Below are 144,179 nucleotides of genomic sequence, written 5' to 3'. Positions count from 1 at the left end.
TATAACCCACAATCCTCACTGCAAAACTCTGATATATCCCACACCCCTCACTGCAAAACTCTGATATAACCCACACTCCTCACTGCAAAACTTTGATATAACCCACACTCCTCACTGCAAGACTCTGATATCTCCCACACCCCTCACTGCAAAACTCTGATATAACCCACACTCCTCACTGCAAAACTTTGATATAACCCACAATCCTCACTGCAAAACTCTGATATAACCCACAACCCTCACTGCAAAACTCTGATATAACCCACAATCCTCACTGCAAAACTCTGATATAACCCACACTCCTCACTGCAAAAGTCTGATATAACCCACAACCCTCATTGCAAAACTCTGATATAACCCACAATCCTCACTGCAAAACTCTGATATAACCCACAATCCTCACTGCAAAACTCTGATATAACCCACACTCCTCACTGCAAAACTCTGATATAACCCACACTCCTCACTGCAAAACTTTGATATAACCCACACCCCTCACTGCAAAACTTTGATATAACCCACACCCCTCACTGCAAAACTTTGATATAACCCACACTCCTCACTGCAAAACTTTGATATAACCCACACTCCTCACTGCAAAACTCTGATATAACCCACACCCCTCACTGCAAAACTCTGATATAACCCACACCCCTCACTGCAAAACTCTGATATAACCCACACCCCTCACTGCAAAACTCTGATATAACCCACACCCCTCACTGCAAAACTCTGATATAACCCACACCCCTCTCTGCAAGACTCTGATATATCCCACACCCCTCACTGCAAAACTCTGATAGAACCCACACCCCTCACTGCAAAACTCTGATATTACCCACAACCCTCACTGCAAAACTCTGATATAACCCACACCCCTCACTGCAAAACTCTGATATTACCCACAACCCTCACTGCAAAACTCTGATATAACCCACAACCCTCACTGCAAAACTCTGATATAACCCACACCCCTCACTGCAAAACTCTGATATAACCCACACCCCTCACTGCAAAACTCTGATATAACCCACACCCCTCACTGCAAAACTTTGATATAACCCACACTCCTCACTGCAAAACTCTGATATAACCCACACCCCTCACTGCAAAACTCTGATATAACCCACACCCCTCACTGCAAAACTCTGATATAACCCACACCCCTCACTGCAAAACTCTGATATAACCCACACCCCTCACTGCAAAACTCTGATATAACCCACACTCCTCACTGCAAAACACTGATATAACCCACACCCCTCACTGCAAAACTCTGATATAACCCACACTCCTCACTGCAAAACTTTGATATAACCCACACTCCTCACTGCAAAACTCTGATATAACCCACAACCCTCACTGCAAAACTCTGATATAACCCACACTCCTCACTGCAAAACTTTGATATAACCCACACTCCTCACTGCAAAACTCTGATATAACCCACAACCCTCACTGCAAAACTCTGATATAACCCACAACCCTCACTGCAAAACTCTGATATAACCCACACTCCTCACTGCAAAACTTTGATATAACCCACACTCCTCACTGCAAAACTCTGATATAACCCACAACCCTCACTGCAAAACTTTGATATAACCCACACTCCTCACTGCAAAACTCTGATATAACCCACAACCCTCACTGCAAAACTCTGATATAACCCACACTCCTCACTGCAAAACTTTGATATAACCCACACTCCTCACTGCAAAACTCTGATATAACCCACACCCCTCACTGCAAAACTCTGATATAACCCACACTCCTCACTGCAAAGCTTTGATATAACCCACAACCCTCACTGCAAAACTCTGATATAACCCACACTCCTCACTGCAAAACTTTGATATAACCCACACTCCTCACTGCAAAACTCTGATATAACCCACAACCCTCACTGCAAAACTTTGATATAACCCACACCCCTCACTGCAAAACTCTGATATAACCCACAACCCTCACTGCAAAACTCTGATATAACCCACACTCCTCACTGCAAAACTTTGATATAACCCACACTCCTCACTGCAAAACTCTGATATAACCCACAACCCTCACTGCAAAACTCTGATATAACCCACACTCCTCACTGCAAAACTCTGATATAACCCACACCCCTCACTGCATAACTCTGATATAACCCACACTCCTCACTGCAAAACTCTGATATAACCCACAACCCTCACTGCAAAACACTGATATAACCCACACCCCTCACTGCAAAACTCTGATATAACCCACACCCCTCACTGCAAAACTCTGATATAACCCACAACCCTCACTGCAAAACTTTGATATAACCCACATCCCTCACTGCAAAACTCTGATATAACCCACACTCCTCACTGCAAAACTCTGATATAACCCACATCCCTCACTGCAAAACACTGATATAACCCACACCCCACACGGCAATACACTGATATAACCCACACTCCTCACTGCAAAACTCTGATATAACCCACATCCCTCACTGCAAAACACTGATATAACCCACACCCCACACGGCAATACACTGATATAACCCACACTCCTCACTGCAAAACTCTGATATAAACCACACTCCTCACTGCAAAACTCTGATATCACCCACATCCCTCACTGCACAACTCTGAAATAACCCACAACCCTCACTGCAAAACTCTGATATAACCCACAACCCTCACTGCAAAACTCTGATATAACCCACACCCCTCACTGCAAAACTCTGATACAACCCACACCCCTCACTGCAAAACTCTGATGTAACCCACAACCCTCACTGCAAAACTCTGATGTAACCCACAACCCTCACTGCAAAACTCTGATATAACCCACATCCCTCACTGTAACACTTTGATATAACCCACACTCCTCACTGCAAAACTCTGATATAACCCACATCCCTCACTGCAAAACTCTGATATAACCCACATCCCTCACTGTAACACTCTGATATAACCCACACTCCTCACTGCAAAACTCTGATATAACCCACAACCCTCACTGCAAAACTCTGATATAACCCACAACCCTCACTGCAAAACTCTGATATAACCCACACTCCTCATTGCAAAACTCTGATATAACCCACAACCCTCACTGCAAAACTCTGATATAACCCACACTCCTCACTGCAAAACTCTGATATAACCCACACTCCTCACTGCAAAACTCTGATCTCACCCACAACCCTCACTGCAAAACTTTGATATAACCCACATCCCTCACTGCAAAATTCTGATAGAACCCACACCCCTCACTGCAAACCTCTGATATAACCCACACTCCTCACTGCAAAACTCTGATATAACCCACACCCCTCACTGCAAAACTCTGATATAACCCACACTCCTCACTGCAAAACTCTGATATAACCCACACTCCTCACTGCAAAACTCTGATCTCACCCACAACCCTCACTGCAAAACTTTGATATAACCCACATCCCTCACTGCAAAATTCTGATAGAACCCACACTCCTCACGGCAAAACTCTGATATAACCCACAACCCTCACTGCAAAACTCTGATATATCCCACACCCCTCACTGCAAAACTCTGATATAAACCACACTCCTCACTGTAACACTCTGATATAACCCACACTCCTCACTGCAAAACTCTGATATAACCCACAACCCTCACTGCAAAACTCTGATATAACCCACAACCCTCACTGCAAAACTTTGATAAAACCCACACCCCTCACTGCCAAACTCTGATATAACCCACACCCCTCACTGTAACACTCTGATATAACCCACACCCCTCACTGCAAAACTCTGATATAACCCACAACCCTCACTGCAAAACTCTGATATAACCCACAACCCTCACTGCAAAACTCTGATATAACCCACACTCCTCACTGCAAAACTTTGATATAACCCACAAACCTCACTGCAAAACTCTGATATAACCCACAACCCTCACTGCAAAACTCTGATATAACCCACACTCCTCACTGCAAAACTTTGATATAACCCACACTCCTCACTGCAAAACTCTGATATAACCCACACTCCTCACTGCAAAACTTTGATATAACCCACAAACCTCACTGCAAAACTCTGATATAACCCACAAACCCTCACTGCAAAACTCTGATATAACCCACAACCCTCACTGCAAAACTCTGATATAACCCACACTCCTCACTGCAAAACTTTGATATAACCCACACTCCTCACTGCAAAACTCTGATATAACCCACAACCCTCACTGCAAAACTCTGATATAACCCACACTCCTCACTGCAAAACTCTGATATAACCCACACTCCTCACTGCAAAACTTTGATATAACCCACAACCCTCACTGCAAAACTCTGATATAACCCACACCCCTCACTGCAAAACTCTGATATAACCCACAACCCTCACTGCAAAACTCCGATATAACCCACACTCCTCACTGCAAAACTCTGATATAACCCACAACCCTCACTGCAAAACTCTGATATAACCCACACTCCTCACTGCAAAACTTTGATATAACCCACACTCCTCACTGCAAAACTTTGATATAACCCACAACCCTCACTGTAAAACTCTGATATAACCCACACTCCTCACTGCAAAACTCTGATATAACCCACACTCCTCACTGCAAAATTTTGATATAACCCACAACCCTCACTGTAAAACTCTGATATAACCCACACTCCTCACTGCAAAACTCTGATATAACCCACACTCCTCACTGCAAAACTCTGATATAACCCACAACCCTCACTGCAAAACTCTGATATAACCCACACTCCTCACTGCAAAACTCTGATATAACCCACACCCCTTACTGCAAAACTCTGATATAACCCACACTCCTCACTGCAAAACTTTGATATAACCCACAACCCTCACTGCAAAACTCTGATATAACCCACACTCCTCACTGTAAAACTCTGATATAACCCACACTCCTCACTGCAAAACTCTGATATAACCCACACTCCTCACTGCAAAACTTTTATATAACCCACAACCCTCACTGCAAAACTCTGATAGAACCCACACTCTTCACTGCAAAACTTTGATATAACCAACAACCCTCACTGCAAGACTCTGATATATCCCACACCCCTCACTGCAAAACTCTGATATAACCCACACCCCTCACTGCAAAACTTTGATATAACCCACACCCCTCACTGTAACACTCTGATATATCCCACACCCCTCACTGTAACACTCTGATATAACCCACACCCCTCACTGTAACGCTCTGATATATCCCACACCCCTCACTGCAAAACTCTGATATAACCCACACCCCTCACTGTAACACTCTGATATATCCCACACCCCTCACTGCAAAACTCTGATATAACCCACACCCCTCACTGTAACACTCTGATCTATCCCACACCTCTCACTGCAACACTCTGATATACCCCACACCCCTCACTGTAACACTCTGATATACCCCACACCCCTCACTGTAACACTCTGATATATCCCACACCCCTCACTGCAAAACACTGATATAACCCACACCCCTCACTGCAAAACTTTGATATAACCCACACTCCTCACTGCAAAACTCTGATATAACCCACAACCCTCACTGCAAAACTCTGATATAACCCACAACCCTCACTGCAAAACTCTGATATAACCCACACTCCTCACTGCAAAACTCTGATATCACCCACAACCCTCACTGCAAAACACTGATATAAACCACACTCCTCACTGCAAAACTCTGATATAACCCACAACCCTCACTGCAAAACTCTGATATATCCCAAACCCCTCACTGCAAAACTCTGATAGAACCCACAATCCTCACTGCAAAACTCTGATATAACCCACACCCCTCACTGCAAAACTCTTTTATAACCCACACTCCTCACTGCAAAACTCTGATGTAACCCACAACCCTCACTGCAAAACTCTGATATAACCCACACCCCTCACTGCAAAACTCTGATATAACCCACACCCCTCACTGCAAAACACTGATATAACCCACATCCCTCACTGCAAAACTCTGATATAACCCACACTCCTCACTGCAAAACTCTGATATAACCCACACCCCTCACTGCAAAACACTGATATAACCCACAACCCTCAATGCAAAACTCTGATCTCACCCACAACCCTCACTGCAAAACTCTGATATAACCCACAACCCTCACTGCAAAACTCTGATATAACCCACACTCCTCACTGCAAAACTCTGATATAACCCACACCCCTCACTGCAAAACACTGATATAACCCACAACCCTCACTGCAAAACTCTGATCTCACCCACAACCCTCACTGCAAAACTTTGATATAACCCACATCCCTCACTGCAAAATTCTGATATAACCCACACTCCTCACTGCAAAACTCTGATATATCCCACACCCCTCACTGCAAAACTGATATAACCCACACTCCTCACTGCAAAACTCTGATATAACCCACAACCCTCACTGCAAAACTTTGATATAACCCACAACCCTCACTGCCAAACTCTGATATAACCCACACTCCTCACTGCAAAACTCTGATATAACCCACAACCCTCATTGCAAAACTCTGATATAACCCACAACCCTCACTGCAAAACTTTGATAAAACCCACACCCCTCACTGCAAAACTCTGATATAACCCACACCCCTCACTGCAAAACTCTGATATAACCCACAACTCTCACTGCAAAACTCTGATATATCCCACACCCCTCACTGCAAAACTCTGATATATCCCACACCCCTCACTGCAAAACTCTGATATAACCCACACCCCTCACTGTAACACTCTGATCTATCCCACACCCCTCACTGTAACACTCTGATATACCCCACACCCCTCACTGTAACACTCTGATATACCCCACACCCCTCACTGTAACACTCTGATATATCTCACACCCTTCACTGTAAAACTCTGATATAACCCACACTCCTCACTGCAAAACACTGATATAACCCACACCCCTCACTGCAAAACTCTGATATAACCCACACTCCTCACTGCAAAACTTTGATATAACCCACACTCCTCACTGCAAAACTCTGATATAACCCACAACCCTCACTGCAAAACTCTGATATAACCCACACTCCTCACTGCAAAACTTTGATATAACCCACACTCCTCACTGCAAAACTCTGATATAACCCACAACCCTCACTGCAAAACTCTGATATAACCCACAACCCTCACTGCAAAACTCTGATATAACCCACACTCCTCACTGCAAAACTTTGATATAACCCACACTCCTCACTGCAAAACTCTGATATAACCCACAACCCTCACTGCAAAACTTTGATATAACCCACACTCCTCACTGCAAAACTCTGATATAACCCACACTCCTCACTGCAAGACTCTGATATATCCCACACCCCTCACTGTAACACTCTGATCTATCCCACACCCCTCACTGCAAAACTCTGATATAACCCACACCCCTCACTGTAACACTCTGATCTATCCCACACCCCTCACTGCAACACTCTGATATACCCCACACCCCTCACTGTAACACTCTGATATACCCCACACCCCTCACTGTAACACTCTGATATATCTCACACCCTTCACTGTAAAACTCTGATATACCCCACACCCCTCACTGTAACACTCTGATATACCCCACACCCCTCACTGTAACACTCTGATATATCTCACACCCCTCACTGCAAAACTCTGATATAACCCACACTCCTCACTGCAAAACTTTGATATAACCCACACTCCTCACTGCAAAACTCTGATATAACCCACACTCCTCACTGTAACACTCTGATATAACCCACACTCCTCACTGCAAAACTCTGATATAACCCACACCCCTCACTGTAACACTCTGATATAACCCACACCCCTCACTGTAACACTCTGATATAACCCACAACCCTCACTGTAACACTCTGATATACCCCACACCCCTCACTGTAACACTCTGATATATCCCACACCCCTCACTGTAACACTCTGATATACTGCACACCCCTCACTGTTGCACTCTGATCTACCCCACACCCCTCAATGTAACACTCTGATATACTGCACACCCCTCACTGTTGCACTCTGATCTACCCCACACCCCTCACTGTAACACTCTGATATATCTCACACCCTTCACTGCAAAACTCTGATATAACCCACACTCCTCACTGCAAAACTCTGATATAACCCACACTCCTCACTGCAAAACTCTGATATATCCCACACCCCTCACTGCAAGACTCTGATATAACCCACACCCCTCACTGCAAGACTCTGATATAACCCACAACCCTCACTGCAAAACTCTGATATAACCCACACCCCTCACTGCAAAACTCTGATATAACCCACACCCCTCACTGCAAAACTTTGATATAACCCACAACCCTCACTGCAAAACTCTGATATAACCCACACTCCTCACTGCAAAACTTTGATATAACCCACAACCCTCACTGCAAAACTCTGATATAACCCACACTCCTCACTGCAAAACTCTGATATAACCCACACTCCTCACTGCAAAACTCTGATATAACCCACACTCCTCACTGCAAAACTTTGATATAACCCACAACCCTCACTGCAAAACTCTGATATAACCCACACCCCTCACTGCAAAACTGTGATATAACCCACACTCCTCACTGCAAAACTTTGATATAACCCACAACCCTCACTGCAAGACTCTGATATAACCCACACTCCTCACTGCAAAACTTTGATATAACCCACAACCCTCACTGCAAAACTCTGATATAACCCACACTCCTCACTGCAAAACTTTGATATAACCCACAACCCTCACTGCAAGACTCTGATATAACCCACAACCCTCACTGCAAAACTTTGATATAACCCACAACCCTCACTGCAAGACTCTGATATATCCCACACCCCTCACTGCAAAACTCTGATATAACCCACACCCCTCACTGTAGCACTCTGATATATCCCACACCCCTCACTGCAAAACTCTGATATCACCCACACCCCTCACTGTAACACTCTGATCTATCCCACACCTCTCACTGCAACACTCTGATATACCCCACACCCCTCACTGTAACACTCTGATATATCTCACACCCTTCACTGTAAAACTCTGATATAACCCACACTCCTCACTGCAAGACTCTGATATATCCCACACCCCTCACTGCAAAACTCTGATATAACCCACACTCCTCACTGCAAAACTTTGATATAACCCACACCCCTCACTGCAAAACTCTGATATAACCCACACTCCTCACTGCAAAACTCTGATATAACCCACAACCCTCTCTGCAAAACTTTGATATAACCCACACCCCTCACTGTAACACTCTGATATAACCCACACCCCTCACTGTAACACTCTGATATAACCCACAACCCTCACTGTAACACTCTGATATACCCCACACCCCTCACTGTAACACTCTGATATATCCCACACCCCTCACTGTAACACTCTGATATACCCCACACCCCTCACTGTAACACACTGATATACTGCGCACCCCTCACTGTTGCACTCTGATCTACCCCACACCCCTCACTGTAACACTCTAATATATCTCACACCCTTCACTGCAAAACTCTCATATAACCCACACCCCTCACTGCAAGACTCTGATATAACCCACACTCCTCACTGCAAGACTCTGATTTAACCCACACTCCTCACTGCAAGACTCTGATATAACCCACACTCCTCACTGCAAGACTCTGATTTAACCCACACCCCTCACTGCAAGACTCTGATTTAACCCACACTCCTCACTGCAAGACTCTGATTTAACCCACACTCCTCACTGCAAGACTCTGATATAACCCACACTCCTCACTGCAAGACTCTGATTTAACCCACACCCCTCACTGCAAGACTCTGATATAACCCACACTCCTCACTGCAAAACTCTGATATAACCCACACCCCTCACTGCAAGACTCTGATATAACCCACACCCCTCACTGCAAAACTCTGATATAACCCACACCCCTCACTGCAAAACTTTGATATAACCCACACCCCTCACTGCAAAACCTTGATATAACCCACACCCCTCACTGCAAAACTCTGATCTAACCCACACCCCTCACTGCAAAACTCTGATATAACCCACACCCCTCACTGTAACACTCTGATATAACCCACACCCCTCACTGTAACACTCTGATATATCCCACACCCCTCACTGTAACACTCTGATATAACCCACACCCCTCACTGTAACGCTCTGATATATCCCACACCCCTCACTGCAAAACTCTGATATAACCCACACCCCTCACTGTAATACTCTGATATATCCCACACCCCTCACTGCAAAACTCTGATATAACCCACACTCCTCACTGCAAGACTCTGATATAACCCACACCCCTCACTGCAAAACTCTGATATAACCCACACCCCTCACTGCAAAACTTTGATATAACCCACACCCCTCACTGCAAAACTTTGATATAACCCACACCCCTCACTGCAAAACTTTGATATAACCCACACCCCTCACTGCAAAACTCTGATCTAACCCACACCCCTCACTGCAAAACTCTGATATAACCCACACCCCGCACTGTAACACTCTGATATAACCCACACCCCTCACTGTAACGCTCTGATATATCCCACACCCCTCACTGCAAAACTCTGATATAACCCACACCCCTCACTGTAATACTCTGATATATCCCACACCCCTCACTGCAAAACTCTGATATAACCCACACCCCTCACTGTAACACTCTGATATATCCCACACCCCTCACTGCAAAACTCTGATATACCCCACACCCCTCACTGTAACACTCTGATATACCCCACACCCCTCACTGTAACACACTGATATATGTCCTAGGTCCCGTCGGGTTGGGGTTGGGTAGCAGGCCTTTCCCATGTTGTCCCTGCCCTGGGAGTGTTTGGTGCTAAGTCAGGAGATTAATTGCTCGAATGCCATTCCTTTGCACCATTTTTACTGTAAAGTTGAGGCATTCAACATTTTTTAGAATGTTCAGGAATTGTTATCATGAGCACCAACTGCACCAGACTCTCCATGGTAACTCAGTTGTGTTATTTGTTCCTTACCAACAGAATTTCTCACTCCTGTACCATAGGAACTGTGCATCATTATCTGACCACTTGGTGCGTTGCAATGAAGGAACATCTGAGAAATTCCAGTCATCACATAAAACAAAGGTGCTCCTGTTTTGGATGGGCCACCAGACTCCAGGTCTACCCAATCGGCCAACCTTGCCCTGGCACCCATCTTTACTAACTCTCACTCGGGTCCACGTTCCAGAGATTTCAGTCGTGCTCAAGTATCTGATACAGCTGAGCTTTCTTCATGTCAACTGGTTTAATAACCATAACTAGTTACTATTGAATCTGCTTCCATCACCCTTTCAGGCAACACATTCCATATCGTAACAACTCGCTGCTTAAAAACATTTATTGTAAATCTGGTTTCTTTGGTTACTGATGTTCTGCCACTGCCAACATGTTTCTTCTTAATTGCTTATTTTGGCAACGAGTAGTTTGGATTTGGAATGCACTGCCTGATAGGGTGGTGGATACTGATTCAATAGTTGCCTTCCGAAGGGAATTGGTAAATACTTGAGGGAGAAAATTGCAGAAGTTTGGGGAAAGTGTGGAGAGTGCGACTAACTGGATTGCTCTTCAAAAGAGCCAGCACAGAGTCAGTGGGCCGAGTGGCCTCCTTCTGTGCTGGATGATTCTATGAAGCCTCTGATCCCTGGCTGATCTTTTCCTCCATAGCCTGAGGCACTGAAGCCAATTCTAGTGCCTGGACACGGTCCCGGATGAGAACAGCTGACTCGGTAAACACTGGCCTCAGCTGCTGATTGCTTCATGGGGAACCCCAGCAATGCAAGGATTAATAAACCAAGCCCCTGCCATCCCATTGCACCCACCTACGCACACAGCAAACCTGGGCAGATGGTAATCTTTGGCCAGAATTGCACAGGGTATTAACTATGACTTGTGACCTTTCACCCCCTTGGCAAGCAAAAGTCTCATTCCACCGCCTGCACTGGTCTCTTTGCAACATGTCAGTGTGTGTGTGGCCGATCATAAACCTGCTCCCGCACAACTCATGGCACACAGCAAGTTGACGCATCGACGGGAACAAAGGACGCAATTGTTTGCTTCAGTGAGCATGCTCACGGTGAGATCAGGCGTGATGTCATTGCGACTCACTCATTCACAAGCAGTTTGTGGCCAGGCTATGCTGCACAGGGGGGTCTTTTTCGGAAAGATGCAGGCTTGCAATAATTCACACAGATTTCTAAAGCATGCTGAAGAATAGACTTTCTGAAGAAAATCCCATAATATTAAGTGCTATGATAGTCATCATCACCCGGATGCCTTCCTGCACAGGACATTCCCATGGGTCCAAGCAGCTCCATCTTCATAAGGAATTCTGCTAAACAATTAACCAGTCTATCACTGTCTGTCACAACCTTCCCTCTTTCTATTTTATCAATGATACTACACTCACTACTCCTCTGAACTTTTCTGACATATCTTCTGATCTTCAAATACCCATGCTACTAACTTACCCCCCTCTCTGCATCCTGGCTGTGTTGAACAAAGAAAGAACTTGCATTTATAAAGTACCTTTCACAAGCTTGGAACATCCCAAACCACTTTACAACCAAGGAAGCACTTTAGAAGTGTAGTCACTGTTATAATATAGGAAATACAGCAGCCAATTGGTGCACAGCAAGATCCCACAAACAGCAATATTACAATGAACAGATAATCTGTTTTAGTGATGTTGGTTGAGGGATAAATATTGGGCAGGACAACAGACCTCACCAGCTCTTCTTAAAGAGTTGCAAAGGGATCTTTACATCCACCTAAGTGGGCAGATAGGGCCTCAGTCTAATGTTTCATCTACAAGACAGCACCTCTGACAGTGCGGCGCTCCCTCACTCCTGCCCCTTCGACAGTGCGGCGCTCCCTCAGTACTGACACTCCGACAGCGCGGCGCACCCTCAGTACTGACTCCGACAGCGCGGCGCACCCTCAGTACTGACACTCCGACAGTGTGGCGCACCCTCAGTACTGACACTCCGACAGTGTGGCGCACCCTCAGTACTGACACTCCGACAGCGCTGCGCGCCCTCAGTACTGACACTCCGACAGCGCGGCGCGCCCTCAGTACTGACACTCCGACAGTGCGGCGCTCCCTCAGTACTGACACTCCGACAGCGCGGCGCACCCTCAGTACTGACACTCCGACAGCGCAGCGCACCCTCAGTACAGACACTCCGACAGCGCGGCGCTCCCTCAGTACTGACACTCCGACAGCGCGGCGCACCCTCAGTACTGACACTCCGACAGCGCGGCGCACCCTCAGTACTGACACTCCGACAGCGCAGCGCACCCTCAGTACAGACACTCCGACAGTGCGGCGCTCCCTCAGTACTGACACTCCGACAGCGCGGCGCACCCTCAGTACTGACACTCCGACAGTGCGGCGCTCCCTCAGTACAGACACTCCGACAGCGCGGCGCTCCCTCAGTACTGACACTCCGACAGCGCAGCGCACCCTCAGTACTGACACTCCGACAGCGCGGCGCACCCTCAGTACTGACACTCCGACAGTGCGGCACTCCCTCAGTACTGACACTCCGACAGCGCGGCGCACCCTCAGTACTGACACTCCGACAGCGCGGCGCACCCTCAGTACTGACACTCCGACAGCGCAGCGCACCCTCAGTACAGACACTCCGACAGCGCGGCGCTCCCTCAGTACTGACACTCCGACAGCGCAGCGCACCCTCAGTACTGACACTCCGACAGTGCGGCGCTCCCTCAGTACTGACACTCCGACAGCGCGGCGCTCCCTCAGTACTGACACTCCGACAGTGCGGCGCTCCCTCAGTACTGACACTCCGACAGTGCGGCACTCCCTCAGTACTGACACTCCGACAGTGCGGCGCTCCCTCAGTACTGACCCTCTGAAAGCGCAACGCGCCCTCAGTACTGACACTCCGACAGCGCGGCGCACCCTCAGTACTGACACTCCGACAGTGCGGCACTCCCTCAGTACTGACACTCCGACAGTGCGGCGCTCCCTCAGTACTGACCCTCTGAAAGCGCAACGCGCCCTCAGTACTGACACTCCGACAGCGCGGCGCACCCTCAGTACTGACACTCCGACAGTGCGGCGCTCCCTCAGTACTGACCCTCCGACAGTGCGGCACTCCCTCAGTACTGACACTCCGACAGTGCGGCGCTCCCTCAGTACTGACCCTCTGAAAGCGCAACGCGCCCTCAGTACTGACACTCCGACAGCGCGGCGCACCCTCAGTACTGACACTCCGACAGTGCGGCACTCCCTCAGTACTGACACTCCGACAGTGCGGCGCTCCCTCAGTACTGACCCTCTGAAAGCGCAACGCGCCCTCAGTACTGACACTCCGACAGCGCGGCGCACCCTCAGTACTGACACTCCGACAGTGCGGCGCACCCTCAGTACTACACTCGGAGTGTCAGCCTGGATTGTGGGCTCAAGTCTGTGGAGTGGAGCTCTTTTCCCATTTTCATAGAATCATAGAAAGTTTAAGGCACAGAAAGAGGCCACTTGGCCCATCGTGTCTGTACTGGCCGAAAAACGATCCACCCATTCAAATCCCACCTTCCAGCATTTGGTCCGTAGCCCTGCAGCTTACGGCACCTGTGGTGCATATCCAGACTCCTTTTGAATGCGTTGAGGGTCTCTGCCTCAACTACCCTTTCAGGTAGTGAGTTACAGACTGTCGCCACCCTCCGAGTGAAAACGTTTTTCCTCATCTCCCCTCTAATTTTTCGACCAATCTCTTTAAATCTATGCCCCCTCATCACTGACCTCTCTGCTAAGGTAAATAGACCCTTCACCTCCACTCTATCCAGGCCCCACAAAATGTTGTACATTTCAATCAGATCTCCCCTCAGCCTTCTCTGTTCCAAGGAGAACAACCCCAGCCTACTGGGGAAGGAGAGAGCTGTTCCATTGGGATGGGCTTCATTTGAACCATGCTGGGACCAGTGTCCTGGCGAATTGTATAATTAGGGTCGTAAATAGGACTTTAAACTAATTAGTGGCGGGGAAGGTTCAATTGAAGATAAGTTTAAAAAATCAAAAATCCAAAGACTTGCAGGTGATAGGTAAATTGGCCGTTGTAAATTGCCCCTAGTGTAGGGAGGTGATAGGTTAGTTAGTATAAATGGGTGGTTGTTGGTCGGCACAGATTCGGTGGGCCGAAGGGCCTGTTTCAGTGCTGTATCTCTAAATAAAAATAAATAAAATAAAAATATCCAATCTTTCCTCATAGCTACATTTTTCCAGTCCTGGCAACATCCTCATAAATCTCCTCTGTACCCTCTCTAGTGCAATTACATCCTTTCTGTAATGAGGTGACCAGAACTGCACACAGTACTCAAGTTGTGGCCTAACCAATGAGTTATACAGTTCCAGCATAACCTCCCTGCTCTTGTATTCTATACCTCAGCTAATAATGGAAAGGTTTCCATATGCCTTCTTAACCACCTTATCGACCTGTCCTGCTACCTTCAGGGATCTGTGGACATTCACTCCAAGGTCCCAAAGTTCTTCTACACTTCTCAGTATTTCTCCATTAATTATGTATGCCTTAGCCTTGTTTGACTTCCCCAAATGCATCACCTCACACTTCTCCAGGTCGAATTCCATTTGCCACTTTTCTGCCCATCTGACCAGACCATCAATATCTTCCTGCATCCTCCTCGCTATCTACCACACGGCCAATCTTTGTGTCATCCGCAGATTTCTTGATCATGCCCCCTATATTTACATCCAAATTGTTTATATACACCACAAAAAGCAGGGGACCCAGTACTGAGCCCTGTAGAATGCCACTGGAAACAGCCCTCCAGTCGCTAAAATAACCGTCAACAATTACCCTTTGTTTCCTGCCACTGAGCCAATTTTGTATCCACCTTGCTGCATTTCCCTGGATCCTTTGGCATCTTATTTTTTTAACCAGTCTGCCAATTGGGACCACATCAACTGCACTACCCTCATCAATCTTCCTTGTTACTTCTTCAAAAAATTCGATCAAGTTGGTCAAACAAGATCTTCCCTTAACAAATCCATGCTGACTATCCTTGATTAACCTGTGCCTTTCTAAGTGACAGTTTATCCTGTCTCTCAGAATAGATTCCAATAATTTGCCCACTACTGAGGTTAGACTGACTGGCCTGTATTTATTCAGTCTATCCTTCACTCCCTTTTTAAACAGAGGTACAACGTTAGCAATTCTCCAATCCTCCGGCACCACACCTGTATCCAGTGAGGACTGGAAAATGATGGTCAGACCCTCTGCTATTTCCTCTCTTGCTTCCAATATAATAATCAGCTGAAGTCAAAAGTGATTCAATTGATAATCACCACGTATTACATTATTTACAGTTATCACCTCTCCTGAGATGATTGCCATCACTTGTGTGACTCACACAGACTGACATTCCAGAACCTGGTAAAAATTCAACTTCCAGTTCCACCAGTGATGAGACAGGAATTACAGAAATCACCCATTTAATTAAAATGCTTTGCAACAAATTATGACATTTTCCACAAATTGCTTGATAAAGCTGGAAATTAATGATTAAAATCTGTTAATGACAACACTCCAGGCTCACACTGAGGCATCTAATGTTTCATAGAAACATAGAAAAATAGGAGCAGGAGTAGGTCATTCGGCCCTTCGAGCCTGCACTGCCATTCAATACGATCATGGCTGATCATCTAAACTCAGTAACCTGTTCCCGCTTTCTCCCCTTATCCCTTGATCCCATTAGCCCTAACTCTTTCTTGAATATAATTAATGATTTGGCCTCAACTGCTTTCTGTGGTAAAGAATTCCACAGGTTCACCACTTTCTGGGTGAAAAAAATCTCTCCTCATCTCAGTCCTAAATGGCTTACCTCTTATCCTTAACAGGACCCCTGCCATTGGGAACATCCTTCCTGCATCTAGTCTGTCCAGTCCTGTTAGAATTTTGTAGGTTTCTATGAGATCCCCTCTCATTCTTCTAAACTCTAGCAAATACAAGCCTAATCGACTCATTTTCTCTTAATACGTCAGTCCTGCCATCCCAGGAATCAGTCTGGTGAAACTTTACTGCACTCTCTCCATAGCAAGAACATCCTTCCTCAGATAAGGAGACCAAAACTGCACACAATACTCCAGATGTGGTCTCGCCAAGGCCTTGTATAATTGCAGCAAGACATCCTTGCTTCTGTACTCGAATCCTCTCGCTATGAAGGCCAACATACCATTTGCCTTCTTAACTGCCTGCTGCACCTGCATGCTTACTTTCAGTGACTGGTGCACAAGGACACCCAGGTCTCACTGCACCTTCCCCTTTCTCAATCTATCACCGTTCAGATAATCTGCCTTTCTGTTTTTGCCACCAAAGTGGATAACCTCACGTTTATCCACATTATTCTGCATCTGCCATGTATTTGCCCACTCACTCAACCTGTCCAAATCACACTGGAGCTTCTCTGCATCCTCCTCACAGCTTATACTCCCACCCAGCTTTGTGTCGCCTGCAAATTTGGATATATTACATTTAATTCCCTCATCTATATCATTGATATATATTGTGAATAGCTGGGGTCCGAGCACTGATCCCTGCAGTACCCCACTAGTTACTGCCTGCCCCTCGGAAAAAGACCCATTTATTCCTACTCTTTGTTTCCTGTCTGCCAGCCAGTTCTCTATCCATGTCAGTACCTTCCCCCCAATCCCATGTGCTTCAATTTTTCATGCTAATCTCTTATGTGAGACTTTATCGAATACCTTCTGAAAGTCCAAATACACCACATCCACCTGTTCTCCCTTATCTATTCTACTAGTTACATCCTCAAAAAATTCCAGTAGATTTGTCAAGCATGATTTCCCTTTCGTAAATCCATGTTGACTTTGTCCGATCCTGTCATTGTTTACCAAGTGGCCTGCTTTTACATCTTTTATAATGGACTCTAGCATTTTCCCCACTACTGATGTCAGGCTAACCGGTCTATAATTCCCTGTTTTCTCTCTACCTCCTTTCTTAAATAGAGGGGTTACATTAGATACCCTCCAATCTGTAGGAACTGTTCCAGAGTCTATAGCATTTTGAAAAATGACCATAAATGCATCTACTATTTCCTGGAATTTAGATGGTTAACAGGTGGATTGATTATGATTTTTAGGATTTTGCAAGGAATTGATAGTGAGAAGGTCGAGCTCTGAGGAACAGTGAGTGTAGTATCATTGATAACATTAAGGAAGTTTACATGGACAATGAGAAGATGGAGACTAAAGGCTGGTTAACTGTTTAACCAAAATTCCTTATTAAACTGGAGATCCTTGACCTATGGGAATGTTGTGCGGAGGAAGCACTTAAGCTTCAGTAGGTATTCTGAGGATTTGTTTGATATCATTTTAGGGAGCAGGGAAACACTTTGCAGAACCTTTCTGCAAAAGATTATCAATAAGAACAGGAGGTCATTCAGCCTCTCAAGCCTGTTCTGCCATTCAATGAGATCATGGTTGATCTGTAACCTAACTCCTTCACCTGCTCTGGTTCCATATCCTTTTAGACCCTTGTCTAGCAAAAATCTATCCATCTCAGATATTCAAATGATTAAGGGAGAGTTTCCACACTTCTACCACCCTTTGCGTGAAGAAGTGTTTCCTAACTTCTCTCCTGAATGGCCTGGTTCTGATTTTAGGGTTAGGTTCCTTTGTCCTGCATTGCCCCTGCCCCCCGCCTTTCCCTCTGTTTACCCTATCAATTCCTTTCAAAATGCTAAAAACCTCAATTAAATCATCCCTTAACCTTCTATATTTTTGGTGAACAGCAATAAGAGTATTTACATTAATATGGTTCCTTATCACTCACAGTGTTCAAAGTGCTGCCTGCAATGAGTTACACTTGGAGTGAAGTAACTCTTGTTATGTGGCGTCCATAATTGGACAGATTATACATAGTCTGTGGAAGGAATGGGATCCTTGTCATTCTGTGCAGTTTATGTGCTCCTGTATTTCTCATTGAGTTTCCTTGGTGCTACCTGTACAGGTAAGTCAGTCACCTCTTCATCTCTGTCCAGTGACCATCATTGCAGCACTTTTAACACAAAGTACACCTGTAATGCTATTGATTACCCATATTATATTCCTGTCATAGTGTACCAGTAATGATATATTACATAGAAGTTACAGCACAGAAAAGGCGATTTGACCCAACAGGTTCATGCCAGTGTTTATGCTCCACATGAGCCTCCTCCCACCCTTCTTTGTCTAATCCTCTCACCAGAACCCTCTATTCCTTTCTCCCTCATGTGTTTATTCAACTTCCCCAAAAATACACCTATGCTATTCACCTCAACTACACCTTGTGGTAACAAGTTCCACATTCAAGCCACTCTTTGGATCAGGAATAATGGTGTGCTTGTTAGGGTGTATATAAGTAATAATGCTTCAGTAATGAGGTCACAGTAAGCCTGTGCCAGTGTCTCATTTAGAATGTATCAGATACAATGTGCTGATGATACCATACAAGCAATAATGTTCACAGTAATAATGTATCAATGTGTCCCAGTAACAATGTGCTATTATTCATGTCCCAGTATATTATTGGTGGCAGCTGTAGCTCAATGGGTAGCCCCTTTGTCTCTAAGCGAGAAGGTTATGGATTCGAGTCCCACTGCAGATCCTCAGGCACATAATCTAGGCTGATGCTCCCAGTGTAGTAACAAGGGAGTGCTGTGCTGTTGGAAGTGTTGTCCCTTGGATGAGATGTTAAACAGAGGCCCTATCTGCCCTCTCAGGTGGATATAAAAGGGCCCACAGCCACTATTCAAAGAAGGTCAAGTAAGCTCTCTCCAGTGTTGTGGTTAACATTTATCACTTAGCGAACACTTAAAAAGAAATAACACAACAAAAACAAGAAATGCTGGATTCACTCAGCAGGTCTGGCAGCATCTGTGGAAAGAGAAGCAGAGTTAACGTTTCGGGTCAGTGACCCTTCTTCGGAACAATTGTTTATGGGAGCTTGCTGTGTGCAAATTGGCTGCAAAGCACTATGGAATGTCACGAAAGATATTCAATAAATACCAGCTTTTTCTTTCTAGTACTAATAATACTTTATTAATAATGTCACAGTATTTCTAGACTAGTAATAGTTTCCCATTAATGTTGTGACAGCAATAGTATTTCTGTCATGGTCCATCAGTAATAATATCCTATAATAGTACCTAGAAATAATAGCTGCAAAACAGAATCTAAATCATAATTGTTAATAATAGTCTCCCAGTAATAGTATCTCAGTAATTATGTCCTGGTAATACTGTCCTAGTAATAATGCTCTTGTAACAGTGTACCAGTAATTGTGCTGCAGTAATATTGCCCTGTAATAGTACCATGCTCCGGTAATAGTGCCTCAGTGACACTTACCCAGTAGTTTTATTAGTGTCCCAGTAATAGATCCTGAGTAATTGCTAGAATATTAATGCTCCAGTAACAATGTCACAATAATAATTTCCCATTATTTTTGCCCTAGTATTGCTCCATGTATTGCGCTATGTATTATTATTGCCCTAGTATTGCGCGATGCCAATATCATCACCCTCTATAAAAACAAAGGTGACCGCGGTGACTGCAACAACTACCGTGGAATCTCCCTGCTCAGCATAGTGGGGAAAGTCTTTGCTCGAGTCGCTCTAAACAGGCTCCAGAAGCTGGCGAGCGCGTCTACCCTGAGGCACAGTGTGGCTTTCGTGCAGAGAGATCGACCATTGACATGCTGTTCTCCCTTCGCCAGCTACAGGAGAAATGCCGTGAACAACAGATGCCCCTCTACATTGCTTTCATTGATCTCACCAAAGCCTTTGACCTCGTCAGCAGACGTGGTCTCTTCAGACTACTAGAAAAGATCGGATGTCCACCAAAGCTACTAAGTATCATCACCTCATTCCATGACAATATGAAAGGCACAATTCAGCATGGTGGCTCCTCATCAGACCCCTTTCCTATCCTGAGTGGTGTGAAACAGGACTGTGTTCTCGCACCCACACTTTTTGGGATTTTCTTCTCCCTGCTGCTTTCACATGCGTTCAAATCCTCTGAAGAAGGAATTTTCCTCCACACAAGATCAGGGGGCAGGTTGTTCAACCTTGCCCGTCTAAGAGCGAAGTCCAAAGTACGGAAAGTCCTCATCAGAGAACTCCTCTTTGCTGACGATGCTGCTTTAACATCTCACACTGAAGAGTGCCTGCAGAGTCTCATCGACAGGTTTGCGGCTGCCTGCAATGAATTTGGCATAACCATCAGCCTCAAGAAAACGAACATCATGGGGCAGGACGTCAGAAATGCTCCATCCATCAATATTGGCGACCACGCTCTGGAAGTGGTTCAAGAGTTCACCTACCTAGGCTCAACTATCACCAGTAACCTGTCTCTAGATGCAGAAATCAACAAGCGCATGGGTAAGGCTTCCACTGCTATGTCCAGACTGGCCAAGAGAGTGTGGGAAAATGGCGCACTGACACGGAACACAAAAGTCCGAGTGTATCAGGCCTGTGTCCTCAGTACCTTGCTCTATGGCAGCGAGGCCTGGACAACGTATGCCAGCCAAGAGCGACGTCTCAATTCATTCCATCTTCGCTGCCTTCGGAGAATACTTGGCATCAGGTGGCAGGACTATATCTCCAACACAGAAGTCCTTGAAGCGGCCAACACCCCCAGCTTATACACACTACTGAGTCAACGGCGCTTGAGATGGCTTGGCCATGTGAGCTGCATGGAAGATGGCAGGATCCCCAAAGATACATTGTACAGCGAGCACGCCACTGGTATCAGACCCACCGGCCGTCCATGTCTCCGCTATAAAGACGTCTGCAAACGCGACATGAAATCGTGTGACATTGATCACAAGTCGTGGGAGTCAGTTGCCAGCATTCGCCAGAGCTGGCGGGCAGCCATAAAGACAGGGCTAAATTGTGGCGAGTCGAAGAGACTTAGTAGTTGGCAGGAAAAAAGACAGAGGCGCAAGGGGAGAGCCAACTGTGCAACAGCCCCGACAAACAAATTTCTTTGCAGCACCTGTGGAAGAGCCTGTCACTCCAGAATTGGCCTTTATAGCCACTCCAGGCGCTGCTTCACAAACCACTGACCACCTCCAGGCGCGTATCCATTGTCTCTCGAGATAAGGAGGCCCAAAAGAAAGAGTATTGCTCCAGGAATAAAACCCAGTGTTATTTTGCCCCAGTATTTATTATCCCAGACACAAAAACAAGAAATGCTGGATTCACTCAGCAGGTCTGGCAGCATCTGTGGAAAGAGAAGCAGAGTTAACGTTTCGGGTCAGTGACCCTTCTTCGGAACTGACAAATATTAGAAAAGTCACAGATTATAAACAAGTGAGGTGGGGGTTGGGCAAGAGATAACAAAGGAGAAGGTGCAGATTGGACCAGGCCACATAGCTGACCAAAAGGTCACGGAGCAAAGGCAAACAATATGTTAATGGTGTTTTGAAAGACAAAGCATTAGTACAGATTAGGTGTGAATATACTGAATATAGAACATCAGCAAGTGCAAATTATTATCCCAGTATTATTTTGCTCCAGTGTTATTGCTCCAGTTTTAATGCCACAGTGTTATTTTTCCCCAGTGTTGTTTTTCCCAGTATTAATGCCCAGTATTTATTATCCCGGTGTTATTTTTCCCAGTTGTTATATTTCCCCAGTATTAATGCCCCAGTGCTTTTTTCCCAGTATTATTTTGCCCCAGTATTTTATTATCCCAGTATTATTTTGCCCCAGTGTTATTGCCCCAGTGGTAATTTCCCCAGTATTATTGCCCCAGTATTTATTTTCCCCAGTATTATCGCCCCAATATTTATTTTCCCCAGTATTATTGCCCCAGTGTTATTTTCCCCAAATTATTGCCCCAGTATTACTTTTCCCCAGTATTACTTCTCTCCGTATTAATGCCCCAATATTGTTGCCCCAGTATTAATTTTACTCAGTATTAATGCCCCAGTACTTTTGCCCCAGTGTTATTTTCCCCAGTATTATTGCCCACGTTATTTTTCCCCAGTGTTATTGCCACAGTAATATTGCCCCAGTGTTATTTTGCCCCAGTATTATTGCTCCAGTATTACTTTTCCCCAGTATTAATGCCCCAGTATTGTTGCCCCAGTGATATTTTCCCCCAGTATTATTGCCCCAGTGTTATATTTCCCCAGTGTTATTTTCCCCAGTATTACTATTGCCCAGTATTATTGCCCCAGTGTTACATTTCCCCAGTGTTATTTTCCCCAGTATTACTATTTCCCATTATTATTGCCAAAGTGATACATTTCCCCAGTACTATATTTCCCCAGTATTACTTTTCCCCAGTATTATTGCCCCAGTGTTACATTTCCCCAGTGTTATTTCCCCCAGTATTATTGCCCCGGTATTATTGCCCCCAGTACTATTGCCCCAGTATTTTTGCCCCCAGTATTATTGCCCCGGTATTATTTCCCCCAGTATTATTGCCCCCAGTATTATTGCCCCGGTATTTTTGCCCCCAGTATTATTGCCCCAGTATTTTTTCCCCCAGTATTATTTCCCCGGTATTATTGCCCCCAGTATTATTGTCCCAGTATTTTTACCCCCAGTATTATTGCCACCAGTATTATTGCCCCAGTATTTTTGCCCCCAGTATTATTTCCCCGGTATTATTGCCCCGGTATTTTCCCCCCAGTATTATTCCCCCAGTATTATTTCCACGGTATTTTTCCCCCAGTATTATTCCCCCAGTATTTTTGCCCCGGTATTATTTCCCCCAGTATTATTGCCCCGGTATTATTTCCCTCAGTATTATTGCCCCGGTATTATTTCCCTTGTATTTTTCCCCGGTATTATATCCCCCAGTATTATTGCCACGGTATTATTTTTTCCCGGTATTATTTCCCCAGTATTTTTCCCCGGTATTATTTCCCTGGTATTATTTTCCCTCAGTATTATTGCCCCAGTATTATTTTTCCCCAGTATTATTTCCCCAGTATTTTTGCCCCGGTATTATTTCCCCCAGTATTATTTCCCCCAGTATTATTGCCCCGGTATTATTTCCCCCAGTATTATTGCCCCGGTATTATTTTTCCCCGGTATTATTTCCCTAGTATTATTGCCCTGGTATTATTTTCCCCCGGTATTATTTCCCTAGTATCTTTCCCTGGTATTATTTCCCCCGGTATTATTTTTGCCCCGGTATTATTTCCTCCAGTATTATTGCCCCCAATATTATTGCCCCGTTATTTTTGCCCCGGTATTATTGCCCCCAGTATTATTGCCCCGGTATTATTTTTCCCCAGTATTATTTCCCCCAGTATTTTTCCCCGGTATTATTTCCCTCAGTATTATTACCCCAGTATTATTGCCCCAGTATTATTTTCCCTCAGTATTATTGCCCCAGTATTATTTCCCCCAGTATTATTGCCCTGGTATTATTTTTCCCCGGTATTATTTCCCCAGTATTATTGCCCTGGTATTATTTTTCCCCGGTATTATTTCCCCAGTATTATTGCCCCAGTATTATTTTCCCTCTGTATTATTTGCCCCAGTATTTTTCCCCGGTGATGTCTCGGATCGTGTTTTTGGAATCCTTAAGGGGGAGGGGGAGCAGCCCCAAGTCGTGGTCCACATAGGCACCAACGACATAGGTAGGAAGAGAGATGGGGATTTAAGGCAGAAATTCAGGGAGCTAGGGTGGAAGCTTAGAGTGAGAACAAACAGAGTTGTTATCTCTGGGTTGTCGCCCGTGCCACGTGCTAGCGAAGCGAGGAATAGGGAGAGAGAGGAGTTGAACACATGGCTGCAGGGATGGTGTAGGAGGGAGGGTTTTGGTTTCCTGGATAATTGGGGCTCTTTCTGGGGTAGGTGGGACCTCTACAAACAGGATGGTCTTCACCTGGACCAGAAGGGTACCAATATCCTGGGGGGGAGATTTGCTAGTGCTCTTCGGGGGGGTTTAAACTAATTCAGCAGGGGGATGGGAACCTAAATTGTAGTTCCAGTGTACAGGATGTTGAGAGTAGTGAGGTCAGGGATAAGGTTACAAGGACGCAAGAGGGCACTGGCAAGCAAGAACTTGGTTTAAAGTGTGTCTACTTCAACGCCAGGAGCATCCGGAATAAGGTGGGTGAGCTTGCAGCATGGGTTGGTACCTGGGATCTCGATGTTGTGGCCATTTCGGAGACATGGGTAGAGCAGGGACAGGAATGGATGTTGCAGGTTCCGGGATTTAGATGTTTCAGTAAGAACAGAGAAGATGGTAAAAGGGGGGGGGGGGTGGGGGTGGCATTGTTAATCAAGGAGAGTATTACGGCGGCAGAAAGGACGTTTGAGGACTCGTCTACTGAGGTAGTATGGGCCGAGGTTAGAAACAGGAGAGGAGAGGTCACCCTGTTGGGAGTTTTCTATAGACCACCAAATAGTTCCAGAGATGTAGAGGAAAGGATAGCGAAGATGATTCTCGACAGGAGCGAGAGTAACAGGGTAGTTGTTATGGGGGACTTTAACTTTCCAAATATTGACTGGAAATACTATAGTTCGAGTACTTTAGATGGGTCAGTTTTTGTCCAGTGTGTGCAGGAGGGTTTTCTGACACAGTATGTAGACAGGCCAACCAGGGGCGATGCCACATTGGATTTGGTACTGGGTAATGAACCCAGCCAGGTGTTAGATTTAGATGTAGGTGAGCACTTTGGTGATAGTGATCACAATTCGGTTAGGTTTACCTTAGCGATGGGCAGGGACAGGTATATACCGCAGGGCAAAAATTATAGCTGGGGGAAAGGAAATTATGATGCGATTAGGCAAGATTTAGGATGCGTAGGATGGGGAAGGAAACTGCAGGGGATGGGCACAATTGAAATGTGGAGCTTATTCAAGGAGCAGCTACTGCGTGTCCTTGATAAGTATGTACCTGTGAGGCAGGGAGGAAGTTGTCGAGCGAGGGAGCCGTGGTTTACTAAAGAAGTTGAAGCGCTTGTCAAGAGGAAGAAGAAGGCTTATGTTAGGATGAGACGTGAAGGCTCAGTTAGGGCGCTTGAGAGTTACAAGCTAGCCAGGAAGGATCTAAAGGGAGAGCTAAGAAGAGTGAGGAGAGGACACGAGAAGTCATTGGCGGATAGGATCGAGGAAAACCCTAAGGCTTTCTATAGGTATATCAGGAATAAAAGAATGACTAGAGTTAGATTAGGGCCAATCAAGGATAGTAGTGGGAAGTTGTGTGTGGAATCAGAGGAGATAGGGGAAGCATTAAATGAATATTTTTCGTCAGTATTTACAGTAGAGAAAGAAAATGTTGTCGAGGAGAATACTGAGATACAGACTACTAGGCTAGATGGGATTGAGGTTCACAAGGAGGAGGTGTTAGCAATTTTGGAAAGTGTGAAAATAGATAAGTCCCCTGGGCCAGATGGGCTTTATCCTAGGATTCTCTGGGAAGCCAGGGAGGAGATTGCAGAACCTTTGTCCTTGATCTTTATGTCATCATTGTCGACAGGAATAGTGCCGGAAGACTGGAGAATAGCAAATATTGTTCCCTTGTTCAAGAAGGGGAGTAGAGACAGCCCTGGTAATTATAGACCTGTGAGCCTTACTTTGGTTGTGGGTGAAATGTTGGAAAAGGTTATAAGAGACAGGATTTATAATCATCTCGAAAAGAATAAGTTCATTTGCGATAGTCAGCACGGTTTTGTGAAAGGTAGGTCGTGCCTCACAAACCTTATTGAGTTTTTCGAGAATGTGACCAAACAGGTGGATGAGGGTAAAGCCGTGGATGTGGTGTATATGGATTTCAGTAAGGCGTTTGATAAGGTTCCCCACGGTAGGCTATTGCAGAAAATACGGAAGTATGGGATTGAAGGTGATTTAGAGCTTTGGATCAGAAATTGGCTAGCTGAAAGAAGACAGAGGGTGGTGGTTGATGGCAAATGTTCATCCTGGAGTTTAGTTACTAGTGGTGTACCGCAAGGATCTGTTTTGGGGCCACTGCTGTTTGTCATTTTTATAAATGACCTGGATGAGGGTATAGAAGGGTGGGTTAGTAAAGTTGCGGATGACACTAAGGTCGGTGGAGTTGTGGATAGTGCCGAAGGATGTTGTAGGGTACAGAGGGACATAGATAGGCTGCAGAGCTGGGCTGAGAGATGGCAAATGGAGTTTAATGCGGAAAAGTGTGAGGTGATTCACTTTGGAAGGAGTAACAGGAATGCAGAGTACTGGGCTAATGGGAAGATTCTTGGTAGTGTAGATGAGCAGACAGATCTTGGTGTCCAGGTACATAAATCCCTGAAAGTTGCCACCCAGGTCAATAGGGCTGTTAAGAAGGCATATGGTGTGTTAGCTTTTATTAGTAGGGGGATCGAGTTTCGGAGCCACGAGGTCATGCTGCAGCTGTACAAAACTCTGGTGCGGCCGCACCTGGAGTATTGCGTGCAGTTCTGGTCACCGCATTATAGGATGTGGAAGCTTTGGAAAGGGTGCAGAGGAGATTTACTAGGATGTTGCCTGGTATGGAGGGAAGGTCTTACGAGGAAAGGCTGAGGGACTTGAGGTTGAGAGAAGGAGGAGGAGAGGTGACTTAATAGAGACATATAAGATAATCAGAGGGTTAGATAGGGTGGATAGTGAGAGTCTTTTTCCTCGGATGGTGATGGCAAACACGAGGGGACATAGCTTTAAGTTGAGGGGTGATAGATATAGGACAGATGTTAGAGGTAGTTTCTTTACTCAGAGAGTAGTAGGGGCGTGGAACGCCCTGCCTGCAACAGTAGTAGACTCGCCAACTTTAAGGGCATTTAAGTGGTCATTGGATAGACATATGGATGAAAATGGAATAGTGTAGGTCAGATGGTTTTACACGTCGGCGCAACATCGAGGGCCGAAGGGCCTGTACTGCGCTGTAATGTTCTATTATTTCCCTCAGCATTATTGCCCCAGTATTATTTTCCCTCAGTATTATTTCCCCCAGTATTATTGCCCCGGTATTTTTGCCCCCCGTATTATTGCCCCAGTATTTTTGCCCCCAATATTATTCCCCCAGTATTATTTTCACTCAGTATTATTTGCCCCAGTATTTTTCCCCGGTATTATTTCCTTCAGTATTATTGTCCCTGGTATTATTTCCCTCAGTATTATTTGCCCCAGTATTATTGCCCCGGTATTTTTGCCCTGGTATTATTGCCCCAGTATTTTTGCCCCTAATATTATTTCACCAGTATTATTTTCCCTCAGTATTATTTGCCCCAGTATTATTTTCCCTCAGTATTATTTCCCCCAGTATTATTGCCCAGGTATTTTTGCCCTGGTATTATTGCCCCAGTATTTTTGCCCCCAATATTATTGCCCCAGCATTATTTTCCCTCAGTATTATTTGCCCCAGTATTTTTCCCCGGTATTATTTCCCTCAGTATTATTACCCAGTATTTTTCCCCGGTATTATTTCCCTCAGTATTATTGCCCCAGTATTATTTTCCCTCAGTATTATTTGCCCCAGTATTTTTCCCCGGTATTGTTTCCCTCAGTATTATTGCCCTGGTATTATTTTTCCCCGGTATTATTTCCCCAGTATTATTGCCCCTCAGTATTATTTGCCCCAGTATTATTTGCCCCAGTATTTTTCCCTGGTATTATTTCCCTCAGTATTATTGCCCCAGTATTATTTCCCCAGTATTATTGCCCTGGTATTAATTTTCCCCAGTATTATTTTCCCTCAGTATTATTTGCCCCAGTATTTTTCCCTGGTATTATTTCCCTCAGTATTATTGCCCCAGTATTATTTCCCCAGTATTATTGCCCTGGTATTAATTTTCCCCAGTATTATTTTCCCTCAGTATTATTTGCCCCAGTATTATTTCCCCAGTATTATTGCCCTGGTATTAATTTTCCCCAGTATTATTTTCCCTCAGTATTATTTGCCCCAGTATTTTTCCCTGGTATTATTTCCCTCAGTATTATTGCCCCAGTATTATTTTCCCTCAGTATTATTTCCCCCAGTATTATTTCCCCAGTATTATTGCCCCAGTATTATTTACCCAGTATTATTGCCCTGGTATTAATTTTCCCCAGTATTATTTTCCCTCAGTATTATTTGCCCCAGTATTTTTCCCTGGTATTATTTCCCTCAGTATTATTGCCCCAGTATTATTTTCCCTCAGTATTATTGCCCCAGTATTATTTCCCCAGTATTAATTTTCCCCAGTATTATTTGCCCCAGTATTAATTTTCCCCAGTATTATTTTCCCTCAGTATTATTTGCCCCAGTATTATTTGCCCCAGTATTAATTTTCCCCAGTATTATTTTCCCTCAGTATTATTTGCCCCAGTATTATTTGCCCCAGTATTAATTTTCCCCAGTATTATTTTCCCTCAGTATTATTTCCCCAGTATTATTTCCCCCAGTATTATTGCCCCCCTCTGTCCCTCCCTCTGCTTCTCCCTGACGTCAGCCTCCTGCCGCAGCTCCGGCTCCGCTGCCGAGACTCCGTCAGTTTGAGCCCGAACAATGGCAGCAGTTGCCGGGATCTGCGCCGCTCTCCTGCTGCTCTCGGCCGCCGCCGGCACCGACCCCTTCGACAGCCTCCTGGGGGACACGGCTCGGTGTCAGAGCCGATGCCGCAATACGTTCCCGCAGGCCGGCCAACCCAGGGTAAGGCAGCCGCTTGGCTCGCACCGGCAGCCGGCTCTCGCCTGGAGGGATCCTCGGCTGCAGACTTAGACAGGAATGGAGAGAGACAGAGAAAGACTACAGGGAGGGAGAGGAGATGGAGGGATGAGGAGAGGGAAAGTTGGAAAGGGTGAGTGGAGGAAAAGGGGAGGGAGCGGACGGGAGAATTAGGAGAGAATGGAAGAGTTGGAGGGGGAGGGAAAGAGGGTTGATGGATGGATGGAGGGAGAAGGGGTTGAGGAGATGGGTTGGAAAGGGGAAGGATTTGGGGGAGGGGTTGGAGGGGAAGCGAGAGGGGTGAAAGGTTTGGAGGGGGAGGGTTGGAGGGGAGGGTTTTGGAGGGAGGGTTGGAGGGGGAGGTAGAGGGGAAAGAGTTGAGAGAGAGGAGGGTTTGGAGGGAGAATTGGAGGGGGAAGGGTTTGGAGGGAGAGTTGAAGGGTGACGGAGAGGGAGGAGGGTTGAGAGGTGGAAGGGTTTGGAGGGGGAGGGAGAGGGGAAAGGGTTGAGAGAGAGGAGGGTTTGGAGGGAGAGTTGAAGGGTGACGGAGAGGGTGGAAGGGTTTGGAGGGGGGGTGGGTTGGAGGGAGTGCAGCTTCACTGGGTTATGGACCATGTTTTGCAACAATGCAATGGGAGCTGAACGACCAATCAGCAATAGAAAAGGAAGCAAATTAATGCGCACCTCCTGCAGCTTATTTTCCAGTGAATCTTTGTGAAAATGTCAACCAGGGAGAGGGGATGGTTAGTGAGTGGGTAAAATGTTTGATATCGCATCACCCTCAGAGCCTTTTCTGTTTTTGACATGATTTCAAATTATTGCCAGTTCCGATTAATCTTTGCACATACTGTGTTGCGTATATTTGCACTTAATAGCTGCAGATTGCAGCATAGAATCCCATCTTGTATGTGTGTGACAGATTGAGGTGTGTGTAATGGGACCAGCTTTCCATCTGGTCCTGATACCAGCAGATAAAGAATGAGCTTTAATTGATGTTCTCTCTCTCTGCTTTATGTGATCCTCAGAAGAAAATTAATGTACGGTTTTAATCCCGTTGATGATCTGGCGACAACGCTAGAGGGATTGAGTTTTCTAAAAATATGAATGAAACTATATTTTCAGTCCTTTGATGTCTGTTTAATTGTGTTTTCTCCATGAATTGTTATCGCTGTACTCCCTCAGTGTGAATGCACTGGCAGTGGTGTGGTACTGGACTATATACACTGGGGAGTCACAGTTTCAATGCCTAACTGTACTCTGAGCTAATCTCAGCTATGGCAACAGTCAGGGGCACTAATGTTAGCCTCGGTATGGGGCAGGGAGCAGGAGGGGGGGGGCGCGTCAGCAAATTCCACTGTCGATCATCATCCACTGACCCCTGAGACGGAATACCCATGTGTAGATGGCAGAGTAGCACAGGAATTGGCTAGGCTGTGCTGCCTCCCATGGTTCAATATCTAATTATCATGTGATGTATAGAATGTACACGAGGAACAACCATTTGTGTCAGTAACCAAGGCACCTGTGAGACCCCCATACCCCAGTGAGAGTCAGTGCTCGTGGAACCCCCATACCCCAGTGAGAGTCAGTGCTCGTGGAACCCCCATACCCCAGTGAGAGTCAGTGCTCGTGGGACCCCCATACCCCAGTGAGAGTCAGTGCTCGTGGGACCCCCATACCCCAGTGAGAGTCAGTGCTCGTGGGACCCCCATACCCCAGTGAGAGTCAGTGCTCGTGGGACCCCCATACCCCAGTGAGAGTCAGTGCTCGTGGGACCCCCATACCCCAGTGAGAGTCAGTGCTCGTGGGACGCCCATACCCCAGTGAGAGTCAGTGCTCGTGGGACCCCGTACCCCAGTGAGAGTCCGTGCTCGTGGGACCCCGTACCCCAGTGAGAGTCAGTGCTCGTGGGACCCCCATACCCCAGTGAGAGTCAGTGCTCGTGGGACCCCGTACCCCAGTGAGAGTCAGTGCTCGTGGGACCCCCATACCCCAGTGAGAGTCAGTGCTCGTGGGACCCCGTACCCCAGTGAGAGTCCGTGCTCGTGGGACCCCGTACCCCAGTGAGAGTCAGTGCTCGTGGGACCCCGTACCCCAGTGAGAGTCAGTGCTCGTGGGACCCCGTACCCCAGTGAGAGTCAGTGCTCGTGGGACCCCGTACCCCAGTGAGAGTCAGTGCTCGTGGGACCCCCATACCTCAGTGAGAGTCAGTGCTCGTGGGACCTCGTACCCCAGTGAGAGTCAGTTTCATCGGTTGGAGTCATACCTCGCATAAAGCAAGATGATTGTGATTTTTGGAGGTCAATCATCTCAGCCCCAGGACATCACTGCAGGAGTTCCTCAGGATAGTGACCCAGGCCCAACCACCTTCAGTTGCTTAATCAATGACCTTCCCTCTAATAAAAGGTCAGAAGTGGGGATGTTCACTGATGATTGGAGAGTGTTCAGTACCATTCGCAACTCCTCAGGTACTGAAGCAGTCCGTGCCCACATGCAGGACAACATTCAGGTTTAGATTTATAAGTGGCAAATAACATTTGTGCCACACAAGTGCCAGGCAATGACCATCACCAACCAAAGAGAATCGAACCATCTCCTCTTGACATTCAATGGCATTACCTTGGCTGAATCCCCCACTATCAACATCCTTGGGGTCACCATTGATCAGAAACTTAACTGGACCAGCCATATAAATACTGTGGCTACAAGAGCAGGTCAGAGGTTGGGAATTCTGTGGCCACTCTTCAATGGCACAAATCAGGAGTGTGATGGAATACTCTTCACTTGCCTGGATAGATGCAACACTGAAAAGCTCAAAACTATCCAAAACAAAATCGCCCACTTGATCAATACCCCAACCACCACCTCAAACATTCATAGAAACATAGAAAACAGGAGCAGGAGTAGGCCATTTGGCCCTTCATCCAACTCAGTAACCTGTTCCCACTTTCACCCCATACCCTTTGATCCCTTTAGCCCCAAGAGTTATATCGAATTCCTTCTTGAAAACATACAATGTTTTGACCTCAACTGCTTTCTGTGGTAGCAAATTCCACAGATTCACCACTCTCTGGGTGAAGAAATTTCTCCTCATCTCAGTCCTGAAAGGTTTACCCCGTATCCTTAGACTATGACCCCTGGTTCTGGACTCCCCCACCATCGGGAACATGCTTCCTACATCTACCCTGTCAAGTCCTGTTAGAATTTTATAGGTTTCTATGAGATCCCCCCTCACTCTTCTGAACTCCAGCAAATATAATCCTAACCGACTCAATCTCTCCTCATACGTAAGTCCTGCCATCCCAGGAATCAGTCTGGTAAACCTTCACTGCATTCCCCCATAGCAAGAACATCCTTCCTCAGATAAGGAGACCAAAACTGCACACAATATTCCAGGTGTGGCCTCATCAAGGCCCTGTATAATTGCAGCAAGACATCCCTGCTCCTGTACTTGAATCCTCTCGCTATGAAGGCCAACATACCATTTGCCTTTTTTACTGTCTGTTGGACCTGCATGCTTACCTTCAGCGACTGGTGTACGAGAACACCCAGGACTCGCTGCATATTCCTCTCTCTCAGTTTATAGCCATTCAGATAATAATCTGCCTTCCTGTTTTTGCTACCAAAGTGGATAACCTCACATTTATCTACATTATACTGCATCTGCCATGCATTAGCCCACTCACTCAACTTGTCCAAATCACCCTGAAGCCTCTTTGCATCCTCCTCACAACTCACCCTCCCACCCAGTTTTGTGTCATCTGCAAATTTGGAAATATTAGTTAGTTCCCTCATCTAAATCATTAATATATATTGTGAATAGCTGGGGTCCTAGCACCGATCCCTGCGGTACCCCACTAGTCACTGTCTGCCATTTGGAAAAATGGGGTGGCACAGTGGCGCAGTGGTTCGCACTGCAGCCTCACAGCTCCAGCGGCCTGAGTTCAATTCTGGGTACTGCCTGTGCGGAGTTTGCACGTTTTCCCTGTGACCGCGTGGGTTTCCGCCGGGTGCTCCAGTTTCCTCCCACAGCCAAAGACTTGCAGGTTGATAGGTAAATTGGCCATTGTAAATTGCCCCTAGAGTAGGTAGATGGTAGAGGAATTGAGGGGATGTGGTAGGAATATGGGATTAATATAAATGGGTGGTTGATGGTTGGCACAGACTCGGTGGGCCGAAGGGCCTGTTTCAGTGCTGTATCTCTAAATAAAAATAAAATAAAAAGACCCATTTATCCCTACTCTTGGTTTCCTGTCTGCCAGCCAATTTTCTATCCATCGCAATACATTACCCCAATCCCATGCACTTTAATTTTACATGCTAATCTCTTATGTGGGACTTTGTCGAAAGCCTTCTGAAAGTCCAAATAAACCACATCCACTGGCTCCCCCTCATCAACTCTACTAGTTACATCGTCGAAGAATTCTAGTAGATTTGTCAAGCATGATTTCCCTTTTGTAAATCCATGCTGACTCTGCCCGATTCTACCACTGTTCTCTAAATGCTCTGCTATAAAATCTTTGATAATGGACTCTAGAATTTTCCCCACTACCGACATCAGGCTGACTGGTCTATCATTCCCTGCTTTCTCTCTACCTCCCTTTTTAAATAGTGGGATTACATTAGCTACCCTCCAATCTGTAGGAACTGTTTCAAAGTCTATAGAATCTTGGAAGATGACCACCAATGCATCCACTATTTCTAGGGCCTCTTCGTTAAGTACTCTCCCCACTCCCTCCACCACTGACGCACAGTGGCAGCAGTGTGTACTATTTACAAGATGCACTGCAGCAATGCACCAAGGCTCCTTCAACAGTGCCTTCTAAACCCGCAACCTCTGCCACCTAGAAGGACAAAGGCAGCAAATGCATGGGAACACCACCACCTGCAAGTTCCCCTCCAAGTCACACACCATCCTGACTTGGAACTGTATCGCCGTTCCTTCACTGTCGCTGGGTCAAAATCCTGGAACTCCCTTCCTAACAGCACTGTGGCTGTACCTATCCCACATGGACTGCAGCGGTTCAAGAAGGCAGCTCACCACCACCTTCTCAAGGGCAATTAGGGATGGGCAATAAGTACGGGCCTAGCCAGTGACGCTCACATCCCAAGATCAAATAAAAGAAATGTTTCTGGGAACCTGTACCCCAGTGATAGCGTGGATCCCGTGAGACCCCAGCACCTTCAAGAGAGAAATGAAACTAAAAGCTTAAAAAGGAGATATTGTCAAGGAGGTGTGTGTTTATAAATGATAATGTTGTGCAGCAGATTGACAGTCACCTGCGAGTGATTTAATTGTGATGAAGTTGTGTCCTGTGCCATTCTGCGCTGTAGAGCACCATGTTGTGTCTGAGGGTTTACAGTGTGGAATAGCCACTTCTAGACAGAGGGAGGGCAATCATGAGTGAGTCACCCACTCCCATTCTCCCACTTATTGCCTCTTGTCTGTTTCATTTATCCTATAGGAGGCGCCGCTGAGCGCCTGCCAGCGAGGGTGCCGACTGTTCTCTATCTGTCAGTTTGTGGACGGGTTCAGTGGTTTGAACAGCACCAGGGCTGAGTGTGAGGCAGGTGAGGACTGGGTGATGCCATTGCATGTTTGAGGGCCCTGAATATTTACCAAACATCCAAGAGAGTTCCCGATTTCCGTTACCCTTTGAGTGACGAAGTGCTCCCTGACATCCCCCCTGAACAGCCCAGCTCTAATTATAAGGATATGTCCCCTTGTTCTGCATTCCCCCCACCAGAGGAAATAGTTCCTCTCTATCTACCCTATCAAATCCTTTAATCATGGACTTGATGGGCCGAATGGCCTACTTCTGTGCCATAAGTAAGTATGTGACTCTAGTAAACACCTTAATTATATGACCCCTTAATCTCTAAACTTGAAAGAATACAAGCCTAGTCTATGATCCCTGGCATAATTTAACCCTTTAAACCCCAGCATCATTCTGGTGAAATCTTCCTTAGATGCAGTGCCCAGAACTGGACATAGTGTTCCGGACAGGGACTGAGCAAGGCTCTATATACAATCATGTGAAATTAACCTGGAGGAAATGACCAGCTTGTACATCAAGCCTGCAGCCCCCCCCCCCCCCCCCCCCCTCAGCCCCCATGATGACCAGAGCATCATGACTAAACACTCCTTTCTTCTCTTGATGTCTCAGACAAGGAAACAACAGGCCTGACTGTGATGCTAGCCATGGTTCAGTAAGCTGCTGGTGCTCATCGTTTAGTATCACGTGATGAATCAGCGAATAATATAGTACAGAAGGAGGCCATTTGGTCCATCGTGCCTGTGCCATCTCTTTGAAAGAGTTATCCAATTAGACCCAGTCCTTCTACTCTTTCCCCGTGGCCCTGCAATTATTTCCTGTTCAAGTATTTACCCAATTCCTTTTTGAATCCCATTCAGGCAGTGCATTCCCGATCACAACAACTCGCTGTGTAAAAAAACATTCTCATCTCCCCCTCTGGTTCTTTTACCAACTACATTAAATCTGTGTCCTCTGGTTACTGACCCTCCTGCCACTGGAAACAGTTTCTCTCTATTTACTCTATCAAAACCCTCTCATGATTTTGAACACTTCTGTTAAATCTCCCCTGAATCTTCTCTGCCCTAAGGAGAACAATCCCAGCTTCTCCAGACTCTCCAGTAACTGAAGTCTCTAATCCCTGATACCATTTTAATAAATCTCCTCTGCACTCTCTACAAGGCCTGAAGATACCATGCGCAGTACTAAATATAATAATCCAGCTGAGGCATAATCCAATGGTTTATATAAAAAAACGCAGCAAAATGCTATAGATGCTGGAAATACTCAGCAGGACTGGCAGCATCTGTGGAGAGAGAAGCAGAGTTAATGTTTCAGTTCGATGACCTGTCACCTTGAGGAAATTCTGCTCCTGTCTCTGATGGGATTTCCATTTGTCTCTTTTACATCGTTCACCTTTATTGCTTTCTATTTCACTTCTCATGTTTGATCAGGTATCTACCAAAACTTGCTATCACAGCCAAACCTCCTTCCTTAGTAACTGTCTCCGGCTCCAACTTATTCCACGTGGATTCCCACTGAAATTCTACCCTTTGTGTTTCAGATGCACCCACGATTACAGATATTGCTAAGATATTCAGTGTTTCTCAAACCACTATTCTCACCGCATCCTGAGATCCACATTCAATGCCATTCACCGGCACATGTGCCGTCACGAAATCTTTCTTCAGCATCGCCAACTCACTCTATCTTCGATCAGTCCTGGGCAGCAGTTTCATTTCATCCTTCGTCTCATCTGGCACTTTACCAAAAAACTTTTTTCCTTCCTTTCAGGTGTGAAAGATGGCAAGCTTTAACAACTCATGGATCCTAACAACCCTCCAGATCCTCCTGCCCCTTCATTTTCCTCTAACTGCATCCCTTCTTCCAGTCTCACTCCTTGCCGTGTTTTCACTATTCACCATGACCTTTCTGTCTCTGATGCTGAACAACCTGTTCTCAGCAAAGGCCCCAGCTGCATCCCCTGATGCCTCCACTTCAGTGAATTTAAAGCTTGGCATGATGCTAAGCTCTTCTTCCGTTGTCTTTGCCTCTGCGCCTGCTGATTTGGCCATGTATCTTCCCCTGGACCAATTCTCCTTCCACCTGGAGCCTCCCTCTGGCCTTTTACCCTCTCTAGATCTTTTCATTGAGAACTCCCAGTGTGACAGCCGTTTCTCTGCTCCCCTCATTCGTTCTAAGCAATCTCTCTCTGAACTTGCAGAACTCCATTCTCTCAAGTTTGCCAGCCATGCGGATGATTTCCAGAATTTTCTGTTCTAATTTTAGATTTCCAGCATCCACAGTATTTTGCTCTTGAATAGATGTTGGTAATGGTTCTGCTATTGTCATTTGCAGTTCCTCTAGACCCATCTTTTGTTTCTTTATTTGTCCCATTACCACCTCCTTTTATTTTGCACCATCCTGTTTGTCATTTAATCTGGAAAATTCTGGAAATGCTCAGCAGGTCTGGCAGCATCTGTGGAGAGAGAAACAAGAGTTAATGTGTCAGGTCTGTGACCCTTCATCAGAACTGGAAAAAGTTAGAAATGTAATCGGTTTTAAACCAGTCAAAGGGGGGAGGATGGATAAAGATTTTAGAAAGGGACGATCTGTGATAGGATGGAAGACAGGAGAGATTAAATTTTAATTGTCCACTTTCCTCTCACACTGACCTCGGCCTCCTGCACTGTTCCAATGAAGCTCAATGTAAGCTCGAGGAACAGCATCTCATCTTCCCATTAGGCCCTTTACAGCCTTCCAGACTCAACACTGAGTTCAGCAATTTCAGACCATAATCACTGCCCCCATCTTGCTTCCGTTTTCTTTGCAGGTTTCAGTTTTACTCTCGTTTTTCCCTTGTTTTTGCTTTTGGATGGTAGCTGTTCCTCGTTCTGCCATTCCCACCTCCTTCACACGTATCTTTTGTTTCTTGTCTCTTCACCACAAACTCAATTGTCATTCAATCTCTCATCTCTTCTGCCCTATCACAGACCTTCCCTTTTGTTCTTTTTCCCACCCTTTCCCCACCCCCCCATTTCACTTGCTTAAAACCTATTACGTTTCTAACTTCTTCCAGTTCTGATGAAAGGTCATCGACCTGAAACGTTAACTCTGTTTCTCTCTCCAAAGATGCTGCCAGACCTGCTGAGTATTTGCAGCATTTTCTGTTTTTCTTTCAGATTTTCAGTATCCACAGTATTTTACTTTTGCCATTTAATCTTTCCTGCCTTCTTCCCTATTTACAGACCTTCCCTTTTGTACTCACCTCCCCTCCCCCCCTTTTCCTGCCTCTCTATTTGCTTAAAACCATTTTCCAGTTCTGCTGAAAGATCACTGACCTGAAACGTGAACACTGTTTCCCTCTCCATAGATGCTTCCAGACCTGCTGAGTATTTCCAGCACTTATTGCTTTTGTGATTTCTAAAGGTTTATCATGAATTCCTTGCTTTTGTGCTCCATGCCTCTATTTATAAAGCCCAGGGTATTTACATAAAATTGCCTAGAATATACCGCACAAACACAGGCCATTCGGCCAACCAGTCCAGGCCAGCGTTTACGCTCCACTCAAGCCTCCTCCTGACTTTCCTCATTTAACTCTATCAGCGTAACCCTTTATTTCCTTCTCCCTTATATGCTTATCTAGTTTGCCTTAAATGCATCTATACTATTTACCTCAGCCATTCCCTGTGGTAGCAAGTTCCACATTCTCACCACTGTCTGGGTAAAGGCATTTCTCCTGAATTCCCTATTGGATTTCTTGGTGACTATCTTGTATCGATGGCCCCTAGTTGTGCTGTTCCCCGCAAGTGGAAACACTCTCTGTCTCTACTCTGTCAAAACCTTTTATCATTTTAAAGTACCCTTCAGCCTTCTCTTTTCAAGAGAAAATAGACTGAGCCTGTTCATCCTTTCCTAATAACAAAACTGCAAAGTTATACTTTGCTTATCATCCTTGTAAATCTTCTTTGCACCCTCTTCAGTGCCTCTATTATCCTTCCTATAATATAGCAACCAGCACCAGTGCCCCAAGTGTGAGCAGAGTCCCAGAAAGGGGGTAGAAAATAGGAGGGGATGGGGCTGCATCTTCTCTTCTAAAGAAAGGGATTATGATGGTGTGTACTTGTGTTCACAGCATGTTTGGAGGCTTACACCCAGATGGAGGAACAGTATGGCTGTAACACAGGCTGCAGGGAGCAGTTCCTAGAGGCGGAGAAGAGACAGAAGCAGGTAACGGTTCTCTCAGACAGCAACTGGCATGCAGGCAAGGGCGAGTCATGGTCTACCAGTATAGATCACGTTCAGGCATGTGCAACCGGCCTGTGCAAACACACACTTGCAATGGGGGACCGTGGACAGATTGAGATTGTGGGAGACGCCTCTCAGCTTGATTGAAAGAAAGAAAGACTTGCATTTCTTTCACCACCTCGGGACATCCCAAAGCACCTTACAGCCAATAAAGTTATTTTTGTTTGTAAAATAGGGAAATGCAGCAGCCAATTTGAACACAGCAAGATTCCACAAACAGCAATGTGATAGTGCTGTGGAATCTTTTAGGTCCACCTGCGAGAGCAGATGGGACCTTGATTTCATGGGAGTGTCAGCCTGGATTATGGGCTCAAGCCTCCGGAGTAGGACTTGAAACCATGACTTTTTTTTTTACTCATGCCCTGAGAGAACTTCACGGTACGTTTACTCCCTGCCCGTTGTTTTGATTCACTCGAGTGTCTATGCAGGAACAAGCTGCAGCATGTAATATTACTTGTTCCTTTGATATGTGAACTATTGTAAGACTCACAGGACTGCAGGAAATATCCAAAGAAAATGATATATAAATGTATACAAACAGTTACTGCATGAGCCGCATCTAAACACATCACTCTGTCGGGCTACACCCACAACTCCCTGGTCATGTGTAACACAACATCACTTCCTCTGGTGACGTTCACTTACAGTTCAACGTGATCCACTCTTAATGTTGTCCCTCAAGATCCGCCTTTTTGCCAAAGATAAAAACACATGTACAATAAACAAATATGTTGCAAAGAACAAAGAAAATTACAGCCCAGGAACAGGCCCTTCAGCCCTCCAAGCCTGCACCGATCCAGATCCTCTATCTAAACATGTTGCCTATTTTCTAAGGGTCTGTATCTCTTTGCTTCCTGCCCATTCATGTATCTGTCTAGATACATCTTAAAAGACGCTATCGTGCCCGCGTCTACCACCTCCGCTGGCAACGCGTTCCAGGCACCCACCACCCTCTGCGTAAAGAACTCTCCACGCATATCCCCCCTAAACTTTTCCCCTCTCACTTTGAACTCGTGACCCCGAGTAATTGAATCCCCCACTCTGGGGAAAAAGCTTCTTGCTATCCACCTCTCATGATTTTGTACACCTCAATCAGGTCCCCCCTCAACCTCCATCTTTCTAATGAAAATAATCCTAATCTACTCAACCTCTCTTCATAGCTAGCGCCCTCCATACCAGGCAACATCCTGGTGAACCTCCTCTGCACTCTCTCCAAAGCATCTACATCCTTTTGGTAATGTGGCGACCAGAACTGCACGCAGTATTCCAAATGTGGCCTAACCCCATCCGAGCCAGAGCCCAAACCAGCCCGAGTACTTCCATTTTTTCCCGCTCCCGACCTGACCATCAGTTAACCTACCTTCCATTTTTCACTTTGTTGCTGATCTGCACAAGCTTAAAATAACTGTAACAAAACCACCTTTCTAGTCCAAAAATTAATTTAACATTGGAGCCACTTACCTGTGATAGAGCATGTCCGACCCGAATGCCGGACCTGACAAGTGAGCAAATTTAACACACTCTAAAATGATCTTGTTACCGTAAACCTCTTCAGAGCTGAGCTCGTCTTTTGCTGACTCTTCTGAGACTCTGAACTCTGGATAGCATGTTCTTCCTCTGTGCCTCTGTCCGTTCATCTTCAGACTTTGTCTTTGAACATGTTCGCGATGCCACAGGGTTGTCACGTGTAGTGTTGTTGTACAGTTCTCTGAGTTGACCGGTTCCATTTGAGAATCACACCATTGGGCGTCTGGACCTCATACGATCTGGGCTAGTCGCATATCCTAGCAACCGCAGGATACCAAGTTCCTGATGCATGATTGAGGACTCTGACCTTCTGTCCTACTCACAATTGAGCTAATTCTGGACCATTAGAAGAATGATGACTAGCAACATCACCAATCACTGTAATCCCTCTGGCCTCTGGGTGCTTGCTGCAACAAGCTGGAGCCCGAGGAGAGACTCCCGGTCATATCACCTTGTTACGGACAGGTAGAAAGGGGTATGGGTGCTTCCCAGTGTTCACTGACTGCAATTGAGTTTTGTTAAAAATAATGAGTTAGTCCCTGAGTGTTTTAGGGTCAAATAAACAGACAAATGACAGGTTTTCTTATGGGTTTAACAAAAAGTAAAATATTACAGATGCTGGAAATCTGAAATAAAAACAAGAAATGCTGGAAATACTCAGGAGGTCTGGCAGCACCTGTGGAGAGAGAAGCAGAGTTAACCTTTCAGGTCAGTAATCTTTCATCAAAACTTCTGATGAAAGTTCACATCCCTGAAACGTTTTTTTAAAAAAAAGCTATTTTTACACAATTCCCAAAATGGCCACAACCTCACCCACGCACGCATTCATTCATGCACCCATACACAAGAATAGCTAGATAGAGCAAAAAAGAATCACTAGTTTAAAGTTTAAAGAGAGGTTGGTGTTTGTAGTTTACGGTAAACCTGTTGAATTTTCTCAGGAGGTCAGTCTCTTTTAAAGGTGCAGACTTGGGTGTTTGTAGTCTTAGATTTGTTGAGGTGTAGATTTTCTGGTGTTTAAAACTTCAGACCGGAGGTAGTGATCACTTTAAGTTCTCTGCTGCAGCAAGTTGAAGTGTAGAATTAGCAGCAGGGCATCTTCCTTGCTTGGACGGATCTCTTTCACAGCCCCTGACTGGACTGCTTTCTGAAGGTGTTGGCTTGATGTCCTCCCTCTCTCCAGAGGGTTACCTTTTTAAGATAAAAATTCACCACATTAGAGTTTCTGTTCGGAGACACATGGCTTGCTCCTCTGGTGTGACTACACAATGGACCAGGATGTGGCAACCATGGCTATTGATTGATGTCTGAATGGGGCCCCTTCTGTTAACATGGTGCTATTTCACCTCTATTCAATTTTGGTTTGTGCTGTGAGTCCGTTGGTCTCCTTTGTTAGTTCATTCATGTTGACATGAGTTATTAATGCAGTAGTGCTCTTTTCAATTTCAAAGTGGCTCTCCCCAGAGCTATTTCAGACGAGGTTAACGAGTTCCATTCTTGTAGACAGCTTTGTTGATTTCCGGTATTAGAGGGGTCGAGTGGTTGCTACTCCATTTTGACTGTGGTACAACTGGCCGTGTTCTTATGGTTTTGTTTTAATAGTTAAAAAAAAAAAATCATAATTCTTCCATTTCATTGTTTATTTCATTTTGGCTCCTTCCGTGCATGACCGCCTCTTTATGTCAAGACTTCCAGCCTTTGTGTCATCCTTTACATGTACCGACCCGATATATTCAACCTGAATATTTTGTAACATCTTCGATGCATTACTAACTTTGTGTATCGTGACAATTTGTAGACCTCGACATACTGGATGTACTGTGACACCTGGACCATTTGTGTCTGCAATGTAAAACATTTGTAATAGCCATTCAGAGCTCCCATAGCTGCACTGGAAGGTTATCATTCCAATGCACTTGATTTGGAGAACCATTGTAGGCAGTCAGCCTAGGTGAGTCGTACCACAGATTCCCATTTCTTTCATTACCTTTCCTGCAGTTTATGGATGAGCAGAATATTTGCACTTACTCCAGTGTCAATTTTTACTCTGAACTTATGCTTGCCATTCTTGTGCAGTCTGGACAGAGTAGATAGAGTGAAACTGTTCTCACTCGTGAAAGGATTGAGAACAGGAGGGCACAGATTGGTAAGAGAAGCAAAAGTGACTTGAAGAAAAACCTTTACGCAGCGAGTGGTTAAGGTCTGGAATGTGCTGTCCAAGAACGTGGTGGAGGCAGGTTCGACTGAAGCATTCAAAAGGGAATTAGACAGTTATATGAAAAGGAAGAATGTGCAGTGTTACGGGGTAATGGAACTGAGGGAATTGCTCTTGCAGGGAGCCAGTGTGGACACGATAGGCCGAATGGCCTCCTTCCGCACTGTAACGATTCTGTGATATAATCCCAATCATGGTGAATGCCTCAGATTGCATAATAGTGTTGACCTGTTGATCCAAGTTAACTGTGTGAAATGCTTCCTCGCTGTTTGCGCAAGTGCATTCTTCATCCATGTCCTTCTGGCAGTCTGTCTGTCTGCCAAACTGATGTGCCTGCTTGGGCTTTTGTTTTGTGTTGCATATCTTTTGTTGCATTTGCCATCCTGTCTTGCAGATGTTCACGCTGCATATGATCTGCCACTATTCCTGTGTGCAGTATCTGAGCTCGGCCTTGCCCAATGTCCTTGCATGCCACAAGCTTTGCACAGGTCCTGGTATGCCAGACAATTGCGAATTGGGTGAGTCAGGCCATATTTGTCACAAGGCTCAGCAGACTTCTGAGCCTTGGTTACCATAGCAATTGTCGTAGCTGCCCCCATGCTTGTAACTGTTGGTGCCTGCAATGATAGCTTCAAATTGCCTTCCATCATTAAGTAGGTTATGGATGGTGTGCCCTTTCTTCTTTTCTACCAGGTCTTTTGAAAGGCCTCTATTTGGGTAGACATGATTACTAGCTCTATAATCCGTTCTTTCATTTTGATATCGGCAAAGTCGCATTCTTGAGCTTTGTCTCGGCACCTTGCAACAAACTGTTCAATGGACTCATCGTTGCTGGTAGTCATAAGCTCTACCTTTACCTTGAGTTGCTGTTCCGGGAATGTCTATAGCTTGCCAGGGCCCTTCTGATCCTCAGCTGACAATCCTGATGTGTTGATCCATTGCAGGCCCTAGATGCCCAGAGAGATCTTAATTTTGGTAGCTTGTATTTCTGATTCATTCACTTTTTGTTCCAGGAAACACAGTTCCATTCGCTGCCAAAACAGTTTAAATTCAGACTCTGTGTCTGACACCTTCCATTCTGTAACTGGATATCTGAAAGCTGTTGTCTTACTGATCCTGTGTTTATATAAATATAGGAATTTTTACAAGTTTTTCTTTTCACAGGCGCACTTTTTTTCTTGTTTAGACAGGTTAGTTTTCTGCAGCCTTGCCCTTTTTAAGAGTGACACACCACAGCTGCTTTCTGTTTGCAAAGCTTGTTTTTTTTTTAAACTGAGAGACAGGACTGTTTATAGAAGCTGGTTTGTTTTTTTTAAACTGTGAGCTTTTTATTTCAAAGTGAGAGAGAGAGGTTTTTTCCTACAGCCAGCTGCAACTTGCATTACTGGCAGCTGCCACAACCAATCTTTTGACCCACTGCTAGATTAGTTGAAAGCTCCGATCCCCTGGCAAATTTCTTGCTGTACTCAGTGTTTCAACACCTCCTAGGGTCCTGTCTGTGTTCCTAGCTTGCTGCACTGTCTCCTGCCAGCTGCTCTGCGGGATCTTCAGCCACTCCAGGTAGGCAACCTGCTGTTCTTCGTCCTCTCTTAGTGTGTTCTTCAGAAAAAATCAAACATTTCCACGATGTAATTTTTGGTGGTCTTCAGAAAAATATGTCCCAAACGTTGCACCATGTAATGTTACTTGTTCCTTTGATATGTGAACTGTTATAAGACTAAGAGGACTACAAGTAATATCCAAAGAAAATATAGGTTTTTATTATCCTTTATCTAGAACATGCATATACAGTTACTGCACATCTTAGCACATCTTACTCTGTCAGGCTACACCCACAACTCCCTGGTCATGTGTGACGTGACATTACTTCCTCTGGTGATCGTCACTTACAGCTTCTTAAGGTTGTCCCACAACAGAGTTTTCAGCACTCGAAGTCACTGTGGCAGCTGTCTGGCACTTGATACCTTATTGAGACTCCGAGACATCACACTCCATCAGTTGCAATGCCTGCATCAATAGAGCCTGGGAGACAGTTCAGAGCTCCAAGTGCCGTTCAGGAGGCTGTTTCTATAATAGAAAGATCTATTGTGTTTTTTGAAAGATGAAATCCAATAATAGGACTTGCCTCCTGGAGCCCTTGACTATCTCTCTGGTACATGTGACTCTGGACCTCAATCAGGGCCAACCTGACAGTGGGAATCTGATAAAGGTTGCGCTACAGGGCAGTTCCCCGACCCCCAACTTCCCCACTGCTTCTCCCCTGAAAAACAATGTCAGAGTATGGTATTAGCTGTCAGCTGTGACTCAGTGGGTAGTACAGTCGCCTCTGAGTCAGTAGGTCCGGTGTTCAAGTCCCATTCCGGAGATTTGAGCACAATCTCTCCATGGCATCGCCATCCCTATCTCTGTAACTCCTGCATCTCTACAACTCTCTGAGATTTCTGCACTCCTCCAATTCTGGCCTCTTGCATATCCCTGATTTTAATCGCTCCACCATTGGTGGCCGTGCCTTCAGCTGCCTGTGCCCCAAGCTCTGGAATTCCCTCCCTAAACCTCTCCACCTTGATTTCTTCCTTTACCCTCCTGTGAAGAATCACCTGGGGAAGTTTTATTACATTAGAGGTGCTATATAAATACATTATTACGACCAGGTGGGAAAGGGGTCTAGGGTTCCTTCTCAGCCTTCACCTGGTCTTACCGTAACAGGGTTTAATTTTAAACACACTGTTTTTTTTAGTTCCCCCTTAGTGAATCCTTATTCACTAACTTCCAATTGTAAGGAAAAGAAACTAGCCAAGCAAGTTTTCTTAGGTTTGAAGAAAAAAGGTTGAACTTTATTAAACTTAAACTCTAATTTGGTTAACGCCTACGGATACGCGACACGCCCACGCTAGCATGCATATGTGATACACGCATGCAGATAGAGACAGAAAAGAGCAGAAAAAATAAAGTAGAAAAGTTTGAGGCAATATCTGAAGATGGTTTTGGTTACTGTTATTTGAGCTCACTGTAAAGTCCTTGATTGTAGATAGGTCTTGCTTTTTGTTGGGCCGCAGTATTCTTAAACCTTGTTCGATGTAGGAGACTTTTCTCTCTTGAAGCTCATGTGTCCTCAGTGGGTCCAGAGACTTGTGAGAAAGAGATGGGAGCAGACAGGAGATGTCTTCTCATTCTAGGAGCAAACAGTCTTTCTGAGTTCAAAAACTCTGTGGCTAGTTCAAAAAACCCTGGACCAGCCAGTTAAGTCATGTGACCAGCTGGTTTAACCATTCCTGGCTTTTGTGGATTGTATCACCTTAGCTGTCTCTGGAATGCTCTTCCTTACAGCTTCAATGTCTGGTGATCAAAATCCATCGTGGGTTGAATATGTCAGGGAATGGTCCTTTGTCTCCACAATCACTGTTTGTTAGTATGCAAATGTTTTTCAGCTAAGTATCTGGCAGCCCTTGTAACAGGCCTTCTCTTCTTCCAAGCAAGTTTAAAAGCAATGTTCATATGACAAAATTAATATGCCTCATTCTTGGCAGGTGGGGGCCTGCATGACAACATGTTGTTGTAATTAAATGCAAGTTGTTTTTGTTGACATGCTTAGTGCAGTACTGAGGAAGTGCTGCAATGTCGGAGATACTGTCTTTTGAATGAGACGTTAAACTGAGATCCTTGACGAAGCAGCAAAGTTCCGCAGGGCCTTGTGTCGAGTCCTGGTTTTGTGCTGGTGGGGCAGGTGTAGCAAATTCCTGCAGAATGAGGGGAAATAACCAGAATTCCCGTTGCTGATCATTATACAGAATCTTTAATGTCACATGCACCTTCAGACAATTGGTCCCACAGCTAAATAGCTAACTGTAGGTTCACCTGCATAAAATAAGCTGCAAACTCTTGCTGAGGGCAGCATATTATTGGCCTTGGAAGTGGAAGTGGATGATGTCAGAGGTTAAAAGAGTTAAATTATGAGGACCAGGTTTGCATTCTGTGGCTTATTGATGATTGAGGGGGGAGCTAATTGGGGTGTTTGAGATGATTAAAGGAGGATGAATGGCGAGAAATTATTTCCTCTGGTGGTGAGGGGGCGGGGGTGGGTAGGGATTCCAGAACAGGGGGGCAGAACCTTAAAATTAAAGCCAGGCCGTTCAGGGGTGATGTCAGGAAACACTTCTTCACACAAAGGGGAGTGGAAATCTGGAACTCTCTTCCCCAAAAAGCTGTTGAGGCTGGGGGTCAATTGAAAATTTCAGAACTGTTTTGGTTAGATTTTTGTTGGTAAGGGAATTAAGGGATACAGAACCAAGGTGGGTAGATGGAGTTGAGATACCGATCAACCATTGATCTAATTGAATGGCAGAACAGGTTTCAGGTCTGAATGGCCTTTCCTGTTCCTGTGGATTCCACAGTTGCCTTCCACTAACCACCCAGATGTGATGGTCATTGAGCACATCTGCTGCTGGACAGCTAGTGTTGGTGGACTGGTCAACTGTAGGTGGCATCACTGCTAAGTCCTTTCCTGTTTCACCCAACATCCACAGATATGCAGTTCTCCAGTAAAGGGTAATGAGATGTTGTCCCAATTTGGGACCCTGGTTGCCAGGCATACTGAGACCAACTAAAGCATCTCCCACTGTGCCGCATCTGAGGTCAGCATAGGGCTAGAATCCAACCTGGGGCAGTTAGTCTGTCTAGCTCAGTACTGGGAGGTGCATTGATACACTAAGCCATGGGGCTGCTCTAACAGGGTTATATTGTTAAGTTCACAATGGATTTTCTGGAGGAAGTTTCACCCTGTGTCTCTTGTAGCTCCTGACAACACCCCCTGAAGTCCCCTCGCTCTCCATCTTTGACTACATATCCACCCTGTGTAGTGACATTGTCAGCTCAGCCCAGAGCTTCATCTCTTCCACCTGGACCTTCTACCTGCAGGCTGATGATGGCAAGGTTGTCGTCTTCCAGGTAATGCAAACACTGCGTCCCCCTCTCACTCTCAGTCTCTGTCTTCCCCCCCCCACCCGCGTCCCACTGTTACTCAGACTTTATCGCACATGCTGTCTCTTGCAGTCTCTGTCTCTATTTTCTTTATGATTATTGGTCTGTTTGTTGTTCTGTCTCTGTCTATCTCTGTCTACACCACTACTCCTCCCCCACCCTCTTCTCTCCCTCCCCCCCCCCTTTCTTCCACTGCCTCTTGCCCCTCTCCCCTCCCTCCTCCTTCCCCCTCTCCCTGCTCCCTCCCTCCTCCTCCTCCACTCCTATCTGGGTTTAATATCTGTTTTCCTGCCCCAATAGGCTCACCCAGACATTGAGTTCCCACCTCCGGAGTTGCAGGCCATGCGATCTGATGTGGGGGAGATTCCCCGGGAATGGATCTCCAGCAGCCACGAGGAGCTGGTACCCGGAACACTGAAACCGCATACAGGTGAGCTGGTGAGGCGGCGGGGACAGGGTTCTGGAACATTCTGTGTCCCATGAACAGCAGCCAAGCATGACGCTTGTCGGAGGGTCGGAAATGCTCAGATGTGGTTACAGATCGAACGAGCTTCCATTTGTATGGCACCTTATCAGGGCACGTCCCAAAGCTCATTCCGACCAGTGAAATGCTTTTGAAGTGTTGTCACTGATGGTTTGTAGGTAAGGGCAGTAGCCAACTTACGCACAGCAAGATGCCACAAACAGGCTAGATGGTCTGTGTTTGGGGGCATTCGTTGTGGGAGGAATGTTGGTCAGGGGACTTCTGTTCTCCATAGAATAGTGTCAGAGGGTAGACGGGGCCTCAGTTTAACGTCTCATCCAAAAGACAGCACCTCTGACAGTGCAGCACTCCAACAGTACTGCAGGGAGTGCCAGCCTGGATTATGGGGCTTGAACCTACAAATGTTGATAGAGGAGAGAGTGCTACCAACTGAGTCAAGCTATATGGGGTTGGGGTTGGCGGTGGGGGTGGGGAATGCGGGAAGTTAGGGAGAGCAGTCACTGCGGTCACAGAGAGAAGCTGGTAAACGAGGCACAAACCCAGAATTACTTGGCACAAAGTTGACTCTCGCAGATCAGAAAAAAGGTTCAAAGTGTGAAATAGATGTAATGTAGAGGGACTGGGCAGGGCACTTTCCCAAGGCAGAGTTAAACATGATTGAAAGTTACCTTTCCTCTGGTCCTTGCTAAACCGTACCTGACCTGGGTTTGCTTCATTGCTTTGACTCCTTGTAGATGATATTGTATGTGTAACCTACCCCCCAGATCCCCGTTTCTCTCTGTAACCAGTCCGCTGTCTGGGAGTGTAGACCCTACCAATGTTCCTCATTCTTTGCAGCTGTGCGTCAAGGTGCGGAGAAGAGAGCGAGTGCAAGACCAGACCCCGTATTCAAACAGGCGTTTACACATCGAGAGGGGTCGCAGTCTCAACACGACTTCCTGGGCTGCATGTCACGGTACGGGAGCTCACCGCTTGAACCAATGTTGTCGGGACTCTGACCCAGGTTTAAGGATGTTGTAACCACAGTACTGACAAACCTGCCTGGGTAGCGTGTCTGCCGAATGTCGAGAGTACACACTTTCCCTCCAGAACCCGTCTGGTCTGCGTATCATAACACCGACCCCTCTGGTCTGGGTATCGTAACAGCAACCCGTCTGGTCTTGGTATCATAGCACCGACCTGTCTGGTCCGGGTATCGTAACAGTGACTCGTCTGGTCTGGTTATCATACCGCCAACCCATCTGATTTAGTTGTCCCACATCTCTTTCCAGCATCAAGGTTGTTAGTTGGTCATCAGATTGCACAATGTCGCTTGGGGGGAAAGGGGAAACCAGACTGAATTCTGGTTGGACAATGGAGGGGCGCAGCATTGGTCCCAGCATCTGGAGTGAAACCAGTCTTTGCTTTTAGTTTGGAATATCTGGCTTCTCTGGACCACTTCGGGGGGCTTCCCCCTCCCCCCAGAGAGGGTGTGAACTGAATGCTGTGAGTCAGTGTCTCGAACTAGTCCCCCCCCCCCCCACCCCAAACCCCACCGCCTCCTGATTCTGGGCAGTTGTATTGTCAGAAGCTCTGGGGAGTGTACGGGAGAAATACTCTCAGTGTACAGCCTCAAGCTCCCAGCATGGAGCATCACTCGGCTCGAGTACGTGTCGAGAATTCGGGTACAGACATTGTGAGCCCCACAAGATTCCCATTTCATTCCCTGTAGAAATTACTGATGCACAATCCTGGATACTGCAGCCTGTCATAGGGAGGGATATTTTGTAAAATTTGCCCTTTCGCACCTTAGAACTTATACATCAACATCTTAAATAAACAAGCCCACAAACAGCAATGAGATAAATGGCTAGATAATTTGTTTTTTTGTGTTGTTGTTTGAGTGATATATATTGGCCCAGGATACCGGGGGAGAACTCCCCTCCTACTCTTCTCTGAAACACTGGCCATAGCATGTTTTACATCCACCTGAGAGGGCAGATGGTGCCCCAGTTTAAAGTCTCATTTGAAAGTCTGCCCCTCTGACAGTGCAGCACTCCTTCAGTACTGACCCTCCGACAGTGCAGCGCTCCCTCCGTACTGACCCTCCGACAGTGCAGCGCTCCCTCCGTACTGACCCTCCGACAGTGCAGCGCTCCCTCCGTACTGACCCTCCGACAGTGCAGCGCTCCCTCCGTACTGACCCTCCGACAGTGCAGCGCTCCCTCCGTACTGACCCTCCGACAGTGCAGCGCTCCCTCCGTACTGACCCTCCGACAGTGCAGCCTTCCCTCCGTGCTGACCCTCCGACAGTGCAGCGCTCCCTCCGTACTGACCCTCCGACAGTGCAGCGCTCCCTCCGTACTGACCCTCCGACAGTGCAGCGCTCCCTCCGTACTGACCCTCCGACAGTGCAGCGCTCCCTCCGTACTGACCCTCCGACAGTGCAGCGCTCCCTCCGTACTGACCCTCCGACAGTGCAGCGCTCCCTCCGTACTGACCCTCCGACAGTGCAGCGCTCCCTCCGTACTGACCCTCCGACAGTGCAGCGCTCCCTCCGTACTGACCCTCCGACAGTGCAGCGCTCCCTCCGTACTGACCCTCCGACAGTGCAGCGCTCCCTCCGTACTGACCCTCCGACAGTGCAGCGCATCCCTCCGTACTGACCCTCCGACAGTGCAGCGCATCCCTCCGTACTGACCCTCCGACAGTGCAGCGCATCCCTCCGTACTGACCCTCCGACAGTGCAGCGCATCCCTCCGTACTGACCCTCCGACAGTGCAGCGCATCCCTCCGTACTGACCCTCCGACAGTGCAGCGCATCCCTCCATACTGACCCTCCGACAGTGCAGCGCATCCCTCCGTACTGACCCTCCGACAGTGCTCAGTACTGCACTGGGAGTGTGCTCAAGTTTCGGGAGTGAAGCTTCTGACACGGAGGTGAGAGTGCTACCCGCTGAGACATGGTGGCCTGTATGGATGATGGCGGATTGCTCCCCTCTTGGCTGTGAGTTGGTTAGGAGGGTAAATTGCTGTGGGTACAGTCTTTGTGACCTGCCTTGAATCTTGCTACCTTCAGGCGCTCTGGCCTTCCCCGCTGGATCCTGGCAGCCTGCCTGGTGCTGTCCATTGTGGTGATGTTGTGGCTGAGTTGTGCCAGTTTAGTGACTGCCCCGGATCAACATGTAAAGACACAGGTGAGTTACATAGAATTTACAGCACAGAAACAGGCCACTCGGCCCAACCAATCCATGCTAGCATTTATTCTCCACTCAAGCCTCCTGCCATCCTTCGTCATCTCACCCTTTCAGCAAATCCTATTTCAGGGATCGGCAACCTTAATAACAAGAGGAGCCATTTAAGAAAAATTTCATCAAACATGCAATTTCTTAAGAGCCACAAAGCTGTTACTCATATGCCAATAATAATGAAAAACAAGACAGACACATTTCAACAAAACTTTAAAGGTTTTTACAAAAAAGTTGTTAATTGAAAGATGCTTTCTCACAAGTACAATGCTAACAAAAGTTTAAAAATCCAAAACAAGTCATTTTATTATCATCAAAATGGTTTTGATTGATCAAGATCGGGAGCCAGTTGAGTTCGTGATGAGCTGCATGTGCCTCTGGAGCCGCAGGTTTTCACCCCCTGGCCTATTTCGTACTCGCTCATGTGTTTATCCAGCTTCCCGTTAAACGTATCGATATTATTCACCGCAACCACTCCCTGTGGTAGCGAGTTCCACATTCTCACCACTCTCTGGTTAAAGAAGTTTCTCCTGAATTCCTTATTGGATTTATTAGTGACTCTTATATTTATGGCCTCTGGTTTTAATCTCCCCCACAATTGGAAACATCATCCCTATGTCTATCCTATCAAACCCATTCATAATTTTAAAGACTTCTATCAGGTCACCCCTTTGTTTCCCTTTTCTAGAGCAAAGTGCCCATCTTGTTCAGTCTTTCCTGATAGTGTTTCGAGTGCTTCCATTTTTTTTGTTCAATTTTGAGAATTTGTGTTAGAAAACTGAAAAAGATTCCATAGATGCTGGAACTTTGTGTGTTTTTTTAAAGGAGGTCACCAGAGGGTTTTTGGACTTGGGTTGTAAACAATTCCTTAGTGGAAGGCACCTGTTCACAGATAAAATACCAACAGGGAGCTTGGTTTTGACTTGGAGAAGATGTTTACGGAGAAGTGACAGGTCAAGATTTATAGGGGTCTGGAGGTTTGATTCTTGTGACATTGTTTTGGTTTCGCTTTGGACAGCGAGTTGGAGTGTAAACTGCTTGGAAGACAGTTGGTTTTTGCCTGCCCAGGAAACCCAGTTCATCACTTTCTCTCCCTTTGAAAGAAACCCTGTGTGTCCAGTGTGTCAGTCTCCTCTTTCTTCCTGTATTTGAAGAAACACTGCGTATCAAATGTGTAGGAACTGAAACCCCTGTTGCCACATCTCTGCTGTAAGGCCTGTCTGAAACCTCTGCATTTCTTGGAAAACCTTCCCCAAACTGATCTTCAACATTGCCTGGAAAGAACTGTTCTAGGAAGATCCCAGTGACAGCCGTCTATAAGCATTTGAAATGCCAAACCAAAACAAAGGACATCTTTCTATATTTTCTCTTTTTTTCTTCAGGAATGAGCAAGTATTCAGCCTAAGTGATTTTTCTGGTTAACCGGTTTATGTATGTGTGTGAGGGGCTAAGGTAAAAAAGGAACTTTAATATTTCAATCTGTGTGTTTATGCTTTACTTCATTACTGGTTAAAATTTGTTTTATAATAAACTAATAATTTTGTTGTTTATTAAAGAAACTTGGTTGGTGTTTTATTCTGGGGGAAAAATAGAGTATATGATTGACCGTATCAGTAAGTGGGAAATTTTAAATATATGTTGTGACTCATGGAGAAGTGGGACTAGAATAAACAGTGCACTCCTCCCACCTCGGTCATAACATATAATTGGGGGCTCTTTGCGGGATAAACCCAATGCCAACAATGTACAATTGTAAGTGGGGTAATAATAATTGAAAAAGGAAAAATAAAAACAACCAGGTTCCTTGTGTAATAAAGTAAAGCCTACACCACTGGAATGTCTTTAACAGTTGCTGTGATTTTTCTGGGGACAGAGGATGTATCCCTGAGTGATTTGAGGAACTTGACCAAGGTTAAACTAATAGCATTGGCAGCAAAATTGGGGTTAGATTTAAAACCAGGAACTAAGAAAGCAGACATAATTGAAGGAATAGCACAACATTTGCAATTGGAAGAAGAAGAAAGCAAAGCAGATGAGGAAGTTTGCACTTGACAAAATGAAAAATAAATAGTGATGAGAAAGCTTGAGCAGGAAAAAGAATTGAAAAAAATTTGAGCTTGAAAAAGAATTGACAATGAAAAAATTTGAACTAGAATTTCAAAGAGAAAGAGAAGGAAGGGAATTCGAAGTTAAAAAGCTGGAACTAAGACACAGGGTGGCTTTGACTTCAAGGACAATTCTGGTGAGGAAAGATCTGACTCCAGCTCAGGACCCAGTGGAAGACTGTTCAAATTTGTGCAAGCCCTCTCTAAGTTTGAGGAAAGGGACATAGAGGCATTTTCCATTTCTTTTGAAAAAATAGTTAATCAGATGAAGTGGCCGTAGGAAAGCAGGACACTGCTTGTGCAAAGCACGTTGATGGGCAGAGCTCGTGAAGTTTATGCCATGCTTTCCGAGGAGGCTTCTGCAGATTATGAAATGGCAAAAAAAGGCTATTCTCACTGCGTATGAGTTAGTCCCTGAAGCTTACCAACAGAAATTTCGGAACCACCAGAGATTGGGCAGACTTATATAGAATTTGAGCGGATAAGCAAATTAATTTTAATCATTGGATACGGGCACTAAGCATAGCCACATCTGAGAACTTTGGAGAACCAACTCACCTAGAAGAATTTCAAAATTCACTCCCACCGTTAATAAGAACCCATTTCGAGAACCAGAAGGTTTCAACAGCCAGACAGGCAGCAGAAATCGCTGATGATTACAAGCTTGTTTATGAGCCCAAATCCTTTGTCCGTCAGCCCTACAAACCCGAGAAGGATAGAAGGTGGGAGGGTGAAAGAAAGGCAAGAAGCCGGGGACAAGAAGGGGCAGATGGGAACGTCCTGGGATCTCCTCCTCAGGCCAGAAAGGAAGATGTTGAGGGTAAAACTGAGGTCCGCAAGCCTAAATGTTACCATTGTCACAAGGTGGGACACTTTTGTGCAAAATGCTGGAAGTTGTGGGGTAAATCCATGGGACTTATTGGGGTACACAAAGCCAATGCAGAGAAAGGGGCCGTGACCGAGAGTACAACAGATCAGGTTGTAGCTACGACTGCAGCTGTAAAGTCAAATACAAAAACCAATGTGAGTGCAGGAGTTGTGAATAAGATACCTGAGAGTTATAGGGAATTCCTGTTGAAAGGAAAAGTAACTCCTTATCCCTCAACTGAGGCAGATAAACCTATAGTTATACTTAGGGATACAGGAGCCACCCAAACTCTTTTGCTGGGGAAAAGCATAACATTTCCACCACAGAGTGCACTGAATGCTAAAGTTTTAGTGAATGGTATTGGCGGGGAGTATATACCTGTACCTTTGTATCAGGTGCACCTAGAGTGTGACCTAATGTCTGGAATGGTAACTGTAGGAGTTGTCCATAGCTTGCCAGTAGACAGAGTTGACCTACTCCTGGGGAATGATTTGGCTGGAGCAAAAGTAGTAGCTTATCCAGTAGTCACGGAAAAACCAAGTGAAGTTAAAGAGTCAGAACAGTTACAGAAAAGGTTCCAGGAATTTTTCCTTCATGTGTAGTAACCCAGGCAATGGCTAAACAAGTTCCATTATCGGAGGTAAAATTGGCACCACAGACAGCTGAATATCTGAAACTTTCTTTGGGGATTTAGATAATCCAAATGAAATGTTTAATAAATCTTCTCTGATCAAGGTTCAGTAAGCTGATCCAGAGTTAAACAAAGTGGCACAATCAGCTCTAACAGAAGCTGAGGCAAAGGGAGTTACAGAAGGCTATTATATTAAAGATGGGATTCTGATGAGGAAGTGGAGACCTCCTCATAGATCTGTGGACAAAGAATGGACGGTTGTTTAACAGATCGGGGTACCGTCAAAGTATCGCCCGGAATTATGAAGGTTAGCGCATGAAATTCTATAGCGGGACATGTGGGGATCCGGAAGACCAAATCATGCGTAAGTCGACATTTTTACTGGCCGGGTCTTTCCAAGGACGTGGTGCAGTTTTGTAAAACGTGCCAGATTGTGGGAAAACCATAACCTGCCATAAAACCAGCACCTCTAATTCCCACACCAGTTATTGGAGCACCACTTAATAGGGTGTTGGTAGACTGTGTAGGACCTTTACTGAAAACAAAAACGGGACACCAATATATACTCACTATCATGGATATGGCTACTCGGTTCCCAGAGGCCATTCCCTTGAGGACAATTTCTGCTAAGCTAGATATGGATTACTGATTGAGATTCAGTCGGATCAAGGTTCCAATTTTATGTTGAAAATGTTTTAGGAAGTTATGGGTAATTTGGGTATAACACAGTTCCAGTCTTCAGCATACCACCCACAGACACAAGGGGCTTTAGAAAGGTACCGTCAGACCCTCAAAATGATGATCAGGACATACTGTCAGGAATATCCCCATGATTGGGATAAAGGGCTAGAATTTCTTTTGTTTGCCACTAGGGATTCACCTAATGAGTCTCCAGGCTTTAGTCCTTTTGAATTAGTTTATGGACATGAGATAAGAGGTCCTCTAAACTAATTAAAGAAAGGTTTTTAAAATAGAGAGATAAATCTTCTGTCCTTTCCTTTCCTTTCCTTTTGGGCCTCCTTATCCTGTGCTACATTATGTATCCATATTCTGGGAATTTATTTTTATTTTATTTTACTTAGAGATACAGCACTGAAACAGGCCCTTCGGCTCACCAAGTCTGTGCCGACCATCAACCACCCATTTATACTAATCCTACATTAATCCCATATTCTCTACCACATCCCCACCATTCTCCTACCACCTACCTACACTAGGGGCAATTTACAATTTACAACCTGCAAGTCTTTGGCTGTGGGAGGAAACCGGAGCACCCGATGGAAACCCACGCGGTCACAGGGAGAACTTGCAAACTCCACACAGGCAGTACCCAGAACTGAACCCGGGTCGCTGGAGCTGTGAGGCTGCAGTGCTAAACACTGCGCCACTGTGCCACCCTGGCTCACGAGAGCCTGCAATGTGGCTCAGGAACACCTTAAAGCTTCCCAATCAACTATGAAGAAATGGGCAGACAAGAATGCAAAGACCCGAAAATTTCAACCAGGGTTTTAGTATTACTGCCTTTACAGAGTGAACCTCTGAGAGCACGGTTCAGTGGTCCATATAAAGTGGTAAAGAGAATTAGTAAAGTAAATTATTTGATTGACACCCCAGATCGCTGGAAAAAGAATCGGCTGTGTCATATCAATATGTTTAAACAATATCATCACTGGGAAGAGGATAAGCAAGCACAGGTATGTCAGGTAATAGGGACAGTGAAGGATGAAAGGGATAGTGAGGATGAGGCAGAAGGAGGCCTAGACAATTCTCAAATTGAACCTCCTACTATCCGGTTAGCTAATACTGAATTGTTAGTGAGATTAGACACTATGCTTTCATATTTAGATGCAGAACGAGAAGACCTAACAAGGCTACTCACAGCATTTCAAGGAGTCTGTAGGGATAAGCCAGGATGTACAACCTTAGCCACACATGATGTGGATGTAGGAGAATCCTCTCCTATAAAACAGCATCCTTATCACTTGTCCAGAGAAACAGGCCCAGATAAAAGCAGAAACCCAATACATGCTGGAAAACCACCTAATTGAACCCAATCAAAGTAGCTGGAGTTCGCCAGTGGTATTAGCGCCTAGACCTGATGGTTCAAATAGACTCTGCGTAGACTACATAAAGGTTAATACAGTAACAAAGACAGACTCCTACCCAATATCTCGCTTGGAAGACTGTATTGAGAGAGTGGGCAGTGCCATGTTTCTTACAAAGATAGATTTGTTAAAGGGATATTGGAAAGTTCCTTTAACACCCCGAGCTAAAGAAATATCGGCCTTTATCACACCAGACAGTCTTTTCCAATGCTAAGTGATGCCATTCACGCCATAAAATGCCCCAGCAACCTTTCAGAGACTAATGAACCAAGTGGTAGCCAGTATTCCTAACAGTGCGGTTTACCGTGATGATGTGCTAGTATACAGTGACACTTGGAAGGACCACTTGCAACAACTGGAAGCTCTGTTAGAAAATTACATTTGGCTGATTTGGTAATAAACTTTGCCAAAAATGAGAATGCTAGACTATTCTGATGGGGTTTACTATTGCAGCCCAATCACTTAAAGATTATCCACAATGTGGGCAAAAATAACATAATTGCAGATGCTTTATCTAGAATCTAATTGAGTTATCTGAGTGCAAAGATGGTACAAAGCAAAATTGTATTAGCTACAAGTAAACAGTGAATGAGTATGAGTGTGAAAATGTGTTTTAAAATTTTTCACTTTTTCCACACTTTGTAATGAAATGCATTTTAAAATGGCGTTTCATTCTTCCAAGGGTGGAGGTGCTATGAGTGCTTCCATTTTTTTGTTAAATTTTAAGAATTTCTGTATTAAAACCGAAAAAGATTCCATAGATGCTGGAACTTTGTGTGTGCTTTTTTTAGGGGAGGTCACCAGAGGGTTTTTGGATGTGGCTTGTAAACAAGCCCTTAGTGGAAGGCACCTGTTTTCAGATAAAATACCAGCAGGGAGCTTGTTGTTTTGACTTGGAGAAGATGTTTACGGAGAAGTGACAGGTCAAGATTTATAGGGGTCAGGAGGCTTGATTCTTGTGGCATTGTTTTGGTTTCGCTTTGGACAGAGAGTTGGAGGGTAAACTGCTTGGAAGACAGTTGGTTTTTGCCTGCCAAGGAAACCCATCTCATCTCTTTCTCTCCCTTTGAAAGAAACCCTACATGTCCAGTGTGTCAGTCTTCTCTTTCCTCCTGTATTTGAAGAAACACTGCGTATCGAATGTGTAGGAACTGAAACTCCTGTTGCTGCATCTCTGCTGTAAGGCCTGTCTGGAACCTCTGCATTTCTTGGAAAGCCTACCCAAACTGATCTTCAAAATAGCCTGGAAAGAACTGTTCTAGGAAGATCCCAGTGACAGCTGTTTATACGCAATTGGGACACCAAACCAAAACAAAGGACATCTTTCCATTTTTTTTTCTTCAAGAATGAGCAAGTATTCAGCCTAAGTGTTTTTTTTGTCTTTTTTGTAACAGAGCTCCAAAACAAAAATCCCTTTTATTTTTCCACATAACCGGTTTATGTATGTGTGTGTATATATGTGTGTGTGTGTGTGTGTGTGTGTGTGTGTGTGTGAGGGGCTAAGGTAACAAAGGAGTTTTTATATTCCATTCTGTGTGTTTATGCTTAACATCATTACTGGATAAAACTTGTTTTATAATCTGACAATTTGGTTTGTTAAAGAAACCTGGTTGGTGTGTTTTATTCTGGGGAAAACAGAGTATATGATTGACCATATCGGTAAGTGGGAAAAAAATTTAAATATATGTTGTGACCCGTGGAGAAGTGAGACTAGAATAAACAGTGCACTCCTCCCACCTCAGTCATAACAATAGTTATAACCACTCAGTTCTACTAAACCCTTGTTAGTCTTTATTCCTCAGGCCCCCTTTATATACATTTTTTAATACCTTTATTAAAACAGATCAATAAACAAAAAACTCAAGTTAAAATGCCATTCTCAGCGTCGATGATGTACTCCAGTCCCTGCAGTGCCCACCGGTCGCAGAAGACCTCAAGGGTACCGGCGGACACCGCATGCTCCTTCTCCAGGGACACCCAGGCGTGAATGTAACCATGGAAGAGGGGCAGGCAATCAGGGAGGACGGACCCCCGACAGCCCGCAGCCTGGACCTGTGAATTGCCACCTTCTCCAGGCCCAGGAGCAGACTGACGAGGAGATCCTCCTCCCAGCCCACGCCCCTCCGTACCAGGTGCCCAAAGATTAGGAGCGTGGGACTGAAGTGCAGCCAGAACTTGAGGAGCAGCCCCTTCAGATAGTCAAAGAGGGGCTGCAACCTCGCACACTCCATATATACCTGAAACACGGACTCGTCCAGGCCACAGAAAGTACAGGCGGCCTGGGAGTCCGTGAACCTACTTAAAAGCCTATTGCACGGGACTGCCCTGTGCAACACCCTCCACCCCAGGTCCCCAATGTAAAGGGGGAAGACTCCCGCGTAGAGAGACCTCCATCGGGGATTACCCTCGCCGACAGATGGAAATGCAGACCGCCAGGGTGTGTCCGGCCAGCGGACGAGGGTGAGGAACTGGAGAGTGTGCAGTAGCAGCCCGTACAGGAAACCCCTCCACACTGATTGGAATGGCACGGAGGGCATTTCCGAGAGGCGGCTCGGGTTTTTTTTTCTTCCCTCTGGTTGGTTGTAACTGCTCCCCCTTGCTCAGTGTAGCTCCTCTCTCCACCTCTGCAACCTCCAACTGCCGCCAGCACTCTCAGCTGAGGCGCGTTGCTGCAATCAGCAGTCAACACTCCAATTAGACAGCAGCCAACCCCAGTGCTGTACCTGTCCTGGGACTGTTTGATGGGGACAGTGTAGAGGGAGCTTTATTCTGTATCTAACCCATTTTTTCCCTTTTTTTTTGTGGCCTTTGTACCCCAGGCCCCTTTTATATCTTTTATGTCGAGGGGGCCTTTATCCTCAGGCCTCCTTTATATACATATTTACATTTTTAAAATAACTTTATTAAAAACAGATAAATAAACCAAAAACTCAAATTAAAATGCCATTCTTGGCATCGACAATGCACTCCAGTCCCTGCAGTGCCCACCGGTTGCGGAAGGCCTCAAGCGTACCGGCGGACACCTCATGCTCCTTCTCCAGGGACACCCGGGCGCGAACGTAACCGCGGAAGAGGGGCAGGCAATCGGGGAGGACGGAACCCCTGATGGCCCGCAACCTGGACCTGTGAATTGCCACCTTGGCCAGGCCCAGGAGCAGACCGACGAGGCGATCCTCCTCCCGGCCCATGCCCCTCCGCACCGGGTGCCCAAAGATCAGGAGCGTGGGACTGAAGTGCAGCTAGAACTTGAGGAGCAGCCCCTTCAAATACTCAAAGAGGGGTTGCAACCTCGCACACTCCGTATAAATGTGGAACACGGACTCGTCCAGGCCGCAGAAAGTACAGGCGGCCTGGGAATCCATGAACCTACTTAAAAGTCTATTGCACGGGACTGCTCTGTGCAACACCCTCCACCCCAGGTCCCCGATTGGAATGGCACGGAGGGCAATTCCGAGACGCGGCTCGGGTTGTGCGGGACCGGCTCCCGAGGAGGGTTTCGGGGCCTGGGTCCAATGAGCAGTTCCGGCTGAACGGGGGTTAGCTCGCCGCCGCAGAGTGTCTAGTCAAAGTTAACGGGTCCTTGACGGCGCTCCTTCGCTTTGGGAGAGGAGTGCGTCAGGGATGCCCCATGTCCGGACAATTGTATACCATCTGCGTGGAGCCCTTCCTGTGCCTGCTTCGCAGGAGGTTGACGGGATTGGCTCTGCGCGAGCCGGCCATGCGGGTCGTCCTCTCAGCTTACGCCGACGACGTGCTCCTCGCAATCACAGATCCCGTTGACTTGCGGAGGATGCGCGACTGCCAGCAGACCTTTTCTGCCGCGTCCTCCGCGAGGATCAATTGGGAGAAATGTTCCGGACTCCTGGTAGGTCAGTGGCGGGTAGACTCCCTGCCGGAGGAGATGACACCTTTTGCGTGGAGCACCACGCACCTCCTCTATCTGGGAGCCCACCTTAGCCCCGCTGAGGAAGCCTGGCCGGCAAACTGGCAGGAGTTGGAGACGAAAGTCACCGCTCGGCTGGGGCGCTGGATAGGACTGCTCCGAGTGCTTTCCTACAGGGGCCGAGCGCTGGTCATAAACCAACTGGTGGCCTCCATGTTGTGGTACCGGTTGGTCACTTTGGCCCCGCCCGCTGCATTTGCCAACAAGATCCAGAAGAAACTCGTCGATTTCTTCTGGGGCAAGAGGAAACACTGGGTCTCTGCCGCGGTCCTGAGTCTCCCGATTGAGGAGGGCGGCCATTCGCTGGTGTGTGTCCGCACCCAGGCTGCGATCTCCGCCTTTGGACCCTGCAGCGATACCTGTACATCGAGCGTCCTCCCAGATGGTGTGCGCTGGCGACGTATTTTTTCCGCCAGTGTCACTGCCTTCAAGACGACACGCAGCTCCCGGTGAAGTCCGTTAGCCGCGCTTCTCTGAGGGAGTTGCCTGTCTTTTACCGGGATCTGTTCCGAGTCTGGAACATGGTCGCTTCCAGTCAGGGCGCTCCCCCGCCGGCGGAGGAGAGCGCCTCGGCTGTCTGGGCAGCCAACTCTGGGGACGGTCCGGTGGGTGAAGGAGTAGCCGAAACCCCCGGAACGCCCCTCACTGTGGGTGGCGAGGGGGCTCTGGAGTGCGGAATGCTCCCAGCCGAGTTGTATTTAACCCCGTTTTTTTTTCTTTTTTTTTCTAACCGCATGCTGTACCTGTCCTGGGAGTGTTTGATGGTGGACGATGTAGAGGGAGATTTACTCTGTATCTAACCCCGTGCTGTACCTGTCCTGGGAGTGTTTGATGGTGGACGATGTAGAGGGAGATTTACTCTGTATCTAACCCCGTGCTGTACCTGTCCTGGGAGTGTTTGATGGTGGACGATGTAGAGGGAGATTTACTCTGTATCTAACCCCGTGCTGTACCTGTCCTGGGAGTGTTTGATGGGGACAGTGTAGAGGGAGCTTTACTCTGTATCTAACCTGTGCTGTACCTGTCCTGGGAGTGTTTGATGGGGGACAGTGTAGAGGGAGCTTTACTCTGTATCTAACCTCCGTGCTGTACCTGTCCTGGGAGTGTTTGATGGGGACAGTGTAGAGGGAGCTTTACTCTGTATCTAACCTGTGCTGTACCTGTCCTGGGAGTGTTTGATGAGACTGTATTGTTTCTCCCTCTGAGTGTTCTATCTGTCTCTTTCTCTTTTGTTGACTTGCAGCCTTTGAGCATTAACGGTGATCAGGAAGGTGTGGAGAAGACCCCCTCATACGGACTGACCCCTTTCATCGCCATGACATTCAGAGAGGAGGAGGATGATGTGGGACCTCTGCCTGTGAAAGTGGATCTGAGTAAAACCCTCATCTAGAACTTTGTTTCCCAATTTAAAGAGACAGTCCCGTCTTGCTTGCTCGAGATACAGTTTCAAAACAAAATTGAGAAATGTTGACACTCTTTCCCCCACTGCTCCTTTATTGTAAATGCATTCGGGACTGTCCCCCAGTGAAAGAATCCCCCTGGATTACACCTTGTAGAATCCAACGTCATCAACAGGCCATCGAAAATCTCTAGACACTGCATTAAAATCTGACTACCTAGGATCCTAAATTCATAATTCTTTATATTGAGAGTCCTCAAGGAGGAGTTTGCAAGATTCTGGGATGTCTCCAGATCCCTCTGGATCGTATTGTGATCTGACCTGACCTGTCTACATGCTCTGTGATGTGGACCCCATTACTGAGCTCCTTGATCTTTGGTCATTGTGACTGTGACAGAGTGAGTTTGGGGGAGGGAGATGCCATTAAATCTTTCACCTGCTCTCTCTTAGAGGTTGTGGAGGGATTCCTGGGTTCGAGGCTATTGAGTTCTGAGGGGACTAATAATCCTGACCAAATTAGGAGTGTATTCCCTGCACTAAACAAAAAGCTTTGAACAGTTCCAACTTTGAGGCCAGAATTGGAAGGGTTTCACGGCAGAACTCTGTCGAGTGCTCTTAGCTATTCCATTCTGTCATCAAATGTGAAATGCTGCCCGGGGAGGATTGGCCTCGGTTGAGGGTGGGAGGTGTTTTGAGCCTGTGAATGGCTCACATCAACTGGCACAGGTAGGGTCTGTCAAGATCTGCAGGCAACTTTACAGCAATTGAGTTTGTAAGAAGAGATGGAAGATTTTTCATTTGACCAGATGTCCACTGGGACACAGCCGAGTCCAGATGGTGAGGTAGGGGGGGAGGTGGTTCTTGTTTAGGGAAGAGAAAGATTCCAACAGTTTTCCCAGGTCTGTGTTCATCCTGCTGGGCACAGGAGGTACAACCTTCACATCCTTAATGGTTACAAGAGGAGGGAGGGTCCGATAGCTCTTGGATGATGGGGAGTGGGGGCGGTGATGGGTTTGGACTCGTGAATGGGGATATTCTGACCTACGTGGATGGATTTGGACTTGCATGTTGGGATGGGTTGTAATTTTGATACAGGGCTGGAGAATAAATTGCCTTTTGGGAAGGGAAGTGTGTTGGCAGGACAATGTTGGGTGAGGGACCACATCAAAGAGCCAAACCCCAGTTCCCTTTGGGTTTTGATTGTGGAGAATTCTCTTCACTCTATTTCAACTGAAGTGGGGAAGGGTCAAATCATTGGCCTACCTGCTGACCAGGAAGTGTTTCATTGCTTCCTGCCTCCCCTCCCCTCCCAGCCAACAGGCAATTCTTTTCCAGATTTTCGACAGAAAGGATGGGATGGCAATTAAGTTTCAAGCTTGAGTTTCTGTAACCGGGGGTGGGGTGGGAGGAAAGAAATGGGATGAAGTGGAACTTTGTGATTGGACATCCCCAGCGAGCAATGAAAGTTAGTTCAGTAGCAACTCCTGAGTTGTTATTTTACTCTTTCACGGAATGTGGGCATCACTGGCTAGCCCAGCATTTATTGCCCATCCCTAATTGCCCTTGAGGAGGTGGTGGTGAGCTGCCTTCTTGAACCGCTGCAGTCCATGTGGGGTAGGTACACCCACAGTGCTGTTAGGAAGGGAGTTCCAGGATTTTGACCCAGCGACAGTGAAGGAACGGCGATATAGTTCCAAGTCAGGATGGTGTTTGACTTGGAGGGGAACTTGCAGGTGGTGGTGTTCCCATGCATCTGCTGCCCTTGTCCTTCTAGGTGGTAGAGGTCGCGGGTTTGGAAGGTGCTGTTAAAGGAGACTTGGTGCGTTGCTGCAGTGCATCTTGTAGATGGTACACACTGCTGCCACTGTGCATTGGTGGTGGGGGCAGTGAATGTTTGTGGATGGTGTGCAAATCAAGCGGGCTGTCAATGACTCTGAGGGAGCCAATTTTAGTTGATCAAGTCTTTCAGCCCTCAAATGAATGGTTTTTCCTCTGTTCAAGTCTCAATATCCAAGAACCTTTAATGATAAACCAAGTGTGCAGGACTTATTTCATTTCCCAGTATATTGGGAAGGCAGGGACTGTTACTGCCTTTTAGGTTTCATGAGCAGGGGAACCTTCTGGCTCCTCAGCAAAGTGACCATTTGTCATGTGTGGCCCAAGAGCATTGGGTGACAGATGTTCCCCTGCGTGCAGATATTCCACTCTGTGCGGAGACTGGGGTAAGAACCCCGACTGATTTTCTCTCCCCACAGCTGTGTCCGAAATGATCCTGGCTAATTCAGCATAGATCAGTGATGGAACCTGAGACTGGCCTGTCTGTGTGATTCAGTATGTCACTAGGCAATGCAGTCACTTACTGAGCCACCTTGACACTCCTGGTGTACATTGTTTAGAAATCAGTTGCCAGTAGTCCCATCATTAACTGGGTCTCTTGGGTTTCCTCCCAGTTTAACTTTTAGTTTAATTTATTGTAAATATTACTAAGCTGCCTGGAGCGCGTGCACACACACACACATACTCACTCACTCTGTCTCTTGATCTCCATCACTCTCTGTCTCTCTTCTTTACAGTGTCTCTCTCTGTCTCTGTCTCTGTGTCTGTGTGTGTCTCTCTCTCTCTGTCTGTTTCTCTGTCTGTCTGTCTCTCTCTGTCTGTCTCTCTCTCTCTCTGTCTCTCTCTCTCTCTGTCTCTCTCTCTGTCTCTCTCTCTCTCTGTCTCTCTCTCTCTGTCTGTCCCTCTCTGTCTGTCTGTGTGTACTCTGTCCCTCTCTGCTCTGTCTTGCTTGCCCTCTGTCACATTCTCTCCCAGGAGCGTCATCAAATAAAATTTGAGCACAAGCCGCATAAGGAGATATTAAGCTAGATGACCAAAACTTGGTCAAAGAGTAGCTTTAAGGAGTGTCTTCAAGGAGGAGAGAGAGGTGGAGAGGTTTAGAGAGGGAATTCCAGAGCTTAGGGTCCAGGCAACTGAAGGCACGGCCACCAATGGTGGAGCGATTAAAATCAAGGATCCTCAGGCGGTCAGAATTATGAGTGCAGAAATCTCGGACGGTTGTAGGACTGGAGGAGATTACAGAGATAGGGAAGAGCGAGGCCATGGAGGAATCTGAAAACAAGGATGAGTGTTTTAAAATTGAGGTTTTGCTTAACCAGGAGCCAATGCAGGTCAGCGAGCTCTCTGTCACACCTTCTCTCAGTTGCTTTGTTTCTTTCTATCTGTCTTTCGCTCTTTATTTATTTCTGTTGCTCGCTCTCTCACTCACGCTATCCTGCTGTCTTTCGCTCTTCATCATTCTTGCATTCCGGTTTGTTTTCATGCTATCTCTTTTTCCTGTCCCTCTGAACGAAGTACTTTACTTTTATGAGAACAGAGCTGCCAACTTGACAGTTGGATTTAAGATGTGGATCTATCTTGCTGCTTTCAGAAGAACAGAGCAAAAATGGGTAGAAATAAAAAGTTGAGGTGTGTAACATGTTTGGGAGGATTAGGTGACTTTGGTTCCTAAAGCTCTGCACCACTGGGAAATTTCTTCCTGTCATGTCTGTGTTTGTTGTCAGCTAATTGATCGGGATTTGATTAGTCAATATCTCCATTATTACTATATCATGTGAACAGCAGGAGAAGGCCAATTAGATGGACCCTGGTTGTCTATGATCCAGTTATTCCTATGGGTGGAAAGTGATGGCTTCGCTCTTGGTGCTCTCTGGTCACAGGCAGCACCAGCTGTTGCCCTGAGAGTTGACTGCTTGCGTGTTAGCCATTGGGACTCTGTCGCATTATTGGCACTAGTGCAGTGCAGGTCTCAATTACAAATCATTAACCGTTTACCACTGTGGTTTTGGTGTATGCATCCCGAGAGATAGGGTAGCATAGTGATAATGTTACTGGATTGGTAATCCAGAGGCATGGACTAATGATCCCGAGGCATGAATTCAAATCCGACCACAGCAGCTGGGAAATTTAAATTGTTCATTAAATAAATCTGGAATAAAAAGCTAGTCTCAGTAATGGTGACCATGAAACTACCACATTGTCACTAATGTCCTTTAGGGAAGGAAATCTGCCGTTCTTACCCGGTCTGGCCTACATGTGACTCCAGACTCACAGCAATGTGGTTGACTGTTAACTGCCCTCTGAAATGGCCTAGCAGGCCGGTCAGTTGTACTCAAGAAGGCAGCTCACCACCACCTTCTCAAGATCAATTAAGGATGGGCAATAAATGCTGGCCTTGCCAGGGATGCCCACATCCCATGAATGAATTAAAAGTAAGTAAATTCCACTTACTTCAACTCTTTGAGCTCAGTTTCAGTGGGTGCAACTACATCGTCACATTCCTGTGAGAAAGGGATGGGATCCTGTAATCTCAGCCTTGCACTGAGGCTGTTTTATTTCTGTAGGCAAGGTCTGTGTTCTGTGTTTGAATGCCGTCCTGAGGGTGAGGGAACCAGGGGTTGGGGCCAATCCTGGGATTTGAAACACGGAATCTGAGGGACATAATCCATGCCTCAAATATTTGCTGGAGACTCTTCCATCCTTCCCATCGCCCCTACCTGGGTTGACTCCTGTTGTCTCTGCATTGTGCATGCTATGGCATTGAAAGCTTTAGACTACAACCAGATCCAGGTCAAACCAAGCTTTGAGGACACACTGCGGAGAAATCCTTTTCCTTTTTGAAGTCCTCCTCTCCTCGGAGGCTAAGACTCTGCCGTAAAGCTCCACCGGTGCCACTTGCCATGTTGTTCAAGGGGAATTCATTCTGTATCAGCAGGGTGCTCGAGTGTGGGGAGGGGTGTAAGGTGGGCGTGTCACACCCAAACTGGATCCCATCCTCTACCAATGTGCATTTACACACGCACTGTTTCCAGGGTCACGATCAGGAGCAGGGCACCCCTCCCCGAGGCTGGTAATAAACTGGAGCCAATGATGTCAGCTCAGCTGAGCTTGGTAAACTCGGCACAAACCTGGGATGGGAGCTTGGAGCTTCCTGGTCTTAGTGCCGCACTCACTGGCACAGTGGGAGAGTCCAATGCAGGAATACTTTAAAACAGATGCCATAAGTTCTCTTTAATAGAACTGAAACACTCTGTACTTAAAACCTTTGTTAGAAAATATTGGGGTCTGGGGATGTGGTGGGAATGTATTCAAAGCCCTCCTGGATGGACATTGTTAACTTTTAAACTTCCCCTTCCGCTGTTTATCAGTGAGAGGAACTGGTCAGGTGTCTTAATGGAGCGGATTGTTTATCCGGCCAGGGAGAGGGTTTAATGGGAACAGAACGGGTCTTTGCTGAATTCAATGTATTTGATCTGCCCTCTGGTCAATGGCCGTAGTCTGCAGAGGGAGACCGGAGCCCCATGGACCTACCCAGAGGTTAGAGGTCGGTGGCTGCAGCTTGTTGAGAGATTGCCTGCTGCGGCTACTTTCACAATTTTCAGACACAAGTGAAACAGAGAATTCTCCTGATGTGCTGAGGCCCTGACTGTGTAGGAGAATGTCCTAGTGATTCAGCTTCCTAGTGTCCTTGTGTGGACAGATGTGCTAATGTGTGTAGAGAGATACTACTGCTGAGGGCATGCAGTCTGCTGGATTCTGGCCTGGGTGACACATTGAACAAAGTAAGTCATCCTGTAGGTGCTATGCCTGAAGCTTCAAGCTGAGGGAACAGAAGCACGTGGTTTAAACTCGGACAACATTGGGCTCTTGCAAACTGATGTGTTTCAGTCAGCTCACCTGGCATCAAAGTGGAAGATTCTTTCACTGAGTAACGTCAGCACACTGCATCGTTTTCATTTCAAACTTCTCCCCTCCCCTCCTGATGCACGTTATGGGGGAGTACCATGCGTGACAGCCACCCTTGTGGTATCTCACCCTCAGTGTTCATTCTTCACATGTGAGCCCCTACATGGGAATGTGTTGGGCAGCTATTCTACTGTGGGCAGCGTCGCAGTTGAACTTGATCCTGCCCTTGTGTGACACATGGATACTTTCCAGCAGGATGGGTGGCAGTGGTGTGTGGGAGGGATAGTGACCATAGACAGGAACTTCAGCTGATGGTTCACCTCCCTAATGCTGAAGGTTGCAGAGATCAATTTCAAAGCCCCTTTCCTGGTGCCCTGACTGAGTCCAATAAACACAATGTTGATCAGGAATGGAGTCTGGGATCTTCCCGGCCTCTGATTTAAGATCCGCGTGCATTGTCTGATCTATAACCATTCCCTCTTCAGCTCAGGATTTCCTTCCTTCAATTCCACGAAATTCCCAACTGTTCCCTTTTGTTTTGGTTTTATGGGGGGGGGGCAAGTTAAATAAAATGTTGTCAAACTTTAACATTTCACACTGGTTTCTCCTCATTCCTGGTTGACCTCAGCCTAGATTCTGACTGGACTGGATTACCTGGACTCATGACTGGAAAAAGCTATCACTTCACAAGACAGCCCTCAGCAGTAACCAACAACAACTCATTACAATTGTAGCTCAATCCTGCTAGGAACTGGTGGGGGCTGGGTAATTAGGGAGTGGGGGTGTGAGTGGAAGCTTTGTAATCAGGGGTCTAGCTAATTCTTGAACCAAGGAAATCGTGCTCTGGTTTGCTGATCTGTCAGATAGCCTTGCTCTCATTCATTTTCTTTGTGTGCCAATTCTAGTTGGACTGTATTCTAAGAGGTTTCATTTTCACAACCCCAACTGCCCCCAGGCTCCTGCTATTGGTTGTCCAACATGTCAATCCTCGTGGCAATTGGTCAATATTGGTGCTGCAATACCCACAATCCTCAGTGCTTCAGAAATCGCACTATTCATCCTGCAGTATGATTGGTCAGACCCGTGACTGCATTGCATCCTGGGCAGGTTGCTGCCCTACAGTTTGTTGCAACTCGCAATGGAGGAGTTTTTCTCCTGGGATTAAACGCCATCCCTCTTTATCTCAGCCTATTGACATATTCCTTCCTCATGTGCTTATCCAACTTCCCCTTATATGCATCTATGCTGTTCACCTCAACCACGCCCTGTGGTATAGAGGCCTGCTTTAGGCTGGGAAAAAGAACTCGACCTGAACCACAGCAGAGCTGAGCCCGACCCGGCCCAAGTCCCTCCGATTTTACCCCAACCCGAACCAAACCTGTCACTACTTGGCCTGACCCGACCATCCCTTTACTTACCTTCCTGACATCAAACCTGTAAGAAGCTGCAGGACCTGCGCGATGACGTCATAGTGACATCACTCGCTCACTGCGCAGACTCAGTTTCGTCCCGGACTCCCAGCTCAGGTAAGTTTTTTTTTAATACTTACCAGCAGAGCACTTACCATGTGTGTCCGACCCGGTTTGGCCATACCCGACTTGATCCGGACTCGGCCCGGCCTGACCCAAGCCCAAAAGCCGGTCCCGGACGATGGGCCTGACCCGACCCGAACCCAACACGTCGTCGGGTTCGGGTCGGGTAGGGTAGCAGGCCTCTACTGTGGTAGCAAGTTCCACATTCTAAACATTCTCTAAATAAAGGAGTTTCTCCTATGTTGCCTGTTGAATTTATTAGTGACTATCTTGTATTTATGTCTGCTTGTTCTGGTCTCCCCCACAAGTGGAAACATATTCTCTACGTCTACCCTATCAAACCTTTTCATCATTTTAAAGACCTCGATTAGCTCACTCCTCAGTCTTCTCTTTTCTTTAGAAAAGACCCTCAGCCTTTCCTCATAGTTATAACCCCTGAGTTCTGGTATCATCTGTGTAAATCCTTTTTTACATCTCCTGTGGCTTTATACCTTTTTATAAATATGGAGAGCAGAACAGTGTCCAAGTGTCGTCTAAGAAAGGTCCAACATAACTTCTAAAATAAAACCAAAATACTGCGGATGCTGGAAATCTGAAATAAAAATAAAGTGCTGGAAATATCAGCAGGTCAAGTAGCATCTGTGGAAGGAGAAGCAGAGTTAACGTTTCAGGGTAGTGACCTTTCATTAGAACTGCTGAGATCTAAAGAGACTGGGGTTTCAGGTACATAGAACAGATAAAATGTCCTGGACAGGTACAGAAAATAATCAAAAACTCATGGAATGCTGCCCTTTATATCTAAAGAACTAGAATACAAGGGGGTAGGAGTAACGTTTCAATTATACAAAGCCCTAGTTAGACCGCACATGGGGTTACTGTTCAGTTCTGTGCGCCACGTTAGGAAAGATATATTGGTCTTGGAGGGAGCGCAGTGTAGATTTACCAGAATGATAGTTGAACCCCAAGGGTTAAATTAAAAGGAGACGTTACACAATCTAGGGTTGTATTCCTGGAATTTAGAAGGTTAAGTGGTCATGTGAGCCGCATGGAAGATGGCAGGATCCCCAAGGACACATTGTACAGCGAGCTCGTCACTGGTACCAGACCCACCGGCCGTCCATGTCTCCGCTTTAAAGACGTCTGCAAATGCGACATGAAGTCCTGTGACATTGATCACAAGTCGTGGGAGTCAGTTGCCAGCGATCGCCAGAGCTGGCGGGCAGCCATAAAGGTGGGGCTAAAGTGCGGCGAGTCGAAGAGACTTAGCAGTTGGCAGGAAAAAAGACAAGCGCAAGGAGAGAGCCAATTGCGTAACAGCCCTGACAACCAATTTTATCTGCAGCACCTGTGGAAGAGTCTGTCACTCTAGAATTGGCCTTTATAGCCACTCCAGGCACTGCTTCACAAACCACTGACCACCTCCAGGCGCTTACCCGTTGTCTCTCGAGATAAGGAGGCCAAAGATAAGAAGATAAAGTGGCAATTTGAAGTTTTCAAGATATTAAGAGGAACAGATAGGATAGATAGAGAGAAACTATGTCTGCCGGTTGGGGAATCTAGAATTAGGGGCATTAGATCAGAGTCAGAACTTTCAGGAGATGAAATTAGGAAACACTTCTCCACGCAAAGGTGGGCAGAAGTTTGGAACTCTCTTCCATAAATGGCAATTGATGCAGGATCAATTGTAAATTTTAAATTGGAGATTGATGAGATTTTTTTTATCCGAAGGTATTAAGGGATATGGCGCAAAGGCAGGTATATGGAGTTAGGTCACAGATCAGCCATGATCTCATTGAATGTTGGAACATGCTCGAGGGGCTGAATGGCCTCCACTTGTTACTGTGTTCCTGATGTTTTCTTGTATTGCTTGCACCCCTCTTCATCTCACCTTATCAGCATATCCTCCTATTCATTTATCCAGCTTCCCCTTAAATGCATCTCTGCTATTTGCCTCGACCACTGCCTGTGGTAGCGGGTTCCACATTCTCACCTCTCCCTGGCTAAAGAAGTTTCTCCAGAATTCACTATTGGATTTATCAGTGACTATCATATTTATGGCCACTCGTTCTGGTCTCCCCCACAAGTGGAAACATTTCATCTAATGGCTACCCTATAGGAACATGGGAGCAGGAGTAGGCCATTCAGCCCATCGAGTCTGCCCTGCTATTAAATATGATCATGGCTGATCATCCACTTCAATGCCTTTTTTCCCACACTATCCCCATATCCCTTTATGCCATTTGTATTTAGAAATCCGCCCATCTCTAAACATACTCAATGACTGAGAAACATAGTTTCTCTCTATCTATCCTATCTGTTCCTCTTAATATCCACAGCCCTCTGGGGTAGAGAATTCCAAAGATTCACAACCCTCTGAATAAAGAAATTTCTCCTCATCTCTGTCCTAAGTGGCTTCCCCCTTATTTTGAAATTGTGTCCCCTGGTTCTAGACTCCCCAACATCTTAGCTGCATTTACCCTGTCTATTCCTTTGTAGGTTTCAATGAGATCACCTCTCATTCTTCCAAACTCTAGAGAATACAGGCCCAGTTTCCCCAATCTCTCTTCATCGGACAGTCCCACCATCCCGGGAACAAGTCTGGTGAACCTTCGTTGCACTCCCTCTATGGCAATAATATCCTTCCTAAGGTAAGAGGACCAAAACTGCACACAGTTGAACCCTTCCAAAAGTTTAAAGACCACTATCGGGTCACCCCTCAGCATTCTCTTTTCTCGAGTAAAGAGTTCCATTCTGTTCAGTCTTTCCTGATAGGTATAACCTCTCAGTTCTGGCATCATAATTGTAAATCTTTTTTTGCACCTTCTGTGATATCCTTTCTTGTAATAGGTTGATAGGTAAATTGGCCATTATAAATTGTCACTAGTATAGGTAGGTGGTAGGGAAATATAGGGACAGGTGGGGATGTTTGGTAGGAATTTGGGATTAGTGTATGATTAGTATAAATGGGTGGTTGATGTTCGGCACAGACTTGGTGGGCCGAAGGGCCTGTTTCAGTGCTGTATCTCTAATCTAATAATCTAATCTAATATGGAGACCAGAATTGTGCACAATACTGCAAGTGTGGTCTAACCAAGTTTGATACAAGTTTAAATAACTTCTCTTATCCCAGTGCTTGGTTTGCTTTTTATGGTCTTATTAAGCTGCGTTGCTACTTTTAATGATTTGTGAACATGGGAACATAGGAGCAGTAGGCCATTCAGCCCATCGAGCCTGCTCCACCATTCAGTTCGATCATTGCTGATCATCTACCTCAATGCCACTTTGTCGCGTGATGCCCGCATCCCTTGATGTCATTCGTATCCAGATATCTATTGATTTCTGTCTTGAACATGCTCAATGATTGAGCTTCCACAGCCCTCTGGGGTAGAGAATTCCAAGGATTCACCACCCTCTGAATCTGTATCCTGATCCCTTTGCACCTCATTTGTGGCTTCCTTATCCTTGCTATCAACATACACCAGCTGCTCACATTTACCTAGATTGTTTTCCATTTATATATTTACTGAAATAAAAATAGAAAATGCTGGAAATACTCAGCAGGTCTGGCAGCATCTGTGAAGAGAGAAACAGAGTTAATGTTTCAGTTCAATGACCTTTTGTACATATTTACTGAGGTGATCAACAGCACAGAACACAATAGGCTGCAATGCCGCACAAATCCGTTACAATTTGAATATAGTAAGCTTTGCTGACCAGATCAGGCCACATCCAGAGGGCCTGTGCACAGCCAGAATGGGGATAACCCTGCCCCCACAAGCAGAATGGGGTTAACCCTCCGCCCACAGCCAGAATGGGGTTAACCCTCCCCCCACAGCCAGAATGGGGTTAACCCTCCCCCCACAGCCAGAATGGGGATAACCCTCCCCCCACAGCCAGAATGGGGTTAACCCTCCCCCCACAGCCAGAATGGGGATAACCCACCCCCCACAGCCAGAATAGGTATAACCCTCCACCCACAGACAGAATGGGGTTAACCCTCCCCCCACAGCCAGAATGGGGTTAAACCTCCCCCCACAGCCAGAATGGGGTTCCCCAGTCAGCTTCACAAACCAGACGCTCTTGCAGCACCACATTGCTAGCTGTTTCCATCTATCAGAAGCCTCCAACTTCGGCAATACGTCCTCCTCCCCTAGCTCAGCATTCCCTCTCCAAGTAAAGTGCTTTAGAAACATACTGTGAGTAAGGTATGTTCATGTAGTCCAGTGCTGGTGAAGAGTGCCCCAAATTTATAAATTGGGGAATATAAATTGGGCACCAGAAGAGGTATTTAATTTTAACCAAACTCTCAGTGCGACCAATCGACAACACCTTACACAGAGGCCCCAACACCCATTGTTTGTTCATCCTCTGACCCTTGACTCCTGACCCTCGCAACTTGGTTCAAAGTGAGAAACAGCCAAAGGCACTTCTTTAATTTAAATGATGTGTCAGGACAGGATCAAGACTCCTCCAGGGTCATGCGTCTTTAACCTGTCAAACAGAACATAATGGGGAACCACACTCATTAAAAAAGTTGGCATTAACGAGCAACAATCCATCCAGTAAACCCTGGAGCGGCTCTTAATTCTGAGAACGCACAAGCCCAATTCAATTGTATAACATCAATAATAAAAAGTGAACACAATGTTTCTTAGCCCCTACCCTGCTGAACAAACAGTGACTCTGTACAGTTACACAGTGAGTGATCCTCACCCTGAATAAACAGTGACTCTGTACAGTTACACAGTGAGTGATCCTTACCCTGCTGAATAAACAGTGACTCTGTACAGTTACACAGTGAGTGATCCTTACCCTGCTGAATAAACAGTGACTCTGTACAGTTACACAGTGAGTGACCCTCACCCTGAATAAACAGTGACTCTGTACAGTTACACAGTGAGTGATCCTTAGCCTGCTGAACAAACAGTGACTCTGTACAGTTACACAGTGAGTGATCCTTACCCTGCTGAATAAACAGTGACTCTGTACAGTTACACAGTGAGTGATCCTTACCCTGCTGAATAAACAGTGACTCTGTACAGTTACACAGTGAGTGACCCTCACCCTGAATAAACAGTGACTCTGTACAGTTACACAGTGAGTGATCCTTACCCTGCTGAATAAACAGTGACTCTGTACAGTTACACAGTGAGCGACCCTCACCCTGAATAAACAGTGACTCTGTTCAGTTACACAGTGAGTGATCATCACCCTGAATAAACAGTGACTCTGTACAGTTACACAGCGAGTGACCCTCACCCTGAATAAACAGTGACTCTGTTCAGTTACACAGTGAGTGACCCTCACCCTGAATAAACAGTGACTCTGTACAGTTACACAGTGAGTGATCCTTACCCTGCTGAATAAACAGTGACTCTGTACAGTTACACAGTGAGCGACCCTCACCCTGAATAAACAGTGACTCTGTTCAGTTACACAGTGAGTGACCCTCACCCTGAATAAACAGTGACTCTGTACAGTTACACAGCGAGTGACCCTCACCCTGAATAAACAGTGACTCTGTTCAGTTACACAGTGAGTGACCCTCACCCTGAATAAACAGTGACTCTGTACAGTTACACAGTGAGTGACCCTCACCCTGAATAAACAGTGACTCTGCACAGTTACACAGTGAGTGATCCTTAGCCTGCTGAATAAACAGTGACTCTGTACAGTTACACCGTGAGTGATCCTCACCCTGAATAAAGAGTGACTCTGTACAGTTACACAGTGAGTGACCCTCACCCTGAATAAACAGCGGCTCTGTACAGTTACACAGTGAGTGACCCTCACCCTGAATAAACAGCGACTCTGTACAGTTACACAGTGAGTGATCCTTACCCTGCTGAATAATCAGTGACTCTGTACAGTTACACAGCGAGTGACCCTCACCCTGAATAAACAGCGACTCTGTACAGTTACACAGTGAGTGATCCTTACCCTGCTGAATAAACAGTGACTCTGTACAGTTACACAGTGAGTGATCCTTAGCCTGCTGAATAAACAGTGACTCTGTACAGTTACACAGTGAGTGATCCTTACCCTGCTGAATAATCAGTGACTCTGTACAGTTACACAGCGAGTGACCCTCACCCTGAATAAACAGTGACTCTGTACAGTTACACAGTGAGTGATCCTTACCCTGTTGTGTGACAGCCTTTCATAGTGATGTTCGTTTAAGATCTTAGTATGCTAATGAGCTAAGTGTCAGGATGCAGTCATGTGACTACATTCCAGTCTCACTCTGTAACTGTAACACCAAGAGGCAAATTCTGTAAATAGGTAGCTCTGCAGTGTATATACTTGTTAGCTGTTTAATAAAACTGTTGAGATCTTCAATCAACTGAACTCCACACATCTCATTTATGTTGCATCAGACAACACAAAAAGCCTCTCTTTACAACCCTGCTGAATAAACTGTGGTTCTGTACAGTTACAGTGAGTGACCCTCACCCTGAATAAACAGTGACTCTGTACAGTTACACAGTGAGTGACCCTCACCCTGAATAAACAGTGACTCTGTACAGTTACAGTGAGTGACCCTCACCCTGAATAAACAGTGACTCTGTACAGTTACACAGTGAGTGACCCTTACCCTGAATAAACAGTGACTCTGCACAGTTAGACAGTGACTGACCCTCACCCTGAATAAACAACACTAACCACTAACCTTCGTCAGCTACAGGAGAAATGCCGCGAACAACAGATGCCCCTCTACGTTGCTTTCATTGATCTCGTCAGCAGACGTGGTCCCTTCAGACTACTAGAAAAGATCAGATGTCCACCAAAGCTACTAAGTATCATCACCTCATTCCATGACAATATGAAAGGCACAATTCAGCATTGCGGTGCCTCATCAGACCCCTTTCCTATCCTGAGTGGCGTGAAACAGGGCTGTGTTCTCTCACCTACACTGTTTGGGATCTTCTTCTCATTGCTGCTCTCACATGCGTTCAAGTCTTCAGAAGAAGGAATTTTCCTCCATGCAAGATCAGGTGGCAGGTTGTTCAACCTTGCCCGCCTAAGAGCAAAGACCAAAGTACGGAAAGTCCTCATCAGGGAACTCCTCTTTGCTGACGATGCTGCATTAACATCTCATACTGAAGAGTGTCTGCAGAGACTCATTGACAGGTTTGTGGCTGCCTGCAACGAATTTGGCCTAACCATCAGCCTCAAGAAAACAAACATCATGGGACAGGACGTCAGAAATGCTCCATCCATCAATATCGGCGACCACGCTCTGGAAGTGGTTCAAGAGTTCACCTACCTAGGCTCAACTATCACCAGTAACCTGTCTCTCGATGCAGAAATCAACAAGCGCATGGGAAAGGCTTCCACTGCTATGTCCAGACTGGCCAAGAGAGTGTGGGAAAATGGCGCACTGACACAGAACACAAAAGTCCGAGTGTATCAAGCCTGTGTCCTCAGTACCTTGCTCTACGGCAGCGAGGCCTGGACAATGTATGTCAGCCAAGAGCGACGTCTCAATTCATTCCATCTTCGCTGCCTCCGGAGAATCCTTGGCATCAGGTGGCAGGACCGTATCTCCAACACAGAAGTCCTCCAGACGGCCAACATCCCCAGCTTATACACACTACTGATTCAGTGGCGCTTGAGATGGCTTGGCCATGTGAGCCGCATGGAAGATGGCAGGATCCCCAAAGACACATAGTACAGCGAGCTCGCCACTGGTATCAGACCCACTGGCCGTCCATGTCTCCGCTTTAAAGACGTCTGCAAACGCGACATGAAGTCCTGTGACATTGATCACAAATCGTGGGAGTCAGTTGCCAGTGATCGCCAGAGCTGGCGGACAGCCATAAAGGCGGGGCTAAAGTGTGGCGAGTCAAAGAGACTTAGCAGTTGGCAGGAAAAAAGACAGAAGCGCAAGGAGAGAGTCAACTGTGTAACAGCCCTGACAACCAATTTTATCTGCAGCACCTGCGGAAGAGTCTGTCACTCTAAAATTGGCCTTTATAGCCACTCCAGGCACTGCTCCACACACCACTGACCACCTCCAGGCGCTTACCCATTGTCTCTCGAGATAAGGAGGCCAAAGAAGAAAGAAGAACCTGCTTACCAAGGCCTCAATTAGTTACTGTGGAAGTTGGGCAGGTAAAATCTGCATCCTCTCACTTCATATCACTGAGTAACATCACCTCAAAACACTCAATAACATAACCTGCCAGAACTCTAAGCCTTTGTGTATGACCTAAGGAGCAGTATGTTTGTGTAAGATGTGAAAAACCCAGTTTTTTTGATAAGATGAATTCGACCACCCTCCATGCCTTGAATATTTATCAATGGATTGGAATAAAATGTCACATGGACCAAATGTATGAGTTGGATCATTTCAATTCATCGAGGTTAAAGAAAGACTTGCATTTCTATAGCGCCTTCACAACCTCAGGGCATGATTTACAGCCAATTTTGAAATGTAGTCACTGTCATAATGTAGGAAATGCGGCAGCCAATTTGTACACAGCAAGATCCCACAAACAGCAATACAATAAATGACCAGATGTTTGGTGATGGTGGTTGAGAGGTACATATTGTCCAGGACTGGGGAGAGGTCCCCTGCTCCTTTTCAAAATAGTGCCCATGAGATCTTCTGCATGGAGACAGTAGCACAGTGGTTATGTTACTGGACTAGTAATCCAGAGACCCAGAATAATGCTCTGGAGACATGAGTTCAAATGGCTGCTGGAGGGATTTAAATTCAATTAATTAATAAATCTGCAATAAAATGCTAGACTCATTAATAATGATCATGAAACAACAGGATTATCACAAAGACCCATTTGGTTCACTAATATCCCTCAGGGGAGGAAATCTGCCATCCTTACCTGTTCTGGCATATATGTGACTCCAGATCCACACCAGTATGGTTGACTCTGAACTGGTGTCGGGAGCTGCTCAAGGGCAATTAGGGATGGGCAATAAATGCTGGTCTTGGCAGCGAAGCCCACATCCCAAGGGCAGCGCCTCAGTTTAATAGCTCATCTGAAAAACTGCACCTCCGACAGTGCAGCGCTCCCTCAGGACTGAGCCAGAGGTTTTAACCGAGACTATGGACTCAGGTCCATTTACTGTTTTCCAGTGATATCCACTGAGCCGCGGCTGAGTGTTTGACACCGCGGTTTGACCCATCGTGCAGTGTTTGAGAGGAGCTTTTGAAGATGCCGAATGGAGCCTGGTTCACAGTCTCACCTGTGACTTTTCTAATATTTGTCAGTTCTGAAGAAGGGTCACTGACCCGAAATGTTAACTCTGCTTCTGTTTTCACAGATGCTGCCAGACCTGCTGAGTATTTCCAGCATTTCTTGTTTTTATTTCACATTCTCACCGAATGTCAGTCACCGAGACACAGGCAGTAAACTGCAAAGTCATGCTGATCGCTGTGAAAATGCCGGAACATTCAATTAGGTTCCAGGAACCGAGCTGCGGGCTCAGAAACTCCCGACTGAGCGAAAAACAAGCAGCCCCGCCTCCCAGAGCTGCCGCGCACAGGCAAATCGGCTGTGTGTGGCTGCACATTGAGCACCTTTTAAAGAAGCTGCAAGCCCCAGGGCTCCGGAACAATGGGCGGAGAGTTGCAGATTTGAATGTGTGAATAAGTCGCCAGTCAGTCCTCCCAGCTTCCTTGTTTTCTCACTTGTGCGTCTGGATGTTTCTCAAAAGGATAAAAAGTTAAAACTCTCCGCATTCGGTAAGTTGTCTGGTTCCTTATGGAGTGGTGTCGGCAGTATCCAATTAGACTATTGTCTCTGTCTCAGTGGCCAGCCAGGGAGCTGGGGTTTGAGGTTTACATGATCATTTAACCCAGGTTTCCTGGAGATTAGGCACTGGGACTGGAACCAGAGAGAGTCAGCAGCTTCGTTCTCCAGGTAAGAAAGATTGGTATTTCTATAGCGCCTGTCACCGCCTCACTATGTCCCAAACAGCTTCACCGCCAATGAAGTACTTTTGAAGTGTAGTCACTGTTGTAATGTAGGGAAACCGCGACAGACAGTTTAAGCACAGCAAGATCCCACAAACAGCAATGATGATAATGACCAGATCATCTGTCATCTGTTTTTTACTGATGTTGATTAAGGGATGAATATTGCACTCAGGATACTGTAGGAACTCCCCCTGCTCTTCTTTGAATAATACCTTTATCCTTTACATCATCCTTTACATCCACCCGGGAGGGCAGACGGGACCTCGGTTTGATGTCTGAACGAGGTCACCTCGGACTGTGCTGTACTCCCTCAGCTCTGCCCCTCAGACACTGCTCCACTCCCTCAGTACTGAGGCTGTGAGTGTTACTCTGGATTACATGCTTGATTCTCTGAAGTTGGTCTTAAACCCACAACTTTCTGATTTAGTGGCGATCGAGTGCTTCCCACTGAGGGAGGGCTGACATCTAACAAATCATCCTAATGCAGGAACACTTGATGATTCTTCCCCTCCCCCACGAGCCCGGGGCAGTTTAACTGCCTCAACCACCTTCTAACTCAGGCCAGGGTTTAAAGCAGTGCTCATAGAGTCATAGTTATACAGTACAGAAACAGGCCCTTCAGCCCATCGTGTCTGTGCCAGCCATCAAGCACCTAATCATTCTAATCCCATTTTCCAGCACTTGGCCCGTAGCCTTGTATGCTATGGCGTTTCAAGTGCTCATCTAAATACTTCTTAAATGTTGTGAGGGTTCCTGCCTCTACCACCCCTTCAGGCAGTGTGTTCCAGATTCCAACTACCCTCTGGGTGAAAAAATATTTCCTCAAATCCCCTCTAAACCTCCTGCACCTTACCTTAAATCTATGCCCCCTGGTTATTGACCCCTCCGCTAAGGGAAAAAGTTTCTTCCTATCTACCCTATCACTGCCCCTCATAATTTTGTATACCTCAATCAGGTCCCCCCTCAGCCTTCTCTGCTCTAAGGAAAACAACCCTAGCCTTTTCAGTCTCTCTTCATAGCTGAAATGCTCCAGCCCAGGCAACATCCTGGTGAATCTCCTCTGCACCCTCTCCAGTGCAATCACATCCTTCCTATAGTGTGGTGACCAGAACTGTACACAGTACTCCAGCTGTGACCTAACTAGTGTTTTATACAGCTCCATCATAACCTCCCTGTTCTTATATTCTATGCCTCGGCTAATAAAGGCAAGTATCCCATATGCCTTCCTAACCACCTTATCTACCTGTGTTGCTGCCTTCAGTGATCTATGGACAAGTACACCAAGATCCGTCTGACCCTCTGTACTTCCTAGGGTCCTACCATCCATTGTATGTTCCCTTACCTTGTTAGTCTTCCCTAAATGCATCACCTCACACTTTTCAGGATTAAATTCCATTTGCCACTGCTCCGCCCATCTTACCAACCCATCTATATAGTCCTGTAATCTTTCCTCCTCACTATTTACGACAGCACCAATTTTCGTGTCATTTAGAATTAGAATTAGAATATTACAGCGCAGTACAGGCCCTTCGGCCCTCGATGTTGCGCCGATCATCTGACCTACACTATTCCATTTACATCCATATGTCTATCCAATGACCACTTAAATGCCCTTAAAGTTGGCGAGTCTACTACTGTTGCAGGCAGGGCGTTCCACGCCCCTACTACTCTCTGCGTAAAGAAACTACCTCTGACATCTGTCCTATATCTTTCACCCCTCAACTTAAAGCTATGTCCCCTCGTGTTTGCCATCCTCATCCGAGGAAAAAGACTCTCACTATCCACCCTATCTAACCCTCTGATTATCTTGTATGTCTCTATTAAGTCACCTCTCCTCCTCCTTCTCTCTAACGAAAACAACCCCAAGTCCCTCAGCCTTTCCTCGTAAGACCTTCCTTCCATACCAGGCAACATCCTAGTAAATCTCCTCTGCACCCTTTCCAAAGCTTCGACATCCTTCCTATAATGCGGTGACCAGAACTGCACGCAATACTCCAGGTGCGGCCTCACCAGAGTTTTGTACAGCTGCATCATGACCCCGTGGCTCTGAAACTCGATCCCCCTACTAATAAAGGCTAACACACCATATGCCTTCTTAACAGCCCTATTAACCTGGGTAGCAACTTTCAGGGATTTATGTACCTGGATACCAAGATCTCATCTGCGAACTTACTGATCATACCTCCTATATTCATGTCTAAATCATTAATGTACACTACAAACAGCAAGGGTCCCAGCACCGATCCCTGCGGTACACGACTGGTCACAGGCTTCCACTCACAATAACAACCTTCTACCATCACCCTCTGCCTCCTGCCACTAAGCCAATTTTGGATCCAATTTGCCAAATTGCCCTGGATCTCATGGGCTCTTACCTTCTTAACCAGCTCAGTACCACACCAGGCAGTAACTAAGATTGGGTGAGTCTTGTGCAGATCCTGGGCCCACAGCAGTGTGATTCAGATTTCCCCACAGTGTACCGTATCTACCGAGAGACATCTCCCTCCTCCCACATCTCCGACTTTTTGATGAGTCCTTAAACTGAGGCTCTTACTGCATGTGCGGATGTAAAAGATCCTACAGCGCTATTTTGAAGAAAAGCAGGAAAGTTCTCCCCAGTGTCCTGGACCAATATTTATCCCTCAGCTAACACATGGTCCAGTGATTATCACATTGCTGTTTGTGGGCTCTTGCTGTGCTCAAATTGGCTGCTGCATTTCTACATTAGAGCAGTGACCACACTGTAAAGCGCTGAGACGTCCAGAAGCTGTGAAAGGTGCTACAGAAATGCATTTTCTTTCTGTATCCCCCTTTCTCTCTTTTTTTCCCTCTCTCTCCTTCTCTCTCTTTTTCTTTCTTCTCCAAATATGTCAATGCAAACCACCTGAAAATTGAAATCTTAAATTAAAGCGATTTAAAATATGGGAAATTCTTCTGGACCGATGTAGTTGCCTCGATTTAAGAAAACGATCTCTGGTCAGACTGATTGTTCACCATTTCAGATCGGAGACTGTGAATGGCTCCTGGGCTGACCCTGAAACACTCACCTCCACCTGGCCTCAATATCCAAAGTTACACCCACCCCTCCCCACCCCCCATCTCAGTCCCTCACTATGGGTGTTAATTGTATTCAGGGAATAGGCATTATTGCTCATATATATAGGAGCAGGTTGAAAGTGTGCCTGTTTAATTCGAGGTGCTTGATATGCAATGTGTGTCTCTGTAAATGAAAGCTTGTAAAGTGTAAAGACTGAACTCTAGTGTTCTACGCTGCATGTCTGGCTATCTGAGTTCTAACAGGTCCATCACTGAGGGGGTCAGTCTCTAACCCAGCATAGTGTTCCTGACAATTTCAGGAATACAGAGGTTAAAATAAAACTGCCCAGCTGTTGTGAAACTGAAACTACATGACACTGGTTTCACTTTATTGCTTTCTATTTCTGTCCTGGTGTTTGACCTCTTGCCCCACCCCCACTTTACTTGCTTAAAACCTATTACATTTCCAGTATTTGCCAGTTCTGATGAAGGGTCACTGACCTGAAACGTTAACTCTGCTTCTCTCTCCACAGATGCTGCCAGACCTGCTGAGTATTTCCAGCATTTCTTGTTTTTATTTCAGATTTCCAGCATCTGCAGTATTTTGCTTTTATTCACTTTATTGATGTCTTTCATAAAATGCGGGGATTGAGAAAGAGAATTCGTTAATGTAATGGAAATGAGAGAAGGTCTGGGGGAATGGGAGACAGACCTGGGAATGAAAGAAAGAGCGAGCTCAGGAAATTGGAATAAAGGTTAGAAACCCAGGAAATTAGAATGAGAGAAAGAGACTCGGGAGTGGAATATGAAAGTGAGGAAGCCGGTGGGAATTGGAATGAAGCAGAGGGGTGTGTGCGTGTACATACTTGTGTACTCTCTCAGTGCAGTACTGAGGGAGTACTGCACTGTCAGAGGTGACATCATTTGATTGAGATGTTAAACCGAGTCCCCACCTACCCTCACAAATGTCAGTCATTTACAGCACAGAAGGAGGCCATTTGGCCCATCGAGTCCATGCCAGCTCTACGCAGAGCAATCCAGTCAGCCCCACTTCCCCCTCAATCCCCGCAGCCCTGCACGTTTATTTCCTTCAAGTACCCATCCAATTTCCTTTTGATAAAAGCAAAATACTGCAGATGCTGGAAATCTGTAATAAAAACAAAGTGCTGGAAATACTCAGCAGGTCAGGCAGCATCTGTGGAGAGAGAAACAGAGTTAATGTTTCAGGTCAGTGACCTTTCATCAGAAGTCATTGATTGTCTCTGCTTCCGCCACCCTCGCAGGCAGTAAGTTCCAGATCATTATCACCCACTACATAAAAATATTCTTCCTTGCAGTCCTCCTGCATGTCCTGCCCATAACCTTCAATCTGTGTCCCCTAGCCCTTGTGCCATCAGTTAATAAGGACAGTTTTTCCTTGTGTAACTTAACGAAGCCTGTCATAATCTTGTACACCTCGATTAAATCTGCCTTCAATCTCCTTTGTTCTAAGGAGAACAAACCCAGCTTTTCCAACCGAACCTTGTAACTAAAATCCCCCATCCTTGGAACCTATCTAGTAAATCTCCTCTGCACCCGAACAAGGACCTTGACATCCTTCCTAAAATGTGGTGACCAGAACTGGACGCAAAAGATCCCACGGCCACTATCTGGAGGAACAGGGGAGTTCTCGAGTTCTCCCTGGTGTCCTGACCAATATTTATCCCTCAACCAATGTCACTAAAAACAGATTATCTGGTCATTATCTCATTGCTGTTTGTGGGAGCTTGCTGTGCGCAAATACGCTGCTGCATTTCCTACATGACAACAGTGACTGCAAAAAAATACTTTGCTGTCTGTGAAGCACTTTCGGGTGTCAGTATCGATTCTGACTCAAAGAACTGCTGTGTTGGCCCCACAGAATCCATACTGATATGCCCAAATTGACTCATTATTCCCTGATTGTTTACGATTGATAGCCAGGCCTAACTGAACAATGGACTTTATTATTCCCATTGGGTTTACACAAAGGATTTTCCTGACCCTCCCATGCATTTGAGGAAATTGTTTATCTTGCAGAATGACTTCTCAAAGTCACGACTGTATCTCAAAAGGTTTTCTTTGTGAGATGAGTATAAGAATCTGACACCTTTGATGAGCCCCATTTGGACTAATTGCAGCAGATGTGGTAAGAAAATGCAGCTGAGTTATATCGGGACACAGAGATGGACTCTTAACAGCTCGGCACGCATTGGAGTCTCCACAGGAACATTTGCACAGCAACCATTTCTAAGGATATGAAATGAAAACCAATCAAAGGAAGTTAAAAGGTGGGTTTCTTTCGTCAACTCTTTTATTAACTGGTTCCAAAGTTTTACAAGCTGGCTGTTAAATATTTTCTTCCAGAAGGATGAATGACTTGCATTTCTAGAGCACCAATCGTGCCTCATGACAAACCGAAGTGCTTCACGGCCAATTAAATATTTTTGAAGTGTAGTCACTGTAGGAAACTCAGCAGCCAATTTGTGCACATCAAGATCCCACAAACAGCAATGTGATAATGACCAGATTCTCTGCTTTAATGATGTTGGTTGTGGGATAAATACCGGTCCAGAAGACTAGGGATCTTTTACAGCCACCTGAGAGGACAGATGCATTCTCATCTCATTGGAAAGATGGAGCCTCCCACTAAAGGCCTGCTACCCGACCCGACCTGACGACATGTGTCGGGATCGGGTCGGGTTGCTCTTCCGGGACTGGCTTTCGGGCTCGGGTCGGGTCAGGCCGGTTCCTGGTGGGTTCAGGTCCTGGTCGGACACACACAGTATTAATTGGACTTGAAAGGTTGTTTAAAAAGTTGAAGATTGGAGCCATGAAGTCAGTGATTGTTTGGTCACGAGTTAAACATGGAGTTGTGCCCAGACAGGTTGTGCCGCACTGTTCCAGCATTGCTAAAAATAAACACAGCAATTGCCCAAAGGCTCAGAAAATATCATTATACATTACCTAGACTCCTGCTTGAAATACTTGCTGCAAGTTTATCCAGTGAGCAGCTGAGATGCAGAGACCAGGAGGGTCCTGAGTGATTAATTATTATAAAATATACAGTATTTATATAAAAAATATAAAATGATCACTGTCAGGACTCTAGTCTACACACGTACAGTATGGGTGCGAGAAAAAAATGGAAGGACTCGTGCTGGGTCAGGCTCTGGTCCAATGTGGTTCTGTCGGGTTCAGGTCGGGTTTTTTTTTCAGACCCGAGCAGGCCTTTACCTCCCACAGCGCAGCACTCTCAGGACTGCACAGGAATGTCAGTCGCGATTATGGCTCAAGTATCTGGAATGGGGAACTTGTACCCCAGTGAGAGCCGGGGTGTGTGTGGGACCCGTACCCCAGTGAGAGCCGGGGTGTGTGTGGGTCCCGTACCCCAGTGAGAGCCGGGGTGTGTGTGGGTTCCGTGCCCCAGTGAGAGCCGGTGGGTGTGTGTGGGTTCCGTACCCCAGTGAGAGCCGGTGGGTGTGTGTGGGTTCCGTACCCCAGTGAGAGCCGGTGGGTGTGTGTGGGACCCGTACCCTAGTGAGAGCCGGGGCGTGTGTGGGACCCGTACCCTAGTGAGAGCCGGGGTGTGTGTGGGACCCGTACCCCAGTGAGAGCCGGGGTGTGTGTGGGACCCGTACCCCAGTGAGAGCCGGGGTGTGTGTGGGTTCCGTACCCCGGTGAGAGCCGGGGCGTGTGTGGGACACGTACCCCAGTGAGAGCCGGTGTCCGGGTAATCTGTACCCTATAGAACAGTGACAGTTGCAACCTTATTATGTTATTTCCTACTGAATTAAATGGCCCCATTGAGAACGGCCCTGTCTTGTTCATACTCAGATTCTGTCAGGGTTTGCACACACTTGGATGCAGGATTGAAAGGGTTAACTCCTCTCTGAGATCCATTGTCGCTGACAGGCAGTGACTAATCAAAAAAACAGTCACTGACTTTATTGCATGGACCATGTGACCTTAGCAGGGAGGGAGAGGCCTGTGGCTAAAAAAAGGAGACAATCCTTTCTAAAATATTCATCGCGGAGTAGCCTGAGTTGAGATGTGTATGTGCACATACCAACTTTGTTGCTTTGTCTGATTGTGTAAATATAAATCAGTCATTTAATTTCAGTCACCAGTCAGGCTGAGGGATGAGAACGTCTTTGCACGGCAGTTTGCATGCAGCAAAAGAGTTTGTGCCAATGGCTAAAGGCTCATTGATAACTCACAGGCTGCCCAAGGGAATTGGCCAGGGTGTCAGCTTGGTCAGTGGGTAGCACTTTCACCTCTTTGTCAGTAGGTCGTCAGCTCAAATTCCACTCCAGAGACTAGAGGCTGATATTTCCAGGCCAGCGCTGAGGGAATGGGCCAATATTTATCCCTTTGCCAGCATCGCTAAAAAAACAGATTAATGGGTCATTCTTCTTGTTTACTATTTCTGGGATCTTGCTGTGCACACACTGAATGTTTTGGGATATACTGAGGATATGATGAGGTGCAATAGTTTTTTTGGCTCCAGACCCAGGTGGCGAGGGAGTTGCTTCTGCTGAACGACACAGAACAACAGCCTCCTGATGCAACATCTCAACACCAGTCAGGCTGTGCATTGGGTGTCTCCATTGATCGGCTTTCCTCCACTAGTTGTCTGCCCAGAAGCCTCCTGCCCCCTTTTCAGTACCAGGCAAGATTACTAAAGTGTTGAGATGCCTTTTGAGGCTGTCCAAAGACTTTGAGAATTTTTGGCCCCTTATTGAGACAATTCCCTTTAATTAACCACATCCCTTTAAAATTCATGGTGCACTTTCATTGCACCTGCAAAACAGATTACTGCTTTGGATACTGTTGGGGGGAATGGCCTCTCAGGGGAAAGCAGCAACAGCCCAATTTGTTGCACCATGGTTGGCTCTGCTGCGCAGGGGAGGGGTAAAAAGTGTGGGAATGCAATAGTTATAGGGGATTCAATTGTAAGGGGAATAGATAGGCGTTTCTGTGGCTGCAAAAGAGACTCCAGGATGGTATGTTGCCCCCCTGGTGCTAGGGTCAAGGATGTCTCAGAGCGGTTACAGGACATTCTGAAGGGGGAGGGTGAACAGCCAGTGGTCGTGGTACACATTGGTACAAACGACATAGGTAAAAAAAAGGATGAGGTCCTAAAAGCAGAATATAGGGAGCTAGGAAGTAAGTTGAAAGGTAGGACGTCAAAGGTAGTGATCTCAGGATTACTACCAGTGCCACGTGCTAGTCAGAGTAGAAATAGCGGGATATATCGGATGAATACGTGGCTGAAGAGATGGTGTGAGGGGGAGGGTTTTAGATTCCTAGGGCATTGGGACTGGTTCTGGGGGAGGTGGGACCAGTACAAACTGGACGGGTTACACCTGGGCAGGACCGGGACTGATGTCCAAGGGGGAGTAATTGCTAGAGTGGTTGGGGAGGGTGTAAACTAAAATGGCAGGGGGATGGGAACCTTTGCAAGGAGTCAGAGGAGGGGGGATCAAAGACAAAAACAAAAGATGGTAAGGGGAATAAGAAAAGTGATAGGCAGAGAAATCAAGGGCCAGAATCAAACAAGCCCACAGTGAAAAATAGTGGTAAGAGGACAAGTAATGTTAAAAAGACAAGCCTTAAGGCTTTGTGCCTTAACGCGCAGAGCATTCGCAATGAAGTAGATGAATAAATCGCGCAAATAGATGTAAACGGGTATGATATAGTCGGGATTACGGAGACATGGCTGCAGGGTGACCAGGGATGGGAAATTAACATCCAGGGATATTCAGTATTTAGAAACGACTGACAAAAAGCAACAGGCGGTGGAGTTGCATTGCTGGTTAAAAAGGAAATTAATGCAATATTGAGGTAAGATATTAGCTCTGACGATGTGGAATCTTTATGGGTAGAGCTGAGAAACACTAAGGAGCAAAAAATGTCAGTGGGGGTTGTATATAGACTCCCAAACTATAGTGGTGATGTTGGGAATGGCATTAAACAGGAAATTAGAGATGCATGCGATAAAGGAACATCTGCAATTATGGGTGAGTTTAATCTACATATAGATTGGGTAAATCAAATTAGTCACAATACCGTAGAGGAGGAATTCTTGGAGTGTATACGGGATAGATTTCTGGACCAATATGTTGAGGAACCAACTAGAGAACAGGCCATCCTAGACTGGGTATTGTGTAATGAGAGAAACCTATAAACTTCTAACAGGACTTGACAGGGTAGATGCAGGAAGGATGTTCCCAATGGTGGGGGAGTCCAGAACCAGGGATCATAGTCTAAGAATACGGGGTAAACCTTTCAGGACTGAGATGAGGAGAAATTTCTTCACCCAGAGAGTGGTGAGCCTGTGGAATTCACTGCCACAGAAAGCAGTTGAGGCCAAAACATTGTATGTTTTCAAGAAGGAGTTAGATATAGCTCTTGGGTCTAAAGGGATCAAAGGGTATGGGGGGAAAGCGGGAACAGGTTACTGAGTTGGATGATCAGCCATGATCACAATGAATGGCGGAGCAAGCTTGAAGGGCTGAATGGCCTACTCCTGCTCCGATTTTCTATGTTTCTACCACGAGAGTGCTCTTTCGATCCACCTAAATTTATGTTAACAATTTCATCTGGGAACATTGGATCGAAACAGCCGTTTCTATTTGAAAAGAAATGCTTGCATTTCTATAGCACCTTTCACATCCTCAGGACATCCCAAACTGCTTCCCAAAACTCCCTGCTCTTGTTTGGAATAGCGGCTGTGGGGTCTTTTACATCGACCTGACAAGGCAGATGGGACCTCAGTTGAACATCTCATCTGAAAGACGGCACCTCTGACAGTGCAGCACTCTCAGTATTGCACTGGGTGTGTCAGCCTGGATTAGGGGCTCAGGTTTCAGGAGTGAGACTTCAACACACAAACTTCTGACTACGAGAAGAAAGAGCTACCCACTGAGCCGAAAAAAAAGAGGCTGTAAAACTCACTGATAACCAAATTCTGGAGGAATCCACAGGCCAACACAGGGTGATTGTTCATTACTGATCAAATGACACAGTGAATGACCGTCATGTTAATGATTAACTGGAGCTCTCATCAGATGGTCCTTAATAAGGACCAACCCACATTCTCCCTCAGTCCAATGTTTAGTTACGAACATACAGAAAATAAAGCGACAAAGGAGCAGGGATCCTTTACATCAACAGACTGAGGGGCAGGGACTTTGGTTACAATCAGATGTAGATTGAACACTGTCCCAGCACTGACTGTGTGTGTATAACAGGACTGAGTGTCCCAGCACTGACTGTGTGTGTATAACAGGACTGAGTGTCCCAGCACTGACTGTGTGTGTATAACAGGACTGAGTGTCCCAGCACTGACTGTGTGTGTATAACAGGACTGAGTGTCCCAGCACTGACTGTGTGTGTATAACAGGACTGAGTGTCCCAGCACTGACTGTGTGTGTATAACAGGACTGAGTGTCCCAGCACTGACTGTGTGTGTATAACAGGACTGAGTGTCCCAGCACTGACTGTGTGTGTATAACAGGACTGAGTGTCCCAGCACTGACTGTGTGTGTATAACAGGACTGAGTGTCCCAGCACTGACTGTGTGTGTATAACAGGACTGAGTGTCCCAGCACTGACTGTGTGTGTATAACAGGACTGAGTGTCCCAGCACTGACTGTGTGTGTATAACAGGACTGAGTGTCCCAGCACTGACTGTGTGTGTATAACAGGACTGAGTGTCCCAGCACTGACTGTGTGTGTATAACAGGACTGAGTGTCCCAGCACTGACTGTGTGTGTGTAACAGGACTGAGTGTCCCAGCACTGACAGTGTGTGTGTAACAGGACTGAGTGTCCCAGCACTGACTGTGTGTGTGTAACAGGACTGAGTGTCCCAGCACTGACAGTGTGTGTGTAACAGGACTGAGTGTCCCAGCAATGACTGTGTGTGTGTAACAGGACTGAGTGTCCCAGCACTGACTGTGTGTGCATAACAGGACTGAGTGTCCCAGCACTGACTGTGTGTGTATAACAGGACTGAGTGTCCCAGCACTGACTGTGTGTGTGTAACAGGACTGAGTGTCCCAGCACTGACTGTGTGTGTGTAACAGGACTGAGTGTCCCAGCACTGACTGTGTGTGTATAACAGGACTGAGTGTCCCAGCACTGACTGTGTGTGTATAACAGGACTGAGTGTCCCAGCACTGACAGTGTGTGTATAACAGGACTGAGTGTCCCAGCACTGACTGTATGTGTGTAACAGGACTGAGTGTCCCAGCACTGACTGTGTGTGTGTGTAACAGGACTGAGTGTCCCAGCACTGACTGTGTGTGTATAACAGGACTGAGTGTCCCAGCACTGACTGTGTGTGTGTAACAGGACTGAGTGTCCCAGCACTGACTGTGTGTGTGTAACAGGACTGAGTGTCCCAGCACTGACTGTGTGTGTATAACAGGACTGAGTGTCCCAGCACTGACTGTGTGTGTATAACAGGACTGAGTGTCCCAGCACTGACTGTGTGATTATAACAGGACTGAGTGTCCCAGCACTGACTGTATGTGTGTAACAGGACTGAGTGTCCCAGCACTGACTGTGTGTGTGTGTAACAGGACTGAGTGTCCCAGCACTGACTGTGTGTTTATAACAGGACTGAGTGTCCCAGCACTGACTGTGTGTATAACAGGACTGAGTGTCCCAGCACTGACTGTGTGTGTGTAACAGGACTGAGTGTCCCAGCATTGACTGTGTGTGTGTAACAGGACTGAGTGTCCCAGCACTGACTGTGTGTTTGTAACAGGACTGAGTGTCCCAGCACTGACTGTGTGTGTAAAACAGGACTGAGTGTCCCAGCACTGACTGTGTGTGTATAACAGGACTGAGTGTCTCAGCACTGACTGTGTGTGTATAACAGGACTGAGTGTCCCAGCACTGACTGTGTGTGTATAACAGGACTGAGTGTCCCAGCACTGACTGTGTGTGTATAACAGGACTGAGTGTCCCAGCACTGACTGTGTGTGTGTAACAGGACTGAGTGTCCCAGCACTGACTGTGTGTGTGTAACAGGACTGAGTGTCCCAGCACTGACTGTGTGTGTATAACAGGACTGAGTGTCCCAGCACTGACTGTATGTGTATAACAGGACTGAGTGTCCCAGCACTGACTGTGTGTGTGTAACAGGACTGAGTGTCCCAGCACTGACTGTGTGTTTATAACAGGACTGAGTGTCCCAGCACTGACTGTGTGTGTATAACAGGACTGAGTGTCCCAGCACTGACTGTGTGTGTGTAACAGGACTGAGTGTCCCAGCACTGACTGTGTGTTTATAACAGGACTGAGTGTCCCAGCACTGACTGTGTGTGTATAACAGGACTGAGTGTCCCAGCACTGACTGTGTGTGTGTAACAGGACTGAGTGTCCCAGCACTGACTGTGTGTGTATAACAGGACTGAGTGTCCCAGCACTGACTGTGTGTTTATAACAGGACTGAGTGTCCCAGCACTGACTGTGTGTGTAAAACAGGACTGAGTGTCCCAGCACTGACTGTGTGTGTATAACAGGACTGAGTGTCCCAGCACTGACTGTGTGTTTATAACAGGACTGAGTGTCCCAGCACTGACTGTGTGTGTGTAACAGGACTGAGTGTCCCAGCACTGACTGTGTGTGTAAAACAGGACTGAGTGTCCCAGCACTGACTGTGTGTGTATAACAGGACTGAGTGTCTCAGCACTGACTGTGTGTGTATAACAGGACTGAGTGTCCCAGCACTGACTGTGTGTGTATAACAGGACTGAGTGTCCCAGCACTGACTGTGTGTGTATAACAGGACTGAGTGTCCCAGCACTGACTGTGTGTGTATAACAGGACTGAGTGTCCCAGCACTGACTGTGTGTGTATAACAGGACTGAGTGTCCCAGCACTGACTGTGTGTGTATAACAGGACTGAGTGTCCCAGCACTGACTGTGTGTGTATAACAGGACTGAGTGTCCCAGCACTGACTGTGTGTGTATAACAGGACTGAGTGTCCCAGCACTGACTGTGTGTGTATAACAGGACTGAGTGTCCCAGCACTGACTGTGTGTGTATAACAGGACTGAGTGTCCCAGCACTGACTGTGTGTGTGTAACAGGACTGAGTGTCCCAGCACTGACTGTGTGTGTATAACAGGACTGTGTGTCCCAGCACTGACTGTGTGTGTATAACAGGACTGAGTGTCCCAGCACTGACTGTGTGTGTATAACAGGACTGAGTGTCCCAGCACTGACTGTGTGTGTGTAACAGGACTGAGTGTCCCAGCACTGACTGTGTGTGTATAACAGGACTGAGTGTCCCAGCACTGACTGTGTGTGTATAACAGGACTGAGTGTCCCAGCACTGACTGTGTGTGTATAACAGGACTGAGTGTCCCAGCACTGACTGTGTGTGTGTGTGTAACAGGACTGAGTGTCCCAGCACTGACTGTGTGTTTATAACAGGACTGAGTGTCCCAGCACTGACTGTGTGTGTGTAACAGGACTGAGTGTCCCAGCACTGACTGTGTGTGTAAAACAGGACTGAGTGTCCCAGCACTGACTGTGTGTGTATAACAGGACTGAGTGTCCCAGCACTGACTGTGTGTGTATAACAGGACTGAGTGTCCCAGCACTGACTGTGTGTTTATAACAGGACTGAGTGTCCCAGCACTGACTGTGTGTATAACAGGACTGAGTGTCCCAGCACTGACTGTGTGTGTGTTACAGGACTGAGTGTCCCAGCACTGACTGTGTGTGTAAAACAGGACTGAGTGTCCCAGCACTGACTGTGTGTGTATAACAGGACTGAGTGTCTCAGCACTGACTGTGTGTGTATAACAGGACTGAGTGTCCCAGCACTGACTGTGTGTGTAACAGGACTGAGTGTCCCAGCACTGACTGTGTGTGTATAACAGGACTGAGTGTCCCAGCACTGACTGTGTGTGTATAACAGGACTGTGTGTCCCAGCACTGACTGTGTGTTTATAACAGGACTGAGTGTCCGAGCACTGACTGTGTGATTATAACAGGACTGAGTGTCCCAGCACTGACTGTGTGTGTGTGTAACAGGACTGAGTGTCCCAGCACTGACTGTGTGATTATAACAGGACTGAGTGTCCCAGCACTGACTGTGTGTATTTAAATGTTCCTGATGCTATGTTGCCACTGATACTGATTTCTTTGCCTCTATCTGCAGTGCTGGCTGCGTTTCCCTGTGGAGGATTCTGTGTTCTTGGCGCTTGGTTTGGTGTCGCCCAGATTTCAGGCAGTGAGGCCTTCTTCTGCCTGCAGAATATTGCCATCGATTCTCAGACAAGGAAAAACAGGAAGAGGGTGGCATTCCACCCGGAATCTCTCTTCAGTGCCATCCCCTGTGCCTCACACAAAACACTGCCATCATTTGAAACATCTGTACCATTTGATAGACTATGCTGCAGACTGCTCAGAGGGAAAGAGAGTCGGTGTCTGTAATGTAACGTCGGCCTTGATCGGGATTGAAGCCTGTAGCTGGGGTTTCGGGCCTCAAAGTATCAGGCAAGGCCAGTCGCTGTGCGATACTTTTAATCCTGAGGGATTGTCCCACCATCCATTTTCCACCCACTCCCGCAGTCTCAGTGCAGAGAAGCAGCTTTAACTGTGAGGGAGATTCTCGTTGCCAAAAACAGATGGAAGTGCATCTGAAAAGCCACTGAATTTGTAAGTTTGAGCCTGAGAGAGGGACAAGGATGGAATCGACACAAGTGGGTCTAGTAATGGAACGGTGAGGTGAAACTGCGACTAGTTACGTGGCAACAGAAAGCTCCCCTACCCGCTAAAACAGCTCACAAACCGCTGCTCTGAAACAGAGGTGGGAGCAGAGAATCCCTGGATAAAAGATGTTCTGCTCCAAGAGGAGAGATGCCAATCAGTCACTTAACTGTGCAGCGATCGTTGTCCCGTCACTGAAGGGGCAAGGTTATTTGGATTATACCATTGATCGCCACCCATCTCAGGCCTTGAGCGTCATGCAGGAGCTGAGACGGGACGGGCAGCTTTGTGACGTGACGGTGCGAGTGGCTCATGGGGGGAAGGAGCAAACGTTTTCTGCTCACCGGATTGTCCTGGCTGCCTGCAGCCCCGTCTTCAAGGCTATGTTCACCAGCAACCTGCGGGAGTGCCGGGTGCCTGAGGTCAAGCTCCAGGGTATTCACCCCACAGTGATGGAGCAGATCATTGACTTTGCCTACACCTCCCAGGTCTCAGTGGGTGAGCAGTGTGTGCTGCAGTTGCTGCTGGCCAGTACTATGTATCAGGTGGAGGGCGTGGTCAGTGCCTGCAGCGACTTCCTGATCAAAAAACTGGACTCCGCCAACGCCATTGGCATTTGCCACTTCGCTGAGCAGATCGGCTGCACTGAGCTCCGGCAGAGAGGGATGGAATATATCAACATTCACTTTACCGAGGTAAGCCTGGGGAATCTGCCGCACATCATACTTTCTGTGGCTCAGTGAGGAGCGTCAGTGCGGCATGGGTGGGGCATTAGCCCCATCCCCTCAGTGCTGGTGTGGGTTCGAGCCCTGCTCGAGACACTTCAACCACCCTTCACATCACACTTCCCTGTGTTAAACTGCATCTGCCATGTCTGCCCATTTGACCAGTCTTTGTCCTCCTAATGTCTGTCCCCTTCACTGTTTACTATATTTCTGAGTTACGTGTCATCTTCAAACTTTGAAATTATGCCCTGTCTACCAGGTTATTGATAGATATCAGAAAAAGCAGTGTTCCCAACACTGACCCCTCGAACACGTCACCGTATACCTCCCTCTGTCCCCTCGAACACGTCACCGTATACCTCCCTCTGTCCCCTCGAACACGTCACCGTATACCTCCCTCTGACCCCTCGAACACATCACCGTAAACCTCCCTCCTGACCCCTGGGGCACACCACCGGATACCTCCCTCCAAACCCTCGGACACATCACCGTATACCTCCCTCTGTCCCCTCGAACACGTCACCGGATACCTCCCTCCGACCCCTGGGGCACATCACCGTATACCTCCCTCCAAACCCTCGGACACACCACCGTATACCTCCCTCCAAACCCTCGGACACATCACCGTAAACCTCCCTCCTGACCCCTCGGACACACCACCGGATACCTCCCTCCAAACCCTCGGACACATCACCGTATACCTCCCTCCTGACCCCTCGGACACATCACCGTATACCTCCCTCCGACCCCTCAGACAGACCACCGTATACCTCCCTCCTGACCCCTCGGACACACCACCGTATACCTCCCTCCAACTCCTCGGACACACCACCGTATACCTCCCTCCAACCCCTCGGACACATCAGCGTATACCTCCCTCCTGACCCCTGGGACACATCACCGTATACCTACCTCCTGACCCCTCGGACACATCACCGTATACCTCCCTCCTGACCCCTCGGACACACCACCGTATACCTCCCTCCTGACCCCTCGGACACACCACCGTATACCTCCCTCCTGACCCCTCGGACACACCACCGTATACCTCCCTCCTGACCCCTCGGACACACCACCGTATACCTCCCTCCTGACCCCTCGGACACACCACCGTATACCTCCCTCCTGACCCCTCGGACACACCACCGTATACCTCCCTCCTGACCCCTCGGACACACCACCGTATACCTCCCTCCAACCCCTCGGACACACCACCGTATACCTCCCTCCTGACCCCTCGGACACATCACCGTATACCTCCCTCCAACCCCTCAGACAGACCACCGTATACCTCCCTCCTGACCCCTCGGACACATCACCGTATACCTCCCTCCTGACCCCTCGGACACACCACCGTATACCTCCCTCCAACCCCTCGGACACATCACCATATACCTCCCTCCTGACCCCTGGGACACATCACCGTATACCTCCCTCCAACCCCTCAGACAGACCACCGTATACCTCCCTCCTGACCCCTCGGACACATCACCGTATACCTCCCTCCTGACCCCTCGGACACACCACCGTATACCTCCCTCCTGACCCCTCGGACACATCACCGTATACCTCCCTCCAACCCCTCGGACACATCACCGTATACCTCCCTCCTGACCCCTGGGACACATCACCGTATACCTACCTCCTGACCCCTCGGACACATCACCGTATACCTCCCTCCTGACCCACCACCGTATACCTCCCTCCTGACCCCTCGGACACCCCGCCGTATACCTCCCTCCTGACCCACCACCGTAAACCTCCCTCCGTCCCCTCGGACACATCACCGTATACCTCCCTCCTGACCCCTCGGACACATCACTTTATACCTCCCTCCTGACCCCTCGGACACATCACCGTATATCTCCCTCCAACCCCTCAGACACACCACCGTATACCTCCCTCCTGACCCCTGGGACACACCACCGTATACCTCCCTCCTGACTCCTCGGACACACCACCGTATACCTCCCTCCAACCCCTCAGACACACAAAGAACAAAGAACAAAGAAAATTACAGCACAGGAACAGGCCTTTCGGCCCTCCAAGCCTGCACCGATCCAAATCCTCTATCTAAACATGTCGCCTATTTTCTAAGGGTCTGTATCTCTTTACTTCCTGCCCATTCATGTATCTGTCTAGATACATCTTAAAAGACGCTATCGTGCCCGCGTCTACCACCTCCGCTGGCAAAGCGTTCCATGCTCCCACCACCCTCTGCGTAAAGAAATTTCCACGCATATCCCCTCAAAACTTTTCCCCTCTCACTTTGAGCTCGTGTCCCCTTGTAATTGAATCCCCCACTCTGGGAAAAAGCTTCTTGCTATCCACCCTGTCTATACCTCTCATGATTTTGTACACCTCAATCAGGTCCCCCCTCAACCTCCGTCTTTCTAATGAAAATAATCCTAATCTACTCAACCTCTCTTCATAGCTAGCGCCCTCCATACCAGGCAACATCCTGGTGAACCTCCTCTGCACCCTCTCCAAAGCGTCTACATTCTTTTGGTAATGTGGCGACCAGAACTGCACGCAGTATTCTAAATGTGGCCGAACCGAAGTCCTATACAACTGTAACATGACCTGCCAACTCTTGTACTCAATACCCCGTCGGATGAAGGAAAGCATGCCGTATGCCTTCTTGACCACTCTATTGACCTGCGTTACCACCTTCAGGGAACAATGGACCTGAACACCCAAATCTCTCTGTCCATCAATTTTCCCCAGGACTTTTCCATTTACTGTATAGTTCACTCTTGAATTGGATCTTCCAAAATGCATCACCTCGCATTTGCCCTGATTGAACTCCATCTGCCATTTCTCTGCCCAACTCTCCAGTCTATCTATATTCTGCTGTATTCTCTGACAGTCCCCTTCACTATCTGCTACTCCACCAATCTTAGTGTCGTCTGCAAACTTGCTAATCAGACCACCTATACTTTCCTCCAAATCATTTATGTATATCACAAACAACAGTGGTCCCAGCACGGATCCCTGTGGAACACCACTGGTCACACGTCTCCATTTTGAGAAACTCCCTTCCACTGCTACTCTCTGTCTCCTGTTGCCCAGCCAGTTCTTTATCCATCTAGCTAGTATACCCTGGACCCCATGCGACTTCACTTTCTCCATCAGCCTACCATGGGGAACCTTATCAAACGCCTTACTGAAGTCCATGTATATGACATCTACAGCCCTTCCCTCATCAATCAACTTTGTCACTTCCTCAAAGAATTCTATTAAGTTGGTAAGACATGACCTTCCCTGCACAAAACCATGTTGCCCATCACTGATAAGCCCATTTTCTTCCAAATGGGAATAGATCCTATCCCTCAGTATCTTCTCCAGCAGCGTCCCTACCACTGACGTCAGGCTCACCGGTCTATAATGACCTGGATTATCCCTGCTACCCTTCTTAAACAAGGGGACAACATTAGCAATTCTCCAGTCCTCCGGGACCTCACCCGTGTTTAAGGATGTTGCAAAGATATCTGTTAAGGCCCTAACTATTTCCTCTCTCGCTTCCCACAGTAACCTGGGATAGATTCCATCCGGACCGGGGGACTTGTCCACCTTAATGCCTTTTAGAATACCCAACACTTCCTCCCTCCTTATGCCGACTTGACCTAGAGAAATCAAACATCTGTCCCTAACCTCAACATCCGTCATGTCCCTCTCCTCGGTGAATACCGATGCAAAGTACTCGTTTAGAATCTCACCCATTTTCTCTGACTCCACGCATAACTTTCCTCCTTTGTCCTTGAGTGGGCCAATCCTTTCTCTAGTTACCCTCTTGCTCCTTATATATGAATAAAAGGCTTTGGGATTTTCCTTAACCCTGTTTGTGAAAGATATTTCATGACCCCTTTTAGCCCTCTTAATTCCTCGTTTCAGATTGGTCCTACAATCCCGATATTCTTTCAAAGCTTCGTCTTTCTTCAGCTGCCTAGACCTTATGTATGCTTCCTTTTTCCTCTTAGCTAGTTTCACAATTTCACCTGTCATCCACGGTTCCCTAATCTTGCCATTTCTACCCCTCATTTTCACAGGAACATGTCTCTCCTGCACGCTAATCAACCTCTCTTTAAAAGCCTCCCACATATCACATGTGGATTTACCTTCAAACAGCTGCTCCCAATCTACATTCCCCCCCTCCTGCCGAATTTTGGTATAGTTGGCCTTCCCCCAATTTAGCACTCTTCCTTTAGGACCACTCTCGTCTTTGTCCATGAGTATTCTAAAACTTACGGAATTGTGATCACTATTCCCAAAGTAGTCCCCTACTGAAATGTCAACCACCTGGCCCAGCTCATTTCCCAACACTAGGTCCAGTATGGCCCCTTCCCGAGTTGGACTATTTACATACTGCTCTGGAAAACCCTCCTGGATGCTCCTTACAAATTCTGCTCCATCTGGACCTCTAACATTAAGTGAATCCCAGTCAATGTTGGGAAAATTAAAATCTCCTATCACCACCACCCTGTTGCTCCTACAGCTTTCCATAATCTGTTTACATATTTGTACCTCTATCTCACGCTCGCTGTTGGGAGGCCTGTAGTACAGCCCCAACATTGTTACCGCACCCTTCCTATTTCTGAGTTCTGCCCATATTGCCTCACTGCTCGAGTCCTCCATAGTGCCCTCTTTCAGCACAGCTGTGATATCCTCTTTGACCAGTAATGCAACTCCTCCACCCCTTTTACCTCCCTCTCTATCCCGCCTGAAGCATCGGTATCCTGGGATATTTAGTTGCCAATCATGCCCTTCCCTTAACCAAGTCTCAGTAATAGCAATAACATCATACTCCCAGGTACTAATCCAAGCCCTAAGTTCATCTGCCTTACCTACTACACTTCTTGCATTAAAACAAATGCACCTCAGACCACCAGTCCCTTTGCTTTCATCATCTGCTCCCTGCCTACTCTTTCCCTTAGTCACGCTGACTTCATTATCTAGTTCCTTACAGGCTTTAGTTACTACATCCTTACTCTCTACTGACCTCATTTGGTTCCCATCCCCCTGCCACATTAGTTTAGACCCTCCCCAACAGCGTTAGCAAAAGCACCCCCAAGGACATTGGTTCCAGTCCGGCCCAGGTGTAGACCGTCCAATTTGTAATAGTCCCACCTCCCCCAGAACCGGTCCCAATGTCCCAAAAATCTGAACCCCTCCCTCCTGCACCATCTCTCAAGCCACGCATTCATCCTGACTATTCTTTCATTTCTACTCTGACTATCACGTGGCACTGGTACCAATCCGGAGATTACCCTCTCTGAGGTCCTACTTTTTAACTTGGCTCCTAACTCCCTAAATTCTGCTTGTAGGACCTCATCCCGTTTTTTTACCTATATCATTAGTGCCTATGTGCACAATGACAACTGGCTGTTCACCCTCCCCCTTTAGAATGTTCTGCAGCCGATCTGAGACATCCCTGACCCGTGCACCTGGGAGGCAACATACCATTCGGGAGCCTCGTTTTCGACCACAGAACCGCCTATCTACTCCCCTTACAATCGAATCCCCTATGACTATAGTCCTTCCACTCTTTTTCCTGCCCTTCTGAACAGCAGAGCCAGCCACGGTGCCATGAACCTGGCTACTGCTGCCTTCCCCTGGTGAGCCATCTCCCTCAACAGTATCCAAAACGGTATACCTGTTGTGGAGGGAGATGACCGCAGGGGACACCTGCGCTGCCTTCCTGCTCTTTCTCTGCCTTTTGGTCACCCATTCCCTTTCTCCCTCAGCAATCCTAATCTGCGGTGTGACCAATTCGCTAAACGTGCTATCCACGACCTCCTCAGCATCGCGCATGCTCCAAAGTGAGTCCATCCACAGCTCCAGAGTCGTCATGCGGTCTAACAAGAGCTGCAGCTGGACGCATTTCCTGCACGTGAAGGAGTCAGGGACATCAGCCGTGTCCCTGAGCTCCCACATTGAACAAGAGGAGCATAACACGGGTCTGAGATCTCCTGCCATTTTTAATCTTAAGCTTAAACTTAGTTAAATGAAAAAGGAACGAAAAGTTTTTAACCAATCACACGATTAAAAAAAAAGAGAAATAGAAAAAGCCTTACCTTATCTACACACCACCGAGTCCTTTTTTTTTGGTCAGAGGAGGAGGGCGGGTGGGAGACACTACAGGTGTAGTGTCTCGGGTTCAGAAACGGCCCAAATATATAGGTTTTTACTTACCCAGCAGCCCGCTGGTCTCTGCCGAAAACAAAAAGAAATTAAGTTTACTTTAAACTGACCTTCCCAGCTGCTCACTCGCTCGCACCCTCTGCTCCCGAAAAAGCTGCTGCAATGAAAGGCAAGTTATTTTAAACGGCACACCTCGTAAACCTCCCTCCGACCCCTCGGACACATCACCGTATACCTCCCTCCTGACCCCTCGGACACACCACCGTATACCTCCCTCTGACCCCTCGGACACACCACCGTATACCTCCCTCCTGACCCCTCGGACACACCACCGTATACCTCCCTCTGACCCCTCGGACACACCACCGTATACCTCCCTCCTGACCCCTGGGACACACCACCGTATACCTCTAGCCGACCCCTCGGACACATCACCGTATACCTCCCTCTGACCCCTCGGACACAACACCGTATACCTCCCTCCTGACCCCTGGGACACACCACCGTATACCTCCCTCTGACCCCTCGGACACACCACCGTATACCTCCCTCCTGACCCCTCGGACACATCACCGTATACCTCCCTCCAACCCCTCAGACACACCACCGTATACCTCCCTCCTGACCCCTGGGACACAACACCGTATACCTCCCTCCTGACCCCTGGGACACAACACCGTATAGCTCCCTCCTGACCCCTGGGACACACCACCGTATACCTCTAGCCGACCCCTCGGACACATCACCGTATACCTCCCTCCTGACCCCTCGGACACATCACCGTATACCTCCCTCCTGACCCCTCGGACACATCACCGTATACCTCCCTCCGTCCCCTCGGACACATCACCGTATACCTCCCTCCTGACCCCTCAGACACACCACCGTATACCTCCCTCCTGACCCCTGGGACACACCACCGTATAGCTCCCTCCTGACCCCTGGGACACACCACCGTATACCTCCCTCAGACCCCTCGGACACACCACCGTATACCTCCCTCCGACCCCTCAGACACACCACCGTATACCTCCCTCCTGACCCCTCGGACACACCACCGTATACCTCCCTCCTGACCCCTCGGACACATCACCGTATACCTCCCTCCTGACAACTCGGACACACCACCGTATACCTCCCTCCAACCCCTCGGACACATCACCATATTCCTCCCTCCTGACCCCTCGGACATACCACCGTATACCTCCCTCCAACCCCTCGGACACATCACCATATTCCTCCCTCCTGACCCCTGGGACACACCACCGTATACCTCCCTCCTGACCCCTCGGACACACCACTGTATACCTCCCTCAAGTCAGAAAAAACAACTGTTCACCATTATTCTCTGCCTTCTGTGCTTTAACCAATTTTGTATTCATGTTGCCACTATCTCTTTAATCTCATGGGCATTAATTTTTCTAACAAGTCTATTATGTGGGACTTTATCAGACACCTTTTGAAAGTTCATATACACAACATCAATGTCTCTCTGTTTCTCTCTCTCTCTTCAGCTCTGACCTCTCTGCCTGTCTCTCTGTCTGTCTGGCTCTCTCTCTCTGTCTGGCTCTCTCTCTCTGTCTGGCTCTCTCTCTGTCTGGCTCTCTCTGTCTGCAGCTCTGATCTCTCTGTCTGTCTGTCTGTCTCTCTCTGCCTGTCTCTCTGCCTGTCTCTCTGTGTCTCTCTCTCTGTGTCTCTGCCTGTCTCTGTGTCTCTGCCTGTGTCTCTCTCTCTCTCTGTCTCTCTCTGTCTCTCTCTGTCTCTCTGTGTCTCGCTGCCTGTCTCTCTCTCTGCCTGTCTCTCTCTCTCTCTGTGTCTCTCTCTCTCTGTGTCTCTCTCTCTCTGTGTCTCTCTCTCTGTGTCTCTGTCGCTGCCTTTCTCTCGCTCTGCCTGTCTCTCGCTCTGCCTGTCTCTCTCTCGCTGCCTGTCTCTGTGTCTCCTTTCCTCTGTTTTTTCTCTCTCCCTCTGTCACTCTGGTCTCTCATTCTCTATCTCTCTGGTCCGTGCACTCTCTTTATTTGCAGTTGTCTCATTGTCACTGTAACTCTGGTCCCCCACTCTCCCTTCCCGGCTGCCACTTTCCCCTCTTTGCCAAGCCCCTCCCCACCTGCTGCTCCAGACTAGGTCCTGAGCTGTGGTTTGTCTCTAACAGGTGACGAAGGAGGAGGAATTCTTTAATCTGACACACTGCCAGCTCCTGGATCTCATCAGTCAGGACGGACTGAACGTGCTCTGTGAGTCCGAGGTTTACAAGGCCTGCATGGAGTGGGTACGCTGGGACCTGGAGGGTCGAGCCCAGTACTTCCATGCACTCCTCAACGCCCTCCAGATCTATGCTCTGCCCCTCCGGTTCCTCAAGCACCAGCTGCAGGAGTGCCCGATTCTCGACAAGGCCAATCCATGCAGGGACTTCCTGTCCAAGATCTTCCAGGAGATGTACCTCCGCAAACCGCTGCCCCCCGTCAAACAGCGGGGGAACCAGCTGATCTACATCGCCGGTGGATATCTACAGCGTTCCATTCCAACCATGGAAGCCTTTAGCCCCAGGACAGGACAGTGGCTGCGATTGGCGGATATGGCAGTGCCTCGGAGCGGAAACAGCTCCTGCGTGGTGCTGGGACTTCTTTACACAGTGGGAGGCAGGAATAACTCGCAGGGCGAGAATGTGGACATGGATGCACTGGACTGTTACAACCCAATGACAAACCAGTGGACTCAACGGGCGCCAATGAACGTGCCCAGGAACCGGGTGGGAGTCGGGGTGATAGATGGAGTCATTTACGCTGTCGGGGGCTCCTGGGGATCCTCACACCACCAAAGCGCTGAGAAGTAAGTGACCACGGAGGGACTGACTGGCGGGAATAGGATTCCATATGAGGGCTAGTGACACAGACAGTAACTGGATAGATGAGTGACTAACTGGGTGATTAATTACAATCATAGAGAGAGAGAGAGTCATAGAGAGATACAGCACTGAAACAGACCCTTCAGCCCACCGAGTCTGTGCCGACCAACAACCACCCATTTATACTAATCTTATATTAATCCCATATTCCTACCACATCCCCACCATTCTCCTACCACCTACCTACACCGGGAACAATTTACAATTTACAAGTCATGTAGACTTACGTTGAGTGGCACAATAAAATAGTCTTGATGGGAGCAGAAAGTTACAAAGGGACATTGATAAAGTGAGTGGGAAAAGCTGAGGCAGATGGAGTTCAATGTGGGAAACTGAGGTCATCCACTTTGAACCTAAGAAAGACAAGCCAGGGTATTGTCTAAATGGTGAGAAGCTTAGCACTGTGGTGGAGCAGAGAGACTTCGGGCTCCAAGTACAAAAATCATTAAAAACTAGTATACAGGCACAAAAAATAATTATAAAGGCTAATGGAATGTTGGCCTTTAGCTCAAGGCGACTGTAATACAAAGTGGTGGAAGTGCTGCTCTATTTGTATAAAGCTCTGGTCAGACCTCATCAGGAGTAAGGGCATTCATTGTTATTGGAGTTATTGGCCCTGGAGGGGGTGCAGCACAGATTCACCAGAATGATACTGGGGCTAAAAAGGTTAAATTACGAGGGAAGGCTGCATAGATTAGGCTTGTACTCCTGCAGGTATAGAAGATTAAGGGGTGATCTAATTGAGGTGTTTAAGGTGATTAAAGGAGTTGATAGGATAGATTGAGAGAAACTATCTCTTCCATTGCGGGGAGTCCAGAACAAGGGGGCAGAACCTTAAAATTCGAGCCAGGCCATTCAGGGGTGATGTCAGGAAGCACTTCTTCACACAAAGGGGAGTGGAAATCTGGAACTCTTCCCCCCCCCCCCCCAAGGAAACTGCTGATGCCGGGGGTCAATTGGAACTTTCAAAACTGAGATTGATCGATTTTTGTTGGGTGAGAGGATTAAGGGATATGGAACCAAGGTGGGTAGATGGAGTTAAGATTAGCCATGGGTCTAAATGATTGGTGGAGCAGGCTTGAGGGGCTGAATGGTCTCCTATTTCTTTGATCCTAGACCAGAATATTCCTGGTTCCATCCAAGGTCTGAGGGAGCTGGTCTCAGCTTGGAAAGCTGGGATAGAGACAGAGCAAAAAGGGTGGGCCACTTCCACTAACTCGACTGGAAGATACGCATGCATGGACCTTTGGTGAAAACAGTGCCTGTGAAGCCTCCACAGATGAATAGCCTGACAGCAATCACTGTCCAGACTTCACACCCGGAGAATGAAGACACTGGCAACTGTCACTTGGGTCTCTCTCCCCACTAGAACCCAAATTGCATTGCCAGGCAAGACTTTCAGGAGGGGGAAGAGAGATAATTGACAGGGGGATGGGCAGTGGGGAGGAATTTTGTGCCGGAAGCCAGGGATGGGGGAGGGACATTAGGAAAGGTTAAAGGCAAAAAGGCACTTTCCCACATGTTTACATTTCCTCGTTGTCTCGTTTGTAGATACGACCCAGAAACAAACCAATGGACATTCATCGCACCAATGAGGGTGCGACGTATTGGTGCTGGGTTGGCAGTATGGAACGGACTCTTGTACGCGGTTGGTGGATTCGATGGAAAGAACCGTTTGGACAGCGTGGAGTGTTACTGCCCTGAGAAGGATGAATGGAGCTTCATCCCTGCAATGGAATCCACTCGCAGTGGAGCAGGTGAGGTCTCCAATATTAAAGGGCAACTTCTATTGTGATTTTCACCCACCCCACCCCACTCCTCCAGTTACCCCCACCCACCTTTCATGAAGGAACCAGGCCATTCAGGGGTGATGTCAGGAAACACTTCTTTACACAAAGGAAAGTGGGAATCTGGAACTCTCTCCCCCAAAAAGCTGTGGATGCTGGTATCAATTGGAAATTTCCTTATTCTGTTGAGTAAAGGTATTAAGGGATGTGGAGTAAAGGCGGATGAATGGAGTTAAAATACAGATCAGCCGTGATATGGTTGAATAGTAGAACAGGCTCAGGGGGCTCAATGGCCTCTGCCTGTTCCTCTATGACCCTAGGTATATTTAATCTTCTATCGATATCCCCTTATTCTGAACCCCTCAATCACTGAAACAGTCTGTTTCAATCTACTCTGTCCTGTATCTTCATAATTTTAAACCCCTCTGTTAAATCAACAACAATTTGCATTTATATAGCACCTTTTAGTGTAGTAAAATGTCCCAAGGTGCTTCACAGGAGTATTAGCAAACAAAACTTGGGGTGTGGATTATATAGGGGAAAGGGTTGCATAGATGTAGGAGATTATATATCATCTCTCTCTCTCTCTCTATCTCTCCCCCTCTCCCTCTCCCTCTCCCTCTCCCCCTCTCTCTCTCCCTCTCTCTCTGACGGTCTGATATGTGTTGGTCTTTCATCAGGTGTCGTTGCACTGAACAATTATATCTACGTTGCCGGGGGTTTTGATGGAAGGGAGCAGTTATCATCAGTTGAGCGGTACAGCATCGAGACTGAAAAATGGCAGAGTGTTGCCAGTATGAAGCACAGTCGGAGTGCAATGGGAGTAACCACGTATCGGGGCAAAGTCTATGCACTAGGTAAGGGCCATGCTGATGAGCAGCAGAAGATATTCCAGGATCTTCCTCCTCCCTCCATTGGAAAATGCAGTGCCCCAGACAGCCCAGGAAGATCCCATATGCGATCCTTGGTCTGTGCTGAGTTACACCCCATTCCAAAGTTACCTGCACCCCCACCCCTAGGTTGCCCACATGCCTCCACTCTAGATTGCCCCCACCTCTACTCCTAGATCACCCACTCCACTACCCCTATATCACCCAAGACCAAGATAACCATGAGTTTCAGGTCAAGTACTTTTCATCAAAACTGAGTTGATATTCGGTTTCTAATCAATAGTTTGATAAAAGGTGTAGGTTTGACGCAACATCTTAAAGAAAGAGAGAGGGTTGAAGAGGTTTAGGAATGAAATTCCAGATCTTGGGACTCAGGAAGCTGAAGGTACAGCCGCCAATGGCAGGGTGAAGGAAATTGGGGATGCTCAAAGGCCGGAGGAGGACAGAAATCCTTGGGGGTGCAGTTTAATGGAAATAACTGTGAGGTAACGAGAGGAATAGGGGAGTACACGAGACGTAGAGGTTCAGTTACACAATTCCCAGTGAGTGTGATCACAGGGAGATAAAACCAGAAATAAAACAACAGCAGTTTGACAAATAGAAGCACGGAGTGCAAGTATTAAAAAGGACTAATAAATTTTCACAAAACATTAAACACAATTGGAGTATTAAGTACAGTTATTGGGAATATAGATATGAGGAGTCACTCGAGGTGCTGTGAATATTTTCACTGGTGCAGAAAAGGCAGAAGGGAGATTAATGGAGGTTTTTAAAACCTGCCGCATTGTAAACCCTTTCCTTGGTGATGAGGGAATATCAGTTTAAAATTGACGCTGAAAGAGGAGGGAGATCAGGACAAATGACGTTACAGAGATGTAGGAGCAAAGAGCAACAGGGAGTGGTTGTGGCAGAAACCCTTGCATCAATTGAGTGTAAAGTGGATAAAAATGAGGCAGAGGAAGATGTGGAGCTATAGGGAGAGAGTGGGGCAGTGGGATTAGTTTGGGATTGATACAGGGCTATAGGGAGAGAGTGGGGCAGTGGGATTAGTTTGGGATTGATACAGGGCTATGGGGAGAGTGGGGCAGTGGGATTAGTTTGGGATTGATACAGGGCTATGGGGAGAGTGGGGCAGTGGGATTAGTTTGGGATTGACACAGGGCTATGGGGGGAGAGTGGGACAGTGGGATTAGTTTGGGATTGATACAGGGCTATGGGGCGAGAGTGGGGCAGTGGGATTAGTTTGAGATTGATGCAGGGCTATGGGGAGAGAGTGGGGCAGTGGGATTAGTTTGAGATTGATACAGGGCTATGGGGAGAGAGTGGGGCAGTGGATTAGTTTGGGATTGATACAGGGCTATGGGGAGAGAGTGGGGCAGTGGATTAGTTTGGGATTGATACAGGGCAATGGGAAGAGAGAGGGGCAGTGGAATTATTTTGAGATTGACACAGGGCTATGGGGAGAGTGTGGAGGAGTGGGATTAGTTTGAGATTGATACAGGTCTATGGGGAGAGTGGGGCAGTGGGATTAGTTTGGGATTGACACAGGGCTATGGGGAGAGAGTGGAGGAGTGGGATTAGTTTGCGATTGATACAGGGCTATGGGGAGAGAGTGGGGCAGTGGGATTAGTTTGGGATTGATACAGGGCAATGGGGAGAGAGTGGGGCAGTGGGATTATTTTGAGATTGACACAGGGCTATGAGGAGAGAGCGGGGCAGTGGGATTAGTTTGGGATTGATACAGGGCTATGGGGAGAGTGGGGCAGTGGGATTAGTTTGGGATTGACACAGGGCTATGGGGAGAGTGGGGCAGTGGGATTAGTTTGGGATTGACACAGGGCTATGGGGAGAGTCGGGCAGTGGGATTAGTTTGGGATTGACACAGGGCTATGGGGAGAGAGTGGGACAGTGGGATCAGTTTGGGATTGATACAGGGCGATGAGGAGAGTGGGGCAGTGGGATTATTTTGAGATTGATACAGGTCTATGGGGAGAGTGGGGCAGTGGGATTAGTTTGGGATTGACACAGGGCGATGGGAAGAGTGCGGCACTGGGATTAGTTTGGGATTGATACAGGGCTATGGGGAGAGAGCGGGGCAGTGGGATTAGTTTGAGATTGACACAGGGCTATGGGGAGAGTGGGGCGGTGGGATTCGTTTCGGATTGATACAGTGCAATGGGGAGAGAGTGGGGCAGTGGGATTAATTTGAGATTGATACAGGGCTATGGGGAGAGAGCGGGGCAGTGGGATTAGTTTGCGATTGACACAGGGCTATGGGGAGAGTGGGGCGGTGGGATTAGTTTGGGATTGATACAGGGCTATGGGGAGAGAGCGGAGCAGTGGGATTAGTTTGAGATTGACACAGGGCTATGGGGAGAGTGGGGCGGTGGGATTAGTTTGGGATTGATACAGTGCAATGGGGAGAGAGTGGGGCAGTGGGATTAATTTGAGATTGATACAGGGCAATGGGGAGAGAGTGAGACAGTGGGATTAATTTGAGATTGATACAGGGCTATGGGGAGAGAGCGGGGCAGTGGGATTAGTTTGAGATTGATACAGGGCTCTGGGGAGAGTGTGGAGGAGTGGGATTAGTTTGGGATTGATACAGGGCTATGGGGAGAGAGTGGGGCAGTGGGATTAGTTTGAGATTGATACAGGGCTCTGGGGAGAGAGTGGAGGAGTGGGATTAGTTTGAGATTGATACAGGGCTATGGGGAGAGAGCGGGGCAGTGGGATCAGTTTGGGATTGATACAGGGCGATGGGGAGAGTGTGGAGGAGTGGGATTAGTTTGAGATTGATACAGGGCTATGGGGAGAGAGTGGGACAGTGGGATCAGTTTGGGATTGATACAGGGCTATGGGGAGAGTGGGGCAGTGAGATTAGTTTGGGATTGATACAGGGCTATGGGGAGAGAGTGGGACAGTGGGATTAGTTTGGGATTGATACAGGGCTATGGGGAGAGTGGGGCAGTGGGATTAGTTTGAGATTGATACAGGGCTATGGGGAGAGTGGGGCAGTGGGAGTAGTTTGAGATTAATACAGGGCAATGGGGAGAGAGTGGGGCAGTGGGATTACTTTGGGATTGATACAGGGCTATGGGGAGAGATTGGGGCAGTGGGATTAATTTGAGATTGATACAGGGCTATGGGGAGAGAGCGGGGCAGTGGGATTAGTTTGCGATTGATACAGGGCTATGGGGAGAGAGTGGGGCAGTGGGATTAGTTTGGGATTGATACAGGGCTATGGGGAGAGAGTGGGGCAGTGGGATTAGTTTGGGATTGACACAGGGCTATGGGGAGAGTGGGGCAGTGGGATTAATTTGGGATTGACACAGGGCTATGGGGGGAGAGTGGGACAGTGGGATTAGTTTGGGATTGATACAGGGCATTGGGGCGAGAGTGGGGCAGTGGGATTAGTTTGAGATTGATGCAGGGCTATGGGGAGAGTGGGGCGGTGGGATTAGTTTGGGATTGATACAGGGCTATGGGGAGAGAGTGGGGCAGTGGATTAGTTTGGGATTGATACAGGGCTATGGGGAGAGAGTGGGGCAGTGGATTAGTTTGGGATTGATACAGGGCTATGGGGAGAGTGTGGAGGAGTGGGATTAGTTTGAGATTGATACAGGTCTATGGGGAGAGTGGGGCAGTGGGATTAGTTTGGGATTGACACAGGGCTATGGGGAGAGTCGGGCAGTGGGATTAGTTTGGGATTGATACAGGGCTATGAGGAGAGTGGGGCAGTGGGATTATTTTGAGATTAATACAGGGCGATGGGGAGAGTGTGGAGGAGTGGGATTAGTTTGAGATTGATACAGGGCTATGGGGAGAGAGTGGGACAGTGGGATTAATTTGAGATTGATACAGGGCAATGGGGAGAGAGTGGGACAGTGGGATTAATTTGAGATTGATACAGGGCTATGGGGAGAGAGCGGGGCAGTGGGATTAGTTTGAGATTGATACAGGGCTCTGGGGAGAGTGTGGAGGAGTGGGATTAGTTTGGGATTGATACAGGGCTATGGGGAGAGAGTGGGGCAGTGGGATTAGTTTGAGATTGATACAGGGCTATGGGGAGAGAGTGGAGGAGTGGGATTAGTTTGAGATTGATACAGGGCTATGGGGAGAGAGCGGGGCAGTGGGATCAGTTCGGGATTGATCCAGGGCTATGAGGAGAGTGGGGCAGTGGGATTATTTTGAGATTGATACAGGGCTATGGGGAGAGTGTGGAGGAGTGGGATTAGTTTGAGATTGATACAGGGCTATGGGGAGAGAGTGGGACAGTGGGATCAGTTTGGGATTGACACAGGGCTATGGGGAGAGTGGGGCAGTGGGATTAGTTTGGGATTGATACAGGGCTATGGGGAGAGTGGAGTAGTGAGATTAGTTTGGGATTGATACAGGGCTATGGGGAGAGAGTGGGACAGTGGGATTAGTTTGGGATTGATACAGGGCTATGGGGAGAGTGGGGCAGTGGGATTAGTTTGAGATTGATACAGGGCTATGGGGAGAGTGGGGCAGTGGGATTAATTTGAGATTGATACAGGGCTATGGGGAGAGAGCGGGGCAGTGGGATTAGTTTGCGATTGATACAGGGCTATGGGGAGAGAGTGGGGCAGTGGGATTAGTTTGAGATTGATACAGGGCTCTGGGGAGAGTGTGGAGGTGTGGGATTAGTTTGAGATCGATACAGGTCTATGGGGAGAGTGGGGCAGTGGGATTAGTTTGGGATTGACACAGGGCGATGGGAAGAATGCGGCAGTGGGATTAGTTTGGGATTGATACAGGGCTATGGGGAGAGAGTGGGGCAGTGGGATTAGTTTGGGATTGATACAGGTCTATGGGGAGAGTGGGGCAGTGGGATTAGTTTGGGATTGACACAGGGCTATGGGGAGAGTCGGGCAGTGGGATTAGTTTGGGATTGATACAGGGCCAAGGGGAGAGTGGGGCAGTGGGATTAGTTTGGGATTGACACAGGGCTATGGGGAGAGTGGGGCAGTGGGATTAGTTTGGGATTGATACAGGGCTATGGGGAGAGTGGGGCAGTGGGATTAGTTTGAGATTGATACAGGGCTATGGGGAGAGTGGGGCAGTGGGAGTAGTTTGAGATTGATACAGGGCAATGGGGAGAGAGTGGGGCAGTGGGATTACTTTGGGATTGATACAGGGCTATGGGGAGAGATTGGGGCAGTGGGATAAATTTGAGATTGATACAGGGCTATGGGGAGAGAGCGGGGCAGTGGGATTAGTTTGCGATTGATACAGAGCTATGGGGAGAGAGTGGGGCAGTGGGATTAGTTTGGGATTGATACAGGGCTATGGGGAGAGAGTGGGGCAGTGGGATTAGTTTGGGATTGACACAGGGCTATGGGGAGAGTGGGGCAGTGGGATTAATTTGGGATTGACACAGGGCTATGGGGGGATAGTGGGACAGTGGGATTAGTTTGGGATTGATACAGGGCATTGGGGCGAGAGTGGGGCAGTGGGATTAGTTTGAGATTGATGCAGGGCTATGGGGAGAGTGGGGCGGTGGGATTAGTTTGGGATTGATACAGGGCTATGGGGAGAGAGTGGGGCAGTGGATTAGTTTGGGATTGATACAGGGCTATGGGGAGAGAGTGGGGCAGTGGATTAGTTTGGGATTGATACAGGGCTATGGGGAGAGTGTGGAGGAGTGGGATTAGTTTGAGATTGATACAGGTCTATGGGGAGAGTGGGGCAGTGGGATTAGTTTGGGATTGACACAGGGCTATGGGGAGAGTCGGGCAGTGGGATTAGTTTGGGATTGATACAGGGCTATGAGGAGAGTGGGGCAGTGGGATTATTTTGAGATTAATACAGGGCGATGGGGAGAGTGTGGAGGAGTGGGATTAGTTTGAGATTGATACAGGGCTATGGGGAGAGAGTGGGACAGTGGGATTAATTTGAGATTGATACAGGGCAATGGGGAGAGAGTGGGACAGTGGGATTAATTTGAGATTGATACAGGGCTATGGGGAGAGAGCGGGGCAGTGGGATTAGTTTGAGATTGATACAGGGCTCTGGGGAGAGTGTGGAGGAGTGGGATTAGTTTGGGATTGATACAGGGCTATGGGGAGAGAGTGGGGCAGTGGGATTAGTTTGAGATTGATACAGGGCTATGGGGAGAGAGTGGAGGAGTGGGATTAGTTTGAGATTGATACAGGGCTATGGGGAGAGAGCGGGGCAGTGGGATCAGTTCGGGATTGATCCAGGGCTATGAGGAGAGTGGGGCAGTGGGATTATTTTGAGATTGATACAGGGCTATGGGGAGAGTGTGGAGGAGTGGGATTAGTTTGAGATTGATACAGGGCTATGGGGAGAGAGTGGGACAGTGGGATCAGTTTGGGATTGACACAGGGCTATGGGGAGAGTGGGGCAGCGGGATTAGTATGGGATTGATACAGGGCTATGGGGAGAGTGGAGTAGTGAGATTAGTTTGGGATTGATACAGGGCTATGGGGAGAGAGTGGGACAGTGGGATTAGTTTGGGATTGATACAGGGCTATGGGGAGAGTGGGGCAGTGGGATTAGTTTGAGATTGATACAGGGCTATGGGGAGAGTGGGGCAGTGGGATTAGTTTGAGATTGATACAGGGCAATGGGGAGAGAGTGGGACAGTGGGATTAATTTGAGATTGATACAGGGCTATGGGGAGAGAGCGGGGCAGTGGGATTAGTTTGCGATTGATACAGGGCTATGGGGAGAGAGTGGGGCAGTGGGATTAGTTTGAGATTGATACAGGGCTCTGGGGAGAGTGTGGAGGTGTGGGATTAGTTTGAGATCGATACAGGTCTATGGGGAGAGTGGGGCAGTGGGATTAGTTTGGGATTGACACAGGGCGATGGGAAGAATGCGGCAGTGGGATTAGTTTGGGATTGATACAGGGCTATGGGGAGAGAGTGGGGCAGTGGGATTAGTTTGGGATTGATACAGGTCTATGGGGAGAGTGGGGCAGTGGGATTAGTTTGGGATTGACACAGGGCTATGGGGAGAGTCGGGCAGTGGGATTAGTTTGGGATTGATACAGGGCCAAGGGGAGAGTGGGGCAGTGGGATTAGTTTGGGATTGACACAGGGCTATGGGGAGAGTGGGGCAGTGGGATTAGTTTGGGATTGATACAGGGCTATGGGGAGAGTGGGGCAGTGGGATTAGTTTGGGATTGAAACAGGGCTATGGGGAGAGAGTGGGACAGTGGGATTAGTTTGGGATTGATACAGGGCTATGGGGAGAGAGTGGGGCAGTGGGATTAATTTGAGATTGATACAGGGCAATGGGGAGAGAGTGGGACAGTGGGATTAATTTGAGATTGATACAGGGCTATGGGGAGAGAGCGGGGCAGTGGGATTAGTTTGAGATTGATACAGGGCTCTGGGGAGAGTGTGGAGGAGTGGGATTAGTTTGGGATTGATGCAGGGCTATGGGGAGAGAGTGGGGCAGTGGGATTAGTTTGAGATTGATACAGGGCTATGGGGAGAGAGTGGAGGAGTGGGATTAGTTTGAGATTGATACAGGGCTATGGGGAGAGAGCGGGGCAGTGGGATCAGTTCGGGATTGATCCAGGGCTATGAGGAGAGTGGGGCAGTGGGATTATTTTGAGATTGATACAGGGCTATGGGGAGAGTGTGAAGGAGTGGGATTAGTTTGAGATTGACACAGGGCTATGGGGAGAGAGTGGGACAGTGGGATCAGTTTGGGATTGACACAGGGCTATGGGGAGAGTGGGGCAGCGGGATTAGTATGGGATTGATACAGGGCTATGGGGAGAGTGGAGTAGTGAGATTAGTTTGGGATTGATACAGGGCTATGGGGAGAGTGGGGCAGTGGGATTAGTTTGGGATTGATACAGGGCTATGGGGAGAGTGGGGCAGTGGGATTAGTTTGAGATTGATACAGGGCTATGGGGAGAGTGGGGCAGTGGGATTAGTTTGAGATTGATACAGGGCAATGGGGAGAGTGTGGGGCAGTGGGATTAATTTGAGATTGACACAGGGCTATGGGGGAGAGTGGGGCAGTGGGATTAGTTTGCGATTGATACAGGGCTATGGGGAGAGAGTGGGACAGTGGGATTAATTTGAGATTGATACAGGGCTATGGGGAGAGAGCGGGGCAGTGGGATTAGTTTGCGATTGATACAGGGCTATGGGGAGAGAGTGGGGCAGTGGGATTAGTTTGAGATTGATACAGGGCTCTGGGGAGAGAGTGGGGCAGTGGGATTAATTTGAGATTGATACAGGGCTATGGGGAGAGAGCGGGGCAGTGGGATTAGTTTGCGATTGATACAGGGCTATGGGGAGAGAGCGGGGCAGTGGGATTAGTTTGGGATTGATACAGGGCTATGGGGAGAGAGCGGGGCAGTGGGATTAGTTTGCGATTGATACAGGGCTATGGGGAGAGAGCGGGGCAGTGGGATTAGTTTGGGATTGATACAGGGCTATGGGGAGAGAGTGGGGCAGTGGGATTAGTTTGAGATTGATACAGGGCTCTGGGGAGAGTGTGGAGGTGTGGGATTAGTTTGAGATCGATACAGGTCTATGGGGAGAGTGGGGCAGTGGGATTAGTTTGGGATTGACACAGGTCTATGGGGAGAGTGGGGCAGTGGGATTAGTTTGGGATTGACACAGGGCTATGGGGAGAGAGTGGGGCAGTGGGATTAGTTTGGGATTGATACAGGGCTATGGGGAGAGAGTGGGGCAGTGGGATTAGTTTGGGATTGATACAGGTCTATGGGGAGAGTGGGGCAGTGGGATTAGTTTGGGATTGACACAGGGCTATGGGGAGAGTCGGGCAGTGGGATTAGTTTGGGATTGATACAGGGCCAAGGGGAGAGTGGGGCAGTGGGATTAGTTTGGGATTGACACAGGGCTATGGGGAGCATGGGGCAGTGGGATTAGTTTGGGATTGATACAGGGCTATGGGGAGAGTGGGGCAGTGGGATTAGTTTGGGATTGACACAGGGCTATGGGGGGAGAGTGGGACAGTGGGATTAGTTTGGGATTGACACAGGGCATTGGGGCGAGAGTGGGGCAGTGGGATTAGTTTGAGATTGATGCAGGGCTATGGGGAGAGTGGGGCGGTGGGATTAGTTTGGGATTGATACAGGGCTATGGGGAGAGAGTGGGGCAGTGGATTAGTTTGGGATTGATACAGGGCTATGGGGAGAGAGTGGGGCAGTGGATTAGTTTGGGATTGATACAGGGCTATGGGGAGAGTGTGGAGGAGTGGGATTAGTTTGAGATTGATACAGGTCTATGGGGAGAGTGGGGCAGTGGGATTAGTTTGGGATTGACACAGGGCTATGGGGAGAGTCGGGCAGTGGGATTAGTTTGGGATTGATACAGGGCTATGAGGAGAGTGGGGCAGTGGGATTATTTTGAGATTGATACATGGCGATGGGGAGAGTGTGGAGGAGTGGGATTAGTTTGAGATTGATACAGGTCTATGGGGAGAGTGGGGCAGTGGGATTAGTTTGGGATTGACACAGGGCTATGGGGAGAGTCGGGCAGTGGGATTAGTTTGGGATTGATACAGGGCTATGAGGAGAGTGGGGCAGTGGGATTATTTTGAGATTGATACAGGGCGATGGGGAGAGTGTGGAGGAGTGGGATTAGTTTGAGATTGATACAGGGCAATGGGGAGAGAGTGGGGCAGTGGGATTAATTTGAGATTGATACAGGGCAATGGGGAGAGAGTGGGGCAGTGGGATTAATTTGAGATTGATACAGGGCGATGGGGAGAGAGTGGGGCAGTGGGATTAGTTTGGGATTGATACAGTGCAATGGGGAGAGAGTGGGGCAGTGGGATTAATTTGAGATTGATACAGGGCTATGGGGAGAGAGTGGGACAGTGGGATCAGTTTGGGATTGATACAGGGCTATGAGGAGAGTGGGGCAGTGGGATTATTTTGAGATTGATACAGGTCTATGGGGAGAGTGGGGCAGTGGGATTAGTTTGGGATTGACACAGGGCGATGGGAAGAGTGCGGCAGTGGGATTAGTTTGGGATTGATACAGGGCAATGGGGAGAGAGTGGGGCAGTGGGATTAATTTGAGATTGATACAGGGCTATGGGGAGAGTGGGGCGGTGGGATTAGTTTGGGATTGATACAGGGCTATGGGGAGAGAGCGGGGCAGTGGGATTAGTTTGAGATTGACACAGGGCTATGGGGAGAGAGTGGGGCAGTGGGATTAATTTGAGATTGATACAGGGCAATGGGGAGAGAGTGGGGCAGTGGGATTAATTTGAGATTGATACAGGGCTATGGGGAGAGAGCGGGGCAGTGGGATTAGTTTGGGATTGATGCAGTGCAATGGGGAGAGAGTGGGGCAGTGGGATTAATTTGAGATTGATACAGGGCAATGGGGAGAGAGTGGGGCAGTGGGATTAATTTGAGATTGATACAGGGCTATGGGGAGAGAGCGGGGCAGTGGGATTAGTTTGAGATTGACACAGGGCTATGGGGAGAGTGGGGCGGTGGGATTAATTTGAGATTGATGCAGGGCAATGGGGAGAGAGTGGGGCAGTGGGATTAATTTGAGATTGATACAGGGCAATGGGGAGAGTGGGGCGGTGGGATTAATTTGAGATTGATACAGGGCAATGGGGAGAGAGTGGGGCAGTGGGATTAATTTGAGATTGATACAGGGCAATGGGGAGAGAGTGGGGCAGTGGGATTAATTTGAGATTGATACAGGGCAATGGGGAGAGAGTGGGGCAGTGGGATTAATTTGAGATTGATACAGGGCGATGGGGAGAGAGTGGGGCAGTGGGATTAGTTTGGGATTGATACAGTGCAATGGGGAGAGAGTGGGGCAGTGGGATTAATTTGAGATTGATACAGGGCAATGGGGAGAGAGTGGGGCAGTGGGATTAATTTGAGATTGATACAGGGCTATGGGGAGAGAGCGGGGCAGTGGGATTAGTTTGAGATTGACACAGGGCTATGGGGAGAGTGGGGCGGAGGGATTAATTTGGGATTGTTACAGTGCAATGGGGAGAGAGTGGGGCAGTGGGATTAATTTGAGATTGATACAGGGCAATGGGGAGAGAGTGGGGCAGTGGGATTAATTTGAGATTGATACAGGGCTATGGGGAGAGAGCGGGGCAGTGGGATTAGTTTGCGATTGATACAGGGCTATGGGGAGAGAGTGGGGCAGTGGGATTAGTTTGAGATTGATACAGGGCTATGGGGAGAGAGCAGGGCAGTGGGATCAGTTCAGGATTGATCCAGGGCTATGAGGAGAGTGGGGCAGTGGGATTATTTTGAGATTGATACAGGGCTATGGGGAGAGTGTGGAGGAGTGGGATTAGTTTGGGATTGATACAGGGCTATGGGGAGAGTGGGGCAGTGGGATTAGTTTGTGATTGATACAGGGTTATGGGGTGAGAGTGGGACAGTGGGATTAGTTTGGGATTGATACAGGGCTATGGGGAGAGTGGGGCAGTGGGATTAGTTTGAGATTGATACAGGGCTATGGGGAGAGAGTGGGGCAGTGGGATTACTTTGGGATTGATACAGGGCTATGGGGAGAGTGGGGCAGTGGGATTAGTTTGAGATTGATACAGGGCAATGGGGAGAGAGTGGGGCAGTGGATTAGTTTGGGATTGATACAGGGCAATGGGGAGAGTGTGGAGGAGTGGGATTAGTTTGAGATTGATACAGGGCTCTGGGGAGAGTGTGGAGGTGTGGGATTAGTTTGAGATCGATACAGGTCTATGGGGAGAGTGGGGCAGTGGGATTAGTTTGGGATTGACACAGGTCTATGGGGAGAGTGGGGCAGTGGGATTAGTTTGGGATTGACACAGGGCTATGGGGAGAGAGTGGGGCAGTGGGATTAGTTTGGGATTGATACAGGGCTATGGGGAGAGAGTGGGGCAGTGGGATTAGTTTGGGATTGATACAGGTCTATGGGGAGAGTGGGGCAGTGGGATTAGTTTGGGATTGACACAGGGCTATGGGGAGAGTCGGGCAGTGGGATTAGTTTGGGATTGATACAGGGCCAAGGGGAGAGTGGGGCAGTGGGATTAGTTTGGGATTGACACAGGGCTATGGGGAGCATGGGGCAGTGGGATTAGTTTGGGATTGATACAGGGCTATGGGGAGAGTGGGGCAGTGGGATTAGTTTGGGATTGACACAGGGCTATGGGGGGAGAGTGGGACAGTGGGATTAGTTTGGGATTGATACAGGGCATTGGGGCGAGAGTGGGGCAGTGGGATTAGTTTGAGATTGATGCAGGGCTATGGGGAGAGTGGGGCGGTGGGATTAGTTTGGGATTGATACAGGGCTATGGGGAGAGAGTGGGGCAGTGGATTAGTTTGGGATTGATACAGGGCTATGGGGAGAGAGTGGGGCAGTGGATTAGTTTGGGATTGATACAGGGCTATGGGGAGAGTGTGGAGGAGTGGGATTAGTTTGAGATTGATACAGGTCTATGGGGAGAGTGGGGCAGTGGGATTAGTTTGGGATTGACACAGGGCTATGGGGAGAGTCGGGCAGTGGGATTAGTTTGGGATTGATACAGGGCTATGAGGAGAGTGGGGCAGTGGGATTATTTTGAGATTGATACATGGCGATGGGGAGAGTGTGGAGGAGTGGGATTAGTTTGAGATTGATACAGGTCTATGGGGAGAGTGGGGCAGTGGGATTAGTTTGGGATTGACACAGGGCTATGGGGAGAGTCGGGCAGTGGGATTAGTTTGGGATTGATACAGGGCTATGAGGAGAGTGGGGCAGTGGGATTATTTTGAGATTAATACAGGGCGATGGGGAGAGTGTGGAGGAGTGGTATTAGTTTGAGATTGATACAGGGCTATGGGGAGAGAGTGGGACAGTGGGATCAGTTTGGGATTGATACAGGGCTATGAGGAGAGTGGGGCAGTGGGATTATTTTGAGATTGATACAGGTCTATGGGGAGAGTGGGGCAGTGGGATTAGTTTGGGATTGACACAGGGCGATGGGAAGAGTGCGGCAGTGGGATTAGTTTGGTATTGATACAGGGCAATGGGGAGAGAGTGGGGCAGTGGGATTAATTTGAGATTGATACAGGGCTATGGGGAGAGTGGGGCGGTGGGATTAGTTTGGGATTGATACAGGGCTATGGGGAGAGAGCGGGGCAGTGGGATTAGTTTGAGATTGACACAGGGCTATGGGGAGAGAGTGGGGCAGTGGGATTAATTTGAGATTGATACAGGGCAATGGGGAGAGAGTGGGGCAGTGGGATTAATTTGAGATTGATACAGGGCTATGGGGAGAGAGCGGGGCAGTGGGATTAGTTTGAGATTGACACAGGGCTATGGGGAGAGTGGGGCGGTGGGATTAGTTTGGGATTGATGCAGTGCAATGGGGAGAGAGTGGGGCAGTGGGATTAATTTGAGATTGATACAGGGCAATGGGGAGAGAGTGGGGCAGTGGGATTAATTTGAGATTGATACAGGGCTATGGGGAGAGAGCGGGGCAGTGGGATTAGTTTGAGATTGACACAGGGCTATGGGGAGAGTGGGGCGGTGGGATTAATTTGAGATTGATGCAGGGCAATGGGGAGAGAGTGGGGCAGTGGGATTAATTTGAGATTGATACAGGGCAATGGGGAGAGTGGGGCGGTGGGATTAATTTGAGATTGATACAGGGCAATGGGGAGAGAGTGGGGCAGTGGGATTAATTTGAGATTGATACAGGGCAATGGGGAGAGAGTGGGGCAGTGGGATTAATTTGAGATTGATACAGGGCAATGGGGAGAGAGTGGGGCAGTGGGATTAATTTGAGATTGATACAGGGCGATGGGGAGAGAGTGGGGCAGTGGGATTAGTTTGGGATTGATACAGTGCAATGGGGAGAGAGTGGGGCAGTGGGATTAATTTGAGATTGATACAGGGCAATGGGGAGACAGTGGGGCAGTGGGATTAATTTGAGATTGATACAGGGCTATGGGGAGAGAGCGGGGCAGTGGGATTAGTTTGAGATTGACACAGGGCTATGGGGAGAGTGGGGCGGAGGGATTAATTTGGGATTGTTACAGTGCAATGGGGAGAGAGTGGGGCAGTGGGATTAATTTGAGATTGATACAGGGCAATGGGGAGAGAGTGGGGCAGTGGGATTAATTTGAGATTGATACAGGGCTATGGGGAGAGAGCGGGGCAGTGGGATTAGTTTGCGATTGATACAGGGCTATGGGGAGAGAGTGGGGCAGTGGGATTAGTTTGAGATTGATACAGGGCTATGGGGAGAGAGCAGGGCAGTGGGATCAGTTCAGGATTGATCCAGGGCTATGAGGAGAGTGGGGCAGTGGGATTATTTTGAGATTGATACAGGGCTATGGGGAGAGTGTGGAGGAGTGGGATTAGTTTGGGATTGATACAGGGCTATGGGGAGAGTGGGGCAGTGGGATTAGTTTGTGATTGATACAGGGTTATGGGGTGAGAGTGGGACAGTGGGATTAGTTTGGGATTGATACAGGGCTATGGGGAGAGTGGGGCAGTGGGATTAGTTTGAGATTGATACAGGGCTATGGGGAGAGAGTGGGGCAGTGGGATTACTTTGGGATTGATACAGGGCTATGGGGAGAGTGGGGCAGTGGGATTAGTTTGAGATTGATACAGGGCAATGGGGAGAGAGTGGGGCAGTGGATTAGTTTGGGATTGATACAGGGCAATGGGGAGAGTGTGGAGGAGTGGGATTAGTTTGCGATTGATACAGGGCTATGGGGAGAGCGGTCCAGTGGGATTAGTTTGGGATTGACACAGGGCTATGGGGAGAGTGGGGCAGTGGGATTAGTTTGGGATTGATACAGGGCTATGGGGGGAGAGTGGGGCAGTGGGATTAGTTTGGGATTGATACAGGGCTATCGGGCGAGAGTGGGGCAGTGGGATTCGTTTGAGATTGATGCAGGGCTATGGGGAGAGAGTGGGGCAGTGGGATTAGTTTGAGATTGATACAGGGCTATGGGGAGAGAGTGGGGCAGTGGATTAGTTTGGGATTGATACAGGGCTATGGGGAGAGAGTGGGGCAGTGGATTAGTTTGGGATTGATACAGGGCAATGGGGATAGTGTGGAGGAGTGGGATTAGTTTGCGATTGATACAGGGCTATGAGGAGAGAGCGGGGCAGTGGATTAGTTTGGGATTGATACAGGGCTATGGGGAGAGAGTGGGGCAGTGGATTAGTTTGGGATTGATACAGGGCTATGGGGAGAGAGTGGGGCAGTGCATTAGTTTGGGATTGATGCAGGGCTATGGGGAGAGAGTGGGGCAGTGGGATTAGTTTGAGATTGATACAGGGCTATGGGGAGAGTGGGGCAGTGGGATTAGTTTGGGATTGATACAGGGCTATGGGGAGAGAGTGGGACAGTGGGATTAGTTTGGGATTGATACAGGGCTATGGGGAGAGTGGGGCAGTGGGATTAGTTTGACATTGATGCAGGGCTATGGGGAGAGTTAGGCAGTGGGATTAGTTTGAGATTGATACAGGGCTATGGGGAGGGAGTGGGGCAGTGGGATTACTTTGGGATTGACACAGGGCTATGGGAAGAGTGGGGCAGTGGGATTATTTTGAGATTGATACAGGTCTATGGGGAGAGTGGGGCAGTGGGATTAGTTTGGGATTGAGACAGGGCTATGGCGAGAGAGTGGGACAGTGGGATTAGTTTGGGATTGATACAGGGCTATGGGGAGAGTGGGGCAGTGGGATTAGTTTGAGATTGAGACAGGGCTATGGGGAGAGTGGGGCAGTGGGATTAGTTTGAGATTGATACAGGGCTATGGGGAGAGAGTGGGGCAGTGGGATTAGTTTGAGATTGATGCAGGGCTATGGGGAGAGTGGGGCAGTGGGATTAGTTTGTGATTGATACAGGGCTATGGGGAGAGTGGGGCAGTGGGATTAATTTGGGGATTGATACAGGGCTATGGGGAGAGAGTGGGGCAGTGGGATTAGTTTGAGATTGATACAGGGCTATGGGGAGAGTGTGGAGGAGTGGGATTAGTTTGAGATTGATACAGGGCTATGGGGAGAGTGGGGCAGTGGGATTAGTTTGGGATTGATACAGGGCTATGGGGAGAGTGGGGCAGTGGGATTAGTTTGACATTGATACAGGGCTATGGGGAGAGAGCTGGGCAGTGGGATTACTTTGGGATTGATACAGGGCTATGGGGAGAGAGTGGGGCAGTGAGATTAATTTGAGATTGATACAGGGCTATGGGGAGAGAGTGGGGCAGTGGATTAGTTTGGGATTGATACAGGGCAATGGGGAGAGTGTGGAGGAGTGGGATTAGTTTGCGATTGATACAGGGCTATGAGGAGAGAGCGGGGCAGTGGATTAGTTTGGGATTGATACAGGGCTATGGGGAGAGAGTGGGGCAGTGGATTAGTTTGGGATTGATACAGGGCTATGGGGAGAGAGTGGGGCAGTGGATTAGTTTGGGATTGATACAGGGCAATGGGGAGAGAGTGGGGCAGTAGGATTAATTTGAGATTGATACAGGGCTATGGGGAGACAGCGGGGCAGTGGGATTAGTTTGCGATTGATACAGGGCTATGGGGAGAGAGTGGGGCAGTGGGATTAGTTTGGGATTGATACATGGCTATGGGGAGAGTGGGGCAGTGGGATTAGTTTGGGATTGACACAGGGCTATGGGGAGAGTGGGGCAGTGGGATTAGTTTGGGATTGATACAGGGCTATGGGGAGAGCGGGCCAGTGGGATTAGTTTGGGATTGATACAGGGCTATGGGGAGAGAGTGGGGCAGTGGGATTATTTTGAGATTGATACAGGTCTCTGGGGAGAGTGGGGCAGTGGGATTAGTTTGGGATTGAGACAGGGCTATGGCGAGAGAGTGGGACAGTGGGATTAGTTTGGGATTGATACAGGGCTATGGGGAGAGTGGGGCAGTGGGATTAGTTTGAGATTGAGACAGGGCTATGGGGAGATTGGGGCAGTGGGATTAGTTTGAGATTGATACAGGGCTATGGGGAGAGAGTGGGGCAGTGGGATTAGTTTGAGATTGATGCAGGGCTATGGGGAGAGTGGGGCAGTGGGATTAGTTTGTGATTGATACAGGGCTATGGGGAGAGTGGGGCAGTGGGATTAATTTGGGGATTGATACAGGGCTATGGGGAGAGAGTGGGGCAGTGGGATTAGTTTGAGATTGATACAGGGCTATGGGGAGAGTGTGGAGGAGTGGGATTAGTTTGAGATTGATACAGGGCTATGGGGAGAGTGGGGCAGTGGGATTAGTTTGGGATTGATACAGGGCTATGGGGAGAGAGTGGGACAGTGGGATTAGTTTGGGATTGATACAGGGCTATGGGGAGAGTGGGGCAGTGGGATTAGTTTGACATTGATACAGGGCAATGGGGAGACTTAGGCAGTGGGATTAGTTTGAGATTGATACAGGGCTGTGGGGAGGGAGTGGGGCAGTGGGATTACTTTGGGATTGACACAGGGCTATGGGAAGAGTGGGGCAGTGGGATTATTTTGAGATTGATACAGGTCTATGGGGAGAGTGGGGCAGTGGGATTAGTTTGGGATTGAGACAGGGCTATGGCGAGAGAGTGGGACAGTGGGATTAGTTTGGGATTGATACAGGGCTATGGGGAGAGTGGGGCAGTGGGATTAGTTTGGGATTGATACAGGGCTATGGGGAGAGAGTGGGACAGTGGGATTAGTTTGGGATTGATACAGGGCTATGGGGAGAGTGGGGCAGTGGGATTAGTTTGACATTGATGCAGGGCTATGGGGAGAGTTAGGCAGTGGGATTAGTTTGAGATTGATACAGGGCTATGGGGAGGGAGTGGGGCAGTGGGATTACTTTGGGATTGACACAGGGCTATGGGAAGAGTGGGGCAGTGGGATTATTTTGAGATTGATACAGGTCTATGGGGAGAGTGGGGCAGTGGGATTAGTTTGGGATTGAGACAGGGCTATGGCGAGAGAGTGGGACAGTGGGATTAGTTTGGGATTGATACAGGGCTATGGGGAGAGTGGGGCAGTGGGATTAGTTTGAGATTGAGACAGGGCTATGGGGAGAGTGGGGCAGTGGGATTAGTTTGAGATTGATACAGGGCTATGGGGAGAGAGTGGGGCAGTGGGATTAGTTTGAGATTGATGCAGGGCTATGGGGAGAGTGGGGCAGTGGGATTAGTTTGTGATTGATACAGGGCTATGGGGAGAGTGGGGCAGTGGGATTAATTTGGGGATTGATACAGGGCTATGGGGAGAGAGTGGGGCAGTGGGATTAGTTTGAGATTGATACAGGGCTATGGGGAGAGTGTGGAGGAGTGGGATTAGTTTGAGATTGATACAGGGCTATGGGGAGAGTGGGGCAGTGGGATTAGTTTGGGATTGATACAGGGCTATGGGGAGAGTGGGGCAGTGGGATTAGTTTGACATTGATACAGGGCTATGGGGAGAGAGCTGGGCAGTGGGATTACTTTGGGATTGATACAGGGCTATGGGGAGAGAGTGGGGCAGTGAGATTAATTTGAGATTGATACAGGGCTATGGGGAGAGAGTGGGGCAGTGGATTAGTTTGGGATTGATACAGGGCAATGGGGAGAGTGTGGAGGAGTGGGATTAGTTTGCGATTGATACAGGGCTATGAGGAGAGAGCGGGGCAGTGGATTAGTTTGGGATTGATACAGGGCTATGGGGAGAGAGTGGGGCAGTGGATTAGTTTGGGATTGATACAGGGCTATGGGGAGAGAGTGGGGCAGTGGATTAGTTTGGGATTGATACAGGGCAATGGGGAGAGAGTGGGGCAGTAGGATTAATTTGAGATTGATACAGGGCTATGGGGAGACAGCGGGGCAGTGGGATTAGTTTGCGATTGATACAGGGCTATGGGGAGAGAGTGGGGCAGTGGGATTAGTTTGGGATTGATACATGGCTATGGGGAGAGTGGGGCAGTGGGATTAGTTTGGGATTGACACAGGGCTATGGGGAGAGTGGGGCAGTGGGATTAGTTTGGGATTGATACAGGGCTATGGGGAGAGCGGGCCAGTGGGATTAGTTTGGGATTGATACAGGGCTATGGGGAGAGAGTGGGGCAGTGGGATTATTTTGAGATTGATACAGGTCTCTGGGGAGAGTGGGGCAGTGGGATTAGTTTGGGATTGAGACAGGGCTATGGCGAGAGAGTGGGACAGTGGGATTAGTTTGGGATTGATACAGGGCTATGGGGAGAGTGGGGCAGTGGGATTAGTTTGAGATTGAGACAGGGCTATGGGGAGATTGGGGCAGTGGGATTAGTTTGAGATTGATACAGGGCTATGGGGAGAGAGTGGGGCAGTGGGATTAGTTTGAGATTGATGCAGGGCTATGGGGAGAGTGGGGCAGTGGGATTAGTTTGTGATTGATACAGGGCTATGGGGAGAGTGGGGCAGTGGGATTAATTTGGGGATTGATACAGGGCTATGGGGAGAGAGTGGGGCAGTGGGATTAGTTTGAGATTGATACAGGGCTATGGGGAGAGTGTGGAGGAGTGGGATTAGTTTGAGATTGATACAGGGCTATGGGGAGAGTGGGGCAGTGGGATTAGTTTGGGATTGATACAGGGCTATGGGGAGAGAGTGGGACAGTGGGATTAGTTTGGGATTGATACAGGGCTATGGGGAGAGTGGGGCAGTGGGATTAGTTTGACATTGATACAGGGCAATGGGGAGACTTAGGCAGTGGGATTAGTTTGAGATTGATACAGGGCTGTGGGGAGGGAGTGGGGCAGTGGGATTACTTTGGGATTGACACAGGGCTATGGGAAGAGTGGGGCAGTGGGATTATTTTGAGATTGATACAGGTCTATGGGGAGAGTGGGGCAGTGGGATTAGTTTGGGATTGAGACAGGGCTATGGCGAGAGAGTGGGACAGTGGGATTAGTTTGGGATTGATACAGGGCTATGGGGAGAGTGGGGCAGTGGGATTAGTTTGAGATTGAGACAGGGCTATGGGGAGAGTGGGGCAGTGGGATTAGTTTGAGATTGATACAGGGCTATGGGGAGAGAGTGGGGCAGTGGGATTAGTTTGAGATTGATGCAGGGCTATGGGGAGAGTGGGGCAGTGGGATTAGTTTGGGATTGATACAGGGCTATGGGGAGAGAGTGGGGCAGTGGGATTAGTTTGAGATTGATGCAGGGCTATGGGGAGAGTGGGGCAGTGGGATTAGTTTGTGATTGATACAGGGCTATGGGGAGACTGGGGCAGTGGGATTAATTTGGGGATTGATACAGGGCTATGGGGAGAGAGTGGGGCAGTGGGATTAGTTTGAGATTGATACAGGGCTATGGGGAGAGTGTGGAGGAGTGGGATTAGTTTGAGATTGATACAGGGCTATGGGGAGAGAGTGGGGCAGTGGGATCAGTTCGGGATTGATCCAGGGCTATGAGGAGAGTGGGGCAGTGGGATTATTTTGAGATTGATACAGGGCTATGGGGAGAGTGTGGAGGAGTGGGATTAGTTTGAGATTGACACAGGGCTATGGGGAGAGAGTGGGACAGTGGGATCAGTTTGGGATTGATACAGGGCTATGGGGAGAGAGTGGGGCAGTGGGATTCGTTTGGGATTGATACAGGGCTATGGGGAGAGTGGGGCAGTGGGATTAGTTTGGGATTAATACAGGGCTATGGGGAGAGAGTGGGGCAGTGGGATTACTTTGGGATTGATACAGGGCTATGGGGAGAGAGTGGGGCAGTGGGATTACTTTGGGATTGATACAGGGCTATGGGGAGAGAGTGGGACAGTGGGATTAGTTTGGGATTGATACAGGGCTATGGGGAGAGAGTGGGGCAGTGGGATTAGTTTGAGATTGATACAGGGCTATGGGGAGAGAGCGGGGCAGTGGGATCAGTTCGGGATTGATCCAGGGCTATGAGGAGAGTGGGGCAGTGGGATTATTTTGAGATTGATACAGGGCTCTGGGGAGAATGTGGAGGAGTGGGATTAGTTTGAGATTGATACAGGGCTATGGGGAGAGAGTGGGACAGTGGGATCAGTTTGGGATTGACACAGGGCTATGGGGAGAGTGGGGCAGTGGGATTAGTTTGGGATTGATACAGGGCTATGGGGTGAGAGTGGGACAGTGGGATTAGTTTGGGATTGATACAGGGCTATGGGGAGAGTGGGGCAGTGGGATTAGTTTGAGATTGATACAGGGCTATGGGGAGAGAGTGGGGCAGTGGGATTACTTTGGGATTGATACAGGGCTATGGGGAGAGTGGGGCAGTGGGATTAGTTTGAGATTGATACAGGGCAATGGGGAGAGAGTGGGGCAGTGGGATTACTTTGGGATTGATACAGGGCTATGGGGAGAGATTGGGGCAGTGGGATTAATTTGAGATTGATACAGGGCTATGGGGAGAGAGTGGGGCAGTGGGATTACTTTGAGATTGATACAGGGCTATGGGGAGAGAGCTGGGCAGTGGGATTACTTTGGGATTGATACAGGGCTATGGGGAGAGAGTGGGGCAGTGAGATTAATTTGAGATTGATACAGGGCTATGGGGAGAGAGTGGGGCAGTGGATTAGTTTGGGATTGATACAGGGCAATGGGGAGAGTGTGGAGGAGTGGGATTAGTTTGCGATTGATACAGGGCTATGAGGAGAGAGCAGAGCAGTGGATTAGTTTGGGATTGATACAGGGCTATGGGGAGAGTGGGGCAGTGGGATTAGTTTGTGATTGATACAGGGCTATGGGGAGAGTGGGGCAGTGGGATTAATTTGAGATTGATACAGGGTTATGGGGAGAGAGCGGGGCAGTGGGATTAGTTTGGGGATTGATACAGGGCTATGGGGAGAGAGTGGGGCAGTGGGATTAGTTTGAGATTGATACAGGGCTATGGGGAGAGTGTGGAGGAGTGGGATTAGTTTGAGATTGATACAGTGCTATGGGGAGAGAGTGGGGCAGTGGGATCAGTTCGGGATTGATCCAGGGCTATGAGGAGAGTGGGGCAGTGGGACTATTTTGAGATTGATACAGGGCTATGGGGAGAGAGTGGGGCAGTGGGATTAGTTTGAGATTGATACAGGGCTATGGGGAGAGTGTGGAGGAGTGGGATTAGTTTGAGATTGATACAGTGCTATGGGGAGAGAGTGGGGCAGTGGGATCAGTTCGGGATTGATCCAGGGCTATGAGGAGAGTGGGGCAGTGGGACTATTTTGAGATTGATACAGGGCTATGGGGAGAGTGTGGAGGAGTGGGATTAGTTTGAGATTGACACAGGGCAATGGGGAGAGAGTGGGGCAGTGGGATTAATTTGAGATTGATACAGGGCTATGGGGAGAGAGCGGGGCAGTGGGATTAGTTTGGGATTGATACATGGCTATGGGGAGAGTGGGGCAGTGGGATTAGTTTGGGATTGATACATGGCTATGGGGAGAGTGGGGCAGTGGGATTAGTTTGGGATTGACACAGGGCTTTGGGGAGAGTGGGGCAGTGGGATTAGTTTGGGATTGATACAGGGCTATGGGGGGAGAGTGGGGCAGTGGGATTAGTTTGGGATTGATACAGGGCTATGGGGCGAGAGTGGGGCAGTGGGATTAGTTTGAGATTGATGCAGGGCTATGGAGAGAGAGTGGGGCAGTGGGATTAGTTTGAGATTGATACAGGGCTATGGGGAGAGAGTGGGGCAGTGGATTAGTTTGGGATTGATACAGGGCTATGGGGAGAGAGTGGGGCAGTGGATTAGTTTGGGATTGATACAGGGCTATGGGGAGAGAGTGGGGCAGTGGGATTAGTTTGAGATTGATACAGGGCTATGGGGAGAGAGTGGGGCAGTGGATTAGTTTGGGATTGATACAGGGCTATGGGGAGAGAGTGGGGCAGTGGATTAGTTTGGTATTGATACAGGGCTATGGGGAGAGAGTGGGGCAGTGGATTAGTTTGGGATTGACACAGGGCTATGGAAAGAGTGGGGCAGTGGGATTATTTTGAGATTGATACAGGTCTATGGGGAGTGTGGGGCAGTGGGATTTGTTTGGGATTGAGACAGGGCTATGGGGAGAGAGTGGGACAGTGGGATTAGTTTGGGATTGATACAGGGCTATGGGGAGAGTGGGGCAGTGGGATTAGTTTGGGATTGAGACAGGGCTATGGGGAGAGAGTGGGACAGTGGGATTAGTTTGGGATTGATACAGGGCTATGGGGAGAGTGGGGCAGTGGGATTAGTTTGAGATTGAGACAGGGCGATGGGGAGAGTGTGGCAGTGGGATTAGTTTGAGATTGATACAGGGCTATGGGGAGAGAGTGGGGCAGTGGGATTAGTTTGAGATTGATGCAGGGCTATGGGGAGAGTGGGGCAGTGGGATTAGTTTGTGATTGATACAGGGCTATGGGGAGAGTGGGGCAGTGGGATTAATTTGAGATTGTTACAGGGCTATGGGGAGAGAGCGGGGCAGTGGGATTAGTTTGGGGATTGATACAGGGCTATGGGGAGAGAGTGGGGCAGTGGGATTAGTTTGTGATTGATACAGGGCTATGGGGAGAGTGTGGAGGAGTGGGATTAGTTTGAGATTGATACAGTGCTATGGGGAGAGAGTGGGGCAGTGGGATCAGTTCGGGATTGATCCAGGGCTATGAGGAGAGTGGGGCAGTGGGACTATTTTGAGATTGATACAGGGCTATGGGGAGAGAGTGGGGCAGTGGGATTAGTTTGAGATTGATACAGGGCTATGGGGAGAGTGTGGAGGAGTGGGATTAGTTTGAGATTGATACAGTGCTATGGGGAGAGAGTGGGGCAGTGGGATCAGTTCGGGATTGATCCAGGGCTATGAGGAGAGTGGGGCAGTGGGACTATTTTGAGATTGATACAGGGCTATGGGGAGAGTGGGGCAGTGGGATTAGTTTGGGATTAATACAGGGCTATGGGGAGAGAGTGGGGCAGTGGGATTACTTTGGGATTTATACAGGGCTATGGGGAGAGAGTGGGGCAGTGGGATTACTTTGGGATTGATACAGGGCTATGGGGAGAGAGTGGGACAGTGGGATTAGTTTGGGATTGATACAGGGCTATGGGGAGAGTGAGGCAGTGGGATTAGTTTGGGATTGGCACAAGGCTTTGGGGAGTTGTGGGGCAGTGGGATTAGTTTGAGATTGATACAGGGCAATGGGGAGAGTGGGGCAGTGGGATTAGTTTGGGATTGATCCAGGGCTTTGGGGAGAGAGTGGGGCAGTGGATTAGTTTGGGATTGATACAGGGCAATGGGGAGAGAGTGGGGCAGTGGGATTAGTTTGGGATTGATGCAGGGCTATGGGGAGAGTGGGGCAGTGGGATTAGTATGGGATTGATACAGGGCTATGGGGAGAGTGGGGCAGTGGGATTAGTTTGAGATTGATGCAGGGCTATGGGGAGAGAGTGGGGCAGTGGGATTAGTTTGGGATTGATACAGGGCTATGGGGAGAGAGTGGGGCAGTGGATTAGTTTGGGATTGATACAGGGCAATGGGGAGAGAGTGGGGCAGTGGGATTAATTTGAGATTGATGCAGCAGTATGGGGAGAGAGTGGGGCAGTGGGATTATTTTGAGATTGATCCTGGTCTATGGGGAGAGTGGGGCAGTGGGATTAGTTTGGGATTGATACAGAGCTATGGGGAGAGAGTGGGGCAGTGGGATTAGTTTGGGATTGACACAGGGCTATGGGGAGAGAGTGGGACAGTGGGATTAGTTTGGGATTGATACAGGGCTATGGGGAGAGTGGGGCAGTGGGATTAGTTTGGGATTGACACAGGGCTATGGGGAGAGTCGGGCAGTGGCATTAGTTTGGGATTGACACAGGGCAATGGGGAGAGAGTGTGGCAGTGGATTAGTTTGGGATTGATACAGGGCAATGGGGAGAGAGTGGGGCAGTGTGATTAATTTGAGATTGATACAGGGCTGTGGGGAGAGTGGGGCAATGGGATTAGTTTGAGATTTATAAGGGGCTATGGGGAGAGTGGGGCAGTGGGATTAGTTTGAGGTTTATCAGGGGCATTGGGGAGAGTGGGGCAGTGGGATTAGTTTGAGGTTTATAAGGGGCATTGGGGAGAGTGGGGCAGTGGGAATAGTTTGAGGTTTATAAGGGGCATTGGGGAGAGTGGGGCAGTGGGATTAGTTTGGGATTGATACAGGGCTTTGGGGAGAGAGTGGGGCAGTGGGATTAGTTTGGGATTGATACAGGGCTTTGGGGAGAGAGTGGGGCAGTGGGATTAGTTTGGGATTGCTCTGGCAAGGAGCTCTACAGAGACAATGGGCCCAATGGTCTTTCCCTCTGCTCGTAACATTAGCACCCCAGGCTGTGTGCCTCAGGTCCAGTTTGATTGTTTCTCTTGCCCAGAATGCCACTGGGTTTGCATGATCTTTAGCTTCTAAACATTAAGCGTTTCAATAATTTCTTCTTCCCTCAACTCTGTAGGAGGCTTCAATGAGGAAGGCTTTCTCGATAGCGTGGAATGTTATGACCCAGAGAGGGATGAATGGATGGAGGTGAGCACCATGCCCACTGGACGCAGTGGAATGGGAGTTGCAGTCAACATGGAGCCATGTCCAAGGACCCTGAGCCCTGCTAACGGAGATAGTTGATTACTGCGCTCGCTTGCAGCTCATGTTGTAGGGAATGGCGGAGGCCGCCCCCCCCATCCCACACCCCCCCCCCCCCCCCCCACCCCGCTCCTAACCACGGGAAATGAATCCTTGTTCTCGGGTTTCAGACTCTCCAGCTCCCCCACTACATTTGCTGCTCGTTGGTGCAGCACAGAATCAAGTGAAGATCAAAAGGGGACATGATGCAGGTCCCTGACACCGTGCAGTGTTATTGTAACTGTGACACCCAGCTGAGGTCAGTGTGGAACAAAATGTGCAGCAAATCCATGTGTGGAACTCACTCTAAATGATACAGTGGATTTGTTCTTTTCTTTCAAAAAGGAGCTGATTGGATATCTGATTGGGGAAGGGAGGTTATTTTTGGCCAGTGGGGGTTGTGGGGGAGATGGTTCCAGTGCTGTTGGCTGAGGAGATTCAGAGACTGCAAGGACTGAGACTTGAGCAACAGAACCAGAAACAACTCCTGGAACTCTCTCCCTAACCGCACGGTGTGAGCAGCTTCACTCCACACACTACATTGCTTCAGGAAGACAGCTCACCACTATCTCGAGGGAAAGCTCGGAGACGGGCAATAAATGCCAGCCTTGCCAGCGATGCACCCACCACAAGAATGAATTTTATAAAGATGCGTTCATCCCAAGAGCAAAAGTAGCAGAACTTGCCTTTGTTACCCCCCCCATCTCCATTGTGGATACTAACTGTCACTCAGGACTGTTCTCTGGGCACTGGTTGGACCCCAGTAACTTGCCCATGTGGCTGTTCTTCATGTGTGAGCCTGAGCAGAAAGGCTATTCGACTGTGGGTGGCAGCATGGCAAGCTCAGTCCTGTCCTCACCTGATGCTCACAAACACACAAGCAATGAGACAGCCTCCACATCCTGACCCAGACACCCTAATAGCAAGGGAGATGCCTTGAAAGGGAGGGGCAGGGGGCGGGTCAGCAGACACTCGGACCAGACATGGGGGTTTGGTGAGTGTTTCCTGTTGATGATCTTGGAGTGTAATTACTGTTGATGATTGTACATAATATCCAATATAAACTAATTGTTTTTACAGGTAACGGTACAAAAATAAACCATATCAAACAAAACCATTGTGATTCCTTGCACTTATCTATATATCCCCATCACAATGATACTGACTTTCACCGGGGTACGGGTACCAGTGAGAGTCAGTGCGTGTGGGACCCGTACTCCAGTGAGAGTCAGTGTGGAACCAGTACCCCAGTGAGAGTCAGCGTGTGTGAGACCCGTACCCCAGTGAGAGTCAGTGTGTGTGAGACCCGTACCCCAGTGAGAGTCAGTGTGTGTGGAACCAGTACCCCAGTGAGAGTCAGTGAGTGTGGGACCCCGTACCCCAGTGAGAGTCAGTGTGTGTGAGACCCGTACCCCAGTGAGAGTCAGTGTGCGTGGAACCCGTACCCCAGTGAGAGTCAGCGTGTGTGAGACCCGTACCCCAGTGAGAGTCAGTGTGCGTGGAACCCATACCCCAGTGAGAGTCAGTGTGTGTGGGACCTATACCCCAGTGAGAGTCAGTGTGTGTGAGACCCGTACCCCAGTGGGAGTCAGTGTGTGTGGAACCTGTACCCCAGAGAGAATCAGTGTGTGTGGAACCCGTACCCCAGTGAGAGTCAGTGTGTGTGGGACTCGTACCCCAGTGAGAGTCAGTGTGCGTGGAACCCATACCCCAGTGAGAGTCAGTGTGTGTGAGACCCGTACCCCGGTGGGAGTCAGTGTGTGTGGAACCCGTACCCCAGAGAGAATCAGTGTGGAACCAGTACCCCAGTGAGAGTCAGTGTGTGTGGAACCCGTACCCCGGTGGGAGTCAGTGTGTGTGGAACCCGTACCCCAGAGAGAATCAGTGTGTGTGGAACCCGTACCCCAGTGAGAGTCAGCGTGTGTGAGACCTGTACCCCAGTGAAAGTCAGTATGTGTGGAACCCGTACCCCAGTGAGAGTCAGTGTGCGTGGAACCCATACCCCAGTGAGAGTCAGTGTGTGTGGGACCTGTACCCCAGTGAGAGTCAGTGTGTGTGGGACCCGTACCCCGGTGGGAGTCAGTGTGTGTGGAACCCGTACCCCAGAGAGAATCAGTGTGTGTGGAACCCGTACCCCAGTGAGAGTCAGTGTGTGTGGGACCCGTACCCCGGTGGGAGTCAGTGTGTGTGGAACCCGTACCCCAGAGAGAATCAGTGTGTGTGGAACCCGTACCCCAGTGAGAGTCAGTGTGTGTGAGACCCGTACCCCGGTGGGAGTCAGTGTGCGTGGAACCCATACCCCAGTGAGAGTCAGTGTGTGTGGAACCTGTACCCCAGAGAGAATCAGTGTGTGTGGAACCAGTACCCCAGTGAGAGTCAGTGTGTGTGGAACCTGTACCCCAGTGAGAGTCAGTGTGTGTGGAACCCGTACCCCGGTGGGAGTCAGTGTGTGTGGAACCTGTACCCCAGAGAGAATCAGTGTGTGTGGAACCAGTACCCCAGTGAGAGTCAGCGTGTGTGAGACCCGTACCCCAGTGAAAGTCAGTATGTGTGGAACCCGTACCCCAGTGAGAGTCAGTGTGCGTGGAACCCATACCCCAGTGAGAGTCAATGTGTGTGAGACCTGTACCCCAGTGAGAGTCAGTGTGTGTGGGACCAATACCCCAGTGAGAGTCAGTGTGTGTGGGACCAATACCCCTGTGAGAGTCAGTGTGTGTGGGACCAATACCCCAGTGAGAGTCAGTGTGTGTGGGACCTGTACCCCAGTGAGAGTCAGTGTGTGTGGGACCCGCACCCCGGTGGGAGTCAGTGTGTGTGGAACCCGTACCCCAGAGAGAATCAGTGTGTGTGGAACCCGTACCCCAGTGAGAGTCAGTGTGTGTGGAACCCGTACCCCCTGATTTTCAGTGCCATGTTAAAAAACAAACGGAAAAGAATATTGTGAATCATAAATAAAACTTCTGAAGGCAAATACAGGTGGGGTGTTAACCCTGGGAAAGGAAATAAAAATGCTCCTTTAAGATATGTTAGCTTTGTTAGAGTGATGTGATAAGCAGTCCAGCCTGGTCCTGTTGCCACATTAAACAATAAGGATGCCCAGTGACTGCCAAGAGACTGATCCTGGCATTAGCAATGCGAGGGTCAGTTTCAAGGATCCCCGTACAATGTTACAGCTCCTGCTGCCTGAGGTGAGGGACAATTGACGTGGCCTCAAGACACCCCCGGGTCAGGAGCAGCGCTGTGATACCTGGCTCGTTCACTGTGCACAGGTTTATGGAGTGTTTACCCCCACCCACTGAGGGCTCCACATACTGGAGCCTGTGCTGTGATTTTTAACCTTTTAAAGTCCTTTCCTTAAAGTGAGAAGTTTCAAAATAAAGTCCCAGATCAGGGGGTAATTAAAGGTTACTGTTCTGGATTGTGATTAGGGTTCTGAAACATACATTCCCAATAGCACGGGAGTGTGTAAACAAACTGTACCAACACTGAGGGTATTTAATTTTGCAGTCCTGGACATTAATGTGCAGCATCCCACAAAAAGCTGCTGCTTGTATCCTAACTCGCATCAAGTCCCGTTCACCCATTGGCTCCCAGTCTGGCAACATCTCAATTAAAAATTCACATCCTTGTTTTCAAATTCCCCCCATGGTTTTGTCCCTCCCTATCTCTGTAACCTCCTCCAGCTCTACAACCCTCTGCGATCTCTGCACTCCTCCAATTCTGGACTCATGCACATCATTGATTTTAATCCACCATTGGTGGCTGTGCCTTTAGCTACCGCGGCTCTGAACTTTGGAATTCTCTCCCTAAACCTCTCCACCTTTCTTATCTCTCCTCCTTTAAGATGCACCTTAAAACCTACCTCTTTAACCAAGATTTTGGGCACCTGCCCTAATATCGCTTCATGTGGCTCAGTGGCAAATCCTGTCAGATAATGTTCCTGTGAGGCAGCATGGGAGGCTTTACCATGTTAAATCACAACACATGAAAGCTGCAGCTGAAGTAAATCTGTCTGCTGTGGGATCTCTCACCGAGGGATCATTGCTCTCGGGAAGGGGGTTGGGCTGATGAACTAGGCTTGAAAAACACCAGGAGGTACTGGAAATGTGCCCATTAACATTAACAGGCTATGATTACAGCCAATTTGCATGTGTAAAAAACATCCCTGTAAATATATAACAGATCAAAGCAGCAGAGGAGGGTCAGAGAGGCTTGGCATGCGTGTAAGGAGTGTGTATGCAGCATCAGACACGTTTCAGCATGAAAGTATTTATCACTCAGGGTTTCAAACTACAATCTCTGTGAGTGTTAGTTTGTCTCAATGGGTAGGACTCTCCTCTCGGAGTCAGGAAATTGTGCCTTTGAGACCCACTCCAAAGAGTTGAGCACAAAAGCCAGGCTGACACACCCAGTGCAGTGCGGAGGGACTGTCTCCTGGGGATATTACCCCAGGGCAAGTCAGCACCTTCAGGAGCTGCAGGGAATGGAGACAATGTTTGTGCAGGGGTTGGGGGAGGGGGGTGAGAGTGTGGAGATTGCGGGTGATGGGAGCTTTCGGATGAGACGTTAAACCAAGGTCCCCATCTGCCCTCTCAGGTGGACATAAAAGATCCCCCGGTCACTATTGGAAGACGAGCAGGGGATTCACCCCAGTGTTTTGGCCAATATTTATCCCTCAACAAACATCACTAAAAACAGATAATCTGACCATTTATCTCATTGTTGTTAGTGGAATCTTGCTGTGCATAAATTGGCTGCTGCGTTTCCTACATTACAACAGTGACCACACTTCAAAACGGCTTCACAGGCGATGAAAACACTTCGGGAAATCCGGAGGATGTGAGAGGTTCAGAGTGGATTTGTCAACGTGCAGCTTCCGCTTGTAAACTGAGAACAAATCCTCACAGAATAATAATCCACCCCATCACCCCCTCCCCATACTCCCTCACCCTCACCCACTCCCCATACCCCTCACCCTCACCCCCTCCCCATACCCCCTCACCCCATCACCCCCATACCCCCTCATCCTCACCCCCTCACCCCCATACCCCCTCACCCTCACACCCTCATATACCCCCTCACCCTCCCCCCCACCCCATATCCCCTCACCCCCATACCCCCTCACCCTCATACCCTCCCCATACCCCCTCACCCTCCCCCCACCCCATATCCCCTCACCCCCAAACACCCTCAACCCCCACACCCCCTCATCCTCACCCCCTCCCCCATACCCCTCACCCTCACCCCTTCCCCATACCCCCTCACCCCATACCCCATCACCCCCATACCACCTCATCCTCACCCCCTCACCCACACACCCTCCCCATACCCCCATACCCCCTCACCCTCACCCCCTCCCATACCCCTCACCCCCATACCCCCTCACCCTCACCCCCTCACCCCTCCCCATCACCCTCACCCCTTCACCCTCACCCCTCCCCCTCACACCCATCACCCTCACCCCTTAACCCTCACCCTCACCCCCACACCCATCACCCTCACCCCTTCACCCTCACCCCTCCCCATCAGCCCTCACCCCTTCACCCTCACCCCTTCACCCTCACCCTCACCCTCACACCCTCCCTTCACCCTCATCCCTTCACCCTCACCCTCACCCCCTCACCCTATCACCCTCACCCCATCACACTCAGCCCATCACACTCACCCCATCACACTCACCCCATCACCTTCACCCCATCACCCTCACCCCATCACCCTCACCACCCCCTCACCTCACCCCCCTCACTCCCTCCAATCACCATCACCCCCTCACCCCCTCCGCCATCACCCTTACCCATCAACCTCACCACCTCACCCCCTCCCCATCACCTCACCCCCTCCCATCACCTTCACCCTCACGCCTCCCCGTCACCCCTCCCATCAAACTCACCCCCTCCCCATCACCCTCTCACCCTCACCCTCTCCCATCACCCTCACCCCATCACCCTCACCCCCTCCCCATCACCCTCACACCCTCACCCCATCACCCCATCCCCCATCACCCTCTCACCCTCACCCCCTCACCCTCACCCCATCACCCTCACCCCATCACCCTCACACCCCTCTCCCCCTCACCCTCACAACCCTCCCCATCACCGTCACCCCATCACCCTCACCTCCCTCCCCATCACCTCCACCCCTCACCCCATCACCCCCTCCCCATCACCCTCTCACCGCTCACCCCCTCACCCTCACACCCATCACCCTCATCCCTTCACCCTCACCCCTTCACCCCCTCCCCATCACCCTCACCCCCTCACTACCTCCCCATCACCCTCACCCCCTCACCCTCACCCCATCACCGCACCCTCACCCCATCACCCTCACCCCCTCCCCATCACCCTCACCCCATCTTCCTCACCCCATCACCCTCACCCCATCACCCTCACCCCCTCCCCATCACCCTCACCCCTTCACCCTCACCCCTTCACCCTCACACCCCATCACACCTCACCCCTTCACCCTCACCCTCACCCCATCACCCTCACCCCTTCACCCTCATCCCTTCACCCTCACCCCCTCCCCATCACCCTCACCCCTTCACCCTCACCTCCTCCCCTCACCCTCACCCATCACCCTCAACCCTTCACCCTACACACCCTCCCTTCACCCTCACACCCTCCTTCACCCTCATCCCTTCACCCTCACCCCTCACCCTAATCACCCTCACCCCATCACACTCACCCCATCACCCTCACACCCTCACCCCCTCCCCTTCACCCTCACCCCTCCCCCTCACCCTCACCCCATCACCCTCACCCCATCACCCTCACCCCATCACCCTCATCCCCCTCACCCCCTCCCCATCACCCTCACCCCCTCCCCATCACCTTCACCCTCACCCCATCACCCCCTCCCCATCAAACTCACCCCCTCCCCATCACCCTCATCCCCTCACCCCCTCCCCATCACCCTCACCCCCTCCCCATCACCCTCACCCCATCACCCTCACCCCCTCCCCATCACCCTCACCTTCACACCCCTCCCCCACCACCCTCACCCCCTCACCCTCACCCCATCACCCTCACCCCTTCACCCTCACCCCTTCACCCCCTCCCCATCACCCCCCTCCCCCCTCACTACCTCCCCATCACCCTCACCCCCTCACCCTCACCCCCTCACCCTCACCCTCACACCCTCACCCCCTCTCCACCACCCTCACCCTCACCCCATCACCCTCACCCCATCACCCTCACCCCATCACCCTCACCCCCTCCCCATCACCCACCCCATCACCCTCACCACCTCACCCCCTCCCCATCACCCTCACCCCTTCACCCTCACCCCCTCACCCTCACCCATCACCCTCACCCCCTCCCCATCACCCCCTCCCCATCACCCTCACCCCCTCACCCTCACACCCTCACACTCACACCCTCACACTCAACCCAACACCTCACCCTCACACCCTCACACCCACCCCCTCCCCATCACCCTCAACCTCTCACCCTCACCCCATCACCCTCTCCCATCACCCTCACCCCATCACCCTCACCCCTTCACCCTCACCCCCTCACCCCCTCCCCATCATCCTCACCCCTTCACCCCTCACCCTCACCACATCACCCTCACCCCTTCAGCCCCTCCCATCACCTCACCCTCACACCTTCACCCTCACCCCCTCACCCCATCACACTCACCCTCACCCCATCACCCTCACCCCCCTCCCCATCACACTCACCCCTTCACCCTCACCCCCTCACCCTCACCCCCACACCCTCACCCCCACACCCTCACCCCACACCCACACCCTCACACCCTCACACTCTCCCCATCACACTCTCCCATCACCCTCTCCCCCATCACCCTCTCCCATCACACTCACACCCTCACACTCACACCCTCACCCCATCACCCTCACCCTCTCCCCATCACCCTCACACCCTCACACCCTCACCCTCACCCTCACACCCCCACCCTCAACACCCCCCACCGTCACCCCCTCACCCTCCTCCCCATCACCCTCACCCCATCGCCCTCACCCCTCCCCCTCACACCCCATCACCCTCACCCCTTCACCCTCACCCTCACCCCCACCCCATCACCCTCACCCTTCACCCTCACCCCCTCACCCCCTCCCCATCACCCTCAACCCCTTCACCCTCACCCATCACCCCTCACCCATCACCCTCGCCCCCTCACTCCCTCCCCATCACCCACACCCTCACACCCTCACCCCCTCCCCTTCACAGCTCGGCGCAACATCGAGGGCCGAAGGGCCTGTACTGCGCTGTAATATTCTAATTCTAATTCTAATCACCCCCTCCCATCACCCTCACCCCTTCACCCTCACCCCCTCACCCTCAACCCCTCCCATCACCCTCACCCCTTCACCCTCACCCCTCACCCCCTCCCCCATCACCCTCACCCCATCGCCCTCACCCTCCCCCTCACACCCCATCACCCTCACCCCATCACCCTCGCCCCCTCACTCCCTCCCCATCACCCTCACCCTCACCCCCTCCCATCACCCTCACCCTCTTACGAGGAAAGGCTGAGGGACTTGAGGTTGTTTTCGTTGGAGAGAAGGAGGAGGAGAGGTGACTTATAGAGACATATAAGATAATCAGAGGGTTAGATAGGGTGGATAGTGAGCGTCTTTTTCCTCGGATGGTGATGGCAAACACGAGGGGACATAGCTTCAAGTTGAGGGGTGATAGATATAGGACAGATGTGAGAGGTAGTTTCTTTACTCAGAGAGTAGTAAGGGCGTGAATGCCCTGCCTGCAGCAGTAGTAGATTCACCAACTTTAAGGGCATTTAAGTGGACATTGGATAGACACATGGATGAAAATGGAATAGTGTAGGTCAGATGGTTTCACAGCTCGGCGCAACATCGAGGCCGAAGGGCCTGTACTGCGCTGTAATATCTAATTCTAATTCTAATTCACCCCCTCCCATCACCCTCACCCCTTCACCCTCACCCCCTCACCCTCAACCCCTCCCATCACCCTCACCCCTCCCCCTCACACCCCATCACCCTCACCCCTTCACCCTCACCCTCACCCCCACCCCATCACCCTCACCCCTTCACCCTCACCCCCTCACCCCCCTCCCATCACCCTCACACCCTTCACCCTCACCCCATCACCCTCACCCCTTCACCCTCACACCCTCACCCTCTCCCATCACCCTCATCCCTTCACCCTCACCTCCTCACCCTCACCCCCTCACCCTCACCCCATCACACTCACCCCATCACCCTCACACCCTCACCCCCTCCCCATCACCCTCACCCCATCACCCTCACCCCCATCACCCTCACCCTCACCCTCACCCCCCTCACCCCCTCCCCATCACCCTCACCCCATCCACCTCACCACCTCACCCCCCTCCCCATCACCTTCACCCCTCCCATCACCCTCACCCTCACCACCTCACCCTCACCCCTCACCCTCACCCCATCACCCTCACCCCCTCGCTCTCACCACCTCACTCTACACCACCTCACTCTCACCACCTCACCCCCTCACCCTCACCCCCTCCCCATCACACCCTCGCCCTCACATCCTTACCCCCTCCCCATCACCCTCACCCTCACACCCTCTCCCTCACCCTCACCCCATCACCATCACCCTCCCCCTCACCCTCACACCCTCACCCTCACCCCATCACCCTCACCCTCACACCCATCACCCTCACCCCCCTCCCCATCACCCAACCCATCACCCTCACCACCTCACCCCCTCCCCATCATCCTCACCCCTTCACCCTCACCACCTCACTACCTCCCCATCACCCTCACCACCTCACCCCCTCCCATCACCCTCACCCCATCACCCTCACCCCATCACCCTCACCCCCTCCCCATCACCCTCACCCCATCACCCTCACCCCATCACCCTCACCACCTCACACCCTCCCCATCAACCCCTCCCCATCACCCTCACCACCTCACCGCCTCCCCATCACCCTCGCCCCCACACCCTCACCCCATCACCCCCACCCCATCACCCTCACCCCCTCACCCCCTCCCCATCACCCTCACCCCATCACCCTCACCCCATCACCCCCTCCCCATCACCCATCACCCTCACTCCATCCCCATCACCCTCACAACCTTACCCCCACCCCTTCACCCTCACCCCATCACCCTCACCCTCACCCCTTCACCCTCACCACCTCACCCCCTCCCATCCCCCTCACCCCATCACCCTCACCCCACCCTCACCCCCCTCCCCATCACCCCATCACCCTCACTCCCTCCCCATCACCCTCACAACCTTACCCCCTCCCCTTCACCCTCACACCCCAAAACCCTCACCCTCACCCCTTCACCCTCACCCCCCTAACCCTCACCCTCACCCCTTCACCCCTCACTCTCACACTCACACACTCACACCCTCACAACCCTCACACCCTCACCCTCTCACCCACTCACCCTCACACTCACACTCACACTCACACCCACACCCCATCACCCTCACCCTCTCCCCATCACCCTCTCCCCCTCCCATCCCCTCACCCCTTCACCCTCACCCCCTCCCATCACCCTCACACCCTTCACCTCACCCCTTCACCCTCAACCCTCCATCACCCTCACCCCTTCACCCTCACCCCCTCACCACCCTCCCCATCACCCTCACCCCTTCACCCTCACCCCTCCCCCTCACACCCCATCACCCTCACCCCTTCACCCTCACCCTCACCCCCACCCCCTCCCCATCACCCTCACCCCTTCACCCTCACCCTCACCCCATCACCCTCACCCCTTCACCCACACCCCCTCCCATCACCCCTCATCCCTTCACCCTCACTTCCTCACCCTCACCCTATCACCCTCACCCCTTCACCCTCACCCCCTCCCCATCACCCTCACCCCTTCACCCTCACCCCATCACCCTCACCCCATCACCGCTCACCCCATCACACTCACCCCATCACCCTCACACCCTCACCCCCTCCCCATCACCCTCACCCGATCACCCTCACCCCATCACCTCACCCCATCACCCTCACCACCTCACCCTCACCACCTCACCCTCACCCCATCACCCCCTCCCCATCACCCTCACCCCCTCACTCTCACCACCTCACTCTCACCACCTCACTCTCACCACCTCACCCCCTCACCCTCACCCCCTCCCCATCACACCCTCGCCCTCACATCCTTACCCCCTCCCCATCACCCTCACCCTCACACCCTCTCCCTCACCCTCACCCCCATCA

At 48.6% G+C, this 144,179-nt stretch overlaps 2 protein-coding genes across 5 annotated transcripts; both read left to right on the top strand.

Moving 5' to 3' along the window:
* The first annotated feature begins 29,475 nt into the window (after nucleotides 1-29,475).
* tmem59l (transmembrane protein 59-like) lies at nucleotides 29,476-69,305 on the top strand. Its single transcript, XM_068015991.1, has 8 exons — nucleotides 29,476-29,674; nucleotides 35,155-35,260; nucleotides 39,359-39,453; nucleotides 48,065-48,217; nucleotides 48,551-48,680; nucleotides 49,572-49,689; nucleotides 51,793-51,910; nucleotides 62,857-69,305. The coding sequence occupies exons 1-8, from the start codon at nucleotides 29,531-29,533 to the stop codon at nucleotides 63,001-63,003; spliced, it is 1,011 nt and encodes a 336-aa protein (XP_067872092.1). The 5' UTR covers nucleotides 29,476-29,530; the 3' UTR covers nucleotides 63,004-69,305.
* A 10,201-nt stretch (nucleotides 69,306-79,506) lies between these two features.
* On the top strand, nucleotides 79,507-134,124 carry keap1a (kelch-like ECH-associated protein 1a). Of its 4 annotated transcripts, none has more exons than XM_068015989.1 (7): nucleotides 79,507-79,995; nucleotides 85,425-85,574; nucleotides 94,471-95,716; nucleotides 104,040-104,716; nucleotides 106,344-106,549; nucleotides 107,260-107,436; nucleotides 132,847-134,124. In XM_068015989.1, exons 3-7 carry the CDS (start codon nucleotides 95,150-95,152, stop codon nucleotides 133,011-133,013), a joined length of 1,794 nt encoding a protein of 597 aa, XP_067872090.1. In that variant the 5' UTR covers nucleotides 79,507-79,995; nucleotides 85,425-85,574; nucleotides 94,471-95,149; the 3' UTR covers nucleotides 133,014-134,124. The 4 variants fall into 4 exon arrangements, with proteins under 4 accessions (XP_067872090.1, XP_067872088.1, XP_067872091.1 ...); XM_068015987.1 differs by having other exon boundaries at nucleotides 85,324-85,574; XM_068015988.1 differs by lacking the exon at nucleotides 79,507-79,995 and adding an exon at nucleotides 80,060-80,173 and having other exon boundaries at nucleotides 85,324-85,574.
* The last annotated feature ends 10,055 nt before the right edge of the window (nucleotides 134,125-144,179 follow it).

The sequence above is a fragment of the Heterodontus francisci genome, chromosome 36 (assembly GCF_036365525.1).
Source record: "Heterodontus francisci isolate sHetFra1 chromosome 36, sHetFra1.hap1, whole genome shotgun sequence".
Taxonomy (NCBI): domain Eukaryota; kingdom Metazoa; phylum Chordata; class Chondrichthyes; order Heterodontiformes; family Heterodontidae; genus Heterodontus; species Heterodontus francisci.
Note: the sequence above shows the minus strand (reverse complement) of the source record. Positions and strands in the feature narration are given on the sequence as shown.

Bases quoted from the DNA above. Each gene is read 5' to 3' on its own strand.
- tmem59l (XM_068015991.1), top strand. From the start codon at position 29,531: ATGGCAGCAGTTGCCGGGATCTGCGCCGCTCTCCTGCTGCTCTCGGCC. The intron at 48,218-48,550 runs GTAATGCAAACA...CTGCCCCAATAG, and splicing joins GCAAGGTTGTCGTCTTCCAG to GCTCACCCAGACATTGAGTT. The intron at 51,911-62,856 runs GTGAGTTACATA...GTTGACTTGCAG, and splicing joins ATCAACATGTAAAGACACAG to CCTTTGAGCATTAACGGTGA.
- keap1a (XM_068015990.1), top strand. From the start codon at position 95,150: ATGTTCTGCTCCAAGAGGAGAGATGCCAATCAGTCACTTAACTGTGCA. The intron at 95,717-104,039 runs GTAAGCCTGGGG...TGTCTCTAACAG, and splicing joins TCAACATTCACTTTACCGAG to GTGACGAAGGAGGAGGAATT. The intron at 104,717-106,343 runs GTAAGTGACCAC...TCTCGTTTGTAG, and splicing joins CACCACCAAAGCGCTGAGAA to ATACGACCCAGAAACAAACC.